General features: G+C 41.1%; 1 protein-coding gene and 1 long non-coding RNA gene across 4 annotated transcripts; one reads left to right on the top strand and one right to left on the bottom strand.

The window, feature by feature from the left end:
• The first annotated feature begins 43,512 nt into the window (after window positions 1-43,512).
• LOC137229113 (uncharacterized) lies at window positions 43,513-48,689 on the top strand. Its single transcript, XR_010945539.1, has 2 exons — window positions 43,513-43,616; window positions 47,640-48,689. It is a non-coding gene; the product is annotated as an uncharacterized lncRNA (long non-coding RNA).
• SNX10 (sorting nexin 10) lies at window positions 45,287-117,434 on the bottom strand. Of its 3 annotated transcripts, none has more exons than XM_067746560.1 (7): window positions 117,219-117,434; window positions 71,057-71,103; window positions 59,116-59,202; window positions 55,230-55,330; window positions 54,559-54,657; window positions 47,585-47,797; window positions 45,287-47,129 (listed from the first exon to the last, which is right to left on the bottom strand). In XM_067746560.1, the coding sequence occupies exons 2-7, from the start codon at window positions 71,078-71,080 to the stop codon at window positions 47,048-47,050; spliced, it is 606 nt and encodes a 201-aa protein (XP_067602661.1). In that variant the 5' UTR covers window positions 71,081-71,103; window positions 117,219-117,434; the 3' UTR covers window positions 45,287-47,047. The 3 variants fall into 3 exon arrangements, with proteins under 3 accessions (XP_067602661.1, XP_067602663.1, XP_067602662.1); XM_067746562.1 differs by lacking the exon at window positions 117,219-117,434 and adding an exon at window positions 117,092-117,210; XM_067746561.1 differs by lacking the exon at window positions 117,219-117,434 and adding an exon at window positions 116,073-116,091.
• Between the last annotated feature and the right edge of the window lie 26,745 nt (window positions 117,435-144,179).

Genomic DNA, 144,179 nt, shown 5'->3' with positions numbered 1-144,179 from the left:
ACACCGCAGAAATACAAAGCATCCTAAGAGACTACTACAAGCAACTCTATGCCAATAAAATGGACAACCTGGAAGAAATGGACAAATTCTTAAAGAGGTATAACCTTCCAAGACGAACGAGAAAGAAATAGAAAATATGAACAGACCAATCACAAGTAATGAAATTGAAACTGTGATTAAAAATCTTCCAACAAACAAAATCCAGGACCAGATGACTCCACAGGTGAATTCTATCAAACATTTAAAGAAGAGCTAACACCCACCCTTCTCAAACTCCTCCAAAAAATTGCACAGGAAGGAACACTGTCAAAATCATTCAACAAGGCCATCATCACCCTGATACCAAAACCAGACAAAGATACTACAAAAAAAGAAAATTATCAACCAATATCACTGATGAATATAGATGCAAAAATCCTCAACAAAATACTAGCAAACAGAATCCAACAACACATTAAAAGCATCATACACCATGATCAAGTGGGATTTATCCCAGGGATGCAAGGATTCTTCAATATATGCAAATCAATCAATGAGATACACCATATTAACAAACTAAAGAATAAAAACCATATGATCATCTCAATAGATGCAGAAAAAGCTTTTGACAAAATTCAACACCCATTTATGATAAAAACTCCCCAGAAAGTGGGCGTAGAGGGAACCTGCCTCAACATAATAAAGGCCATATACGAGAAACCCACAGCAAACATCATTCTCAATGGTGAAAAACTGAAAGCATTTCCTCTAAGTCAGGAACAAGACAAGGATGTTCACTCTCACCACTGTTATTCAACATAGTTTTGGAAGTCCTAGCCACGGCAATCAGAGAAGAAAAAGAAATAAAGGAATCCAAATTGGAAAGAAAGAAGTAAAACTGTCACTGTTTGCAGATGACATGATACTATACATAGAGAATCCTAAAGATGCCACCAGAAAACTACTAGAGCTAATCAATGAATTTGGTAAAGTTGCAGGATACAAAATTAATGCACAGAAATCTCTTGCATTCCTATATACTAATGATGAAAAATCTGAAAGAGAAATTAAGGAAACACTCCCATTTACCACTGCAACAAAAAAGAATTAAATATCTACGAATAAACCTACCAAAGGAGACAAAAGACCTGTATGCAGAAAACTATAAAACACTGATGAAAAAAATTAAAAATGATACTAACAGATGGAGAGATATACCATGTGCTTGGATTGGAAGAATCAATATTGTGAAAATGACTACACTACCCAAAGCAATCTACAGATTCAATGCAATCCCTATCAAATTACCAATGGCATTTTTTATGGAACTAGAAAAAACAATCTTAAAATCTGTATGGAGACACAAAAGACCCCAAATAGCCAAAGCAGTCTTGAGGGGAAAAAACAGAGCTGGTGGAATCAGACTCCCTGACTTCAGACTATATTACTCAGCTATAGTAATCAAGACAATATGGTACTGGCACAAAACAGAAATATAGATCAGGGGAACAAGACAGAAAGCCCAGAGATAAACCCACACACTTACGGTCAACAAATCTATGACAAAGGAGGCAAGGATATACAATGGAGAAAAGACAGTCTCTTCAGTAAGTGGTACTGGGAAAACTGGACAGCTACATGTAAAAGAATGAAGTTAGAACACTCCCTAACACCATACACAAAAATAAACTCAAAATGGATTAGAGACCTAAATGTAAGATGGGACACTATAAAACTCTTAGAGGAAAACATAGGCAGAACACTCTATGACATAAATCACAGCAAGATCTTTTTTGATCCACCTCCTAGAGTAATGGAAATAAAAACAAAAATAAACAAATGGGACCTAATGAAACTTAGCTTTTGCACAGCAAAGGAAACTATAAACAAGACAAAAAGATAACCCTCAAAATGGGAGAAAATATTTGCAAACGAATCAATGGACAAAGGATTAATCTCCAAAATATATAAACAGCTCATGCACCTCAATTTAAAAAAAACAAAAACCCAATCCAAAAATGGGCAGAAGATCTAAACAGACATTTATCCAAAGAAGACATACAGATGGCCAAGAAGCACATGAAATCTGCTCAACATCACTAATTATTAGAGAAACGCATATCAAAACTACAATGAGGTATCATCTCACACCAGTTAGAATGGGCCTCATCAGAACATCTACAAACAACAAATGCTGGAGAGGGTGTGGAGAAAAGGGAACCCTCTTGTACTGTTGGTGGGAATGTAAATTGATACAGCCACTATGGGGAGCAGTATGGAGTTTCGTTAAAAAACTAAAAATAGAATTACTATATGATCCAGCAATCCCACTACTGGGCATATACCCAGAGAAAACAATAATTCAAAAAGACACATGCACCCCAATGTTCGTTGCAGCACTATTTACAATAGCCAGGTCATGGAAGCAACCTAAATGCCCCTCGACAGACGAATGGATAAAGAAGATGTGGTACATATATACAATGGAATATTACTCAGCCATAGAAAGGAACGAAATTGGGTCATTTGTTGAGACGTGGCTGGATCTAGAGTCTGTCATACAGAGTGAAATAAGTCAGAAAGAGAAAAACAAATATCGTATATTAATGCATATATGTGGAATCTAGAATAATGGTACACATGAACTGGTTTTCAGGGCAGAAATTGAGACGCAGATGTAGAAAACAAATGTATGGACACCAAGGGGGGAAAGCGGCGGGGGAGGGGGTGGTGGTGAGATGAATTGGGCGATTGCGATTGACATGTATACACTGATGTGTATAAAACTGATGACTAATAAGGACCTGCCGTATAAAAAAATAAATTAATTTAAAAATCAGAAAAATTATTTTATGTTCTGTTTAAAGCTACATCATAATGTTATAGCTGAAGAGAATTCTACAATCCCTTAAGGAAAAAAGATTGGTAATAATTGTGCACACGAACTGAAAACGTGTAAAAAAAAAAGTAAAGTCCCTATAACTTAAAAAAGACAAATAAGAAACAAAAAATTTGCAACAAATACAACTTTTCGAGTTAATATCACTAATCTAAAAAGAGTATAAAATACTGTATTTTCCAACATTGCTTGATTTATTACAATGAGCATACACCATTTTTTCTAGTGAAGAAAATAACAAAGCTATTTTTATTTTTAAAGAAGTATTTGTTTAACCATGCCTCTTTCCTCCATTGTATAACTTCCAATATTTAAAGGAACCAACCAATAACTTTAGATCACACCATTGCAACTCTAACCACAGGGGGTCTCAAAGCTGGATGTTCCTAAGAATCACCCAGGGGCTTCCCTGGTGGCGCAGTGGTTAAGAATCTGCATGCCAATGCAGGGGACCTGGGTTCGATCCCTGGTCTGGGAAGATCCCACATGCCGCGGAGCAACTAAGCCCGTGTGCCACAACTACTGAGCCTGCGCTCTAGAGCCTGCGAGCCACAACTACTGAGCCTGTGTGCCCCAACTACTGAAGCCCGTGCGCCTAGAGCGCATGCTCTGCAACAAGAGAAGCCACTGCAATGAGAAGCCTGAGCACCACAACGAAGAGTAGCCTCCACTCACTGCAATTATAGAAAGCCCGCGCAGCAACAAAGACTCAACACAGCCAAAAATAAATAAATTTATTAAAAAAAAAAAAAAAGAATCACCCAGGAAGGTTTTATTGCTGATTTCAGGGGTAGAGGAATTTGCCTTTAAAATTTAACAAGCATCTTAATGTGTCTCGCCTGCTAACCTCACTTCGAAAACTATAATAGCATATCCAGTCACACAACATTTTAACCTGAAAAAAAGTACAATGAGAGACTATCTCCATATTTACTAGGAGATGTAAAAATATCCAGTGCTTCTTAAAACAGCTACATTGGCCATTGAAGAATTGCTTTCTGTCTTGTAGCTTTGGTGGTCCCTTAAGACCTGATGTTAAAATGCTGGTGCCAAATGAAACTTATTGTCTAGGTTTTATCCTCAAGATGGCTTACATTTTATGCCAGGAAAACAATTCTGGGGTATGACACTAAATTCTCTGCAGCTCCATGGTGTGAAGTATGCGAGGTCTGTCTTCCCCCAGTTAAATGCCTCTTACAGGAATTCAATCTTCTGTGTGCAGTATGAATTTCATTTAGTGGAGATGCTACACATATTTTCTAAGGTGAAAAAATTCTGCTTCTTTATTGGAATTTTCCTGCTTCATCCTGACAATCAGATTTTTTCATAAACTTGGAATGACCTTTATAAGGTTCTATTGGCTCCTCTTTCCCTCCTCAGTTTTCACTTCAATATTAGGAGCTTCACAGGCTTGAAGTATTGAGACACTAGTACAGTTCGCTAGTTATGTGTGATTTATTCAAAACTATCTTGTTAGATTAGAAACTTAAGATTTCAAGTCAATTGATGACATGTCTAGACTTAAATGTAGTCTACTTTGAGACAGCTTCCTATAATTGGTTTTTCAAAGGATGTGAAGGCCTTAAAAATGGATCATTCTTTCTAATTGTTTTTTCTCTTCTTTCAACTTTTAGTGACAAGTAGTTGGGTCCTATAACCCACATGTTTAAGCTTGCAGTCATTTCTCTCCTCATACATACGTATTATTGTACTAGATAAAAACAACTATTACCTTTTCATTGTTTATCTAACATTAGATCATTCCTTCCTTCCTTCTTCAATCATTGTTTGATCAGTTCTTATTGAGCACCAAGATACAGTCTAATTACCTTGCTAGATCATAAGCACATACGAATTTTGGAAACTAATTGCGAGTGATGTAATTTTGTTCTTCCCTATGCTTCCCCAGAAAGGAGCCAAACTCCACAATCACAATATAGCTCCAGAAATATCAGCTCTACAACTACCATGAGGTTACCTAATCTTGGTAAATGGCCATGAAAAAATTTTAGCGTGATGTCTTACCAGTCAGGGACTAACAACTAGCATTACTTTCATCTGGTGCTCATGGCCCCCAGTTGGGCACTTTTGGATCTCCTGGTCTTCACTGGTATAGAAATACCTAAGCATCCTACCACCCGATGATATATATGACGTGCTCTGCCAGTTGCTCTACCTCATACTGGTTGAGGGACACACTCCTTCACAATTACCATTCTTCCAAAACAATCTTTACCCGTTATCTTGAATCTGGGAGTGGATCACTGATAAAAGACTGCTGTCTGAACAGGGATTGCTTGTCTCCAAAGTCCTGATAGTGATTTGGGATTGGCACCTGCTCACCCAGGCAGTAAAAATTTCTCTCTTCATGTCTCAACAACCTTGTACTGCTGTTTGATTTCTGAGAAAATTTAAAATTTACTCTCAGTGCCCAGGCCTCACTCCATGCCAAAGAAAGCATCAAATTGGGATCAGTCAGGAGTCTCCCTTGGAAGTCATTGCCACGGATTCCACACATAAGATGATCTCACAGGAAGCTATTTTGGAAATCCCCAGTATCAACGTGTGGGGCAGAGGCTTTGACTCTGTGAGGTTTCAGCAAAGCCTCTCTGATCTCTTGCTTGCATTTGTAGAATTCAAGACTCTGAACAGTGCCCAATAGGACTGGCAAAACATCCTTCTTCAATAATTCAATAATTTCACCAAACTCCCATATCTTAGACGAGTCACTGGTCACAAGAGTTGTTATCATGCCATGTGTTTGGTCCCATGGGCAGTCTGCTTGTGTTTATTTTATTTGCTTCTAGATAGCCTCCAATACAACTTGGAAAACCCTGAGCCTAAAAATTGGGGGAATTACGCAAAGTTCATCTGGAAGTCAGCACAGACTTTAAGCAAGTCCCTCGTTCTTTGGGGCAAGATGGGCTGGGTAATAATTCTCAAGGTGTCAGCTCGGAGGAAGGTCTCTAATCAATAGGCCACAGCGTTCTTTCTGTCCTTAGACATTGTCTCAATCAAAATGCTTCCCTCTGCCACAGACAAGGACATGGATGGCATGCTTATCAAATCCGATGAAATTCATGCAGCATACGAATCCCAAGAAACAGGACACTTGACATCCAATTCTGCAATACACTTCAGAGAAACATTTTAAGCAGTGTCTGTTCAATTTTCAGTGAAGATAGGATTTAGTGGCATATAAAGAGTAATTATCAAAAGACTTATACTGCCTTTCTTCTTCATTCTCATTAGTAACCCTTTTTTGGGGTGGGGGCAAAACTGTATGCAGACTTTGAGATCATGGTACATGTCCATGGTAGTTAGTTCCAGCAAATTACAGCCAGCCATTTACTACCATCTTAAAGGAACACCCCAAGATATCACACACAGAAGATAAAGTCTTTGCAGGCAAGTTCAAGTCCTATAGCTCAAAGGCCACTGGATTTTAGAGCTGATAAAAATATTAGAAATTATCTAGGCTCATATTACAAATGAGGCACTTTAAAGCTACAGGATTCTCAGGACTTCCAAATGCCCCACTACAATTCAGAGATAAAGCCTGAATGAGAAGCCCATTCCCTCTCTATATGTCATTCCCTTGATGCTCCAGGATGCCTGACTCAATGCTTCCTTGTAAGTAGGTGGTGCCTCCCCTTCAGATCCCCTTCTTCCCAACACACTCCCTGTGAGCCATTCACACCAGCATTCCTACAAAGCTCCATCCCTTTATTGTGGCTGCCTCTGTCTACAAGTCCATCCTTGTTGGTCTCTTCCAGGATCCAGCTCAAATATCACATTTCGGGGAAACTATTTACTCCACCACAGTTAGTGGCTCATGTTCACTTTGTCCATACTATGTGAATTTTCAGACTGGTTTACATCCCGCTGTCTCTTCCACTGTGAGCTGCTGGGAGCAAGGATAAAATGTCAGCCATCTTGACAATCCAACTTCAGGTAGAACCAGGTATATGGGGACAATAAATGGCCAAATTAAAACAAGCAAGTCGACAACAACAGCGATTTAAAAAAAATTTAGGCCCGGCCCCATTCCATAATTTTGTTGAAGCCATAGAGATTAAAAAGACAACAGTTTTGCTCTCAAGGGGCTTACAATCCAATGGAGAATTCACTTATAACTTCTCACCAAATATCTGCTGAATGATGAATTAACGTGATCTAACTCCAATTCTCCCATGTTGATAAGCTATTACCAAAATTCAACCGATCTCAGTGTGTTTTGTGGAGCCATCGTTTTTTATCTTGATTAACGAGACTTCCTACCTGTGGTCCTGATTTCCTCACTTCATTGCATTTATCACAGCCCCCAGTGCTGGGCTCTCACCATAAAGCTGTACAGAGAACACCATGGGAAAATTCATTCACACACATTAGAAGTGTCTCCCATGAAAAAACTATGCGTTGACCTGGAGTGGGGAAATAGGCACACATACTGCTAGTTGCAGTATAAAGCAGTACAATCATTCTGGTTATCGACTTGGCGATATTTATCACCATTTTAAATGTACATCTCTTAGTCCCAGCATTTCCGCTGCTAAAAATTTATCCCGTGAACATGTATGCACAAATCTGCAAATGTATAAGGATATTCACTGCAGTGATGGTTGAAGTAGCATAAATTTTTTAATTGTTACATCCATATCCTGGAATTCCATGCAATCATTACAAAGGATGCAACAGATCTAAATGCACTGAGAAGGAGAGATGTTCAATATATTATTAGTTCAAAACAAGGCACTGGAGAGTTAAGGTTTGGTAATACCCCACTTGTGTAAACAAAGAATAGATACACTTATTCATATATGTATAAAAATTACTAAAAATATACAAAAAATATTAACAGAGATTGTAACAGTGGATGGTATAGAAGAAAGAAAGGGACAGGAGGACAATTTTTTTACTTGATACACTTCTGCAGTGTTTGAATTATTTTTCTATTGAATATATTTTATGATTTCTTCCATCATCTTATCACCTCCTTGTTTTATCTATTTCAGTTTAAGCAACTAGGTTTTCTCAAGACTAGGTTATTTATTCCATATTAACCCTCTCAAACTCATACACATCTCCCAAACTTATTCTCTCTAAACCACTTTTTCTGCTTTAAATAAGATCTTTAGCTTATGATTAACCAGATGAAACCATCAGTACATGGACCCCCAATCCAGGTACCGAATTACAGAAAGTACTTTTGGAAAAAAAAATGCTAACTCAACTGAGTCAGTTAAAACATCCGCAAACATTAGCAATGCCACAGTGTCATGACGCAGGAGGTCAAAGGTCCATGCATCCCACACAGGGAGTCACAGCAGGGCTTAACTGGGGCAGTTCTGGTTCTGCCATTAGGACCACGCACACTCCAATCTCAGTGAAAGTACATAACACACCGCAATTATCCCCGGATCATCGGCATGGTAGACCCAAACAACTCCAGTCTACCATGTCAATGTATATTCCAGGAGTCTTTAATGCACGGATCATTGGCAAGCTGCGCCATAAGAGCCCTGTAGGAGCCGTGGCCGTGTGTGGAGTCGATGCACACTGAGGGACTCCCCCAGGCCCGCATCACTGGCAGCGCATCGTGTCAATGCATACTTCGGGAGCCCTGTGTGTGCTGAGGAACAATGTACACCAAAAATACTTATGAAATAGTTGTTACAGTGCATACACAGTATTCACTCTTCTAAATGGAATGTCAGCAAATTTAGTGTGCAACAAATAACTCCTAAAAGGCACAAAGCACTCCTAGAGGCCCAACTTTGCACACAGACGGTTAGTCCAGGGAATCACGGTTAGTCCAGGGAATCATGGTTAGTCCAGGGAATCGCGGCAAGACCGTGGCGAGAGCGTGGGTCTCTCTTTACAGTGAACAAAGGGAAAGGAACAGCCAGTTCATGCAATCTAAGCCGCTGCTTCTACTCTTGTGTTGTCAAGGTTTTCAATAATCTGATTACTTCCTAATTATCTGCCTGGGCATTTGATGCTTAAGATCTAAGAACCTTCTCTCTCTCCATGCCCTGTTCCAGAGTAAGGTGAGAGGGTTAGAGGGAAGGGTCTTGGGTCTTAATTAAGCCTCTAGACCAGCACTGTCCAATAGAAATATAATGTGAGCCACGTATGTCATTTTAAATGTTCTTTGTGGCCACATTTTTAAAAGGTATAAAGAAACAGACAATAGATTTTTAATAATATATCTTATTTCACCCAATATATCCAAAACATTATCATTTCAATAACCCATCAATATTTTAAAATGGTTAATGAGACAGTTTACATTCTTTTTTCCAGTCTTCGCAATCCAGCCTGTATTTCACACTTACAGCACATCTCCATTTGGATCAGCCAAATTTCAAGTGCTCGAGAGCCACGTGTCCAGTGGCTGCCCCAGGGGACCGCACAGCTGCAGAGGCCTAGGGAAACGAATCCCAGCACCTTAAACATTCACTGTGCCCCGTCAACTACCTGTCTCAAAGCAGGTGTGTGTCTAGCTTGCCGTCTCATCTCCTGACAGCGCTGCACCTGCCGAACCGCCTTTTCTCAGCCGCCTCAGCGGGTAGGTCTGTTTGGGGCCTTTGTAATCCTAAAAAGGACCACAAATAAGCCTTCAGAAAGGGAAGAGAACTTTAGGCCAAAGTGATACTGTCAGTGTCAAGTCCTCTTTCTTGGAGATGGAGCTGAAGAGGAGAGCGAGGGGCTGCTGGGGGGAGGGAAAAGGAGCGGGGACGGCGCCCAGTGTGAGGGTGACGGCCTCCCTGCCACTAACCCCCCCAAACGTGCCGTCAGCCGGGCTTGCGGGGTCACGGGGGTCAGCCCAGGTGGGGTGGCTGGGGTCTGAGGCTGAGTCTTCCCAGGGGCACAAAGGGGGCGGGGGTGCAAGGAGAGGGAGAAGACAGGGAGAGCGGGAGCGGGCGCGGGTGCTTGCCGAGCCACAGACAAAGCCGGCGGCTGGCAGGGGAGACGCGGCGCCGCGCTCATCCGGGTACTCGCGGGACGCAGGGGGCGGGGGAAGGGCGAAGGCCGGGGCCCGGCAGGCCTATTTGAATATAAGGCTCTGCCACGCTCGGGGCGCTGCTGACAACTTCATTACCTCCGCGGATAAAAATGACTGCGGGCGAATGCAAACGGCGCATCCGTCTCGCCGCCTGCCTCAGCTGCAGCCGGCTTCAGGCAGGGCCCCGCGCAGCACCGCCTCCTCCGCACACCCCGTGCAGCGCCCCCCCTTCCCCCAGGGCGCTGCGCAGTGCCGCCCCCTCTCCGCGCCGCCGCCGCGCCGCCGCCGCCCCGCCGGCCAGCCCAGCTAGGGACGCCACGGGGTGTGGGCGACTGGGAATTCCTAATCTACTAAGATTTGCTCGTGAATGTTAAGAAAATGCCCTGCCTCTTAACTGTCATCGAATTAACGTATGGAAATGCCAGAAAAAGAGAGTACTCTGTGCGTAGGATTCCTAATCTTGAACCCTGATAGAAGAGGTTGGACCCCACTGGTTCCCGACCACCACTCCCCTGGTGATTAAGTTGGACGAAAGCATCCCCAGCACCCCATCTTCACCCACTGAGCAAGCAGGTGAGGGGGTGTGCTACTCCCTGTTCTTCAGACCTTAGGGTCCTGCCGCCACCAGGACGTTGCTGCGTCACCGTACAGAACCCCTTCCCAAACCCCCAGCCTAGTTGAGCAGTCCATATGGGAATGGGGGCAAGTCGTGTGCAGAAGGAAAAGCTGTTTCCAGAGCCTCTCTCCTTACTTTGGCATAGAGAAAAAGGGGAGGACCGACTCCTGGCAAGAAGTCACCTCCTGCCTTGCGAGAGACAGCTGCGGTTATTCCGTGTGGACTCCTTGTGAACTTCTGGGAAGCAGGAGCGAGGTCATTTTTATTAATAATAAAAATAGCAGCAATAACAATAATAATAAACATCTACTGAAGGTTTATTATGCACAAAACATTATGCCCACTGCTTTACCGAGATTATTTTATTTTTGCCACAATGACCCTAGTGCTCTCCTGGAAACTGGGGTTTAGCCAAGCCTTGCAAGGAGCCCAGGGTAACCCAGCTAGGAAGGCGTGAAGCACAGGTGAGAAAGCAGGCCTCCCTCCCTCCAGAGCCTGTGCTCTCAACCACTCCGCAATTTTCTAGGCTTTTCTTACAGCTCAGGCTGCTGTCCCATGCCCTCTTCCTTCTCCCCTACGTCCTCCAGCCCCCCAAGCCATTCATCCCTTGCGACTGAAGGGTGAATCCTAAATAGTATAAATCAATCAGATCAACCCCTTCTTTTGTCCAGGGCTTGGTACAGAAAAGAGCACGTGACCAGTCCTGGCCAACGCCAGGTAGGGGGGACATCTGTGGGGGGGGTTCTGGGAAATGCTTCCTTGCCACATGGTATCTTAGCCCTGTGCCTATTTGGGCGGTGTTCACTACCTGGTAACCAGCAGCAAAGGTACTCTACGGAGACAGATTTGCAAGATTTAGTACGATTCATGCGAGGGCTAAAGTTTAGGAAAGTGGCTTTCTAGTCCCATCTCTACCAGCAGTGAAATCATGCTGCTTCATGATTATTCAGGACTATATTTAAGGTTGATTCCTTTTTGGAACAAGAGAAAATGTAAAGAAGTTAAATGAAAACTTGAGAAATTTCGTCATGTCTGTTCCCCACTCTGTTTCCGTTTCTTCATCAGTAAAATGACTGACGAGCTTCTGCTCCTGCGCAAAGGGAACCTCACAATTCCAACTTCTTTTACTGGGCACCAACCTCATTCAGTCTCAAGGCTCTAAGCAGCTTTTCCTCGACTCCCTTTTCCGTCAAGACATCTCTTTGCCTACACAGGCAAGGCATCCCTTCCCTCCCAGGGCATCAGACCCTCTAACTGTCCTGCATGCGCACATCCAGTTGTCTGAACTTAACTGCCTTTGAAATGTTGTTTACTGGCCTTCAAGTAGTCTCTCTGGAGAACTTGCGTCTGGTTTTGAACGTTTGGAAAACAATGGCTACTTAACCAGTCACTTACTTGTTTCCCTTGGCAATTGCTTTAAAACATAGAATCCAAATTAGAATGGAAAATTGATTTTTATTGTTTCATTAAAGTCATGCACACTTATTAAAATATGCCAAAAAACCTATGTAAAATATTAATATATACTATATGCTTTAACAATTCATCCAGAATCAATAAGTGATGACCAGCTCAAACACCTCTAATGTTTCCCACCACCGAGGAAAGGAAACCCAAACTCCTTAGCAAGACATTCAGGACAACCCACAATCTGTACCTAACCAGCTCCAGCCTTATCTGTCTACCGTTATATACCCCCAAATCATACTGTTGCACTTCCTCTCCCATGACATACAGTTCAGCAGGTTGGGGGCCCACATTGTCTAGAATGCCCTTGAAGCTCACCTCCAACTTTTCCAAGTCCAGATTAAATACCACCTTTTGCAAGAAGCCTTTCCCATTCCTCACATTTAGCGACACAAAATATTGAGTTGTCTAGGATTTGTTCTCAGTAATATTTGTCATATGTTTTGTGTTTATTGACACCCAGTATTCTAGAAATAATGCACATGTCCAAATAGCAGAGGACTTAAATATTATTATGCAAACAAGTAAAATGGGTTATAAATATTATCAGCAGAATGTATATACAGCTCACTCCCAGCTTAAGGATGAGCTGTTCTCTTAAAGGCGATAAAATAAAGCTTCTTTCACCTCTCGTTTTTGACGAAATAACTTTGACATAAATAAAATAGGAAACCTGTCTCTACTAGCTTAAACAACAAGGAAAACGTAACATCTCCTGTAGGAAGTCTCAGGTAGCAGGTGCTGAGGTTGATTAATTCATGTTTAATGTTGTCAAGGACCCAGGTTCTTCTCATCTTTCCACTCCTCCATCCTCAGCTTATTGACCTTGTCCTTAGCTAGTTCTCCTCAGGGTCTCAAAATGGCTGCCATAGTTCCAGGCATCACTTGAAGAAATAGTAAAGTCCAGCCAAAAAAGTGGGCCTAGTCTTACTTTAAATTTCTCTTAAGAGTGGGGAAGTTGGGAGCAGGGCGGTGGCAGGAGTGGGAGCAGCCAGGAGCCTAGGTCGGGCAGAGGATGAGGGCAAGTGCAGGGCTCAGTGCTGCCCCAGCTCCCACACCACACTCCTGCCCACCCTGCGGCACGCAGCAGGCAGAGTCCACGAGAGTTTGCCCCTGAGCTCAGGGAAGTTTCCCACAGAAGCTCCACTCCCACGAAAGCAGTACCTGCCGGTGCCCTCCACTCCCCTGGCCACTGGCGAGAAGGTATTGTGGAGAGGGACCTTAAAGATGGTGAAAGAGTAAGACGTGGAGGTCACCTTCCTTCCCACAAATACATCAAAAATACATCTACGTGTGGAACAACTCCTACAGAACACCTACTGAAGGCTGGCAGAAGACCTCAGACTTCCCAACAGACACTCTCAGGTGACCTACACACAGTGGGGGGGGGGGGGGTTTTAGCAAATCCTAAGCTGAACCCCAGGAGCTGTGCGAACAAAGAAGAGAAAGGGAAATCTCTCCCAGCAGCCTCAGGAGCAGCGGATTAAATCTCTACAATCAACTTGATGTACCCTGCATCTCTGGAATACCTGAATAGACAACGAATCATCCCATAATTGAGGTGGTGGACTTTGGGAGCAACTGTAGACTTGGGGTTTGCTTTCTGCATCTAATTTGTTTCTGGTTGTATGTTTATCTTAGTTTAGTATTTAGAGGTTATTATCATTGGTAGATTTGTTTATTGATTTGGTTGCTCTCGTCCTCTCTCTCTCTCTCCCTCTCTCTCTCTCTCTCTCTCTCTCTCTCTCTCTATATATATATATATATGTTTTCTCCTTTTTCTCATTTTGTGAGTGTGTATGAATATGCTTCATTGTGTGATTTTGTCTGTATAGCTTCGCTTTTACCATTTGTCCTAGGATTTTCTCTGTCTGGTTTTTTTTTTTTGATAGTTTTTAGTGCTTGTTTTCATTGGTGGATTTGTATTTTGGTTTGGTTGTTCTTTCCGTTTTTTAATTACTTTTTACTTTTAATAATATTTTTATTTTTTATTTTAATAGCTTTTTATTTTATTTATTTATTTATTTATTTATTTTCTCCCTTTTCTTCTGAGCTGAGTGACTGACAGGGTCTTGGTGCTCTGCCGGTGTCTGGCCTGGCCTCTGAGGTGGGAGAGCCGAGTTCAGGACATTAGTCCACCAGAGACCTCCCGGCACCACATAATATCAAATGGCGAAAGCTCTCCCAGAGATCTCCATCTCAACGCTAAGACCCAGCTCCACTGAACGACCAGCAAGCTACAGTGCTGGACACCCTATACCAAACAAGTAGCAAGACCGTAACACAAACCCACCCATTAGCAGCGAGGCTGCCTAAAATCATAAGCTCACAGACACCCCAAAACACACCACTGGACGCAGTCCTGCCCACCAGAAAGACAAGATCCAGTCTCATCCACCAGAACACAGGAACCAGTCCCCTCCACCAGGAAGGCTACACAACCCACTGAACCAACTTTCCCCACTGGGGCAGACACCAAAAACAATGGGAACCTGCAGCCTGCAAAAAGGAGCCCCCAAACACAGTTAAACAAACTGAGAAGACAGAGAAATACACAGCAAATGAGGAGCAAGGTAAAAACCCACCAGACCAAACAAATAAAGAGGAAATAGGAAGGCTACCTGAAAAAGAATTCAGAGTAATGATAGTAAGGATGATCCAAAATCTTGGAAACAGAATGGAGAAAATACAAGAAACGTTTAACAAGGACCTAGAAGAACTAAAGAGCAAACAAACAGTGATGAACAACACAATAAATGAAATTAAAAATTCTCTGGAAGGAATCAATAGCAGAATAACTGAGGCAGAAGAACAGAAAAGTGACCTGGAAGATAAAATAGTGGAAATAACTACCACAGAGCAGAATAAAGAAAAAAGAATGAAAACAATTGAGGGCAGTCTCAGAGACCTCTGGGACAACATTAAGCACACCAACATTCAAATTATAGGGGTCCCAGAAGAACAAGAGAAAAAAAAGGGACTGAGAAAATAATTTGTAGAGATTATAGTTGAACACTTCCCTAATATGGGAAAGGAAATAGTCAATCAAGTCCAGAAAGCACAGAGAGTCCCATACAGGGTAAATCCAAGGAGAAACACACCAAGACACATATTAATCAAACTATCAAAAATTAAATACAAAGGGAAAATATTAAAAACAACAAGGGAAGAGCAACAAATAACATACAAGGGAATCCCCATAAGGTTAACAGCTGATCTTTCAGTAGAAACTCTGAAAGCCAGAAGGGAGTGGCAGGACATATTTAAAGTGATGAAAGGGAAAAACCTACAACCAAGATTACTCTACCCAGGAAGGATCTCATTCAGATTCAATGGAGAAATTAAAACCTTTACAGACAAGCAAAAGCTAAGAGAATTCAGCACCACCAAACCAGCTTTACAACAAATGGTAAAGGAACTTCTTTAGTCAGGAAACACAAGAGAAGGAGCAGACCTACAATAACAAACCCAAAACAATTAAGAAAATGGTATTAGGAACATGCATATCTATAACTACCTTAAACGTAAATGCATTAAATGCTCCAACCAAAAGACATCAACTGGCTGAATGGATACAAAAACAAGACCCGTATATATGCTGTCTAAAAGAGACCCAAGTCAGACCTAGGGACACATACAGACTGAAAGTGAGGGTATGGAAAAAGATACTCCATGCAAATGGAAATCAAAAGAAAGCTGGTATAGCAATTCTCATATCAGACAAAATGGACTTTAAAATAAAGAACATTACAAGAGACAAAGAAGGACACTATATAATGATCAAGGGATCAATCCAAGAAGAAGATATAACAATTGTAAATATTTATGCACCCAACATAGGAGCACCTCAACATATAAGGCAAATGCTAACAATCATAAAAGGTGAAATCGACAGTAACACAATAATAGTAGAGGACTTTAACACCCCATTTTCACCAATGGACAGATCATCCAAAATGAAAGTAAATAAGTAAACACAAACTTTAAATGATACATTAAGCAAGATGGACTTAAATGATATTTATAGGACACTCCAGCCAAACACAACAGAATACACTTTCTTCTCAAGTGCTCATGGAACGTTCTCCAGTATAGATCATATCTTGGGTCACAAATCAAGCCTTGGTAAATTTAAGAAAATTGAAATCGTATCAAGTATCTTTTCTGACCACAATGCAATGGGACTAGATATCAATTACAGGAAAAAATCTGTAAAAAATATGAATACATGGAGGCTAAACAATACACTACTAAATAACCAAGAGATCACTGAAGAAACCAAAGAGAAAATCAAAACATACCTAGAAACAAATGACAATGAAAACACGATGACCCAAACCTATGGGATGCAGCAAGAGCAGTTCTAAGAGGGAAGTTTATAGCAATACAATCCTACCGCAAGAACAAGAAACATCTCAGACAAACAACCTAACCTTACACCTAAAGCAATTAGAGAAAGAATAACAAAAAATCCCCAAAGTTAGCCGAAGGAAAGAAATCGTAAAGATCAGATCAGAAATAAATGAAAAACAAATGAAGGAAACAATAGCAAAGATCAATAAAACGAAAAGCTGGTTCTTTGAAAAGATAAACAAAATTGACAAACCATTAGCCAGACTCATCAAGAAAAAACGGGAGACGACTCAAATCAATAGAATTAGAAATGAAAAAGGAGACGGAACAACCGACACTGCAGAAATACAAAGGATCATGAGAGATTACTATAAGCAACTATATGCCAATAAAATGGACAACCTGGAAGAAATGAACAAATTCTTAGAAAAGCACAACCTTCCGAGACTGAGCCAGGAAGAAATAGAAAATATAAACAGACCAATCACAAACACTGAATTTGAGACTGTGATTAAAAATCTTCCAACAAACAAAAGCCCAGGACCAGATGACTTCACAGGCGAATTCTATCAAACATTTAGAGAAGAGCTAACACCTATCCTTCTCAAACTCTTCCAAAATATAGCAGAGGGAGGAACACTCCCCAACTCATTCTATGAGGCCACCATCACCCTGATAACAAAACCAGACAATGATGTCACAAAAAAAGAAAACTACAGGCCAATATCACTGATGAACAGAGATGCAAAAATCCTCAACAAAATACAAGCAAACAGAATCCAAAAGCACATTAAAGGGATCATACACCATGATCAAGTGGGGTTTATCCCAGGAATGCAGGATTCTTCAATGTATGCAAATCAAGCAATGTGATACAGCATATTAACAAAGTGAAGGATAAAAACCATATGATCATCTCAATAGATGCAGAAAAAGCTTTCAACAAAATTCAACACTGATTTATGATAAAAATTCTCCAGAAAGTAGGCATGGAGGGAACTTACCTCAACATAATAAAGACCATATATGACAAATCCACAGTCAACATCATTCTCAATGGTGAAAAACTGAAAGCATTTCCATGAAGATCAGGAACAAGACAAGGTTGCCCACTCTCACCACTATTATTCAACATAGTTTTAGAAGTTTTAGCCATAGCAATCAGAGAAGAAAAAGTAATAAAAGGAATCCAAATTGGAAAAGAAAAAGTAAAACTGTCACTGTTTGCAGATGATATGATACTATACACAGAGAATCCTAAAGATGCTACCAGAAAACTACTAGAGCTAATCAATGAATTTGGTAAAGTAACAGGATACAAAATTAATGCACAGAAATCACTTGCATTCCTATAAACTAATGATGAAAAATCTGAAATAGAAATTAAGGAAACACTCCCATTTACCACTGCAACAAAAGAATAAAATACCTAGGAATAAACCTATCTAAGGAGACAAAAGACCTGTATGCAGAAAACTATAAGACACTGATGAAAGAAATTAAAGATGATACAAACAGATGGAGAGATATACCATGTCCTTGGATTGGAAGAATCAATATTGTGAAAATGACTCTACTACCCAAAGCAATCTACAGATGCAGTGCAATCCCTATCAAACTACCAATGGCATTTTTCACAGAACTAGAGCAAAAAATTTCACAGTTTGTATGGAAACACAAAAGACCCCAAATAGCCAAAGTAATCTTGAGAAAGAAAAATGGAGCTGGAGGAATCAGGCTCCCTGACTTCAGACTATACTACAAAGCTACAGTAATCAAGACAGTATGGTACTGGCACAAAAACAGAAATATAGATCAATGGAACAGGATAGAAAGCCCAGAGGTAAACCCATGCACATATGGTCACTTTATCTTTGATAAAGTAGGCAAGAATATACACTGGAGAAAAGACAGCCTCTTCAATAAGTGGTGCTGGGAAAACTGGACAGCTACATGTAAAAGAATGAAATTAGAACATTCCCTAACACCATACACAAAAATAAAATCAAAATGGATTAAAGACCTAAATGTAAGGCCAGACACTATCAAACTCTTAGAGGACAACATAGGCAGAACACTCTGTGACATAAATCACAGCAAGATCCTTTTGGACCCACCACCTAGAGAAATGGAAATAAAAACAAAAATAAACAAATGGAACCTAATGAAACTTAAAAGCTTTTGCACAGCAAAGGAAAATATAAACAAGACGAAAAGACAACCCTCAGAATGGGAGAAAATATTTGCAAATGAAGCTACTGACAAAGGATTAATCTCCAAAATATACAAGCAGCTCATGCAGCTCAATATCAAAAAAACAAAAAACCCAATCCAAAAATGGGCAGAAGACCTAAATACACATTTCTCCAATGAAGATATACAGATGGCCAACAAACACATGAAAGGATGCTCAACATCACTAATCATTAGAGAAATGCAAATCAAAACTACAATGAGGTATCACCTCACACCAGTCAGAATGGCCATCATCAAAAAATCTACAAACAATAAATGCTGGAGAGGGTATGGAGAAAAGGGAGCCCTCTTGCACTGTTGGTGGGCATGTAAATTGATACAGCCACGACGCAGAACCATACTGAGCTTCCTTTAAAAACTAAAAATAGAACTACCATATGACTCAGCAATCCCACTACTGGGCATATACCCTGAGAAAACCATAATTCAAAAAGAGTCATGTACCACAATGTTCATTGCAGCACTATTTACAGTAGCCAGGACATGGGAGCAACCTAAGTGTCCATCAACAGATGAATGGATAAAGAAGATGTGGCATATATATACAATGGAATATATTACACAGCCATAAAAAGAAACGAAACTGAGTTATTTGCAGTGAGGTGGATGGACCTAGAGACTGTCATACAGAGTGAAGTAAGTCAGAAAGAGAAAAGCAAGTACCATATGCTAACACATATATATGGAATCAAAAAAAATGGTTCTGAAGAACCTAGGGGTAGGACAGGAATAAAGACGCAGACATAGAAAATTGACTTGGGGACACGGGGAGGGGGAAGAGTATGCTGGGACGAAGTGAGAGAGTAGCATTGACATATATACACTACCAAATATAAAATAGCTAGTGGGAATCAGCCGCATAGCACAGGGAGACCAGCTCGGTGCTTTTTGACCACCTAGTGGGGTGAGATAGGGAGGGTGGGAGGGAGATGCAAGAGGGAGGGGATATGGGGATATATGTATACATATAGCTGATTCACTTTATTATACAGCAGAAACTAACACACCATTGTAAAGCAATTATACTCCAATAAAGATATTATAATAATAAAAAAAAAAAAGAGTGGGGAAGTTATACCAAAAGCCCCCTCGGAAGATCTTTGCTCATATTTCTTTGGCCAACTGGGTCACATGCCTATCTCTAAACTTTCACTTGCAAGGGTGATGAGATTATCATCATTGATAATTAATCAAATAAGACAGGCAATAATAAAACGAAAGCTGAATTTTAGTGTGTCTCCCAGCCACCTATTCCTGCATACAGACTATTGCAAAGCTTGTTGGCTTAAAAAAATTATCTATCTTTCTCAAGAATCTGTGCTGGGGAGACGGAAGTGATTACCAAGGAAGAAAGGAAGATTATTGGGTTGGTAACTAAAAGTGTCTCTCTGCAACTTATGATGGTTTATCATCTGAAAGTCAAAGATAGTCATATTTAGATTATTCTTGTATTGGTGTTTTCCACAAAATGTGTTCTAAAAATGGTGTATATTGATTTAGCCAATAGTAAATTGGCTGAATTCAGCTGGTAATTTTCTTAGAGGGTGGTAAAATCATTTTTACTCTTTTGCTTTGCTTTTTTTCCAAAATAACTAGCCATATAATGGACTCCACATAGGAGTTTTCCTTTTCAATAATAATGCTTGACTGAACTAAGTCATTTTTGCCCTAAATTCTCTAGTTTGCAGACATCTAAGAATTTAGATCAGGAGGATAGCAAATAATTCCTTTGACTTAGCAAATAATTTGATAACTGAATTGCTCACCATCAGAATATTACTCTTTTGAAAATCAGTAAATCACAGAAGCTTTTGAAGATTAAATTATTAAATAACCATCTCCCGCTTTCATCAGGGCAGGTAGGAAAATTGCAACATACATTCTTTGTTTTGTAGTGTCACTTCCTTATCCTAAATAGGCCTTCTAGTTCTCTTTTTTTATAAACTTATTTATTTATTTTTGACTGCCTTGGGTCTTCGTTGCCGCGCACCGGCTTTCTCTAGTTGCTGCGAGCGGGGGCTACTCTTCGTTGCATTGCGCGGGCTTCTTACTGCAATGGCTTCTCTTGTTGCAGAGCACGGGCTCTAGGCACGCGGGCTTCAGTAGTTGTGGCAGGCAGGCTTCAGTAGTTGTGGCTCATGGGCTCTAGAGCGCAGGCTCAGTAGTTGTGGCGCACGGGCTTAGCTGCTTCGCGGCATGTGAGATCTTCCCGGACCAGGGCTCAAACCCGTGTCCCCTGCATTGGCAGACGGATTCTTAACCACTGCACCACCAGGGAAGCCCCTAGTTCTCTTTTAACTTTTATATACCTGAGGTTAAAAAAAAGTTTAAGTGGTGGCTATAGTTAGATTCGTATCATTTACTAAAATAATACATGGACTTCCTTTTGTGATTATATCTTCCATCTTCTTATAAATGTATAGCTGCCTCTATAACAATACGTAGTCAGATGATGAATGTTCATATATTAATGCTACCTCTCACCCCTTTTTTCCCAAGAAGCTCATGGCACTGCTTGCACAAAATTGGATGTATTTCAACATCACCTCTGTGAATCGTAGACCATTAAAGACAGAATTACAGCCCTCTCATTTGATGAATGAAGAAAGAGTCTAAAGAATTTTCTGGAAGTTTCCAGGCTAGTTAGTGGTAGTGTGAGATCTCATTATCTTCTTTCCTGGTTGACTGCCCTTTACACCACATAATACTATTCATGATTAACCTTTAGTACAGAACTAAGTTTAACCAGGTTATCAAGTCAAATTCCTTATTATGGAGTTGGTGGCACCCACTCAGCCTAGTCCCTGCAGGGTCAGGGTTCCCATTATATCCTCAGGGGCAGAGAGCTTATCGTCTACCTCCAGCCCATCATATCCAGAGACCCCACCTAGCACTACGTACCATCAAGCCCCACTCACCGGTAAGATCTCCTCAAGGTCTCCTCAAATCCCTGTTTTATTACATGTCCCAGCAGCCCAGGCAAAACCAGGGTACAAGAAGCGTACTTGATAAGGTGCTTCTCTCTTCCACGCCTGTTCAGCTAGTGAGGAAAGGGGAAAATGGAAGAATGCAGTTGATGATGCATTGCTCTCCATCTTCTCACCATCGCAGTGAATTTTAAGATTAGAATCTGACAGCTCAATCATATAAGTAGGTTTTTCGTTCTCAAATGTTAGTTGAATTTTCCCCCTTAAATAATTATCTGGATTTAGAAACCCTGGGGCCCGTATTTTTCCAATATGGAATTATTCCATTTGCATCATTTATTTAAGCCCACAACTCATTTGTTCAAATCGTATACTTCTAAACAGGAGAAAGGAAAACGCGCTCTAACCGTCTAATATCTTTAACAATTAAAGCACAACTAGAGAATGAAGCCTTTTCCTCCGCCTCTTCTTCTTTGAGCAGCAATTGCTAAAATCCACAGTAATGAGGTAGACTGTGCTAAGAATTTTCTTCACTTAACATTTCTCATTATTAATAAATTTTACACTGACAACTATAAAGTGAACACTTAGGATTTATGCACCTAACCTCATTACATATGCTACATGTACGCATTTCATTATTTACTTGACAGATTCATTCCTTGATATCATAAATAATTGAACAAGAATCAAATATTAACAATCAGATACATGTTAATTCTCCTCAGATCTGTAGAAACAAACTATATTTTTATTTTCAGTTCAACAAGCACTGATTAAAATGTCTTCATTAGGCAAATTTCATAAGAAAAGTTCTTGATCTACTTTTCGTACTTTCACTGAAAATTAAACCTGGACCAAATTATTCCAGGATTACTTCATGAAAAAAAAGGAATACAACAGTATTTCTAACAAGCCATTGGATCCATAACCTTTCTTGAGCACTGCTGTATCTTGTATACGAAACATTAATCTGTGTGTTTTAAAAGAATTTGAAAAGGAATTTTCAAATATAGCTTTTATTATAAACTAGGAACCAGCACCATATTGGTTCTTAGTAGTATATTACCAGAGCTTCTTGTCTTATGGGATGATGGGTTTAATCACACAATAATTATATAACTTGTTTAAAGAAAAATTTCTAGGCATTCTGGATAATAGTAGAACTAAATTTATTGTGGCTGAACATTTACCCTGAGATCAAAGTATAGCTGTTACTTTTTCTGCTTTAATGAGCTAGGTTTAAATTTTTTAATTCATGTATATCAACATCTTCACTGATCAAACTATTCTCACATTTTATCAGATTTGCTTTGGTAGAGCATACCATACAATTTCATCATTTAAAAAATATTAAAGATTCATAGATAGCCACATTATTCATAATACAAGATTAATGTCAGGCTGACAGGTTTTTGTAAAGATCTGACTCTTTTTTTCGAAGTGCATATACCATATCTGTGTGCAATGTACCTCTGATGTTGCATATTGATTACTCCCTTCTCTTCTCTTCTAATGCTAAAGAGAGAATATTATAGAATGATTGTCAGGGTTAGTGTGTCTCTGACCTACACATGTACTATTAATAATTTATGAGCTGACTTGAAATACAGCACCAAGAAACCAACTGAGGACCACTGCCGCTGCCTGGAATGACATATACTCGGTTTTGACAGCACGTGCACCCGGATTTTGAGGTTCTGTTGTTAAAATACGTAGAGAGACACAAGTGCTCTAAGTGCCAGAGCTAAGTGAATGGAAGGAAGCCATGCTTCTTTGTTAGAAATCTCAAGCAGCTACATTTATCTCTTTTCATCCTATCCTTTACATGTCATGAAATTTCCTTTTTAAATTACTTAATCAGATTTCCAAGTGAACTCATGGTGTCTATAAACATTAGAGAATCTACATTCAAGCAATATGGAGGTGTAGAAAGCAAAAGGTCAGGTCTTCTTACTTCCCACATTCCTTCACACTCAGAGTTTGTCTGGTGTGGATCCTTTCAGACTGTGTTCTATGCTCACACAAAGATCGTGGAGGTAGGGATAGAGTTTCCCCTACCCTCAAAAATGGTATCACACTCTACTTACTGCGCTGCAATTTGCTTTTTTCACTCAACAATATATCAAAGACATTCCCCATATCAGCACATACATTTGTGGTTCAGTTTTTAAACAACAATATAGTGTTCTATTTTATAGAGGTACCATGGCTCATTTATCCATCCCTTTATTAACAGATTGTTAAGCTGTCTCAGATTTTTCACAATTAAAGAACAACGCCACATACACTGAACATACTATGCACTTGCTTAACTATGTCACTAAGACAGCGTCCTGGAAGTGGAATTGCTAGGTCAGTAACTGATTGTTTAAATCCCCTTAACCGGTCAGTTAGGCGAGAATCAATAAATATTACCATTTAGGATTTAAATATTATAACATTTCATTAATAGATGTGCTCATAATATTTAAGTGTATTTTTAAAAAACATACTTTTAAAATTTTAAGAATAGGAAGAAATTTAGGAAAAAGATTATGTAAGGTTTTAGTTACATTAATTTCATATGTGAGTAGCTTTCTGCAAAAGCAGACTAACGCCGAAGTTGTTTCTAACGGTTTAGCAATATGTCATCAAGCCACCTGTCTGTATATACTATTTTTAACATCCATGTCCAAAGCAGCCAGTCTTCATTCTAGCAGTGCTACCCATAACTAAGGATGTTTATAGAGACTGACAACTGTTAAACCACTGAATGTCTTTCAAAATATATTCAAAGAACTTTATGTTTGAAAACATTTCATCTAGGAAATCTAATTAAAAACAAGGTTATATTTATTTGAAACCACAGGTAAGTATAATTTATACAATTTTCTGCTTTTCACCTAAATTGTTTGAAGCCTTCTACAAACTTCAGTGTAATGGTTACCTAGTGTGTCTGTCAAGTTCTATTATGTGAACTAGAATATGCTTTCAGAAAGATGCCTTGCATCCGATGACAGGCACTTCCTATCTGCTAGGATTCATAAAAATTGGAACATTGATCATTCCATGTAGAGATTTTCCTTAGCAAGAAGATAAAGGGAAACCTTATTATGCTAAATGACTTACTAGTCAAAAGTAGCCAGGACACTGAAACCTAGAAACTAGTTAATGGTTTGTAACAAGTCAGAAATATAAAGATGTTCAACCAAGAAAATGACATCAAGCAGCACCGGCTACAAGAGAAAAGAGCAGCCTGTCAGAATCACGCGAGAAGACTGTGGTGACAGGTAGACAATAAGATGGGATGACACCGGTTCCTCTCACCGGGGGTGTTTTCAACAGCTTTCTCTTGGGAGTTTCCATGCACTTCCTTTGTAGGAAACCTTCCCTCTAAAAATGGCAGCAGACCCCTTGGAGGTCTTGTTAAAATTCTTGTTCTGTGTTATGAAGTGTGTTGTTTAAGGCAGATGGCAGTACGCGAACAGTTCATTCTTTGTTGTATAAAGGAAAGTGGGAACAACAGTCACACCAGTAAGGTAGCTCATGGCTGACATATCCCAGTAATACCGCACAGTAGGCATCGTGAAACAGGAAATGAGTCAAAGGGGAAAATCGGTCCACAATCCCACCCAAGATGGCAGACAGCATGAATCCTAACAGAAATAATATGGTACATAATGAATATTTCATATTCAGATTGGTATCCATTATATCTGCAAACAAATTTCATGCACCGGCTGAAACCTCCACATCACCATTAGGATGAACACTCTTTTTAGTTTTAAGAGAAATTTTCTTTCATTCACTCTCCGCTACAAAACTGCAGCTATAACAGTGTACCTCTACCTACCTCATTATGGACTATAAAGGCTATGCCACGAAAGAATTGAAAGAAAGCAAGGAGCCCAACTATTGCCCAATGACTTCTTTAATACCAGTAATTTTAAGGAATCCATCTATTTTATCTAAAATAATGCATCTCTGTTTTTTACTTAACCCTGTTCTAATGTAAAGTTATATCATTTCCTATATGTCTACTTAAAGGGTTATAATACCACTAAACTATTTCCAATAGGGTAATAGCTGTTAAAACAGTCTTCTAAACTATTTCTCTCTTTTTTTATTTTATTCCCAACATATTGTATGACAAAATAAACATTTCATAACCTTTTTCAGCTAAATTTTTTTTCTATTAATGTCATTTCAACCAGTGGGAGATCTATATTTTCCACACTGCAGTTCTACATCTAAAATTATTTCTGATATAGATTAGCTGTCCCTTAGTGAACCATGAAAGACAAAATCTTAGTCTCTTTAAGCCCGTCTTGTTTGACAGCATGCAAGCATTTACATGAAATATAAAGCAAATATTTGTTCTTTTCATACAAGCTGTCAGCACAAACTTGGGTTGTTTAGAAACCTGTTCGGACAAACAGAATTGGCATTTACTACATGACATATGGTGAAAGGTCAACAGTAGGTAAAATTAAAGATTACTGAAAAAGAAATAAAGAGTTGACCTGCATTTGTGGAACCAAAGTTGATCACATTATGCCATAACTTATATAGTAAATTGACAATTAAAACTTCCTTGTTTATTCATTTGATTGTTTAAGAAAATGTGGGGCTTGATTTTAGTTGCTTACTTACCAGATGTTAACTTTTGGTTCACTGCAGGAATAGGTATAAGAAAATTCTTATTACCCTGAAAAGTTCCCAATTAAAGTTGCTTTTCAGCTTTTTTCTCCACGGAACTTTCTAATAGCTAATAGGAATGTATTCTGGAGATTTCTTGATATTACTGCCACCTAATCAGGGCCACTGGGCCACTACCTACAATTGCCCAGCAAATCAGGCTTCTGCTTTAAGGAACTTGTGATTCCTGAGTGTGCAGGAGCAGTGGTTTACCAAAAGATGCAAATTTGCTTTCCTCCGTGCCTCTAGGATTTGCACTATAATGGCTTCCCTGGGGAGTACCTCCATCGTGGAGGCGCATTTCATTTGCTCCTAGACCTGCTCTGTTCTGGAGCCATAAGCATGGAACTTGTCCTGCTTCCTGTGGACAGCGTCCCATCTGCTGAACACACATTTTAATAAGGAAACTCTATTTCCAGGGAAATACCTATTGGTATTAACAAGAAAATAGCATCTCTACAAGATTCTCTGAAAAGAAATTGTGTCAGTGCCACTCATTCTGCTTTCAAAGACAAGTCCCTGTAATTACTTTCTCCCCTTCGTTTCCTTGTCTGGATAAAGAAACAAGATCAAGAGAATCTATCCATTTTCCCCAGATACCTTCCAAAATGTGCATCCACTTTGCAAGCTGGGATCAGAAATTTCATCATCTGTATTTGCATTAGTAATTCACTGCACAAAGAGAACAGGGGGCAGAGGAAGAGAGCAAGCATGCAAGCAAACATCAGACAGACAATTGTATATATGCAAATGCTTGCAAATTTCTGCCAGCATCTCCCTATCTATAACCAAGCAACATGGAAGCCTATTCATCCCTCAGCTTCTTCACTGCCAAATATGGTTGTGGATTTGGAGGAAGATACTCAGGAAACATTGAACTTTCAGCCACTGGGACTAAATCTAACTCAAAACCTATTATATAAAAAGCCAATGCATAAATATAATCAATGATTTTCTAGAAAGACACAAGATATGCAACCTCCTGGCTACAGAGGGCAGAAGAACAAGATGCCCTGCGAGCAGGCAAGGGAAGGGAACGGTTGCAAGCGGCTCTCCAGCCCAACTGACAGAGGACTGAAGGGTTGCCTCCTGGCTTCAGGGCGGTGCATGTGCATAAACAGCCTGGGCAAGAAGCGGCATGGGAAACCAGAAAGAGGCAGGATGCAGAAAATGCCCCAAATTCAGATTCGTAAATACAAAGTGTTCACTTTCAAATGAATATATACATGGTGTTTGAAAATGACAGCAAAAATCATCCTGTATTTTGTTTTGTCTTGAAATCAATTATTCCCAAACAATATTGGTAGTAGAAAATGTCATGACTTTCTTTATTCTTATATATTTATTTTACTCACTGCAAATCAGAAATAATGGTAATAACTCATATATACATGCTTTTCACAGACAGTAATTCCATTCATCCTCAAAATTATGCTTCGAGGTAGGGTCAGTATACCCATTTTACAGGGTAAGGAAACCTGGACGTGGAGGTTGAATCAGCTCCACTGTGAACTGAGAGTGAAAGGGGTGGCCCAAAGAAAACCAAGCGACTTGTGAGAAGAGAAGGGACAGTGGGCAGGTGAAACAATGGATGTTTACTATGTCTACTAGTTGTCCCTCAGCTACCGCCTCTGATTCATTCTGTCTGGCATTATGGTTAGATGTTTTCATGTGTATCTGCCCTAGGATTGAGAGCCCCTGAGAACTATGTATCTGGACTATGTATTTGTTATCACTGTATCTCCTGGAGGACCCAGGACAATCCTCCGAATATAGTATATAGCCCAGTAAATAGTTCTAGACATTATTGTTTCATTAAACTAGTTTAAACCAGTTCATCTTTTGCTCATTTTAAGCTCTGTGGTGCCTTGTTCTTTTTACTACATGGATATACATAAAATCTCACACACACATACACCTTTTAACACCATCAGAGACAGGATTTCAACAGCAGAAGCAAATATCCTATGTTCATAATTTACACATATATTGACTGTCCTGTAAAATCATTCCCTCAGCTAACTTTACACAGGTGAGAAAAAGCAAGCTTCTGCGGTGTCTTTCTAAATCATTTCATTTTGCTGTTCTGTTTTTGTTCAGCAAATGCTGTATTTGCTGAAAATTCAAGTGTCTACAACTCTGTGTCCTTTCACAAGGTGTTAGTATGCAGTTGTCATCATTTGGATTTTACTGTGGTGTAGAAATGTCCTTACTCTTTCCTTGAGTCATTTAATTTCCATCTCTGGCCTTTCTCAAGGACTCCCCTCAAAGACTATAATCTCAAGTACGGCCTTCTTTCCTTCTTCCTGGGTTTGCAGCTGCCCAGCTAGAGACTCTGCCCAGCCTTGCTTGTAGCTAGACGTGGCCATGTGACTGAGTTCCTACCACGTGATGTAGCGATGTGTACAACTTCCAGATCATCTGCTTAAAGATGTCTGGGATTTGATTTCAAATAATCCAGCAAAGGAGGACATATCTGGGGGATATAATGGTACAAGTCCGACCATGTGAAGATAACTTGAAGCTGAGTGATGGGCACATGGGGATGTATTATACTACATTATCCCTACCTTTATATGGATATGTTTGGAATTTTCTATAGAAAAATAAATTCAAAGGTGCTTGCGCCAGATGTGTTGTCCCCTTTCCTTCTTACTGGCTGGAAATAGAAATGACTGGAGTGACCTTGGAAAGCACCTGTGGAGGATGGCAGAGCCACTCCACCAGACTGGGTCCCTGACTGACTTCCTGGAGCAGGGCTTACCCACCTGCCTTGGAGACTTACTGAAAGAGAAATTGATTTCTCGCTCATTTGAGCCATTGCATTGTGGGGTCTCTTTGTTACAGCTACAGAGTTCTCTACATAATCCAGCTCCCTATTTACTTACATTCTGTTTCAAAAGTCTCCTTTACTCTAACAGAAAGTAGAATCTCACCTGCCTTCCCCATTCCTTTACTTTTCTCTGGCTCTCTTATAGGTTGGCAGAGTGTTAGAACTCAATCAACCTTTACTATGGTTACATTTTTTGTTCCTCTGGAGATCAGGCAGAACCACAAGCCACACAAACACCTAGATTGCACTAAGACCAACTTAAATTAAATTGCTCACAATCCAACTCACTGTCAAAACCCTTACAAAAGTGTCACTTTTGAGTTTGAAAGTCTACTATTTAATATAGCTATTGACAAAACTTTATTCAAAAAAAGAACCCTACGTTATTACAGCAAAACTTAGTATGAAATAGTAACGTTGAAAACATTTCAACTAGACAATAAAAGGTTAAGAAAAAATTTAATTTTCTCCACACAAAATATGGTTGTATTCTAAACCACCATTTAGGCTGCATCTGACCCATCAGTGTTTTGTCTCTCCCTCTCCAGGGCTGGCACAGCCCAGCACAGGGCTTTTAGGACTTCTAAATTTCAGTGTGTGTACAGGGAAGATGCTCTCCAGTCCAGAAGAGTTTCTGCCCTTCCCTGTGGCCTCACAGCAGCCTCTTCCACACTGACCCTGACCACAGATTGGGCTTAACATGTAGCATGAGGCGTGTGGGTTAAAATAATCTTCTAAAAGGAGTCGTTAATCCTTGTAATAAATTGCCTAAGAAGGTCACAGACTCTTTCTCCAATAGTCCTTAGAAATAAGGTAGATTTTCACACAATGGCTTTTAGGGGAGGTCCTGTAAAGGTCAGAGGGTGAACTTGGTAGGTAAACCAACAAAGAGGAAAGCAAAAATGAGATGCAAACTAATGTCTGTTATTCACTAAAACTAAACAAAATGAGGAGTTTCGGGAAGTTCTCTTTGCAGGGTTAGACTGCAGGTTTCACTTTGCCCACTTTCGCTCACAGGGAAAAAAAATAATCAGCTGTGAGTATAGCTGACCTGTTCCCACCCTCTGCCCCCCAGCACACTCCACACTCCACTCCCAGCCCTCCTGCCCCCACCCTTCAGGAGAATTCTGTCTTTGCCAGACTAGTTCCTGACCTATGGCTGCACAGGTTGGAATTAGTGTGGGCAGAAATCGAGAGGATTGGCTTTACACCAAGAGCTACTGGGAGAAGTGCAAAGAAGGTTAGAGAAAAGGAGGAGAAAGACAAGAGCCAGTGCGGGCTGGGATCTGGAAGTTTGGAAAGAGGCTACAGTTGTCAGGAGTTTGAAAAAAGCTGACAAGGAATGTGAGGTGTAAATAGATAGATAGACCTATATCTATCTAGAGATAGAGAGGGAAGAGGCACTGGGGCTTTTAAGAAAGTTTTGGATGTTAATATTAGAATCCTTCAGTGTTTTTTAAGGAGAACTTAGTAAAGCTTTAAATTATTTTTCAATTGCTTTTTGAAAGCCAGACTGGGTTTCAGCTTTATGGGGTTATATGACATAGCAGCATACATTTGGAGAACATGCTAGTCTGTCCATATAGCCAAGTATTTCAACTTAATCATCAACCATTTTTTGAATGTCAATCTAGTATGTACACACTGCGCTAGGAACAATGCCTTAGAAACGAGGCGACCAAATGAAATATTTCACCAAAGTATTTCATCAAATGGTCTCTTTGATCAAAGAAAAGAGGAATCTTGAGCAAAGCATTGATTGACTGCCACGTAGACCTCACAAATGGACAACTACATCACCATTTCAAGGTCTACTGCTGGAGAGAAACGGGAAATGAGGCACTGTAACAGAGGGTTCTCCTACACCCTCAGGACGACCAACATTTTCAAGTTCAAGGAGGCAGACATCTCTGAATTACCTACGACCATTCCTGAAGTTCTTCTTCTACTACTTTTGCTGGTTCTGCCACAGGAAAGGGGCTTTAAGAAGGGTCCTACGTAGAGGAGACCTTCAAGATGGCGGAGGAGTAAGACATGGAGATCACCTTCCTCCTGACAAATACATCAGAAATAAATGTGGAACAACTCCTACAGAACACCTACTGAACGCTGGCAGAAGACCTCAGACTTCCCAAAAGGCAAGAAACTCCCCACATACCTGCATAGGGCAAAAGAAAAAAGAAAAAACAGAGACAAAAGAATAGGGACGGGACCTGCACCAGTGGGAGGGAGCTGTGAAGGAGGAAAAGTTCCCACACACTAGGAAGCCCCTTCGCGGGCAGAGACTGCGGGGGGCGGAGGGGGGAGGCTTCGGAGCCGCGGAGGAGAGCACAGCCACAGGGGTGCGGGGGGCAAAGCAGAGAGATTCCCGCACAGAGGATCGGTGCTGACCGGCACTCACAAACACGAGAGGCTTGTCTGCTCACCCGCCGGGGCGGGCGGGCCTGCGAGCTGAGGCTCGGGCTTCAGAGGTCAGATCCCAGGGAGAGGACTGGGGTTGGCTGCATGAACACAGCCTGAAGGGGCTAGTGCGCCACAGCTAGCTGGGAGGGAGTCCGGGAAAAAGTCTGGAACTGCCTAAGAGGCAAGAGACCATTGTTTTGGGGTGCGCGAGGAGAGGGGATTCAGAGCACTGCCTAAACAAGCTCCAGAGACGGGCGTGAGCCGTGGCTATCAGCACGGACCCCAGAGACGGGCATGAGATGCTAAGACTGCTGCTACCGCCACCAAGAAGTCTGGGTACGAGCACAGGTCACCATCCACACCTACCGTCCTGAGAGCCTGTGCAGCCCGCCACTGCCAGGGTCCCGTGGTCCAGGGACAACTTCCCTGGAAGAACACACGGCACGCCTCAGGCTGGTGCAACGTCACGGCGGCCTCTGCCGCCGCAGGCTCGCCCTGCATTCCGTACCCTGCCCTCCACCCAGCCTGAGTGAGCCAGAGCCCCCTAATAAACCGCTCCTTTAACCCCGTGCTGTCTGAGCGAAGAACAGACACACCTAGGTGACCTACACGCAGAGGCGGGGCCAAATGCAAAGATGAACCCCGGGAGCTGTGCGAACAAAGAAGAGAAAGGGAAATCTCTCCCAGCAGCCTCAGGAGCAGCGGATTAAATCTCCACAATCAACTTGATGTACCCTGCATCTCTGGAATACCTGAATAGACAACGAATCATCCCAAAATTGAGGTGGTGGACTTCGGGAACAATTGTAGACTTGGGGTTTGCTTTCTGCATCTAATTTGTTTCTGGTCTTATGTTTATCTTAGTTTAGTATGTAGAGTTTATCATTAGATTTGTTTATTGATTTGGTTGCTCTCTTCCTTTTTTATTTTTATATATATAGATGTATATATATTTTTCCTTTTTCTCTTTTTGTGAGTGTGTATGTGTATGCTTCTTTGTGTGATTTTGTCTGTATGGCTTTGCTTTTACCATTTGTTCTAGGGTTCTGTCTGTCCTTTTTTTTTTTTTAGTATAGTTTTTAGCACTTGTTATCATTGGTGCATTTGTTTTTCAGTTTGGTTGATATTTCTTTCTTTTTTCTTTTAGTATAGGTTTTAGCACTTGTTATCATTGGTGGATTTGTTTTTTGGTTTGGTTGCTCTCTATTTTTTTTAATTTTTTTATTTTTTATTTTAATAACTTAATTTTATTTCCTTCCTTCCTTTCTTTATTGCTTTTTTTCTCACTTTTCTTCTGAGATGGGTGGCTGACAGGGTCTTTGTGCTCCGACCAGGTGTCAGGCCTGCACCTCTGAGGTGGGAGACCCGAGTTCAGGACATTGGGCCACCAGAGACCTCATGGCTCCATGTAATATCAAATGGTAAAAATCTCCCAGAGATCTCCATCTCAATGCTAAGACCCAGCTCCACTCAGCGACCAGCAAACTATAGTGCTGGACACCCTATGCCAAACAACTAGCAAAACAAACCCACCCATTAGCAGAGAGGCTGCCTAAAATCATAAGCTCACAGACACCCCAAAACACACCACCGGACACAGTCCTGCCCACCAGAAAGACAAGATCCAGTCTCATCCACCAGAACACAGGCACCAGTCCCCTCCACCAGGAAGCCTACACAGTCCACTGAAACAACCTTAGCCACTGGGGGCAGACACCAAAAACAATGGGACCTGCAGCCTGTGAAAAGGAGACCTCAAACACAGTAAGATAAGCAAAATGAGAAGACAGAAAAACACACAGCAGATGAAGGAGCAAGGTAAAAACCCACCAGACCTAACAAATGAAGAGGAAATAGGCAATCTACCTGAAAAAGAATTCAGAGTAATGATAGTAAAGGTGATCCAAAATCTTGGAAACAGAATGGAGAAAATACAAGAAACGTTTAACAAGGACCTAGAAGAACTAAAGAGCAAACAAATGATGAACAACCCAATAAATGAAATTAAAAATTCTCTAGAAAGAATCAATAGCAGAATAACTAAGGCAGAAAAATAAGTGACCTGGAAGATAAAATAGTGGAAATAACTACCACAGAGCAGAATAAAGAAAAAAGAATGAAAAGAACTGAGGGCAGTCTCAGAGACCTCTGGGACAACAATAAGCGCACCAACATTCGAATTATAGGGGTCCCAGAAGAAGAAGAGAAAAAAAAAAGGACTGAGAAACTATTTGAAGAGATTATAGTTGAACACTTCCCTAATATGGGAAAGGAAATAGTCAATCAAGTCCACGAAGCACAGAGAGTCCCATATAGGATAAATCCAAGGAGAAACACACCAAGACACATATTAATCAAACTACCAAAAATTAAAAACAAAGAAAAAATATTAAAAGCAGCAAGGGAAAAACAACAAATAACATGTAAGGGAATCCCCATAAGGTTAACAGCTGATCTTTCAGTAGAAACTCTGAAAGCCAGAAGGGAGTGGCAGGACATATTTAAAGTGATGAAAGGGAAAAACCTACAACCAAGATTACTCTACCCAGCAAAGATCTCATTCAGATTCCACGGAGAAACTAAAACCTTTACAGACAAGCAAAAGATAAGAGAGTTCAGCACCACCAAACCAGCTTTACAACAATGCTAAAGGAACTTCTTTAGGCAGGAAACACAAGAGAAGGAAAAGACCTACAATAACAAACCCAAAACAATTAAGAAAATGGTAATAGGAACATACATATCAATTATGACCTTAAATGTAAATGGATTAAATACTCCAACCAAAAGACATCGACTGGCTGAATGGATGCAAAAACAAGATCTGTATATATGTTGTCTACAAGAGACCCACTTCAGACATAGGGACACATACAGACTGAAAGTGAGGGGATGGAAAAAGATACTCCATGCAAATGGAAATCAAAAGAAAGCTGGAATAGCAATTCTCATATCAGACAAAATAGACTTTAAAATAAAGACTATTACCAGAGACAAAGAAGGACACTACATAATGATCAAGGGATCAATCCAAGAAGAAGACATAACAATTGTAAATATTTATGAACCCACTGAAGGAGCACCTCAATACAAGGCAAATGCTAACAATCATAAAAGGGGAAATTGACAGTAACACAATCATAGTAAAGGACTTTAACACCCCACTTTCACCAATGGACAGATCATCCAAAATGAAAATAAATAAGGAAACACAAGCTTTAAATGATACATTAAGCAGGATGGACTTAAATGATATTTATAGCACATTCCAGCCAAACAGAACAGAATACACTTTCTTCTCAAGTGCTCATGGAAAATTCTCCAGGATAGACCACATCTTGGGTCACAAATCAAGGCTTGGTAAATTTAAGAAAATTGAAATCGTATCAAGTATCTTTTCTGACCACAATGCTATGAGACTAAATATCAATTACAGGAAAAGATCTGTAAAAACTACATATACATGGAGGCTAAACAATACACTACTAAATAACCAAGAGATCACTGAAGAAATCAAAAGAGGAAATCAAACAATACGTAGAAACAAACGACAATGAAAACACAACGACCAAAAACCTATGGGATGCAGCAAGAGCAGTTCTAAGAGGGAAGTTTATAGCCATACAATCCTACCTCAAGAAACAAGAAACATCTCAAATAAACAACCTAAACTTACACCTAAAGCAGAGAAAGAAGAATTTAATAAAACCCCAAAGTTAGCACAAGGAAAGGAATCATAAAGATTACATCAGATATAAATGAAAGAGAAATGAAGGAAACAATAGCAAAGATCAATAAAACTAAAAGCTAGTTCTTTGAGAAGATAAACAAAATTGATAAACCATTAGCCAGACTCATCAAGAAAAAAAGGGAGAAGACTCAAATCAATAGAATTAAAATGAAAAAGGAGAAGTAACAACTGACACTGCAGAAATACAAAGGATCATGAGAGATTACCACAAGCAACTATATGCCAATAAAATGGACAACCTGGAAGAAATGGACAAATTCTTACAAAAGCACCACCTTCCGAGACGGAACCAGGAAGAAATAGAAAATATAAACAGACCAATCACAAGCACTGAAATTGAAACTGTGACTAAAAATCTTCCAACAAACAAAAGCCCAGGACCAGATGGCTTCACAGGCGAATTCTATCAAACATTTAGAGAAGAGCTAACACCCGTCCTTCTCAAACTCTTCCAAAATATAGCAGAGGGAGGAACACTGCCCAACTCATTCTATGAGGCCACCATCACCCTGATACCAAACCAGACAAAGATGTCACAAAGAAAGAAAACTACAGGCCAATATCACTGATGAACATAGATGCAAAAATCCTCAACAAAATACTAGCAAACAGAATCCAACAGCACATTAAACAGATCATACACCATGATCAAGTGGGGTTTACTCCAGGAATGCAAGGATTCTTCAATATACGCAAATCAATCAACATGATACACCATATTAACAAATTGAAGGAGAAAAACCATACGATCATCTCAATAGCCGCAGAGAAAGCTTTCGACAAAATTCAACACCCATTTATGATGAAAACCTTCCAGAAAGTAGGCATGGAGGGAACTTACCTCAACATAATAAAGGCCATATATGACAAACCCACAGCCAACATTGTTCTCAATGGTGAAAAACTGAAACCATTTCCTCTAAGGTCAGGAACAAGACAAGGCTGTCCACTCTCACCTCTATTATTCAACATAGTTTTGGAAGTTTTAGCCACAGCAATCAGAGAAGAAAAAGGAATCCAAATCAGAAAAGAGAAAGTAAAACTGTCACTGTTTGCAGATGACATGATACCATATATAGAGAATCCTAAAGATGCTACCAGAAAACTACTAGAGCTAATCAATGAATCTGATAGAGTAGCAGGATACAAAATTAATGCACAGAAATCTCTTGCATTCCTATACACTAATGATGAAAACTCTGCAAGAGAAATTAAGGAAACACTCCCATTTACCACTGCAACAAAAAAGAATAAAATACCTAGGAATAAACCTACCTTAGGAGACAAAAGACCTGTATGCAGAAAACTATAAAACACTGATGAAAGAAATTAAAGACAATACTAACAGATGGAGAGATATACCATGTTCTTGGATTGGAAGAATCAACATTGTGAAAATGACTCTACTACCCAAAGCAATCTACAGATTCAGTGCAATCCCTATCAAACTACCGATGGCATTTTTCACAGATCTAGAAAAAATTTTCAATTTGTATGGAAACACAAAAGACCCCGAATAGCCAAAGCAATATTGAGAAAGAAAAACGGAGCTGGAGGAATCAGGCTCCGGACTTCAGACTATACTACAAAGCTACAGTAATCAAGACACTATGGTACTGGCACAAAAACAGAAATACAGATCAATGGAACAGGATAGAAAGCCCAGAGATAAACCCACGCACATACAGTCATCTTATTTTTGATAAAGGAAGCAAGAATATATGGTGGAGAAAAGACAGCCTCTTCAACAAGTGGTGCTGGGCAAACTGGACAGCTACATGTAAAAGAATGAAATTAGAACACTCCCTAACGCCATACACAAAAATAAGCTCAAAATGGATTAAACATCTAAATGTAAGGCCAGACACTATAAAACTCTTAGAGGAAAACACAGGCAGCACACTCTATGACATAAATCACAGCAAGATCCTTTTTACCCACCTGCTAAAGAAATGGAAATAAAAACAAAAATAAACAAATGGGACCTAATGAAACTTCAAAGCCTTTGCGCAGCAAAGGAAAACATAAACAAGATGAAAAGACAACCCTCAGAATGGGAGAAAATATTTGCAAATGAAGCAACTGACAAAGGATTAATCTCTAAAATTTACAAGCAGCTCATGAAGCTCAATATCAAAAAAAACCAAACAACCCAATCCAAAAATGGGCAGAAGACCTAAATACACATTTCTCCAATGAAGATATACAGATTGCCAACAAACACATGAAAGGATGCTCAACATCACTAATCATTAGAGAAATGCAAATCAAAACTACAATGAGGTATCACCTCACACCAGTCAGAATGGCCATCATCAAAAAATCTAGAAACAATAAATGCTGGAGAGGGTGTGGAGAAAAGGGAACCCTCTTGCACTGTTGGTGGGAATGTAAACTGATACAGCCACTATGGAGAATAGTATGGAGGTTCCTTAAAAAACTAGAAACAGAACTACCATATGACCCAGCAATCCCACTATTGGGCATATACCCTGAGAAAACCATAATTCAAAAAGAGTCATGTACCACAATGTTCATTACAGCTCTATTTACAATAGCCAGGACATGGAAGCAACCTAAGTGTCCGTCATCGGATGAATGGATAAAGAAGATGTGGCACATATATACAATGGAATATTGCTCAGCCAGAAAAAGAAACAGAATTGAGTTACTGTAGTGAGGTGGATGGTGGACCTAGAAACTGTCATACAGAGTGAAGTAAGTCATAAAGAGAAAAACAAATACTGTATGCAAAAAAAAATGATTCTGAAGAACCTAGGGGCAGGACAGGTATAAAGACGCAGAAGCAGAGAATGGACCTGAGGACATGGGGAGGGGGAAGGGTAAGCTGGGACGAAGTAAGAGAGTGGCATGGACATATATACACTACCTAATGTAAAATAGACAGCTAGTGGGAAGCAGCTGCATGGCACAGGGAGATCAGCTCCGTCCTTTGTAACCACTTGGAAGGGTGGGATAGGGAGGATGGGAGGGAGACACAAGAGGGAGGAGCTATGGGGATATATGTATATGTATAGCTGATTCACTTTGTTATAAAGCAGAAACTAACACACCATTGTAAAGGCATTATACTCCAATAAAGGTGTAACAAACAAATAAATAAATAAAATTAATTAAAAAAAAAAAAGGGGGCCTACGTAGGACAGTAATTCATCCCTGACTCTGGAACGTGCTCCTTATTAAACTGTGGCTGGCGCTGGGAGGGCGGGGCGGGTCAGAGATAAAATGCAGTCCTCGCCCTCCGGGGACTACTGCCTGAAGAGAAGATGGGTGGACAACGATGCAGCACAGGGGGATGGGTGCTTCCAGAAAGGCATGTGCGAATATGAGGCAGGTCCTGCCCAGAAAACACTGCAAGTGTCCCTGCCCTGTAGAGGGTGTTGTCAGAGTGGACATCTGCACCGGGAGGCATTTCATCAGAGTCCTGAAAAGGAGAAATTAGCCAAGCAAGAAGGCATAGGAGAGGAAATGAAAAGACCCTTCCAAGTACCGGGAACACGCAGTGATTTCATCAGCACCTCACACCTGCCCTCAGGTTGTATTATTATCTTCATGTGGTAAATGAAGAAACAAACTCCAAAAGTTAAGGGACCTGCCCCAAGTCACTCATCTTTAGGCAGTGAGCCTAAGATTTAAACTTAGCACCATACTCCCTGACTCTTTACAGAACCTAGTCTAAGAAGGGGATTCCTTCTCATTTGGTGATGTCCACACATCCCTCACACCTTGGCCTCAGGAACACTTAGGATGAACACAAGTGTCCCTTAACCATTCTGGGAAGGAATCCAAAGTATTATAGATTCAAAAGATCATAAAATTTGTATTGTCTTCTTGGATACGGTTTTAAAAAACAGTATCTCACACACACACACACACACACTCTCTCTCTCTCTCTCTCTCTCTCTCTCTCTCACTCACTGTATATCAACATATGAAAGGCACTGAGAAGTCCTGCAGAAATAATGTAATAGACCATGAGAACCTCCGCCCTCTCTTTCTTCCTTCCTTCCTTCTTCCTTTCTTCCTTTCTTTCTTTCTTTCTTTTTCTTTCTTTCTTTCTTTTCTTTCTTTCCTTTCTTTCTTTCTATAACCCTTATTAATACCTTTAAAGACATTCTGTATTGTCTTCTTATTGTAGTGATGAGGAAACTGCAGTCTACAGAGGGTGGGAGCTGCCTTTGGGTATATGTTAGTGACATAGCCAGAACCCTGTTCACTAGACTTCCTTCCTGTCAACACCCTCTAGGCTAAATCACACTTCAAAGTGTCCATTCCATACCTCCAATATATAAACAGTACATACAGCACATAAGCTGATAACCTTGTAATTGTCAACTTACAAATTACCCTTTTAAAAAAATACAAAGAAATCCCTAGGTGAGAGCTGAGATAGTGTATACAAATTTGAAGTGTGTTTATATACACTATTAATCGCCCTTGTCAAGGTTTATACTAGTTATCCAAGTCTTGCTGATATCAATTGTTTATCTTCACAGATTTCCCACTGAAATAATAATACCAATAACAACTACTAGCTCTTTTTTTGCTCTCAACGTGAAGGAAAACATTAATATACTGATGCAAATTTCCAGTGTTTATGCATGCGCTTAAATGGAACCAAAGCTGAAGAAATCACACCTTAACAAGATAATCACAAAACAAACCTTTGTACCAAGCACTTCATTGCTAGATCATATTCCATTATCACTAAAAAAAAAATTCTTTACTTTGGAATTTGGTTGGAATCAAGACAGCAAAAAAAGTGGGAGAGGAGATTGGAAATCCTTTCGTTTTTGCAAAGATTCACATTGTAACAATATTTCTTATATTAAAATTAAAGTTGTTTGGAAAATTTTTAAAGTAATATACAAATTTAAAAACACATTTCAAGAGCAGTCAGTATCCAACTTTGAATAGTATTTATGAATATTCTAGTATGAATAACATACTAGAAAAAGTCAACTGGGCTTTATGTCTAAAAGTTAAATATGCAGTGCTTGTATTCTGCATTAGCAGAAGGAGGCAAATGATACCCTGAAAATGTTTTAAACGTGCAACTTTGCTTATCTTCCTGTATTAATGATCCTTATGGCAGTTGTTATATTAACCTTATCATGTTGCACAGTAATTGGGGAAACCTATTGTGAAAGAAAGGAAAAGAAAAAGCATTTAGTTTAATCTTCGAACTTTTTTCCAACCTAGCATTTTTCTGATTATCAAAGAGGGTGAAAATGAAAGTTAGATTTTTAATGGATTTTCTTAAAATCTCAAAGAAGAAACTAGAGAGTTCCAAATGGGTGATTCATTAAACATCGTATTCTGTGAAAAGGACACAAATTAGATTATCGACGAACTGCTCATTATGTGAATTCTGGGTTTCATGAGGTCCACGAAGGAGCTCTGACTAGGAGACAGTCAGTGGCTCCTGAGAAAGCCAGTTTCTCCTTCAGGGCTCTGAATCACTCATTTGTGGATATGATATTCAGAAAATGCCATTTGCCCCTCATAAGACTTCTATGTCCTTCTGCATCCATTTCTGTGTGCACACAGAGGAAATTCAAAGGCTCCATCTTTTAATCCCTTCTAATTTTGACAACTATACTAAACCTGACCCTGAGACCCTTCTACCTTCACCTGCTCTCAAGGTGCTTGAGAAACCAGCTAACTTAATGATTGAAATTAATGTTTTCATTCAGCTGCAGATGCTTGTGCTCAGTACACATGCCAGCAGTGTGAGCACCAGCCCCTTCCGCTCCTTCAGCCAGGTAATATGCTTTTGCCTTTTTTTTTTTCTTACTTTTTTTTTTTTCCCCATTATCCTTTTAATACAGAGCAGGGCTACTGATTACAAAGAGGCAGTTTGACTCCAGCAATAGGTCTTCTTCACTAATCCTCACTGTCATGGAAATTCCAGCTGCTACAAGAATAAGAGGCTCAATCCATATTTGCCAGCTCTAATATGAAATCTGTCAGAACCCAAATTAATGAGTTCCAAATTCCTTACATCACGATAACAGGTTAAGACTGGTCAATTAATTACATAAATCCTTCCCGATTCATTGTGCATTTGCAGCCCAGATTGTGTCTTACATTACTCCATGACACAAGGCCTTTTGGCTCCTGTTGTTCTGCAGAAAGGCCCCATTTAAGTGGAGGCTGCCTGCCACAGCAAAATGTTAAATGTCACACGTTAAATTTGCACTTTTCTGTAATTGCTTTTGTTAAAAAAAAAAAAATTAAACTACAGCACAGGGCTCCCAGTACACCACTATGCAGAGGGCTGGGATTGTACTGAATGGATCCCAGGGCAGGCAAGCTATCTTTTACAGTTTACACAGGTCTGAGAGTTTACAGTCTCCTTTGTACCTGGTGCCCAGTAGGCAGCGGAGCCCAGAACGTGCACGTTTGTGCAAATAAACCAAAGCTTCCCTAAGATCTGCGGCAACAAAAGCATATATTCAGAAGATTCTTTTCCTTATGAAAGGATTACAATAGGATTCTTTAGCCAGTTTCCCTTTTGTTTACCAGTAAAAGTATTAGATATATAAAACACTGTTGATCTACTCACCTTTTCAGGACCATATATTGTACAAATATATACTTGTGCAGGTCTTTGTGTAGGCTTTGCTATTTGTATTTGTAACTGGCACACACCTACAGAGGGAGAATAATTGAGGATTAAGATCTCAAAGGACTTCAAAAATTATCCGGGCCTTATCCTTCTTAAAACATCAAAATGCACCTGGAATCACAACTAGTTAGATTTAGACCTAGAACTATAGGCGTCCAGTGCCATCTCTCTTCACCACACTACATTTCCTGATGGAGTGGACTTTTTAAGTACCTAGGTACTCTGTATCCAATGGAACCTGTTCCGGTTGTGTTTCCTGCATCATCCTTTTGAGGGCTGGGTGTTCGGCGAATACACAAGTGAGCAGATGATGCTCCCAAGCACCGACGGAAAGCTGTGTGAAGCGTGGGTTCTTTCCACTTGGGAGCCCTAACACCACGCCACCACACAGACAGCTAGCCAGACCCCAGGCGGCGCGTTCTGCCGCGGACCGCCGGGCCACCGTGCTGGCCCAGCAGCGCCCCCCTCTGTCCTCCCGCAGCCTTGCATCGGGTCGCCACTGGCCGCGCGCTTTTTTCCTGGGTAAAGGAAGCTCGGCCTCTGGGCTCCAGGCCTGATGGGGTGAGGGACTTCTCCCTCCCTATACGTCCCCCACCCTCCCACATACACACATTAAACCCTGACCCAGGGCCGTTTCTGGACCCAGAGGCACGCGCTTCTTCCCCGGCGAGCAAGTCCCGACACCAAGCAGCGTCGGTCCCCTCCCTTCCCAGACAGATTAACGGGTTAACGCGACGGCGCGCCCACCCGCAGGTTTTATTTAGGGTTCTGGGGAGACTAGAGAAGAAAGGGGTCGACTAATGTGTGCGGTGCGTGCGCAGATAAAACCTTCGCAACGCGTGGGCTTGGCCCCAGCCTCGCCGCGACCCCGGGACGCTCCGGGGCCGCTCTAGGCCTGAACCACACCCGCGCCGGCGGCGCGTCGTCGCCCCTTCTCGGGCCGGGCGGCGGGGCGGAGGCCGCAGTGCCGCGCGAGCATCTGCAGAACAAAGACTCGGGTCCAGCCCTAGACTGAGAACGGCCGCCGCCGTCTCCCCGGCCCGGCCGCCCTGACCCAGCCAAGCCCGAAACCCACCCGAGCGGCGGGGGCCGGCTCCACGCGCGCTGCCAAACCAGCGGGGACCCGGAGACGACTGAACCCGGAGGCCCCAGGGGGTCATCGGTATTCAAAGCTCCCTCCTGCACCAAACCCACCACCCCAGGCCCCTCTGCATTATTTTATTTATTTTTTTCAAGCCGCCAAGCTGTCACTCTAACCCTGGGAAGGGGGCCTCGCGGTGCCCACGTTCGAGGCAGGTGGGCAGGGGAGGGAGCGCTGCAGGTCGGTGCTGTAAATCCTGTCTCTTTGCGGTTGTTGTTCCCACTCACCACCCGCTGCCCCCCTCCACCCGGGTTCCCCCCCCGTTTCTTTCCGCCGCGCAGTTGCTATGGGTTACCAGGGCGGTTGCCATGGGTTACCGGACCGAGGCCGACTGGCTCGCTACCTGCCACGCAGTCGCCGCCGCCGCCGGAGGCTGAGCGGCCAGGGCGGGAGGCAGCGGGAGCGCGCGTGTGCGGGCCGCATCGCGGGGAGTGTGCGCGAGCCGGCCGGGCGCTGCAGCCAACAGGCGGCCCGGGTGCAGCCGCGGGAGCGCCGCCGCCGGTGGGGTGGGGGGCAGAGCTATAAAGAAGGCCCAGAGGTAAGAAACAAGCAAAAACAACCGCAAGTTATGCCCGTGCTGTGCCTCTAGCGGCAAAGACAAGCGGTGTGGGGCTTTGGATGCGTCTACCCTTCTCGTCGGGGGAGAAAGGGTATTTTCCTCTTTGGCATAAACCATTTGCATAGTCTCTTTAGACCAGAGTTTAAATTCCTTAGAAAACTGTAGCTTAATTTTTTTTCTCGTTTCCTATCTTTGAAAACCAGTCTTTGGAATTTTGAAGAAAGAGAAAAGGGTCACTACCAGAGTTTGCGCAGCTAAAATAGTGTCCAATGCACTGTTCATAACAATGATCTAGAAAAGTTTCCAGCAAGAGTGAAGAGCAATTGTGCCTGACTTAAAGGAACAATGGTGACTCGTTTGTGAGCTGCATATGGCAAAGAATAGAGCCAAAATCCTTTGTAAATACTTCAAACTTAAAGAAATTGTTGCTTATTTACGTCCTAAACTTTTTGAACTCCATTCTACTAAAATGTATTAATTTCTTATGACCTTTATGTGCAAAGGAAATTGTATCTATGCTTTGACTGTCAAACTGCAATAACTAATTTCAGACAGCTTTGTGTATTTGAAAATATGTGTATATATTATATATACAATAAAGGTCTATATTCCAAACAAAAGCAGAAAATTGTATTGAAATAAATTGTTCCTACACTGAAAAGATGCTGCATTGTATTCATAGGATACCAACTAAGTGATTTAAATATTAAGAGGAAAACTATTTAGAAATAGAATAAACTTTTGTTATTTTTATCTTAAAATTTTAGAGGCCTTTCATGGAAAAGGGTCTTCAATTATAGCTGAAATACTGAAAACCTTATTTGTACCACAGTAGCTCAATAATGATGACTCCTTAAGGCACCAAAAAACATAAACTGAGTTCAAAACAACATTCAGTTTACTGTTGGGATATAATGGTAATTGTGGCTAGGATAAATGAATTTGTTTAAATTCTTAAGAGCCAATGAAAGAAATTTTATTTTTTTTACCAGACTATAGTAAGGTTATTGCGTATCACTTGTTTGTATTTAATTACTTAGTAAAATGTGAACTAGGCTTAAAAAGCTCCTGCAAGATATTTTATATCTTAAGGGACATACTAAAGATTAACATTTCTGTTTTTCCTTAGTAATTTTTAAAACTTGAAATTTTAACTAGAATTTAAATCACTTTCTTCCAAGTGAGACTTTAAAAGAAGCCCTAAGTAACAGGTATTGACTTTCATTGTTGACACCTTTGGGTTATATATAAAACCAGTTCTCAAACAGAACACATAAACCATCTTTATAGGTGAATAAGTGTGCCCTTTAAGAATTAGCCAGGGAAATACAGTTTTTTGTATGTAAATCATAAAGCAACCAGGATTAGAATTCTTTAAATTTGTTACATTTAAAATAGTTTTAAATAAACATCTATGCTATTTAGTTATTTAAGTAATTGTTTTCTTTTTCTAAAGAAAGCTTTATAAAAATATGGCGGAGAAAAATAAGAGACTTGAACAAAACAAGAAAGCCATTGGGGGCTGAAGTTCATTTAAATATTTCAGCTGCAGGAAATCAGTTTAAAGAAGCCAGTGCTTAGATATCAAAACAACCAAACCAAGGCTAAACCTTAAATGTACACAACTACAGTGAATATGAAAACAAATTTTACCAAAATTATTCATTAAAAATTACTAATCATTCAAAACACACTGAATTTAGATCTAAGACAGAAGAAATATATTCTCTTGTATAAAATAAGCGATCCAACAAACTGAAGTTGATTTTTTCATGTTTAATGTGAAAATGAAGATCTCATGAAGTTTACATATCACAGTATTAGGCATTACTTAATATCAATTTTGATAGCTATAGTTACATCACCTGAAAATCACATGACGATTGGTGGCACGTTATATGCTTTTCAAAACTGCAGTAAAACAGAAATAACGTGAATGCAAATACGTATTGCCAAGGACCTAGGGATCACACTCAAATGACTGGATGGCTAACTTTACATGTTAGCGAGATAAAAAGAAACTGCTAAATCTTTTTTTCCCCCGTATTAAAATAATGAGTCTTAGATGACAAAGTAACAAGATCCAAGATACCTTAAATCAAAATATTTACGAAAAGTTCAATAATGTTTTAGAGCAAACAAAAAACAAAAAGGCGAAATTAAGGAGATCATTCGTATTCTAAATTTAATTTTTTCTGTTGGTTCTTAGTTACAAGCATTTCAAAGACTCTTTAAATAATACTTTTAAACTCCTAGTTAAAATAAAATGAGGTGAGGTAATATTTAATTAAAGCAACAAGTTATACCAGTTATGTAAAAATATCTTCCTGTTAATTTCAGAGATATTTTGTACCATTCAACCAGGAAGAAACTTGAACAATTATCTCAAGAAAATGCTGCTTTATCTGAAATTTGAAGTTCAATGTACTTTATCTAAGACATTTAATCTTTGGGCCACTAAAAAAAGAAAAAAAAAGACATTTAATTACTGCTTCATAAAATAAGCATTTATAGATGCTCAGGCAAATGCCTTTAAAGAAAGGACTTTTTAAAAATGAATAATTAATTCTGAAATTAGCAAGTTCATATCCTTTTCTAAATTATGGGAATATTTGTTGGCAAAATTTATTAATTTTTATAAGATCCTACTTTTAACTTAAAAAAGTAACAAGCAACTGTCACTGACACTGAAAGGTATCTAGTGATAAGAAATTGCACATTAAGTCAGAAAATAAATCATGAACCTATAATTCTAATTACACACAGATAATGAAAACAAATGGTTTGTTTCCAGAAACCATGTGTTAAAGCTGATTTTGGACAATGAAAATGTATTTCTGAATCTATATATTGCAAATATAAGCAAAATGACTAGTGCTATTTCTGGGCTTTTTCTCTAAGATGTAAACATAATTTTAACGTCTCTCTATTCATAAGATACATTTTCCATTTACGTGTGAAATAGAATACTGGAAAGGTTAAACACTCTTAAAACATTTCAATCAACCACCCCCAAAAGTAAGTGTTTTCCCAGTGCAGGGGAGGTACCCACAGAATTCCAGCCGCCTGTCTTGAGAGAGGCATTCTGGTCTGTGCCGAAAGTCTTCCTAGCGGCTAAGACCATACCTGCTGGGTTTATGCTAACACTGCCCCAGTGGTACAAGAAGGAATGCTCTATCTGGATTTCAAATGCTACCTATTTACCTATCTTTTAAAATACAATAAAGCCAGCTAGGTTTTTTTAAACATATAAATCATTTCATTTGAGGGCAGGATCTTGTTTTACCAATAGCGTGCGCCTATCAAGGAGAATACTGCATTCACTGGCTTTTAGCTTTTTACAGAAGCTTAGCCAAAATAGGACAACATAAAAATACCACTAATAAACAACACAACATCTTTACGAATTTAAATACTTAATATGACAGTGAGCTTTAGTTAAGGATATATTATTAGCAAGCTTTCTGCTCTACGACTAGACACAGTTTGCTATTCCTAAAATGGTAACATTAGAATTATTTTTCAGGATTCCTGCAGAGCTGTGCTCATTTTACATCCGTGTGAACTGCTGTCATCACTACTATGTCCAACCCCGGAGGATGAACTGGAAAAGAAGAGAGGGGGAAAATAATAAAAAGAGGAAATTGGTTTTCACAACACACTCAAAGCCTGAGTAACAGAGGAGAACTTTAATTATCTCCAGTCACAGAGAGAGACAGGAAATTTGGACTTTTAATTAGCCATTTGGAGTGCAGTTGGATATTTTTTTAGCTAGATAATTTAAACGCGAATAATTCAAGTCTGACTAAATGAAAGTCACATAATCAGAATGCAGATAATTGAATTTCTACTGCATTCATTAATTCAGTGTGGAGGTGTGTGTGAAGACTACTATGATGAGCTGTCACAGCTCAATAAAATCTCAGTCAATTAATTTTTTCATTATCTTAGTATTACATCAACAAAGAAGTGGAGTGTGTGTATATATCTATACACACGCATATGTGCACAAGGTGTTATATAAATACGTATACATTAAATCAAAATGCAAGGAAATACCTTTCTGAATCATAATCTATATCATTTTCTTTTTTTCCTTCTTCTTCTTCTTCAGGGAAACGTCTGTTCATCAAGGCAAACTTGTGAATTGCTTCTTCTACGGAGTACTTAGTCTGCCCGGAAACACATGCCTCGATGTCTTCTGAATTCAGATGGCTTTGCAGGAAGAGGTGAAGGCTGCTATCTGAAAGCAGAAGTGCATTCTGTAGGACCCTACGTAAAAGAAAAAAGGAGACATGACCAGTGGACGGGGATGGACAATTATAGGGTGGGAAAGAGAAAAACATTAGAAATATGCCACTGAAGTAATTTCTCTACTATGGCAAACTTGGCATCAATTACGACTCTGCCTATTAAAGGGATGAAAGCATATGTTAACTTTTATTCGATGATTTGGAAATTTAGGTGAGTAAAAACATGAAGCTAATAGTTAAGAACATCTGTTAAAAGAATAACTTCAAGGACATTTCTTCAATTTAACCATCTGTTATGACCATGTGGATTAATTATGGAAATATTTTGCTTAGATAGTCACAGGAATTTATTCTGCTTTTAAAAAATTTACTGCCAACCAGCATGTCAATTCTGTGATCTTTATTGGCTAGGCTGTCATAAAACATCAAAACTTTCAACAACTATTAAAAACTATATTGAAAAGTCAATAGATTTCTCAGCATGTCTTACATTTTCAGACTTTACAAGGATGCTTATATACACGTTCACAAGGGCTCAGTTGAGAGGTGGCTTTTTTGAATACTTAAGATTGACTAGAAATTTCTACAAAATCTTCAGCAGCACTACGTATCTATTTTAAAATGAGTCCCTAAATAAAATTGCTCCCAGCCAATTTTACCATATATGTAATTAAAGTATGATAATTTTGTAATAAGTACATACTAGCCTTCCCACACGCAAGATCAAAGTTTACAAAGAGAATACAAATTTCAGCAGGTGCATCAGAACTGCATGGAGAATGAAAAACTGCCCTGTAGCAGAATCTGCACGTGCTCAAATTCATATTAGCGGTGAATGTGTCTTTTTCTGAAATGCATGTCAAAGAATACCCTTATATTTAAATAAAAACTGGTTTTCTCTTTTTAGCAAAGATTTTGATGTAGGATAATTTAGTCTCTATTAATAGCTCGATAATGATATAACACAGACACTAAGACCAGATATAGGGGACAAAACTGAAACACTGAAACCCAAGTATAATTCTGTCCAACATGGGATTTTTTTCATATAGAGATCTACGAAAAACAGAGTATGTATTTCATACCAAACGAAACTTACTTTATATTCTGCATTTTTTAAACAAGTAATTAGATAAGTAAATCTCTTTTGGCCATTCATATTAATTTACTTAAAATCCAAGGTCACTGGAGTATTTCCTTCTCTTCCATATAAAACAGAATTATTTCTTCAAGAAGGCAAGCGTCTAAAAATGCACAGGATCAAAACCAAAATCTAGCTGTCCTCTTTGCTTCAAATAGGCTTACAAATGTAGTTTGAGAAATACTCTTTACTGACCTACTAAAAGGAAAAGGAAAACCTTCGTGCCTTTTTAAAAGGCAAAGTCTCAAGCAAAGCAGTTAAATATTTACACTCCCTCCATGTCCTCTGCCCTGGGTGCCCTCAGAAGATGACCATATCACATGATAAAGATTAATTTACCAAGTATAAGGAGTAAAGTAATAAATCCCTTTTATTACTCTTTGAGATTTATTTTCTACCTTTATAAATGTTTACGACTCTTGTTTTGAATGCTTCAAATCAAGAGAAGATTTATATAGCAACGAGCCATTAATATTACCTTGCATTTGCTGTGAAGTTTGAACGGAGTGTTTCCTGTGTCCTTTGTCAGTGGTTTCCTGCCAGCGATGTTACAAGTAACTGTTCATAGGATTATACTTACTGCTTTGTTTCTGCTGGAAATGTATTTTCTTTATAAAATAATGGGTAATCTTTAAAACTGATTTTAGATGGTTTGAGGCATTACACCACAAAAGTAATGAGCGCTAATGCCAATGATATTGGACACAAATTCATTTTAGCTTTATTTCATGTCTAAAGCAATTCTACTGAGCCTTGAACTGGTCACACACTGTTATTAACTTGCTAGTAACCTAACACATGGGTACAGCAAACAAAAGTGATCAGAGTCGAGGTTGATCTGCACCTCAAGGCTACTGTCCTTTTTCTTGAGCTATAATTCAATTTCCAATTTTACTGTGCATTAAACTCATTTCCCAGTGTTTTCTTTTCTGCTTAATACTGCCATCTGGAGGACACACAGGTGAACAGCCAGAGGGAGCCCCTCACACCCAGCTCACAATTCTGAACTGGGAGAAGGATGTTCAGGGAACATCTGAACACCCACACAGGCCCTGAGTTCAAAAACATGTTCCAGGCACAGTTTAGGTTTTTTGAATGGCTTCTGTCTGATTGGCTAAATTTATGTCACCGTACTCCATGGGTATGAGTTTTAAATAAGCAAAAATACTTTTTTATTGTATTTAGGATTTTTATTTGCAGTCCAGTATTTCATTCCAAAATTAAAAATACAAAATTTTTAGAGTGTTTTCCCATCTGGTTCAGTGAGCATAATTAGTTCATTAGTAATTAGTTCATAAGTAATATCTGGTTTAGTATATATCAGAGAGTGTTGTGACTGCCATCATAATATTAAACCTTATTTTACCTTAGTCATACTTGTGCCACATTTTCCACCAACAAATCTAACAGCAGAAAATCAACTTCAAACTTAATATAAAGAGTATTTAGTAAAACAGTCAATAAAATGTCATTTTTATAAGCCTCCATAAAAATAAATGTATACAATTTTCAGGTCTTTATAAAAGGAACAATAAATAGCCTCTAGAATTTTAAAGGAATTTCTGAAAGGATATTTACAACACAAGTCAAAAGTTATTCCTTTCTCCATACCAACTTTTAAAACAGGTTTTTAAAGCAAAACCTGTTTTTCCTTGAGCTGAAAATCTGGTTTTCCTCAACGTGATTTTATTAGGTGTATTATATATTGGTTCAGCTGAGAATATATATAGCTATGCAAAACCTAACTAAGGGATGCCCTGAGTCTACTGAACCCAATATAATGATATGTATACACATCTGTATAGCGTGTGGAAGGTTAGCAGTTTGATGTAGGAAAAAAAAATTAATTCAGCCTGTTTACCTCTTACCATGAGAAAAAAATAAAACCTACAAATCTTCATTGAAGACACTCATGATCTGTGCTGTGGTGCCCTCTATTGAACACAAAGACTTATAAAAATTGTGTGTGTGTGTGTGTGTGTGTGTGTATAAAACTAGCTGTAGTGTTTCCATGGTATCCTTTTGCAAAAAAAATTTTTTATTCAATTCCTTAATTTTTTAAGAAATACAAAACTGTAATACAAAAGTCTACATTGTAAGGTACATGTAGTTATATTAATGGGGTGGATTCAGTAAAGAAGGAAAGCTGGCTCCCATCTGTGATAGCAATCAAATGTAAAAAGTTAGTAGGAATGCCAATTTCATAGTTAGAAACTTACCAACAGAATTTATCATTTAGTCTATAACTTCTTTTTTCACAACTATTAGTAAAAGTGATTTACAATTTAAAAGTAACCGGGGGGCGGGGGGAGACCCAAAAGGGAGAGTATAGCCAAGATTGAGGAAAAATGAATATATTTGAAAAATCTCACAATCAATACTGACCAAATTTAGCTAGCATTTAAGAGTTCTAATTATAAACCTGCCAGTTCCTGGGATTAATATAGTGCCTCTACCTTTCTTATAATTTCCTTGTCTATAAAACTGAGATGAAACCTGACTCCTAACATGGTAAGTATTGAGATAAAATATGTAAAAAGCTAAACATAGCCAGTGTTCAATAAAATAGTATAAATTACTCTTATTTGATATCCTGGCAAAGAAACAACTTTCTAATTCCTCTATGAAGAGTGGCCTGGATATGTACTTTGCTATTAATTATGCATTACTTCACAAATGACCTTAAAATGGAAAAATATATATTTGTATTACAGACATACATGTATGCACAGTGACAGCAGCATTTTGGTTTCAAAGGGTTTGAACATATATAGCGCTCTTAGTTCATAACTTCAAAACTTACCTAAAAACCAAGTTTTAAAAGTACCTGCTAAAAATCTACAACACAGGCATGTTTCACATTTTAATGCTGTGGTGTTTCCCTCTCAAGTTCCGAAAGCGCTCTACAAGCAAGGTACAGGCTACTAACGGTGGCCCTACTTAATGGGTAACCATCAGGGCCTCAGAGGACAGCAAGGTGGAGTCAGGACACAGATGGCTGGCTGAGTTGCACGTCACATCCAGTTTGCCAAAGCGGGCTTAGGCTGGGGTGACAGAGGGGGTGTACCCGGGGCAAAGACATGCGAGGTTGCTATTTCTACACAAACTAGACAAAGAACCTGAAGACTATGCATCAGAATCTGAGGGGCACAAAAAGGAAGGTGGCGAGGATTGGAAGGGTCACAGTAGTCAGGGCATTTAGGTCAGGACTGAATCCAACCGTGTGGTATTAGACTCCTTACTTCCTTCAGGTTCAAACCACGTGGAAGCACCAGCTTTCATTTTTAACGTGAAACTCATCACTTGGAGACTAATGTTCACAGACCATAATGGAACAAATAACATCACAAGAGAACTTGGTGTCCGTTTCATGATTTGACTTCTTCATGGTAATCCAGATCCAATTTTAATGAATCTAGCCATCCCTGGTACATAGATAGTTGCTTCCCACTAGAATGGAAGCTTCAAGAGGTCAAGGATATGTGTCCATCTTGTGCAGTCCTATATCCCCAGTACCCAGCCTGGTCCAAAGCAGTCACTTAATAAATAGGTTTGCAGAGTCCTTTCCAAGCCATCCTCTGAATGACTTAACTACCCACGAGGTCGGCAATACATATGTTACATTATTGCATTCTTTCTAGCAAACCAAGGCTCACAGGAATGAGGTGACTTTTCCAAGGTCGAAGAGTCAGAAAACACTCAGAAGCCAAGATTCACAGGAGACCTGGAACCCAGTTCCTCAAGCCCCTGACCCACGACACTTTCCATTATGACCTCTGCATCAGATTCAACCAGCTAACTGCGAAACGACACAGCACGCCCAAACAACCTAGAGTAACTAAGCACAACCTCTCTGCAGCCCAGTGACTCTCACTCTGGCATGAATCTGGTTGACCAACTGTGCAAGGAAAGGTCATGTTTAAAACAATGAAGTGATTCCTGGTCGAAAAACACATGCCCTGCACTTAACCAGCAACATAAATATAGAGACACAGACTGTCCTTTGATCTCAAATAAGGAGATTTCTCTACCAAAAACATGTAGCTCCCCAACGCTTCTGGAAACTGCAGGATCTGACTAGCTCTGTCCAGGTCTCACTGGCGATGGCCAGTCTGCAGCTTCCCTGAGCAGCATCTGGAGTGACAAGTCACTCTGCAAACTTGGCTGCGGGGACCACGTCTTAAGGGAGAGGCCATTAGCCACCTGGGTCCCATACAGACAATTAAAATTGGAGCTATCCCCAAAGGGAAAGGGCAGAAGAAATTTGACTGGGTCTTTGTCATGCCTATGATACCCCAAAGAACACCAGTGTGAGGTTTTCTGAGAACTTGGCTCGGTTAATCCATTCTTCTGGTCTCTTGTCATTTTTATTCCTCTGCCTTCTTTTTCTCTTCCGACCCTCCCTCAATTTATAATCTTGGATGTTTCTGTATGTCTCCATGACCCCCTCAAAGGAAAAGCATGATATCAATCTAATAGAAATACATGTTAATATTCATGTGGATACTTAATACCCAAACCCTTGATGAGTGAGCCATGTGGGGAGAGGGCAGTATATTATTTCAGGCTAGCTCAAAGTTACTGTGTAGGAAACTCAAAAGGAGACGGCTTCAGATCCTGAAGCTAGTAGAAAAAGACAGTTCAGGAGACTGGGCCCCGCCACTAACTAGTGGTCATAGGACTCATCCTATTTCCTTATCTACAAAATAGCAAAATAGCAAAATTAGCTCAAAGCTATTTCATTTAAGTGCATTAAAATAATGGCCGATACTTGGCTACCACACATTATATGTCAGTCTGTTGTGAATGCTTTATATTCGTTAAATTTAATCCTCTCGACAACCTTATGAAGTAGATACTATTATTACCCCATTTTATAGCTGGGCAAACACAGGCACAGAGGAGGTAAAAGACTTGCCCAAGTCCCCAGCTAATAAGTAGCAGAAGCAGGATTGGAACTCAGGCAGTCTGGCCATAGGGTCTGTGTGCAAACCACTGTGTCGTCCCGTGGGATAGGTAGGTATTCCAGCATTCCAAAAAGAGGGGAATTATAGCAGTGTGAATTCAAGTCACTTTCACTGCAGTACCAACCATCACCAAGTACCCCAGAGTTAATAACCCACTGAGACTATTCAAACACCAATTAATACTCCCTTATAAACATTCTCTCCAAAGAGTATCATTAAGCTATTCATTTAGAGGAGCTCAGAAGGGTATTAGCAGCCCATCGTACAGCTGACTTCGGTCTGTTGATCCTAAATGTTGTAAATAAAGAGAATTTCTAAGAAGTGCCTTTTTAATAAGGCACATTTGTTTCCTGGCAAATTTTACTCTTGTCAGCTAAACTCCCAAGCAATTTGGCTCTGCTTTATAGCTTAAGGGAGTATATATTTATTATCTGATTCAATTAGTTTATTGTTTTCTTTCTGGAAAGTTTGGTCCCGGATATGCATTGTGTGATGTGAGCCACAAGATGGTGCTCTAATATAGGAGATGAACTACTGAGCGTCCCTCCAGAGCAGATCACTAGCATTTTAGAAACAGAAACATTCTCCCCGACTTGATCACAGGACACTCAACTCTTGCAAAGCACTGTGCTCATATCTCCCGTCTGGCTGCAAACGTTTCTGCACACTTACTTTCGGAGGAAATCTTCCAAACCCTGACGGCGTTGATCTACATGCTGGCGATTGTTCATGTTGAAAAATAGGTTTTTAGATGGAAGTTCTGGCAGTTGTCTTATGAGAAAGAAAAAAAAATGCTTTTAATCATCCAATTAAGGTGGTTTCGTTACAGAAATCCCTCAAGATGAAAGCAAACTGTGCATGATAATTATCACACAACTATTATATACATGTTATATGGTTACATTATATAATAAGGGTGTGAGAAAATCAATTAACTTAAACAAAAAAAAACATTTTTGAGGACTTCCATGGTCAATACTCATACAAGTCGGTATAATTCAAGTGATAAATTTTGAATTCAGATGCAGTAGTCAAAAAAAACTAACTAAAGCTATATATTGCGATCAAGAAGAAAGCCTACGAAATCCTTCGTATTTTATATATCTTAATACATGTCAAATTTTTAATTGAAGTATAGTTGATTTACAATACTGTGTTAGTTTCAGGTGTTTTCCATTGTTTTTCAGATTGTTTTCCATTATAGGTTATTACAAGATATTGAATATAGTTCCCTGTGCTATACAGTAAACCACTGTTGTTTATTTTATATATAGCGGCATGTCAAATTTTAAAATATTGAATATAATAATAAGGTCCCTCAATATACTCTTTAAATCACTTACACCAGTAATGCATTACTTTGGAGTCTCTGCCTCAGCCACACAAATTCTCTATATCTTCTTCGTACACAGGATGTTTTCATTGTAAAACACATGCTATTGGTCTGTTTAAAGAAAACAAAAAATATAAGCCTCACTTGAGGAAAAAATGCTTTTCTTATATCTATAACTCCCTATATGCCCCCCAATATTCATCTAAAGTAGGATTTTAAAAATCAAAAATACATTTGCATTTATGCAAGACTCAAATAGTGCACATAACCCACCAATATAGCATCCATGAAGACAGCTGGGGTGACATAAATGAGCAGTGTTGTCCTGGGGCAAGGCATGACCCTGCCCTTCCCTGAGTCCTGAAGTAGCTTCCTGCTCACCTATTAGCACTCCCTTCAGAGACAAATCATAAACATTAAACAAATCCTGAAGAATAAATGACCAATAAGAGCTCAGGGTCATCCACTGCATTCAACCCCATCCATCCATCCGTGGAGAAGCCTTTGGGGATTAGAAACACCTTCTCTTGGTCCTTCACATGACATCGCAGAAGCTGTTGTGTCCTTGATATGGCCATCGCCGCAGATCACACAAATCACCCAGAATCCTGAAATCACTTTTAAACAAGAGTTCAGCATTTCCCTTCTCTACTTAGATGTGCAAGGAAGCGTGATCAAGTAAAAAGAGACATGTGGTGCACAGGATGACTATGTGCATGGAGGACCCAAATTCTAGTCCTGGCTCTGCTATAAGGCAAGTCACTTCAACTCCAGTTCCCTGAATGGTAAAATGGGGATGAAATAGTACATCCCAATTTCACAGGGTTGTTGTTATTAGGACTGATAATATGCACATGGCAAATGTTATCTCTTAATAGTATTATTAGTTACTGGACATTGGTTTCCTTCCAGCTACCTTAAGGCAAACTTAGAAAAAGCCACCCTCAGAGTCCCTACCCAAAGCAAAACAGCAATGCTTCTCCTTTGGGTAAACACAAGGCTGGTAAATATGTGTGTTTCTCCTTTCTGTAAAACCAGAGACTGGCTTATTTGTCTGTTGGTTTTGTAAGAAGATCTCTATTCTACCTATTAATTTCAAATTTCTATTTTATAATCTTTACACTGCCAAATGGGAAATTGTTTTGCCCCCAAGATTTATATCATTTCAAAAACTGTTATCAACCTACCACTTAATAAGCACCCAGCCGCTGTTTTCCTTGGAAAGTGTCAGGGATGGTGTACATTAGTTCCTAACCGTTCCCATGAAATGTATGGCACAGTTCCTGGTATTCCTGAACTTCCTAAAATTCAAAGAACCTCAGGATGCAGAGAGGTTAAGAGACTTGCCCCCAAAAAACTTATTGGCCTAAATCCTGTCATGGACGATATGGCAGAAAAAGCACTGGATGGAGTCTGTGGCACAATACTAACGTTGTGGGACTGGTGGCGCAGTGGTTGAGAATCCGCCTGCCAGTGCAGGGGACACAGGTTCGAGCCCTGGTCCGGGAAGATCCCACATGCCGCGGAGCAACTAAGCCCGTGTGCCACAACTACTGAGCCTGTGGTCTAGAGCCCACGAGCCACAACTACTGAGCCCGCGTGCCACAACTACCAAAGCCCGCGTGCCTAGAGCCTGTGCTCTGCAACAAGAGAAGCCACCGCAATGAGAAGCCTGCACACTGCAACGAAGAGTAGGCCCCGCTCCCCGCAACCAGAGAAAGCCTGCACACAGCAACAAAGACCCAACGCAGCCATAAATAAATAAGTAAAATAAATTTATTAAAAAAATAATAATAATGTTGTGTGTGTGGATTTCAAAGCACACCAGGGCCTCCCTCTAACGTGACCCTTAGGGACTCAGGCAGCAGGCCGTTTACTCCAGAATTCGTGCCCTAACAAGGCCTGGGTGAGTATCCTCTCAGTGCTCTCTCCCCAGAGAGGACCAGGCCACTGCAGGGCCTCTTGAACCTCAGGCAGAGGTGGAGTTCAGTTCAACTGCCTTTCATTTCTCTGCTCAGAATCACTGTGCATGCAATAACTGGAGATCCATCTGGTGCTTACACCAGACAAAGGTCTATCTATAAGTCCTTCATTTGCAGGACAAGCTCAGGAGAGGATATATGAAGGACCACCCACCTTGACAGTCCACTAGTTTAAAATTCCAAGTAAATGCTACAACTTCGGAGTTGCCTGGTATCATTTCCCTTGAGGTTAATTTAAGTGCGTTAAACACCAGCTTCTCTACCTGCAAAGCTCTATGGGTACAGCATCTAAATGAGGGTAACAAGAACTCTCCAGTCTCCCCACCCATTCCTAATCGTACAACAATAGGTAGAAGCCTCTTCAGGATCGGGCTACACTGAGATCACTAATTTATCAAGTTCCTCTACTAGTTGCTTGCTTCTGCTATCTATCAAGCCAAGAACATTTATTCCTTGTCAATTTATAAGCATCTCAGAGAAACACCAGAGCCGCCACCAAATAACATGTGTGGAACCCATTATTTCTGGTTTTAGATGGACATTTCTGAATTCACGTCATATTATTTATGTAGAAGAGAAGGATCTATACTTTCATTAACTTCCTGAAGATAATTAAATTTCATACCTACTATAAAGTGTGTCATAAGGACCCACAAATTTTTTAGAGGGAGTCAAAAGGCAACTAAAGAATTTCATTTCGTTTTCAAATGCTTAGTCTTACATACTTGTGTTATAATTTTCCACACAGAATGCATATCTGGTGTGACCTCATGAGTAAAACGAAAACAAAATCAAAATACAAGGCGTACCCTGGCCATGGGCTTCAACACAATCATCAAAGAAAACAGTTCTGAGTTTTTACTTTATTTTCCAAGTTGGGGAACTTTGAAAGAAAAAAGGGAAGAGAGGAGAAAAAAGAGAAGTTTTGTGGGTGGTATCTGGGTACCCAATATACCAATGTAGCTATTAACAATGTGAAGATCAAAGGATGGCTAAATTTTATCTCACCTGTTCTATACAGAGTCACAGATAAAATCTGAGCCCATTTCTATGCTCTCAAGAAAAGTCTGGACTAAATTACACAAAAGAAGTGACTATCTTCATGATCAAGGGCCAATAAACTATATACATCTGTGGGCCAAATCCAGCCGCCACCTGTCTTCACTAATAAATTTTTATTGGAACACAATTACACTCATTCATTTATGTATTGTTTATGGCTACTTTCACCCTACAACAACAGAGCTGAGTAATTTTGAGAGTCTGTATGGCCCACAAAGCCAAAGATATTTACTACCTGGCCTTTTACAGAAAAAGATTGCTGACCCTCATTCAAGATAATCAGAGGAGGCGACACACCACACAACACTGTTCAAGAGATTATGATACAGTACTATTTCCAAGTAAAGTAAATCATTTCTAGTTATTTACTTATCTTAATTACTCAGAATTGAGACTAAGGCAAAATAATTCCATATATTCATTTCCTACTTTCCTGTTCTACATATAAAACACTGCACATCTCTTTTCCAGAGAACACTACGTCCTCTGAAAACCTAAGATTTATCAGGCAATATAGTCTCCAGAAATATGCTATAACAGATCATAAAGAAATACCATTAATGAGCTATAAAAACTCTTTCTGAATTTTAGATGTATTCACATCTTCATACATGAAGGCAATAAATATTAAAATATTAACAAAGGTACAATAAGGAATTCAAATAAACAACTTTAGGAACCATCGTACTACTTCATTTAAGAGACAAGCACTAATTGTAATCATTCAAATTCAGTTCTTTGAATTAGAAAATTTTTTATAAATTTCAATTATAAGTATATCATAGTATCCCATCAAATGTATGCTACCTAAAAATTACTGTGATTTCTATGGACTACTGACGGCATACTTACATGAATACATATCTCATAGTCAATATAAGAATGCCAGAAGTCCTCCTTCTGAATCCTAGGATCTCGAACCCAAACACTTACAAATTCCTGTAAAGGCATCACAAGCAAAGAAATAGGTTTCAGAATGGCAAGTAGGGCTAAGAAGGGCTGAGAGAAATGACTGTACAAGAACAAAACTGAAATAAACTTTAACCGATGTGGTTGTAATCCTTTAAAAAACAAGAAGTTAATGAATCAAGCACCACAGGAAGTCTAAAAAAACGCTGTTGCCACAAATGGAATTTTTACAATAACGCAAAACTGAGCTGGGTGCACTTTTGGATAGTTTTACAGGTTATGTGAAGACAATAAGAACAGATACTCTAAAACTGATTTTTAATTTTGCATCATGAAAAATAGGTTCACATTTTTATCCAGTTGTAAAAGTGGTCATTTCTTACTTTCTTCATTTCTCTGAATTAAAACTATAGGCCCTGCCTGCTAAATCACTTGCTAGAACACAAGAAAGAGTGACAAAGGCCATGTGAAAAGCAAGCAAGGAGAGCTGAAAATGACGTTGTGTGTGCACCCCAACTTCCTGAGAATAAGCACTACTAACTTAGTAACAGAAAGATGAGCGCCTTTGACACCCTCTTCTATTTTTAAAATATACCTTCCCGTGTAGTTAATCATTTCATCTTCATAACAACCTCATGTTATAGATAAGAGTTAGAAAAGTTAAAAAAAAATACAAAGTAGATCATTTTGTTCCTCTTTAAAGATAGTAAGAACAGGAAATGGGGGTAAAATTTCAAATACAATATTTTTTTAAAGTGCCCTTCATTAAATCAGCTCAATTTTAAAATATGAAAACGTACCACAAAAAAAGTGTTATGTTTGGCACAACAATTCATTGCTAACTGAATTTCATTTTAAATATTTTAACTTTTTGTTTTGAAAAAAGACTTCAGGGCTGAAATTTTAGGCATTCCTTACTGCTTTGCTTTGGCACATCTGAAAAGCAGGCCGTCAGCACTCTACAGCAGAAGAAGAAAAAAGATCATGAGGTTTTCTGGACAGAGCACCTCCATTCTGTTATGCAGATAATAAAATGAGAATTTTTCAGGACAGAGGATTAAGAGAGAAGGAGAAAAATAGTCCACATTCCCTTAAATCGCTTTTGCCACCTATCAAGTTCGCCTTCTAAAGTAATGCTTTGCTCTTGCATTGGACACTTCTGCCCCACTGCTTGCCCTCAGTATATATACAGGGATGATGAGTTAATGTTCCAGAAAGTCTTATTTTAAAATCTTTTCATTATGTATTCTTAAAGTCATTTAGAAGACAGACAATAAAAACAAGACAACAATATAACAATACTCTAAACGTTTTGGCCATTTTTTCTTAAAAGCATATTCTAAATTATAAGAGGGACTGTAAAGACAATTGTTAGTAAGAAGCCCTCTTACATATAGCGTGATTGGGTCAGGGTAAAGTAGATCCTGCCCAGAGGTGGAAATGAAACAGAACCCAGGCACCCTGCCCTTAGTGCGTGTGTGTGCATGTGTGTGTGTGTCTGTGTGTAACTCATTTTCCCAGAGTGCTTTTCACACATCCATAGTTCTTAGAAAGAGTGAATCAATCACCAATGAATCAATGAACAGAAGGACAAATAGGTCAGGAATAGGAGAGAAGACCAGAATCCAGGGTAGACCACATCTAACCCTCCAAATGCCCCCAGCACACTCAGGGCAAGGGAGAATGTTGACAAGGGCTGACAAGGTTATCCTACCCCCGTTAAGCCAGCCTAAGGGAGAAGGCTGCTAGTCATCAGGTCACATGTAAGCCACACTCCCTCACAGGGTGCTGGCAGTTCCACTTTTCCACTGGAGAGGCAGAAGTTCTTGAATATCCCACAGGGGAAATTAAATATTTCCAACAGCTCAATGTTCCATATTAACAGTAGAAGATATGCACCTGTTACTGAAATAGTGGGCCTCCACTCAGGCAAAACAAAAATGAAAAGACAAAGAAATGCATTTGTCAATTTTCTACAAACCTGTCATTTAAAAAAAGGTTTCTGAACTAAAATTATAAAGTCCACAATTACCACAGCATCACAGACCCCTTGAACACTCAACATATTATTAATTGAAGATGGTAGTAATGACAAATAGTTCTCAAAAAAATCAGGACTTTTTCCCCTGTATCTGTTCGCTACTGTCTAACTACTGACATCTACACTTTGAGTAACATGTCCCTTTTCATGGAAAGAGCACTGAAATTGTGGTCACAAGACCAGGGGTAAATTCTGATTCACTTACTTCCTAAATTATGAACTTATCCACTGAGCCTCCGCTTCTACATCAGGAAAATAGGAATGATGCCTGTCCGGCCCATCTCAACTGCTGGTTAGGAGGATCAAATTAAAAAATACCTGTGAGAGCACTGGGAAAATTTTCATTAAGTGCTACATGAAAGTCAACGATTATTACGTAGAAAGGAAAATGCTTATAAACCCAGAGCACAGAGGTCTTCCCATAGACCTTGGCAATAAGCAATTCAGAAAAGCTAATCCAGATGTCTACCTTTTTTTAAGTAAAAATTGATTAATTTAAGAACCTAGTTGCAAACACTTTAATACTGTCATTTCTCAGTGAAAGGCAGAGTGACCTAAAGATTTCACAGAAATTGCTTGGAGCAGGCCCCTCATGATATGTGTAAAAGGAATGAACATCCTAATGAACACTGTAGATTCTACAGTAAAGAATCTACTTTCCTCATCTTAGTGGCTTGTAATTCTTGGATTGTACCATTCTTATTACTCATTATGACTAATCTTTATGTAGGAAAGATATGTTGAAAACATATTCTAAAGCCATGCTGGAAAAAGAATCCCCTAAGAACACAGCAATGCACTTTAAATGAACGCTCAACATTAACTGTGGAGCTAAGGCTGCAAACGCTTTTTCAATCCTGAAAATCTTTAACTTGGTTGAAGTGCGAAATGGCGAACTTTCTTCCTTCTCGTTCCCTTCAACGTTGCTGTTGCCCTGAGAGCCATCCCAGGCTGCTGTTCTTCACACCCTGTTAGGATTCCAGGATGACCTCATCCGAACATATGGTTTCAAGTGCTCAGCGTGAGCTGATGATTCTCTCTCCATCCCAGTCCAGGCATCTCCCCACGTATCCAGGCTTCTGCCTAGACAGCTCACTGGGAAATCCCACAAGCACAAAGAATCCACGCCCTTCCCACATCCTCCTCTTCATCTCATCCCCAGCAACCCCAGCCAGAAACCCAGAGTCCCCAGACTTCTCTATCTGACTCACTGACCACGTCCTCCAGATTCACCCTTCTTTGACCCACCCACAACTCTATTCCCTCTGTGAGTGCTTTGACCCAAGGACTGCTTGCCCAACATTAATGCATGGGCTGCTAATTGATCCCTGGGCCCGTAATTCAGCCCCCACACTAAAACAAGAATGGCTCCAAAGCACACATCTGATGGTGTCATTTTCCTGCTGAAAATCCTACAAAACCTGCCCCATAACCTTCAAGACCAAGTTCAAACTCTGTAGTTAGCACAATATAGCCTTTCATGATTTTTCACTCTCCTAATCTCCAAAGGCGAAGCTTACATCCCCATACACAGCATGCAATTTCACACCTGCACGCCTTTGAACATGCTGTTCTCTCTGCCTGCACTGCTGTCCTCACCCCAGTTTCTGCTTTTTCCTTCATCGCCATCATCTGGTTCTTTCTTTTATTTTCTGCTAACTCCAATCCATTTTCAAAAGGCAACTCAGTCTCTAGAAATCCTTCTGGAATTCCTCTGGAAATCCTCAGATTCACCCAGTCTGATTAATTTGACTCTACTCCAAGCCCCTACTGTCTCTGGGCAGACCTTGGGCATCCTCCCTCTTCACTGTGCCTTACTGCACTGTAATGACCTGCAGCCCTCCTCCACTAGATGCTAAGCTCCTTTAGGGTAGCTTAGGCTGTCCAGCATGACTTGAGCGCCTGGCACACCCAATGCAGTCCATTAATATCATTTAATGAATAAATGCATGTCTGCAGGAATAAATGAACTGGCTTCAGAAAAAAAAAAGATGAGATCAAACTTCAACTGAAATAAAAACCTCATCCACTTGGGTTCTTGGACTCCATGAATTAATGATGTTATTTAGCAGCTGGTCTAAAGTTTATCTTAATTTAACAAACCCCTTCCTCTAAGGGTGTGCCAATTAACAGCACGTGGCTACAAGAGCAATGTTTAAGGTCTATGAGAATCAACTGTTTTCAAGCACCCTAAAGAACTCCAGAAGCACCTATTTCCATAGAAATAATTGAAAATCATTCTGAGAGCACCAGTAACTTGAGTCTCCTAAGACTTGTACCAGACAACGATTTGCTTGCATAGTTGGAGTTAAAATATGTACTTGAAAGTAATAAAAGTACATTTATTTTAAAATATTCTATAATTCAGATGGGCCCCCCTCCCCCAATCTGCAATTAGTAGGAATTAGTGAAGTTTCAGGATACTTCCAGCTACGAATAGCACACCCAGGAAGCCAAGGTTCACCTGTAATCTCTTAATTAGACGCATCCCTCATGATGCTGCCCACCATCCTTCAAAGGAATGTTGACAGCCTGTCAGCCACAAAGGACAGCTCCAAGTTCCATAACTAGAATCGTATGGATTTCCTATGAAAATTGCTTCAGTAGCAGCAGTTAGTCAATTTAATAACCTTATTAAACACTTTAATGACTTCTTGGGCCTAATGATTATATCTAGTATGAAGGAAGAAATCAGGCAGAGTAGAATTAAAAATTTAAGCTAACTGATCCCTACTGTTCTCCATGTGAAAACAAACTTCTGAAGAAAGAGAACTGTACTCTTTGAAAGTCTAGTTCCTGTGTTGTCTTATAATAATCACTCTTCAATTTCAGTGTACCCCCTTCCCTCCCCAACTCCCACCCCAGTTCAACCTTTATCCATCTACCTCATCTTTTTTTCCTTAGCCCTGATATATGAGAATAAATCAACAATAAAATTAACCATACTGAACAAGGCATGTGCATGTGCCAGGCACTGTGGTAAGTGTTTTATACATGTTTTCCTTTAATCTTTACGACAATCCTAAGAGGTCAGTAATATTATCACCCCCCTTTTTACAGATAAGAAAAATAAGGCTTCTTAAGCTTAAGCAACTGGCCCAAAGTCAAATGGCCAACAGACTGAGCTAGGTTTCAAACTCTGGTCTGCCTTGCTCCAAAACCTGTGCTCTCAAACATGTTCTACTGGGTGCTTCTTTAACAATAAATAATAAATCTCCGATTTCACTATATTTCCAATTTCACCAAAGTGCATTATTTTGGAGGGGAAAAAATTATTTTCTTGCTATTAGCTAAAACATCAATTCAAACAACATGTTCTTCTGAAACTCTGTCCCACTAGCTTCTCAAAGGCCTTGTATTTCATTTTTATATCTCTAGCACCAAGCACAGTATTGGCACTCATTAGTAAGTGCTCATGAAATGTCTGAGAATTAACCAACTGATTATAAGAAGATTCAAAACGAAAGGATGTACAGGTTCTGTATGCTGAAAACTATAAGATGCTATTGAAAGAAATCGAAGAAGTATACACTTCTTTGTATATATCTGTGTAAGTATATTCTATACTGTGTTCATGTATTGGAAGAGTCAACATAGTAAAGAGATAAATTCTCCCCAAATTGATCTATAAGTTTAATGCAATTCCTGTAAAAATCCCAGCCAGATTTTTGAAGACACAGCTGACCTTATTCTAAAATTTACATGGAAAGGAAAAGACCCTAGAATAGTCAAAATAATTCTGAAAGAGAATAAAGTGGGAGGAATCCTTCTTCCTTATGTTAAGGCTTACTATACAGCTATAGTAATCAGGATAGTGTGGTATGGGTAGAGGGGCACAGGTCAATGGAACAGAACAGAAAACCCAGAAATAGACTTATGCAAATATGCCCAACTGATTTTAGACAAGGGTGTAAAAACAAGTCAATGGAGGAGAGATAGCCTTTTCAACAAGTGGTTCTGGACCAACTGGACATCCCCAGGCCAAAAGAGGAATCCTGACCTGAACTTTGCCCCTTACGTAAAAATTAACTCAAAATGGACCGTAGATTTAAATGGAAACATAAAACCATAAAACCTTTAGAAAAAAACATAGGAGAAAATTTTTGCGACCTATGATTAGAGAGAGTTCTTAGACTTGACACCGAAATGATAATCCACGTAAGGAAAGAGAGCGAAATTAGACCTCGCCAAACCTAAAAAGCTTTGCTCTGCACCTCCTGTGAAGAGGTTGAAAAGAAAAATTACAGGCTGGAAAATATCTGCAAATCACTCATCCCTCAAAGGACTTGTAGCTAGAACACATAAAGAACTCTCAAAACTCAACATGTAAAAAAAACAAAGAATTCAATTAGAAAATAGGCAAAACACATGAAAAGGCATTTCACCAAGGAAGACATACAGATAGCAAACAAGCACATGAAAAGATGTTCAAGATCATTACCCATTAGGGGAAATGCAAATTAACACCACAGTGATATGTCACTACATACCTATCACAGTTTCTTCTATTCTTCTATAGTACAGTAAACATAACTGTGTGCTGACTGTAAAAATATTTATTCTTATTACAAAAAGATGAGTACAGACAAAAGCTAACAAACAAAGAATCTCTAGGTGTTAGTATTAGTTTTTCATAGCCTTGATGAGAATCTTCTACCACAAAAATGAAAACTTGTTTCATTTTATGCTCACTTTCTCAGGCCGTTTTTATCCTATTCCAAAGTATATACCCATTTTATATGTTTATGTATTTGAACTGGAGACTCATTCATTCAATTAAAATGCATTGAGTCCTGGTTCTGAGCGAGGCACTGACATTTAACCAATGTCTTATTCACCAGGGTTCTATCCAGGGCTCCCACATAACAATCTCAAAACTAAAATTTAGCCCCTTTCACACACACTACGTTCTCTACAAATAACATGCTTGAAAGGCAGAAGGAATGTATCAAGCAACCTTCCTTTATTTCCTAATAATATTTATGACAAATAACCTAAAAGACATCCTCCAAGGAATGTTTCTTGTCACTTTATAGCTTGGAGTGTGTTTAAATGCCATTCCCTGGCAGTTTTGAACGATGACTTTTAAGAAAGCTTTTATTACGTCGGGATATATAGCTGTGAGTGAAATTCAACTAGGCCTGCCTTTTACATGACTTATAATAATTCATGATGTTATGAGTTCTTTACACAAGCAGTGTCCAGAATTAAGGAGAGTTACCTTTTTGTATTTCATAATACATTAGTGGAAAAAACTCATCTTTTACAACAAGAAATAATGACCAACCTGTGTTAAACTACACCACAAGGACACGATCAGCAAAATCCAGAATGTGAAAACATCTATAGGTCAAAAGATGCAGCTTCTTCAACAAATAAATTGCACAAGGGGGAAAATGGGCAGAATGAGAGGTTTTAAGCAATATATTAACCAAATGCAATGGGTAGTTCCTATTTGGATCAAGATTAGAACAACCAAATATACAATTTTTTTTTCAACGTAATCAGGGAGACTTGAACACTGACTATTTGATGATATGAAGGAATTAATGTTAATTATTTAAGGTATGATAATGTGGTTTGTTTCTAAGAAGGGTCATTTGTTATAAATGCATACTAAAATATTGACAGATGAAATTACACTATGCCTAAAATTCGTTTCAGATAATTCACTGTGTGGTAGCAGGAGGGAATGGGTGGCGGTGGGGCGATAGCTTGGTCATGAATTAATAATGTGTTAACTCTTGAACCCCCAGGTACATAAGGGCTCATTATATTAGTCTCTCTACTTTGTGTATGTTTAAAATTTATAATGAAAAGTTAAAACCAGTAAAGGAAGAGAAGGAAGGGAGGAAGGGAAGAAGGGAAGAGGTCATCTCAAGGGGACTGCTTTATGAAAAGAGACACATGTGGCACTTGAAAGCGAAAGTAAGTCAGAAACATGAATCTGAAAGCGTTAACCATGAGTTCAACAGGTACTGACACCGTTAACATAATGACATCCCAATACTTATCTACCTTTGAAAAATAAGATTTTTTCATTATTATAAAAATAAAATATGTATGTGGTTAAAGAAAGAGAGAGAGATCATTTCAAGTACAGATGAGAACACCCTGAAAATGAAGTCCCCCTCCTACTGGACTTCCAGTTTCTTTTCAGCCTATCTAGGACTTTTACATACTTCTTCTATTATACACATAATTGGCACATATATGTATATATATGTGTGTGTATATACATGTATATATAATTTTTAATGCAAATGGGAGCACACTGTAAATACTGTTTTGTACCTTGATTTATTCATTGCACAGTCTTTTAGAAATCTTTATGTGTGAGCACGTATAATTCAATGTTATCTGTTTTAAAACTAACTGTTTTAGAGCAGTTTTAAATATACAGAAAAATTGTTCCAAGACAGTAGAGAATTCCCATGTATCCCATACCCAGTTTTCCCTATTATTACATCACGTCACATAGGCAGGGAGGAAAGGAGGAAGGAAGAACAAATTGAGTTTTGGGGATTGGGAAAGGGTCTTGTCTTGTCACTTCCCTTCAAAGTCCCCAGCATCGCAGGACACCAGGTGGAGGTGTTGCTTATGGGATATCCTTTGATGTTACTCACTGGTCCCAGCTCAGTCAGTTTCCAATCAGAAATCAATATTAAAACCATGCTTTCCTAGAGCAAGCCCCAAACGTTACCATCAATCAGTGTAAGTGTATCTTGAACACTTAAAATGTTAAGCTTAGAGCCAACACGTCCAAAACAGCAGCACATCCTTCCCATCTCTCCCTGTAGGGCCCTGTGTGGCAGGGTCCTCACGGTGCCTGGAACCGTCCTGGGCCCACTTGGTTCTGCTCCACTCAAGGTATCTCCTGCCACGGAGTTGTAGATTTACTGTCACTCAAGTGTCAATAAATGCTAATTGCCATTATATCCAATACCAAGTATGTACATTTTGAAGGAGAAAAAACTCTTATACAAAAGGTATGAATCTCTAAAGGTAGAATTCAGCCATCATGATCCAGGAGAGTTGGGGAGACACACACACACACACACACACACACACACACACACACACACACACACACACACAGAGAAAAGAGGTTTCAGCCCACCCTTCCAGTCACATCACATATGTAGGACTATCCCACTTACACCAAGCAAGCCCTGGGCAGAGACACAAACACAGTTCCTTGGAGGGGCCAGAATGTCAGACTCCATGAAAGAGTGTAAACTGCTTATTTACATATCACATAAGATGAGCTCAATGTGGCTGAAGCCAAGGGTCCTTAGTGACGCAGGAAGATCAACCTGTTCATTCCGGGTGTTAGAATATAAAGAGAACGAAAACGCCTGGCTCCACACAAGACGCCGTCTGAAACGCGTTTCCTGTCACAGCCACCTGCCTTTTCATTAGGGTTCCGGGTTCTGTCTCATTAAACAGAAGAGTTGATTCAGTTGGGTCCACCTAATTATTCTTATTAAAATATGTAACCATAATATTTTAATTGTAAATTAAAGCGGCATGCATGAATGAATCTGAATTCATTTTAATTTTACAATGGCCTGATGCCAAGGCCTTTTTACGGGGAAGATCCATCAGCACGGATACTGCTCTCGTGGGAATTCAAACCAATGTGCAAATGGAACATGTTTAGCTAACAAGGGAGCCTCTCCCTCCCTGTTCTCCTCTCTCTAGATTTATTGCGGTAATAAAGCTATTTTAACAAGAGAGACTGCAATCGACTCCCCACCCTACCCCCCCATCTTAAAAAAAAAATTTTTACCAAACTTCTAAACTGGCACTACCAGCTTAGGTAGAACCAAGATGTCAGTCCTGGGCCATTTGCATCTTGAACAAGGATGGTAACTGGGTGTCAATTCACATGTCAACCTTACGATTAATTAGCAATGTCTCCTGTGGGCACCAAGTGCAAAGGGCTTACACACACACTGCCCCCCTGGTCTAGATTCTAGAACAATCAGGGATATTGCATTCAGCCTTGATATATGCAGTTAGGTGGGACTTGAATTATTTTCCACTAAACCACCACCAGCCACTAGGATATTTAAAGGCTCAACCAAAACCTCCTCCACTTCTAACTGGCATTAACTACAGGGTGCTGATGGGGTAGCTGCTGAGATAAAAATATCTTGATAATTGAGGCTTTAGGAAAGCCCCTCCTTGACTTCTAAGCTGAGGCCTGAAAGATAAGGAGTCGTCAGCCTGTCAAGGTGGTGTGAAGGCTGGGGAGAGAGATTATTCCAGGCAGTGGGAAAAACATCTGTGAAAGCCCAGGGGCCCAGGGCACACAGAGCAATCAAGTTTCCAGAATAAGGCGTGAGAAGGGCACTGGGTGGAGGGAGAAGCGGGAGGAGCCTGGGGAAAGAAGCAGGGTCGGATCACACAGGGCCTTGGAAACCACACTGAGGAGTGTGGACTTTGTTCTAAGAGCAACGTAAGAGAAACCAAGAAATTCTGGCCACACATAGAAAATGAATTGATATGTGATGGACAGTAGTATGTTACGGTACATCCAGAATCTGGTCTTGCTGTGCTTATTCCTTGCTGACAGAGACTCAAGTATATTTCTGGACATTATACCCCTTTCTCAACTTAACGGCATTTTCCTTTTCAATTGAAGGACTTTCCAGTTTAAAACTGCTTAATGTTATATTATTATTATATAATTAGTTATAATAAAGGACTTGTAAGGTCAATATAATGCTTTCTTTATGCAGTTGGTTAAAGTCTGTGTCTAGTTTTTATTAACTGAAATGAACTTTAAAAATCGTGATTAAACCAGCCAAAAAAAAAAGCTTCTCATTGGAAAAACGTCTTTGTTGCTTTCATGGGGAGCTTTCTCCCCCCAAGAACAATTTTTAAAATGTGCCTCTGGAATAGTGCCGGCTGTCAGCACAGCTCCGCTCTCAGGCCAACACAGGTGTGTAGTGAAGCATTCAGCTTACCTGAAAGGAGGTCTGTCCTCTGCCCTTGGCTTCTGGGAGGTGATCTCTAGGCCCCTGGAATGTCTTGCCTGACAAGAGTATCTTTGTTTGCCTGGGTTTGGCCACTGGACAGTCTAACAATGTGAATATGATGGAGGCTTAGGGCCACGCTGTATCAGCTGTGACCTCTGGAGGAACTAGAGGCTAAAGGTATTAGCCTGATCCCAGGAGGAGCGGACAAAAAGGTCGGCCATGCAGGCAGGATGAGCCCCAATAAAAACTCTGGACACCAAAGGCACAGGGGAGCTTCCCTGTGGAAATTATCACACACCAACTCCTTGTGGAGAGAATAAGCAGTAGCTCTGCATTTGGGCCCCTTCCCAACCTGGCCCTCTGCATCTCTCCCTTCAGCTGGTTCTAACTGGTATCCTTTCCCTGTAATAAACCATAACAGTGAGTATAACTGCTCTCAGTGAGTTCTGTGAGTTTTTCTTGTGAATTATCAAAACTGAAGATGGTCTGGGGAACCTCCAAATTTGAAATTGGTATCAGAAGTGAGGGCAGTGTGGAGCCTTGCAGTTTGGCCACCTTCACAGAGAAGGTATTTACTGAAGCAAGCACCTCGGTCCCAGTACTGTTTAACACAGGGACAAGGAAGAAGCATGCCTGGTCTTCGTACTGGGTAGGGCCAAGAAGACTGCACGGATGCTGGGGAGTGGGGGTCAGGAGGTTCAGGAGGGCAGCTGTTTTGCTCTTTCATTAGCCCCCTTCTATGACGTCCTGTGGTATCTTGACTCTCGTCTACAGATTTATGGTCAGAGAATGAAGAACTAACCTGTAGTGAGTTAAAGGACGTGGATTATCTATTTGGGGATTTCTGATGACATACCTCTTTCTGCTGTTCTGGAAACATCTTCAACACAGGACACGATCGATCTGAAAAATAAGATACCAACACTCAGTGATTTGGAACCTCCATACAGGAGCAGATATGCCTCTCGGGGCCTCCCACCCAGATCCCCCCTGAGAGCCTGCCCTCCCACAGTCTCTGAAAAGTGTACCTGTGCTTCTCCCCTAACCCTGTCTCCTGCTGACCCAACCAAGGGGAACATCGGTCCACCTGGGAATTGCGAGTTTAGGATACGGCAAGGCCAAGACAGCCAGATGATGACCGGCCCTCAAACTGAAGGCCAGGCAGGGTCAGGCTGGAGTTGGAGCCTTGGGGAAATCAGAGGAGGCTGGAGATGTTGGGGAGCAGAGGGCCATGAGGGGCAGCAGGGGATGCTGGTTGGCAGTGAGGTGAAGAGAATGGAAAAGGTGCCCAGCGATCCACCACTGAGAACAGCCCTGACGGTTTCACCAGCATCCAAGCTTTCAAGGAACAAGTCACTCCTGTGACATTTAAACTACTCCAGAGTTCAGATAAGAGATGGTGTGGCCCCAAGAGGGATGAAGATGGGAAACTTGATTCTGAGCCTCCAGTCAGTGCAGTCAGTCACTCGGCTGATTCCAGGCCCTGCATGTTCCTAAGACTGTCTATTGTTCCTTAAAACCCCACTTAGCTAGTTGGACTTAACACCTACTCCCTGCCAAAAAAAAAAAAAAAAAAAAAAGAATCCCCTCACTATATGCACATGTACTTTACAACAGAAAAGTGGCTATGGCTGCATGGTCACGATTTGCCTTTATTTTGATAATGTAAGTCTGACCCCACTTTCCAGATGATTATTATCATCCACAAGTATTTCCTGAGTCTCTACGAACATCCCTGGCACTGTAGGGAATACGAGGAAGTACGTGGGTGCTTCCCACATGGTGGGTGTTGGGGAGGAGAACCCAGAGCAGGCAGAGGAAAGAACTCCCGAAGGAGGTGAGCGAGCTGTGCTGCCAAGGGGAAGGAAGGTCCTTTCAGCCAGAGTGAGTGAGCGAGCAAGAGGACCCACAGGGGAATTTCAAGGTTCACGGAAAGAGGAGGAAGAGGTGTGACAGTGGCATACACAGAGGATGGGGGAAAAGCGTGATGGACAATCCAGAGATGGGGACCAGGCCGGTTCAGCTGAGGGAAAGGCTTCATGGGAGGTGGGAAGCTGCCAAAAAGGTAGGTCTGCATCCTAACCTCCGGAACCTGTGAAGGTGATCTTATTTGGAAAAGGTGTCTTTGCAGGTGGGTGGGCCCCAAATCCAATGACAAGTGTCCTTCTTATAAGAGACAGAAGAGAAGAAATCATCCACACACAGAGGAGAAGGCCATGTGAAGATGGAGGCAGAGACTGGAGTGATGCAGCCACAAGCCAAGGACACCTGGGGTCACCAGAAGCTGGAAGAACAAGAAAGCCTTCTCTCCTAGAGCCAACGGAGGCAGCACAGTCCTGCCAACACCTTGATTTCAAATTTCTGGCCTCAGGAATGGTGAAGAGAATAAATTTCTGTTGTTTTAAGCCACAAAGTTTGTGGTAATTTCTTATGGCAGCCACAGGAAACTAATACAGAGAGGCTCTCTGGGGATTAGACTAGAAAGGTAGGCTGGGGACGTAGCTGGGGAAGGGGGAATTCATTCATTCACTCACTCACTCACTCGGTATTTATGTGCCACGTGCTGGAGTAGGAGTGGGACACACAGTGGAGGGCAGAGAAGACTCAGAGCTTACGAGATGACTTCATAAATATAGTATAGAAATGACAGAAAGGAAAGGAAAGGACAGCCTCTTGAAAGAACGGAAAGACTAAATGGGGAAGTGGGGGAGTGTCGCCTGGGAAGGCTGTACTGAGAAAGTGGCACTTAAGCTGAGGCCTAAAGGGTGGTGTCATTTAGCCAGGAAGGCTACAGGAGAAAGGCATTTTAAGCAGAGGGACTGGCGTGTGCAAAGGGGCGGAGGCTGGAAGGAGGAGCAGCTCGAGAGTTCAGGTTATTGAAGGAATCCCTGCATCGGCTGAAGGCTAGGCCATGGGTGACATCCATCCTGGGATTCTGCCGAAACACTGATCGGGTGGGTCCTTGACCCCAAGCCTCCACCCCTTCCAGATCGTCCTGCCAACTCCCACCCCTCTTCCCCGCTCCTGCCCCAGCTCTTCACCCCCATTACACAGCGTGTTGTGCAAGTCCCTGCTGGCATGAACCTCACTTGCATTATAATATTTGTATCTTCTCCTTCTCCCAGTTGACTGAATGTCTCCAACAAAGCACATCTGCATTTTCTTGTGTAAACTTCACAACCATTCTGTGAGGGAGATTTGAGTGTCCTCACTTTACAGGTAAGAAAACAGAAGGCTGGAGGGAGCAGGTTGCCCCAGGTCACACAGGGAGGGAGAGAGCTCAATTAGTCCAGTGTGAACTCAAGTCAGTCTGCTTCCCAGCCCAGGTCTTCCCATTGCCTGAGGCTGCCTCCATGACTGTGTGGCTGGACAAATGGTTCACATTTGGGGTCTTTAATTTAATTCTCCCCAAGGGACTTGAGCTTTTCACCCACCCCCACCCGAGGCAGGAGGATTCAACAGTTCTCACAGGGCATTGGCCACCTGAGATGCTAGAGACCAAGTCAAACTGTACAAATAGGAAGCTGAAAGTTTAAACTGGCTCCAAAACATCACAGAGAACACACAGTCAAGCTTCAATATTTTAAAGCTGAATAGAGGGATGGGGGTGTGGTTAGAGGGGAGAAGACTTTCATTTTCCACTCCATCCACTTCCACATTGTTTGAATTTTTCCAGTGAACACAAATTAATTTTACACTTTTTCAGGTAACAATCATTTAAAAATAAACACAATAATTCTATCAGAAGTATTAAAAAAGAAATGACAGGCCCAAAATGGAGACACCTGTGCCAAAACCAAGACTTAATACCTAACCAAACTGCCATTACAACCTTCCCCAGGAATGTAATCCCAACTAGAAAATGTGAAATTTTCAAGTCAGCACCGATTAGGTCACTCTTTTGATCCCCCCAAAGGAAGATGAGGTAACTCCTTCTGTCCCCCATAGGGAGGTTACCTAAGCCAGAAATAATCTTTTTGTTTGTTTATGGCTTGCCTTGCCTTTGAAAACCTCTCCCTCTCTGCAGCCCTCTGGAGCTCCCCTCTACTTGCTAGATGGGATGCTGCCCAATTCATGAATCGTTCAATAATGTTAATTAGATCTTTAAATCTACTTGGTTGAATTTTTGTTATTCAACAGGAGAAATAATGACTCAAACATAAATTATGGAAGATTTTTACTTGGTTGAATTTTTGTTATTCAACAGAAGAAATAATGACTCAAACATAAATTATGGAAGATTTTTACTTCATTATGGAAGATTTTCCTATGCAGATTCAAACATAGGAAAAGATGCTAGCTTTATAACTCAATAGAAAATGTCATCAGGTACTGGACCTTGCCATGGCATTTACTGATGAGGGGAAGGAGATTAAATGATAGCACCATAGAACGGTTTGAGAGAAAAGGTTAGATGTCTATAATTTAGCAAACAGAAGCCGCTAGTCAGAAACTGCCCCCTGATAAACTATGCCCTCCTGGTGGGTTGTAAAATTTTTCATTTGTTTAGATTTCCAAATTCCCCAGGCTAGCCCCTATGCCTGTCAAAATAATGGATATGGAGAATTCTTGCCTCACTGAAAGACTTACAGGAACCAGTGTGGAGATCTGATCCCAGCTAACCTTGAAACAGAAAGTAGAACGGTGGTTGCCAGGGCTGGGAGGAAGGGGAGATGGCGAGTTCTTGTTTAATGAGCATAGGGTTTCAGTTTTGCCAGATGAAAAAGGTCTGGAGACTTGTTACACAACAATGTGAATATACTCAACACTATTGAACTGTATGCTTAAAACAGGCAAAATGGTAAATTTTATGTTTCTTACCACAATTAAAAGTAACATTTTTTTAATAAAAAGGTCAATAATCTATTTTGAATGTTTAACCTTGCTGTAAGTGCAAATAAAAATGAGATGCCATATTTCTGTCTATCAAATTAGAATGTTTCTTCAATGAAATCCATTGCTGGCAAGCATCACAGGAAATGAGACTGAATGCTGCTGGTAGGAATGTGAGCTATTTCAATATTTCTCAAAGACAATTTGGCCATATGTTTCAAAAGCATTTTTTGTTTATTTATTTATTTTGCAGTACGCGGGCCTCTCACTGTTGTGGCCTCTCCCGTTGCGGAGCACAGGCTCCGGATGCGCAGGCTCAGCGGCCATGGCTCACGGGCCCAGGCACTCCGCGGCATGTGGGATCTTCCCGGACCGGGGCACGAACCCGTGTGCCCTGCATCGGCAGGCAGACTCTCAGCCACTGCGCCACCAGGGAAGCCCCGAAAGCATTTTTAAATTACTTATGTTCTTTGACTCAATTATTCCACATCTGGAATCTCAATGTAAAAAAACTGGTCAGACATGTGCAAATAATTTTTATATGAATGTTCACAATGCAGTATTTTTCATTTAAAAAATCAAATAAAATAGAAACCTAAATGTCCATAAGTAGTACACTAGGAAAAGTGAATTATGGTAGGGCTGCATAAGAGACCGCCTCGTAGCCATTCCAAATTATGTTACAGAAGAATACTAAATGATAGGGACTGTTCAAGAAGTATTAAGTGATCTTTTTACATATGTTTTTATTTCTTTACTTATTTATTTAAGAACCGAAGCCTACATGTGACAAGTCAACAGTGGTCATTTCTGTTTTATTTCCTTCTTTTCTGTATTTTTCCAAAAGTTTACAATGCGTTTGTTAAAGTAATAAAACCATGATGATATCACTTATATTCAGAATCTTAAAAGATGATACAAACGAACTTATTTACAAAACAGAAATAGACTCACAGACATAGAAAGCAAACTTACAGTTACCAAAGCGGGGGGAGGGATAAATTGGGAATTTGGTATTAACAGATACACACTACTATATATGAAATAGGTAGACAACAAGGATACTGTATAGCACAGGAAACTATATCAATATCTTGTAATAACCTATAATGGAAAAGAATCTGAAAATGTGTGTGTGTGTGTGTGTGTGTGTGTGTGTGTATGACTGAATCACTTTGTACACCTGAAACATTGTAAATCAACTACATCCCAATAAGAAAGTGGGAAAAGAAAAAGGAAACTATATATATATGGGTTTTTTGCCATATGGCTCGGCATGCAGGATCTTAGTTCCCCAACCAGGCCTACAGCAGTGGAAGCACCAAGTCCTAACCACTGGACCACCAGGGAACTCCCAGAAAACCATATATTTTTAAAAAGATAGTAAACAATGTATTCAATTACTTTTATTATTCCCCCCTCCAAAAAAAACAAACAATAGTTAATTTCACTTTCAGTGTTTGTTTCATTTCCTCCTAAATGTTCAGCAATTTTTCTACTTAAATTTAAAAAATCACTGGCTTCTTACTTTCATCTGTACAAGGATATGACATCAGTGGGGTTATTTAAAATTCAAAGTTTAATTTAGTGCCAGTTTTCCCCAGACCTGCTCTCGGTCCTACCTATGTCCTTTGCAGGTCTGTAGTGGGGATAGGGGCGGGGCAGGGGGGGCTGGTATAGCCCTCCCAAATCTCCCCTAGGGGGAAGTTCTTGGCCAGGGTCTTGCTGGAGGGGTAGTTCTACAGGTAGCCCTGTTTTCTAGCACCTGGGGGGCCCTCCTCGGACACAGGAACCAGCATCAGTGATGGGCATCAGACTCCAGGGAGGCCCATGCACAGGTTAGCCAGGTGCCTGAGGCATGGCCTGGCATGGAAAGCAGGGATGGCTGGGCACCAGCTCCCTCCCAGCATTTAGACTAGGAAGCACCAAGGCTAGGCAGTTCTCTGGGTCCTGAAGCTAGGAAATGATGATGAGAAAAGGGAGAGATAACGACGTCTTAACTGGAGTTCTAAGGGACCAGAGCTTATACTTAAACAGAAGCCATGACGTAAATAAAAGATCTCTTGAGATACTAAAGAAACTGGCCACCAGAAAAGTTGAATTACAGAAGCCCGCTTCAGCTGCTGATGTCCGCAGGGCTGCCTGGTGCCAGCGCCGTAACCCAGAGTTCTTACTTCCCCAGTGGCTTAAGTGCCCAGAGTCTCCTGGGTCCCCATGCACAGTGTCCTTACAATAAGCAACCCCGTACTCGAGGTAGCTTGAGGGAGATCCCAATTTGTGCAATCAAAAGAGCTCAACCAAAAAGAACAAGAAAAAAGAGCTACACCAAAACATGAGAATGGATTGAAGTGGGGCAGCCATGCACTTCTGAGGAGGGCCGGCAAGGTGTGCAGAACCACGTGTAAATCAGGCCCAAGCTGTTCTTCCTCAATCTGATCTTAGAACTTTAAAAAGGCAAAACCAAAATGGAAAAAAAAAAGCAGAAATCTGAAATTCAGTTAATGTTGGAAAGACAAATAAAATTACCATTAAAATTTTCCAGCATTTATCACACATACACAAAAATATATTAAAGAGGGTTAGCAGTCTAAAACAATACTGGTTCATAACACATAAAATAATGAAACCACTAACTTGCTAATCTCTATGATATAATCTCTACAATGGGTTCCATTTATGGTCATGAATATGATGCTAGGACAAATTTAGGGTTTGAAATCCAGAGACAAGAAAAAGAAAAAAAAAAAGTGTACATGTGTATATATATATATATATATATATATATATAATTTTAGCATCACAACCATTTTGGTGGCATTTAGGAAAAATGCTACCTTAGATTTACAGATGCTCCGGACACAGGCAAGTGCATGTTGGGACTGACTTCCACCTCCCTTCATACACACGCTAAGGAGAGCCACTGAGGGGAGAGCAAAACACAACTAGGATAAACAGAGGAAGGAAAAAAACCATAAAAAGCAGATGTAAGAGAGAGGAGCAGACCGCTAGAGCAGACAGGCAGGTAACAACGGACTTTCTAACTTGTGCTGTGACATCCTCTTTCCTCACAAGAACCTTAACCTCCCAGATCAAATCCAAAAATATTTTTCACACTTCCCAAACGGTCTCCTTCCTTTTTTTATGCTACTAAGTTTCTCCTATTGCTGATGCGTCTGGGCTACTCATTTTCCCCTTTTAGAAAAGCAGACAAGTCTCAGAAGTTGGGGGAGGGGTATTAGTAACTTAAATATTAACGTGAATTAGTCCAATCGGATTGCATTCCTATTAACCAAGAGTGATCAATCTTCAGCTACTCACTCTCCTCCCCCACCACACAAAACCATCGGCTTTTGGGTTTATGGAGTTCTTTGCAGTCTGATGTATCCCTCAGTGCCCTGCCACAGGACCATGAAAGACCTAAACACACAGCCTCCTAAAGAATGACAGAAAATGCCCTGCTCCTCTCTCCAGCCAACAGTTGGAGAGACATTTTTTTTTAACTCTCCACTCACCCTACCCCTTCACGTGATAAGAAGACTTTGCAAAAGTATTACCACAAAAGTTCCCATCAAAACACTACCTGAAGAATAGCATCAAAAGAATAAAATACCTAGGATTAAATTTACCAAAAGTGCAAAACGTATACTCTGAAAACTACAAAACACTGTTGAAAGAAATTAAAGAAGATCTAAATAAATGGAAATACATCCCGTGTTCATGGATTGGAAAACTCAACATTATTAAGATGGCAATTCTCCCCAAAATGATCTATAGATTCAGTGCAATTGATCAGAATCCCAGCTGAATTCTTTGTACAAATTGATAAACCGATTCTAAAATTCACATCTAATTGCAAGGGACCCAAAACAGCCAAAACAACCCTGAAAAAGAAGAACAAAGTAGGAGGACTCTCACTTCCTGATTTTAAAACTCACTACAAAGCAATAGTACTCAAGACAGTGTGGGACCAGCACAAGGATAAACAAATAGACCAACAGAATAGAAATGACAGACCAGAAATAAACCCATATTTCTATGATCAACTGTTTTCATCAAGGGTACCAAAACCATTCAATGGGGAAAGAACAGTCTTTTTAATAAATGGTGCTGGATTTGATAAAGGAGGCTGGAATGTACAGTGGAGAAAGGACAGCCTCTTCAATAAGTGGTGCTGGGAAAACTGGACAGGTACATGTAAAAGAATGAAATTAGAACACTTCCTAACACCATACACAAAAATAAACTCAAAATGGATTAAAGATCTAAATGTAAGGCCAGAAACTATCAAACTCTTAGAGGAAAACAGAGGCAGAACACTCTATGACATAAATCACAGCAAGATCCTTTCTGACCCACCTCCTAGAGAAATGGAAATAAAAACAAAAATAAACAAATGGGACCTAGAAACTTCAAAGCCTTTGCACAGCAAAGGAAACCATAAACAAGACCAAAAGACAACCCTCAGAATGGGAGAAAATATTTGCAAATGAAGCAACTGACAAAGGATTAATCTCCAAAATTTATAAGCAGTTCATGCAGCTCAATAACAAAAAAACAAACAACCCAATCCAAAAATGGGCAGAAGACCTAAATAGACATTTCTCCAAAGAAGATATACAGACTGCCAACAAACACATGAAAGATGCTCAACATCATTAATCATTAGAGAAATGCACATCAAAACTACAATGAGCTATCATCTCACACCAGTCAGAATGGGCATCATCAAAAAATCTAGAAACAATAAATGCTGGAGAGGGTGTGGAGAAAAGGGAACACTCTTGCACTGTTGGTGGGAATGTGAATTGGTACAGCCACTATGGAGAACAGTATGGAGGTTCCTTAAAAAACTACAAATAGAACTACCATATGACCCAGCAATCCCACTACTGGGCATATACCCTGAGAAAACCATAATTCAAAAAGAGTCATGTACCAAAATGTTCATTGCAGCTCTATTTACAATAGCCCGGAGATGGAAACAACCTAAGTGTCCGTCATCGGATGAATGGATAAAGAAGATGTGGCACATATATACAATGGAATATTACTCAGCCATAAAAAGAAACGAAATTGAGCTATTTGTAATGAGGTGGATGGACCTAGAGTCTGTCATACAGAGTGAAGTAAGTCAGAAAGAGAAAGACAGATACTGTATGCTAACACATATATATGGAATTTGAGAAAAAAAAATGTCATGAAGAACCTAGGGGTAAGACAGGAATAAAGACACAGACCTACTAGAGAATGGACTTGAGGATATGGGGAGGGGGAAGGGTAAGCTGTGACAAAGCAAGAGAGTGGCATGGACATATATACACTACCAAACGTAAAATAGATAGCTAGTGGGAAGCAGCTGCATAGCACAGGGAGATCAGCTCGGTGCTTTGTGACCGAGGGAGCACCTCGGAGGGAGACGCAAGAGGGAAGAGATATGGGAACATATGTATATGTATAACTGATACACTTTGTTATAAAGCAGAAACTAACACACCATTGTAAAGCAATTATACTCCAATAAAGATGTAAAAAAAAATAAAAAATAAATGGTGCTGGGACAAGAGGATAGCCAAGAACTAAGCTGGACCCCTACATTATGTCATATATAAAAATTAACTCAAAATGGATCAAAGACCTAAATGTTAAGAGCAAAAACTATTAAGACTTAGGAGAAAACAGGTAAATCTTCATGGCCTTGGATTTAGCAAAGGATTCTTAGATATAATAAAAGCATGAGCAATAAAAGAAAAAATAGATAAATTCGACTACACAAAAATTAAAAACTTTTGAGCTTCAAAGGATACCATCAAGAAAGTGAAAAGTCAACGCACAGAATGGGAGAAAATATCTGCAAATCATTTATCTAATAAGGAACTTGTACTATCCAAAATATATAAAGAACTCTTACAACTCAGTAATAAAAAGACTTAAGGATCTAATGTATAACATGGTGACTATGGTTGATAACACTGTATTGTATAACTGAATTTTTCTAAGAGAGTAGAATTTAAATGTTCTACCAAAAAAAAAAAAAAAAGGTAAATAAGTGAGGTGGTGGATGTGTTAATCAACTCAGTGGGGGAATCCTTTCACAACGTATACACATATTATCATGTTGTACACTTTAAATATCTCACAAATTTGTCAACTGTACCTCAATGAAGCTGGAAAAAGTAATAAAAAGACTAACAACTCAATTCAAAAATGGGCAAAGGATCCTGTATAGACATTCTTCCAAGGAAGATATACAAACGGACAATAAGCACATAAAAAGATGCTTGATGTCATTAGCTATTGGGGAAAGCAAATCAAAACCACAATGAGATACCACTTCACTTCCACTAGGCTGGCTAGAATCAAAAAGTCAGATAATAACAAATGTTGGCAAGAATGTAGAGAAATTGGAACTGTCACGTATTGCTGGTGGATATATAAAATGGTGCGGCCACTTTGGAAAACACTCACATTTTCTCAACCAATTAAACATAGTTTACCATTTGACCCGGCAATTCTATCTTAGGTATATACACATATGTCCACAGAGGAACTGGTATATAAATAGCAGCATTATTCATAATAGTCAAAAAGTGGAAACAACCCAAATGTCCAGTAATGGGCGAATGGATAGACAAAGTGTGGTATATCTATACAATGGAGTATTATCCGACAATAAAAAAGAATGAAATACTGACACATCCTACAAGAGATAAACCTTGAAAACACCATGGTAAGTGAGAGAAGCCAGTCACAAAAGTCCACATATTATATGACTTCCATTCACGTGAAAAGTGCAGAATAGGGAACTCTATAGACAGAAAAGAGATTTGGGTTGCTTGGGGCTTGGGTGGAGTGGGTGGAAGGGTGGAGATTGGGGGTACAGAGGGTGATAGCGAAAGGACAGTGAAATGAGGTAGTGAAATATTCTAAAATTGGCTGTGATGACGGTTGCACGTATCTGTGAATATGCTAAAAACCACTGAATTGTACACTGCAATTGGGAAATTGTATAGTAAGCAGATATCACAACAAAGCCACTTAAAAAAAAAAGTAAAGTACTATCTGAAACCCTTCATTCGTGGCCCTAGTGTCACTCCTCCTGCAACCACAATGTCTGCCAAGCTGAAGGCCCTCCAGGCATCATCCCTCCCCTGGGGTTCTCTCATCCCGACCTGGCTCCTGTCCCTCTGCCATCTCTCCTAACCCTGCCTTCCAATATGCCCCTGGAGCCCTCAGTCTAGAGCCAGCAAATGTCCCACATTTGCACTTATCTCAGCAGCTTTATCTTAGCTGGGTCCTGGTTCTTCCACCTTCCCCTTCCATGGTAACCCTCCAAGTCAAAGCTGCTCATTTCCTCAGCACTCCTGTTTTTCAGGACCAGGAGAAACCAAATTTCCCTGGTCACTGTTATCTCCAGACAATAACCTACCAAGAAGTACCCAGAACCTAGGCATGGGACCAACGAACTCCCTTCTCCTCACTTCCTAGCATCAATTCCTTCTCTCCAGGCTCCTGCTCTTCATTTCTACATTTTTAGGGACCTCCTCTGTGTGTTCCTCCCCACTTTTTCGTGATCCCTCCAAGGAGGACCTCATTCACAGAATGACCTAACATTCCCTGGTCTCACCTTAGCCTGTTCTCCTTCACTCCTGTGACCTAACACTTTGTTTACCAACAATGTATTTACCATGTGGCTACATCCCAACCAGGAACTGTTCTTTGAAATGGAAAACTAAAAAGTCCCCTCTGACCACCACCTGCCCACCCTTCGTTTTCTCACTTCCTCATTCTCACCCAATCTGCTCTTCCATTTGAATGAAAAGCCACCAGAACTTTTGATCCTACCCTTCTTATTCTCCCTCTGGACTTCACTTCCTTCTACCATTCAATTATCCTCCCCCCTCCAGCATCCTTTTTTTCCTGCTCCATTGACACATAGCTCCTTCTACCTGCCAGTCCCCCAAACATGGATCAACATAGCCTCTGCCTCCTCCACTTTCTCTCTTGTCCTGTCCAATACTGAAGAAAAATCCAGTCGTTCTGTGACAGGCTCCATCACCAGGTTCTGAGTTCCAGCCTAAGGGCGGCCCTCCAGGGTTCAGGGGTCTTTCCACTCATCCAGCAGCTTCAGACCATTATCTCTCATACCCAGCCTCCTTCCTCCTCCCAGTCTACTCCTCTATCATCTGATAACTGTATCTCCCACTTCATCAGATAGTAAGACCATCAGGTTTACAATCTTCATCTTGATCCTCTGCCGCCTTGAAATCTACCCATATATTCACCCACTTCCCTTAGTCTCAAAGAAAAGCATCAAGCTCTCTCCTGTCTTCATGATCTTATCTCCCTGACCTCCTCCAAGACCTCAGCCCATCAATTATTCCACCCCCTTAATAACTACAGCTTCTTTCTTTTCATTAGTCCCTTCTCCTTCCCCAACAAGCAAGCTCAGGTTCTTCTCATCCCGGTGTAGATGGGCAGCCCTGCCTAATTCATCAACCTATGAAAGACCAGGCGCTGTTGCAGACATTGGAGATGGGGCAACAAACAAGACAACCCCGGGTTTCACTTACATCAGAGTGGGAGGAGAAGGAAAGTTCTCCAATAAATGTACAACTCAGCCATAAAAAAAGAATGAAATTTTGCCATTTGTAATAACATGGATGGACTCAGAAGGTATTATGCTTAGTGAAATAAGTCAGACGGAGAGACAAATACTATATGATATCACTTATATGTGGAATCGAAAAACTACAACAAAACTAGTGAATATAACAAAAAAGAAACAGAATCACAGATATAAAGAACAAATTAGTGGTTACCATTGGGGAGAGGGAAGGGAGAGGGGCAATATAGGGGTAGGGGATTAAGAGGTGCAAAGTATTAGGTATAAAATAAATAAGGTACAAGGATATATTGTATAACACGGGCAATATAATCAATGTTTTATAATAACTAAAAATGGAGCATGACCTTTAAAAATTGTGAATCACTATATTGTACACCTGTAACATATAATATTGTACATCAACAGTACTTGAATTTTTAAAAAGATAATAAACAAGCTTAATGACAAAAATGGAATAGGATGATGTGATCAACAGTCATTATGGGGACTTGGTGGGGACAACTTCACATTCGGGTCATCAGGGAAGGCTTCTCTGAGGAGGTGACATTTGAGCCGAAACCTGAAAGGCAGGAGGGAGCCAGTGCAAGGCAGTCTGGGGAAAGAGCACTCCAGGAGGAGCAATAACCTTGTGCCAAAGCCCCAAGGCAGAACAAGCTTGGCCTACCTGGGGAGCCAAGGAAGCCATGTGGTCAGACGGAGTGTGGTGGATGAGACAGAGGAGCTCAGAGAGGGAGGCAGGTGCCCTGTGGACCACAGTGAAGAATCTGGAAGCCACGGGAGCATCTCCAGCAGGTGAGTGACATAGTCTGACTTATGCGTTAGCAGGATCCCTCTGGCTGCTGGGTGGGGAATAGATTATCAGGGGCCAGAGCCGAAGCAGGGAGGCCCGTTGGGAGGCTACTGACATGGTGCAGACCAGAGGTGATGGTGGCTCAGACACAGGAATAGCAGCAGAGGTGTGTATGAGGGGAAGTAGCTATTGGTGTGCTTCCTCATCTGTGCATATCCAATTGGACAAGAGAGAAAGTGACGTGCCACAGTTGCTAAGAGAGAGGGACCACAGCATCTATTCAAGAAGGGTCCTATGAGACATGCTGCAGGGGAAGGAGACAGACACTCGCTGCAGCTTAGGGCCTGCAGGTGATGCAGTGAGGCCCCCATGGGGAAGAGGGCATTCTCCCCACCTCCGCACTGACACCACAAAGGCTGGTCTCGACCTGCAGACTGTGAGCGGTGTGTGGTTGGAGGAGGACATGAGCAGTTTCTGTGGTGAGGAACCACACATGGCTTCCCAGGAGAAGCCACAGACTCACTGTCACCTTCCACTTTAATCAGGGCAATGCCCCAAAGGGCCACTGGCAGCCCTCTTCTCTTCCACTCTACACTCGTTCTCCGTCTTGGCCACCACCCCCATCTCACATGCAGAGGAGTCCGCAATCAGAACCTCCTAGTGGACATCCTTCAGGCACCTCAAACTGACTGTGTCCAATCCAGGCTGGTTGTCACATGACACCTCTTCCTGGCCCTTCCAAAATGCAGCCAATTTACCACCTCCTATGCCGTCCATTTTAGTTAGTGGTGTCAGTATCCACACGTTGACTCAAGTGAGATCTCAGAGGCTGTCTTTGATTGCTTCCTTTCCCTTACTTTCCAAATCCAGCTGGTCAGCAAGCCCTGACCATCCTCTCTCTAACTGCCTGCTAAGTCCATTCCCTTCTCACAGCCCCCAATGTCACTGGCCTAATTCAGCCTCTTGTCATTTTTCTCCTGGACCCGAGCTGGAACCATGGTAGATTCCTGGGCCCAACACACTTAGCAACTGCTCATAAATGATTTTTGAACAAATGAGAGAGAATGCATGAATAAAGAAAATGACTGAGCGGACAGATGAATGAGGAAATCAAACAAAAGAATCAATGAATGCTGTGTAGAAATAAAGAAAACTAAGGAATATATAGTCTAATGGAGGAGATGCAACCAAGCAGGTACAAGGCATCAGGTGATAAACAGAGTGCTATGGGGGGGAGGGGAACGGAAAAGAACACATATAGATTGTCTTCCAGTTGTCAAGTACTAAGCCAGACACTTCACACATGGTTCACACATGACTCACCCAGAAACCATGTGATATATTGTGCTCCAGATGGGGAAACCGACATTCAAAGAAGTTAAGCAACCATCCAAGGCCACCCAACACATAAGGGGCAGTGTTCAGACTCAAACTTAGGTCCGCAGTCCCTAAATCCCACGTTGGTTGGTGGACACAGGCTTATAGGACAGGCCAGACTGCAAGAGATAATAATAATAACCAACACCCAGAGAGTCCTTCTGACCAACAGGCACTGTGCTAAGCACTTTACATATATCCTCATAAAAATCCTATGAAGCAGATATGAATATTATCCCCCTTTTAGAGTTAAGAAAACAGAAGTACCAAGAAGGTAACAAGTCATTTGTCAAAGGTCATACAGCTACTAAGCGACAGAACTGAGATTTGAGCCCAGGCGGTCTTGCTGCAGTGCCCATGCTGGTCATCCCTTTAAGCTTCTGTTGTGTTGCCCTAAGGATGGAGGTAAGATGGCAGAGGTGGGTTCGAGGTGAAGGGGACAGTCTGCTTACCCCCAGGGAGGCAAGAAGTTGCAAGCCACTTTGGGGAACAGGAAGTGGCTCGCTGTGGCTGGGCTCCAGGGAGTGGTGGAAAGTGAGACTCCAGGCAAAGGTGGGATGGGACATGCGGCTTCCTGTCACCTGGCCCAGGTCCTTGGCCTGTCTTGTTTGATATATAAAGTTCCTCCCTCTTTCACAAGGTAGTGAACAGTTGGAGGAGCACGTTTGCTCTGTTTTCTTAACAAAGTATTTCATTCTCTTGCATCTGAAGGTGGAAAAGCTAAATGGCAAAGGAATCACTGATTTGTTGGTCTTACCGTTAACTAGACGGTACGACCTTCTCCCCCACAGTCCATGCAGATAAATATCAGTGCCATGATCCCTTGGCATTGATCCTTTTTTTTTTGGCTGCATTGGGTCTTCATTGCTGCACGCGGGCTTCTCATTGCGGTGGCTTCTCTTGTGGCAGAGCATGGGCTCTAGGCACGCGGGCTTCAGTAGCTGTGGCATGCGGGCTCAGTAGTTGTGGCTCACAGACTCTAGAGCACAGGCTCAGTAGTTGTGGCTCACGGGCTTACTTGCTCCGCAGCATGTGGGAACTTCCCGTACCAGGGCTTGAACCCATGTCCCCTGCATTGGCGGGCGGACTCCTATCCACTACGCCACCAGGGAAGTCCTGGCACTGATTCTTGATACAGATTTAGTTTGAAAAGGTTACACATACTTTAAAAATCTGTCTCTGATTTTATTTCCTGGTACTATAAGTGTGAGCCGATACACTGCCATCTTTACAGCTCACTACTACAAGGTTATATAAAAGTCAGTCAAATATAAATTTATATTAGGAACACTTTAGGAGAAGCAATTAAAAGGCAGATCCCCAAAACTAACATTTAATTTGAAAACTGCTTTGGGAAATTTAAAAAAAAGAAAAGAAAAGAAGACCAGGTCTGCCAAGTAATCTAAGCAAGCCCTTGGGTCATTTTGAACATACTGGGGTCGTAATCTCATCAGTCACAGGAAAAGGTCATCTTGGAATCTGCAAGTGCTATTCTAGTTCCTTCCTGCATGAAAATCTAGGGGGAAAAAATGATCACAACTGGGAAGCCTCCCAGCTTGAAGGAGACCAACATAGTCATTCCACATGGTCAGGAGGACGGACTAAGTAAAAGAGCCCAAAGAAATAGTCTCTGACCTCCGAGAGTAAATATTCTAAAGCAAAATAATTATTTTTACATATTACAGTTCAAATTAAATTTAAAGTAGTATAATTCAGGAAGTTTGAAAAACAGAGGAGTAAAATTACCACCCATAATTAGGGTGACCACATACCCTGGGTTAGTCAGGACAGTCCTGGTTTATACTCAACACACTGTAATTATTAATAGCACACACACACATACACACACATTTTAAGAGTGCTCAAAAGTACTGTGGTTTAAATGGTAAGTTATTTCTGGTCACCCTAGCATAATCCACCGCTATAAACAATCGTCACCACGGTTTTGGTATATTTCTTTGCTGTCTTTTTCTCACATGCATATTTTTTATCATCATAATCGAGTTTTCACAAACCTATATATTCTTTTCTTCAATTTTCATTACAACAAAAATAGCATTCTATGTTCCTAGATAATAAGTCATAGCATTCCACTGGGTAGATGCTACCTTTCCTCTATTGTTGAACATTTAGGTGGCTTCAAGATAGTTTTAAAGGAAATGAATTTGTGGGGTACTTACAGGACCAGTGTATAGGTGAGGAAGAGTCAAAAAATAGTAATTAGGAGGAAATTTCACAAATTCTATTTTTTATGAACAAGGGAGTCCCCTGTTCCCTTCTAGACCAACGAATTTCTTCATTCTTCCCTGATCAAGCGTTCCCAGACCCATTCCAGTATGTGTGTGGCCTTTGCATTCTTGCCCATACAATCCATGTGCCACACATGCAGTGATCCTCTCAAAACAAAATTCAGATCAAACGCCTCTCCTGCCTGAAGTCCCCCCACGGCTGCCCACTGCAATAAGAATAAACTCCAAAGTCCTTGCCGTGTCTTATATGCCCCATGTGGTCTGATCCCAGCCTACATTCCTGCTTCACCTGCTTCCCCTCTCTTCTTTACTCTCTGCCCCTCTGGCCTTCTCTCCATCTCTCATATATACCAACTTCATTCCATCCCAGGGCCTCTGCACTTAGTAGTCCCTCTTTCTAGAATGTTATTCTCTATACCTTCTCTGACTATGTCCTCAACTCAGATGTCACCAGAGTCATCTTTGCTGCAATACCTTAACTAAAATTTCCTCCCAAAGTCATTCTCTTTCCAGTTACACTATTTTATTTTCCTTATGGCACTCAACGCAATCTGAATCTATATTATTTGTTTATATGTACTTTTTTTCCCCTGTGATGTGGACTCCAAGAGGGCAGAGACTCTGCCCAGTTCACTGCTGCACCCCAGTGCCCAGCCCGTAATAGCAGATGGAAAGCAAGTAACTAGAATGAGTGAACGACTCTGGACAGGAGAGTTGCCGTGAGAACAGATCCTTATTCAATCAGCAAAGTACTACAAACCCCTTTTTGTTATTCTGCAAAATGATCAACCAGTACTATTATGTGGAAATAATGAAATTAATGAAACAAAATATTCATCCAAGAACACATCATCAACACCGATAAACAATATCACCTGGATTAAAGGAATTAAATTTTTCCTTTGTAGGACCCCCCTACCAAAATATAAAGAAAAAACTTGTAGCAGTCTGAAATATATAACAGGGGTCCCTATATGGCATTTAGGTCCATGACCAAGTTTTTAACGGTCCACAGTAAAATGAGGAAAAGAAGACAATGCATTGAATTTTTAGAAAGCTAAAATCTTTCAATTTAAAGGACTCTCCATTATTCTTAGATTATGCCTTTCCTACTTTTGGGGTATCAAAATATTCTTTTATACAACAACAGGGATTGTATCCAACAGGTGTGAGGAGGTTTTTATGCCCTTTATATGGAAAGCAAAAGGTGAGCAATCCTGGGGCTTCCCTGATGGCTCAGTGGTTAAGAATCTGCCTGCCAATGCAGGGGACACGGGTTCGAGCCCTTGTCTGGGAAGATCCCACATGCCGTGGAGCAACTAAGCCCGTGAGCCACAGCTACTGAGCCTGTGCTCTAGAGCCCACGAGCCACAACTACTGAGCCTGCGTGCCGCAACTACTGAAGCCCACGTGCCTAGAGCCCATGCTCCGCAACAAAAGAAGCCACTGCAATGAGAAGCCCGTGCACCGCAACGGAGTAGCTCCCACTTACCGCAACTAGAGAAAGCCCTCGTGCAGCTATGAAGACCCGAAGTAGCCAAAAATAAAATAAATTAATTAATTTTTTTTTTAAAAAAGGTTAGTGATCCTGTGCTAGGTCTCAACCTTCTTTTATCATTTTAAAAATCCAAGAATTCCACAGATCTGGGTACCATTCATCTCTGCATTCCCCTCACTCCTTCTTCTCAGCTGTGGCCCTTGGAAGTTTTACTAAGCCCACAGTTGTACCAACTCTAATCCTAGAGTGCCAGGCCCTCTGGCTCTATGGGAAAGAGGCAGGATCAATCAATGATTCGATCAATTAGTGATGCCTGCCATGATGAGGAGGAGGGTGGGCAGGAGATGGGAGATGCAGTGGAGGGAGAGTGGCATGAGCAATGCGTCTAGAAAAATAACCCCTCCCCTAAGACATGTCAGAGCCCAATATTAAAACCACTTGGAAAATTATAAGTGAGAAATCTAAGTGACTTGTTCAGCCCCTTAACATAAGTCGTTGCTGAACACAGAGAAGTGAGGACAATGAAGTCACGAGGGTGCCCAGCGGTCAGCCAGCCTCCCTCGCTACCTCCTGGTGCGTGACTCATTGCCTGCCTCACCAAAACCGTGGGAAGCTGTCGGTGCGGAACCCATGAGCTCACCGGGCTGCGGTGCACCTGGGAAGGAGCCTTGGCCAAGGCAGTCTAGCCAGGAAAGGGCTCAGGGGGAAAGGGGTCACAAAACTGACCAAATTAAACTAAGCCAGTGGGAGTCATTTTCAAAGAAGGCTAATCTTGTGATCTTGTCAGCAATTTTAAAGTCCAACGGTTAACAAAATACCAAGAAGGAAAACAAATGCAGGTGGCTGGGGAGTGGGAAAGAAAACCAAGACCAGCCTTGTTCTAGGAGCAGACCTGGCATACTGGAGTTCTCTGTGAATTCATCTGGAGTGAAGTCAAGATTTGAAACTTGTCACCTTCGTAAATTGGAAAAGGGTGAAACAGCTGGGACAAGCATCACGCCCATTAACTAGCTCTGTCCAGGCCCAGGGCTCCGAGTGCCGCTGCTTTGTCCACCTCATGGAAACCAAGACAGGATTCCATCCAAGTCAGGCCAGAGCTCGCACCTTCACCCTGACCGGAACACAGGGTCACTGGCTCCGAAGTCTAGAGCTCACACACCCTTCGACCTGGCAGCCCCACCTCTGGGAAGGGACCCTCAAGAAAGACCAGCACCCAGGCGCCAAGCCACACATGTGAGGCTGCTCCCTGTGGCCGTGTTTATAACTAAAAAGGTTGAGACAACCGAATGCCCGTTCCTAAGGGAGTGATTAAAGTGAGCCGCATTCACGGAATACCTTGCCGTCGTTCAAAAAAGAGGGAAATCTGGAAGTGCTGAGGTGGGGGGATGCCCATGCTGCATTAAGCGGAAACAACAAATTGCAGAACAACATGCAGTGTGATCCCATTGTTTCAGTGTGTACGTACACTTGTGTACACTGATATGCTTGGAGATGCACAGAAAAAGATTCCAGAAGAATTAAAAAAGACACATGCACCCCAATGTTCATTGTAGCACTATTTACAATAGCCAGGACATGGAAGCAACCTAAATGTCCATCAACAGAGGAATGGATAAAGAAGATGTGGTACACGGTCAGAATGGGCATCATCAGAAAATCTACAAACAACAAATGCTGGAAAGGGTGTGGAGAAAAGGGAACCCTCTTGCACTGTTGGTGGGAATGTAAATTGATACAGCCACTATGGAGAACAGTATGGAGGTCCCTTAAAAACTAAAAATAGAATTATCATATGACCCAGCAAGCCCACTACTGGGCATATACCCAGAGAAAACCATAATTCAAAAAGATACATGCACCCCAATGTTCACTGCAGCACTTTTTACAATAGCCAGGTCATGGAAGCAACCTAAATGCCCATTGACAGCCGAATGGATAAAGAAGATGTGGTACATATATACAATGGAATATTACTCAGCCATAAAAAGAAACGAAATTGGGTCATTTGTAGAGACGTGGATGAATCTAGAGACTGTCATACAGAGTGAAGTAAGTCAGAAAGAGAAAAACAAATATCGTATATTAACGCATATATGTGAAACCTAGAAAAATGGTACAGATGAACTGGTTTGCAGGACAGAAACTGAGACACAGATGTAGAGAACAAACATATGGACACTAAGGGGGGAAAGTGGCGGGGGGTGTGTGATGAATTGGGTGACTGGGATTGACATGTATACACTGATGTGTATAAAATTGATGACTAGTAAGAACCTGCTGTATAAAAAAATAAAAATTAAATTCAAAAAATAAAGTATTTTAGAATTTAAATTCAAAAACATAAAAGATGTGGTACATATATACAATGGAATATTACTCAGTCATAAAAAGGAACGAAATTGGATCATTTGTAGAGACATGGATGGACCTAGAGACTGCCATACAGAGTGAAGTAAGTCAGAAAGAGAAAAATGAATATTGTATATTAACGCATATATGTGGAACACAGAAAAATGGTACAGATGATCCGGTTTGCAGGGCAGAAATAGAGACACAGATGTAGAGAACAAACATATGGACACCAAGGGGGTAAAGTGGCAGGGGGTGGGTGGTGGTGTGATGAATTGGGAGACTGGGATTGACATATATACACTAATATGTATAAAATGGATAACTGGACTTCCCTGGCGGCGCAGTGGTTAAGAATCCACCTGCCAATGCAGGAGACATGGGTTTGAGCCCTGGTCCGGGAAGATCTCACATGCCATGGAGCAACTAAGCCCGTGTGCCACAACTACTGAGCCTGTGCTCTAGAGCCCTTGAGCCACAACTACTGAGCCCGTGTGCCGCAACTACTGAAGCCCACGCGCCTAGAGCCCATGCTCCACAACAAGAGAAGCCACCGCAATGAGAAGGCTGTGCACCACAACAAAGAGTAGCCCCCGCTCACCGCAACTAGAGAAAGCCCACACTCAGCAACAAAGACCCAACACAGCCAAAAATAAATGAATAAAATTTAAAAAATAAAAAAATTTTTAAATTAAAAAAAATAAAATGGATAACTAATAAGAACCTGCCGTATAAAAAATGAATAAAATAAAATTCAAAAACATAAAAGATGTGGTACATATATACAATGGAATATTACTCAGCCATAAAAAGGAACGAAGTTGGGTCATTTGTAAAGACATAGATGGACCTAGAGACTGCCATACAGAGTGAAGTAAGTCAGAAAGAGAAAAACAAATATCATATAATAACACATATATGTGGAATCTGAAAACACTGGTATAGACGACCTTATTTATAAAGCAGAAATAGAGACACAGACATAGAGGACAAATGTGTGGATACCAAGGGGGAAAGGGGGGGTGGGATGAATTGGGAGATTGGGATTGACATATATACGCTATTGATACTATGTATAAAATAGATAACTAATGAGAACCTACTGTATGGCACAGGGAACTCTACTCAATGCTCTGTGGTGACCTAAATGGGAAAGAAATCCAAAAAGGAGGGGATATATGTATACATATGTATACATATAGCTGATTCACTTTGTTGTACAGTATAAATTAACACAATATTGTAAAGCAACTATACTCCAATAAAAAAAAATCTTTAACTTAAAAAAAAATGAATGCAATTGGAGCAGGGGAGGGGAACTTCCTTTTTTTTTTTTTACTTTATACACTCCTGGATTGTTAACTTCTTTTTCTTTTAATATATTACCTTTGTGATTTGAAAATATAGATCAAATAAATATGTAAGTACATATAACATATATAAAATAAACAAGAGCCCCCCCCCAAATCATCTTTATTCCTCTTGCTGAATCAGGAAAAACCAATTACTAGGACAGAAAGCAAGGCTGGAGAAGGGACCACTCAAGCCCTCTCTCCAGCAGCTGTTTGATATTTCTCCCTCCCTTAGCTGACATGTCAGGTTGGATTTTTATTTAGTTCTGATCAAGAACACTTACTTTTTGAAGCAGGATTTGAATTAGCAGAAAAGAAAACAAGAAGTGCAGAGCACATCGGTTTAGAAGTGAGCTCTGCCAGTCTGCCGCAGTATCAGGCACTGACAGCCAACAGCTCTTTTGGCCGAAGGTCTCATTGATATACCTTTCCAACTCCACCCACAGAGCCTGCACCCATCTCTGAATATACTATTTATTTATAATGCATCCTCCCCTTGCTTCCAAATGAATGTGAAGTAGTTCCCCAATAGATTCAAGGCAGCGAACAATGGTTGACCTGAAGATGGTAAAGCTATTAATATAGGAATTGAGGTAAGAATAAGGAAAAAACTAAAATGTTATTTTAAGTTTAAACCCTTAACACACATAAGCATATTTAATTTTTGCTTGATATACACTAATGCTCCTTAAGGTCTGTATTGCAAAACCAAGGTTTATAACAATCAGGAAAATCATCTAGAAGACATTGCTACAGTGTCCACTTCTGATTCACTGAATAAATCTAAATTCCATAAGCTTTCTCATGCTCTTCAGAGGCACCAACATTTTTCATAAGCCTTTCTCATGACCATATAAAAAGTATAATAAATCTTTGGACACATACCTACCTTGCTGACACAGGGGTTTGATAATCTTCAAAAACTAGCTTGAAAGGCAGCATCAGAGTGTTTGGAGCTCAGGTTTGGAGCCACTCACATCTGGGTTCAACCCCAACTATGCCACTCATGGCTGTGTGACCTTGAACAAGTTATTTAACCTCTCTGAGCTTCCATTTTCTTGTAGGGGGAGAAAGCATCCTTAATAGTGCCTATTTCATAAGGTTACTGTGAGAACTAAATCAGGTAAGTAATTAAAGCACTTAGCAAGCATGCAATAAAAATTAAGTTTGACCACTGGTACCTTTCTTTTCAAAATGTAAGGACAATGGAAAATGCATAAAATTACATATCCAATCCAGTAAAAAGCTGGACTGGATATATGCATATACATGTATATCTCCATAGATCAAAGAGAGAAAAGCAAGACTTGCCTTTCCCAAAGGATGCACAGGGACCCCTGCACATTTAGCTATAAGAAATATCCATACATAACTACAAACACTGCAGCAAAAATCACTAGGCAAATAGAATATGGTGTTAGAACAGAAAATACACATTAGCCTAGCTACGTATGATTGACTGCCATGAGAAATGTAGGAGATGTGATCTAATAATACTCATGTCTTAAAATCCTAGTATATTCCAATTGCTTCCAAGGCAGCCCCATCACGAATGTGACTTCACACCAAAGGCTCTATAAGAACCTTTCCCACATCTTAGATGCTGAGGACACTTGGCCTATTTGAAGCCCATCATTAAATCTCCCTTTAGCTTCCATTTTCCAAGTAAACTATTCTCAGTTATTTAGTGACTCCTGCTACTGTTCTGCTACTCCAGAACAAGGAAAGATTTAAGTAAGTATCTTTTCAAAGTTTCCAGCAAAATAAACAGAAAGCACAGACAGTAATAAAAACAGCTACCATTTACAAGCGTCAACTGTACGTTGGCACCATGCTGAGTATATGCTGTGCACTGTGTCATTTAATTCTCACAACCATCCAGTTCACGGGTGAAGACACTAAGGCTTAGAGAGGGGAAGTAACTTGCTCAAGGTCACCACCACAAGGTCACCAACTTGCTCAAGGGCAATGCTGGAATTCAGACCCATCTGTCACTAGATAACTGCTACTCACTTTTCAGATCTCGGTTCCATTCTCACTAACTCAGGGGGGCTTGCCCTAACTTCCTCCAGCACAGGCAAATCCCCTTCGTTACACTTCCACTGTACCATGGGTCTAACTCTAGTTCTGATCTCAGCGATAGTCTTACCCTTATTCATTTAAGTATTGAATTAATGTCTGTCTCCCCACCAAACTGTAGGCTTGGGGACAACACAACTCTCACTGTTCTTCATCTAGGGCCTCTGGCCTCTATCACAGTACCAGGCACTTAATGGGTCCTCTGCACACATTTACACTGATTGAACAAATAAATGGGAAAAAACAGTGCTCAAAAATCACCCAGCCACTTGGGCAACGCACTAAGGAAGCACAGGCAGCCCAGTGTTCGTCAGTGTGCAGGCACCACACGCCAGCTGCTCACTCGGAGGGTCAAGATGACGCTGAGGCAGACGTCTTTTTCGGAACGGGAAAAGGATCTCAGGTACAAAGCGCTGCAGTGGTGAGACGGACACAGCAGCATCTTCGCATTTGAAGGAGGGCAGTGCGAGGTATGGACTCTTCATCAATCCAATTAATACACTGTTAACAATAAATCACTTTTCTGATTCATTTTGGTTGATTCTTTTCACTACGTATGGCTCATTTCTGTTTTGATTACTTTTCCCGCTATTGTAATCTGCTTTCTAGTCCCTTCCTTGAATATCTTTTTTCTTAAAATATTTTAAGCAGAATCACATGCCATTCACAGGCTAGGTTCTTAACACGCAACTAGAAAACTGAAATCAACTGAAATAAAGGAAGCTATATACACAACAAAAAACAGTTATCAAGGGGACTTCCCTGGTGGTGCAGTGGTTAGGAATAAGCCTGCCAATGTAGGGGACACAGGTTCGATCCCTGGTCCAGGAAGATCCCACGTGCTGTGGAGCAACTAAGCCCATGTGCCACAACTACTGAGCCAACCTGCGCAACTACTGAAGCCCGCGCGCCTAGAGCCCATGCTCCACAAGAGAAGCCACTGCAATGAGATGCCCGTGCACCGCAAGGAAGAGCCAATGCAGCAAAAACAAAAACAAAAACCATTATCAAATCTCAGCACTTCTTCACAAGTCACTATCATAAGGAAAAGCCCAAGGGTTTCAGAACACTATATTTTAAGCAAGTCACATAGCACCATCCCACATTATACTCGCTCCTAGTATAAAAATATTAAACCAGAAGAAGGATTAAGTCCTTTACGAGAATAGACTACCCTTTGAAAACACATCCACAGGCAACTTATTTTAGTCTAAAAAGATTTTTTTAATAAAAGGAAAAAGGGGACTTCCCTGGTGGCGCAGTGGTTGAGAGTCCGCCTGCCGATGCAGGGGACACGTGTTCGTGCCCCGGTCTGGGAAGATCCCACATGCCGCGGAGCGGCTGGGCCCGTGAGCCATGGCCGCTGAGCCTGCATGTCCGGAGCCTGTGCTCCGCAATGGGAGAGGCCACAACAGTGAGAGGCCCACGTACCGCAAAAAAAAAAAAAAAGAAAAGAAAAAGAAAATTATATGTGTTGCCTGTCAAAAAGTGAGGTTCTTAGGGTCTCAGGATTTGATTATCACGATGACAGGCTCGATTTCATAATGTTTTTATTTTTATGCCACAAGTGAACAGCGAACTTTAAGAGGAGAGAGAAAGTAGAGACAAGCAGGAGGTGGAGCTTTGCTACATGAATGTTCAGGAAAAACAGGGAAATAACAAACTTAGCTGCACTCGTTTGGCAGAGCCTCAAACTCACGTAAGGCCTAAACTATTTGTCCCTTTTTAATAGGTAGATAATTCCTCTGCATAGTCTTTTCAGAGAGTTACGGATAAAGCAGGTCCTACCAGACAAGCAAAACCACCTTGAAAAGCCCAGTTAAGCAACTTCCTGACCAAGAAAAGTGCCTCAGGTGAGTGAAACCTTGGGGAGGCCTTGGGGAGGAAAGAATTCCATTTATGAGTTCTAACAAGATCAAGTATCTGCTAGATGAATACATTCTAGAGATCTGCTATACAACCTTGTACCTATCGTTAATGATACTGTATTGTTCACTTAAAATTTTACTAAGAGGGTAGATCTCGTGCTAAATGTTCTTACCACGATAAAATTATTATTATTTTTTAATAATCAGGTATCTGCTAAGTGGTTTTCTAGTGAGCCCTTCAGGAAGGACTAAGGGAGAGAAACACCAATATCCCTAAAATGCCGCTGACACAAACACCCCTTCATGCCTCTTTGACACACACACACACACACCCTAGCTTCTCTCTCCTTTTCCTTGCTAACTTCACATTTTTGTTTCATGTGACCCCTCGGTTCTTTCCTGAGAGGCAGCACGGTGCAGGATGTGCCTGCGGTGCAGGATGTACCATGTGATACCTTGTGCTCCAGGTGGGGAAACCGGCTGAGGGAAAGGAAAAGCACAGCGCTCTCAGCCGTCTCCCCACCACCGCCCAGGACCAAGGAGACCACCAGCCAGGCCGCTGCTTCACGGGGAGGCCTCGGTCCTGGTCAACCAAAGGCCACCATTTCAAATCACAACTCGGCCCTGTCATAGACATTACCGTGTACCTGTAAGCCGACATCACATAACGCTTTTATTTGCTGTTTGTTATCTGTCCCCATAAGAGCAGGGCCGGCGCTGTGTCTGTCTCATCACTAGCTGTAACCAGCTGCTTGGCACAGAACCAGCCACTAGGTAGGTGCCCTATTTCGGGACGGATCCCTGACCTCTGGGCCCTGGGCAGCCCAGAGTCAGCAAGAGGAATCTGAGCAGCTGTGGCAGAAGAGGAATTTCCACAAGGCAGAGGGAGAACACACAGGGAAGAGGCCCTGGATCTGGGAAATCCAGATTCCCATTTCTGCTTAAAGTGCCCCTCCCCCAGGGCCATTCTCTCCAAGAAAACCCCGAAGAGCCTCGTGGCTCAGCAGCTCTACGTGCTGAGAGGCAAAGCCCAGAATGGCCGAGGCCGGAAGGAAGCCAGCTTCTGAAAGACAACACGGCAGGCCCAGCCGTCAGCCCCTGGGGACCTGCCAAAGCCACAGGGCTGGGGTTTCTGCTCCTCTCTCTGCGGGGACACAGCAGAGGCAGAAAACTGGCTTTGAAGTAGCAGGTAACCATGAGTGTCCGTGCAGGAGAGCAATTATAGACCCCAGAGTGTTCTCTCTCTAGAAACACTGAGCCCTGGGGTCTAGTACCAGGTACTAGGTGGTGGCCCCTGATCCGGACATACCTCCAGGGTGGCTCGGGGAGCAGAGAGGGAGGATGAGATGTGATCATCTTGGTTAGAGGTCAGGCCACTCAGGGTAAGGAGACAGAGAAGACAAGGGGAGGGGGAAGCAGATTCTGGAGTCAGGGCTCAGAAACTAAGCCTGCCTCCCCACTTAAAGAAACCTGATCAGCACCCTAACTGCACTCATTGTCATCCTACCTGCTGAACCCCCTCAGGCACTAAGTGGACGTGCCTCAGCCCAGTTTCCAAGGCCACCATCGTCTGGCTCCATGTTCCTCACCAGTGCTCCCACCACTGAGGTGAGCGCCCCCCTCCTCCTCTCCCCGGCAGGAGGCCTGGCAAGCCCCTACTTTTATTATTTTTGAAAACAACATTTGTTTCAAAATGTAAAAAAAAATGCAAAAGGGTCAAGAATAAACGTTCTCACTCTCTCTCTTCTGCCTCTTAGTCATCTTTGGTATCCTTCCAGGGAAATTTTATGCATCTGCAAGTAGAATATACTCCTGTTTATTACCTCCCCCGCCTTCTTTTCTGTAAATGGTAGCATCACATACAGTCCTTCCCATGCCTCCTTCTTTACTTAACAGCATAGACTGCTCCACAGCTATCCACAGAGCATCCTGGTTCTCTTTTTGTGTACTATTCCACTGTGCAGCCACAGCATAATTCATTTCACCAGCCCCCACGGATAGATACTCTTTTGCTATTAGAAACAGTGCTCAGCGAATACCTGTGAATTTGTCTGAGGGATACATTTCTATAAGTGGAATGTCTGAGTCAAGCAAGGCCATGTGAATTATTAACTCTGATACTGGCAACATGCCCTCTGTGGGGAACTAATACACATTCGCCAAGTGTGTATATATGAGTTCTGTTTTCCCACATCTTCCCTAACACGGATGGTTATCAAGATCCTTTATTTTTGCCAACCCCAGATAGGTGAAATGTAGTATATTTCAATGCACTTCAGTTGGTATTTTTTAAATTGTGTGTGAGGTCAAGCATTCTTCATGTGTTTAAGAGCCACTAATTTATTTTATATGGATTATTTGTTCATATCCTTTGACCATTTTCCTACAGAGTTCTGTTCTTTTCCTTATTGATTTGTAATTCTTTACGTATTAGGGAAATTAATCCCTAAATGCATAACATGAAGCGCAAATATATTCTTCCATTTGTAATCTGTCTTTTGTTTTGCTTACAGGGCTTTTGCTATGCCAACTGTTTTGAAGCAATGAATTTTATCAATCTTTTCCTTATGTCTTCTAAGTTTTGTACCATACTTAGAAAGCCCATTCCTACTGCAAAGTTATAAAAATATGCTCCTTTAGATTATTCTAGAGACCAGTCAACTATGAGCAGTGAAAAGTTATTTTCTATGGTCTTGGATTACATCCTGGTTATAATGTGCTACTGGCCATAACATATGCAAACAAATTTTAATTTTTATACAGAAACTTTTATTTTCTGATACTTCGCAGTTTATAAAACATTGTCCCATGACAATCAGTGAGACAGGCAGCACAGGACTTATCTGTCTAATTTTACAGAAGAGAACTTCCCAAGCCAATACCCAGAGAGGGTAAACGACCACCCAAAGCTGCACTGTGTGGTCCAGACTCACACTGAGGACTCCTGAAGCTGTTCTCTCCTCTCTGCTCCACTGCCTCTCTCCACAAAAGGACAACATCCACATGCGTTAAAATCTTAAAGGACATCTCCAAAGGCATTTCTGAATAATGGCCAAAGAACGTGAATAACTTTTCTTTTCAAAAAACAGTATTTATTTATTTAAATGGGCCACACAGTGATCCAATTAAACAGTGACTCATCCTCAAACGTCCGTGCCAATGTTCTCAGCAACAGACAGAATTCCGTGTTTCTACAGTGTGCCTATATAACCCTGCAAAATTTAATTGAAAAGTAAGAGATGTAAATGTCCCCAGATCCCAAGGCTTCTGAGTGGGTCATCAAGAGCAGTACTTCTCAATTTATGGAGGGGGAGAAGGTGAGTTATATTTAAATTATGGAGGGCTCTTTTCAAATCACACATACCCCAGCATTCCCCATCACCCACCCCCCAACAGTGCCACCCCAGGAGTGCATAGCATGCCCCTTCAAGTGTATTGATGGTAGAAAATTTTTGAAAATCACTGTCCAGAGGACAGGGTCTGTGTCTGCACAATCCCTATACACCACACCCTTTGGTTCTCCAACCAACCCCAGCTCTTCCGCACCATCACACTTTGAATTCACCCTAACCAGGTAATTTCTGAAACTCCCCCCTCAGGCCCTTTGCACCTCTTGTTCCCTCTGACATCCCCCCACCTCCCCGGCCCAACCCACCAAGGTGGCTACTTGGTTTAAATGACACCTCCTCAGAGGAGCCTTGCCTGACCACCCACTAAAGCAAATTTCCCCAGTAATGCCCTATCCTTTTATTTTTTTTTCCCTAGAATGTATCACAGTCTGTATTATTTTTATCTATTAATTTACCTTCTTGTTTATTGCCTGTCCTCTCAGAAGTGCCATGAGGTCAGGGACTTGTCTAAATCATTCACACTTTATAACCTTAGCACTAAGCAGAATGATTGGCATATAGTAAATGCCCAATAAAAAATGGGTCAATTGAGAATCACAACTAGCTGCTGGACAATCATCGACAGGAAGACACTGGAACTCACCAAAAAAGATACCCCACATCCAAAGACAAAGGAGAAACCACAATGAGATGGTAGGAGGGGCGCAATCACAGTAAAATCAAATCCCATAACCACTGGGTGGGTGAATCACAATCTGGAGAACACTTATACCACAGAAGTCCACCTGCTGGAGTGAAGGTTCTGAGTCCCACGTCAGACTTCCCAAGCTGGGGGTCCAGCAACGGGAGGAGGAATTCCTAGAGAATCAGACTTTAAAGCCTACTGGGATTTGATTGCAGGACTTCGAAAGAACTGGGAGAAACAGAGACTCCACTCTTGGAGGGCACACACAAAGTAGGGTGCATACCAGGACCCAGGGGGAAGGAGCAGTGATACCATAAGAGTCTGAACCAGACCTACCTGCTAGTGTTGGAGGGTCTCCTGCAGAGGTGGGGGGTGACTGTGTCTCACCGTGGGGACAAGGACACTGGCAGCAGAATTTCGGGGAAGTACTCCTTGGCATGAGCCCTCCCAGAGTCCGCCATTAGCCCCACCAAAGAGCCCAGGTAGGTTCCACTGTTGTGTTGCCTCAGGCCAAACAACCAGCAGGGAGGGAACCCAGCCCCACCCATCAGCAGTCAAGTGGATTAAAGTTTTACTGAGCTCTGCCCACCAGAGCAACAGTCACCTCTACCCACCACCAGTCCCTCCCATCAGGAAACTTGCACGAGCCTCTTAGGTAGCCTCAACCACCAGAGGGCACAGAGCAGAAGCAAGAAGAACTACAATCCTGCAGCCTGTGGAACAAAAACCACATTCACAGAAAGATAGACAAGATGAAAAGGCAGAAGGCTATGTACCAGATAAAGGAACAAGATAAAACCCCAGAAAAACAACTAAATGAAGTGGAGATAGGCAACCTTCCAGAAAAAGAATTCAGAATGATGATGGTGAAGATGATCCAGGACCTCGGAAAAAGAATGGAGGCGAAGATCGAGAAGATGCAAGAAATCTTTAACAAGACCAACAAGAATTAAAGAACAAACAAACAGAGATGAACAATACAATAACTGAAATGAAAACTCCACTAGAAGGAATCAATAGCAGAATAACTGAGGCAGAAGACCAGATAAGTGACCTGGAAGGCAGAATGGTGAAATTCACTGCTGCAGAAAAGAATAAAGAAAAAAGAATGCAAAGAAACAAAGACAGCCCTAAGAGACCTCTGGGACAACATTAAACACAACAACATTCACATTATAGGGGTCCCAGAAGGAGAAGAGAGAGAGAAAGGACCCAAGAAAATATTTGAAGAAATTATAGTCAAAAACTTCCCTAACATGGGAAAGGAAATAGCCACCCAAGTCCAGGAAGCGCAGAGAGTCCCATACAGGATAAACCCAAGAAGAAACATGCCAAGACAGGTAGTAATCAAATTGGCAAAAATTAACGACAAAGAAAAATTATTAAAAGCAGCAAGGGAAAAACGACAAATACAAGGGAACTCCCATAAGGTTAACAGCTGATTTCTCAGCAGAAACTCTACAAGCCAGAAGGGAGTGGTATAATATACTTAAGGTGATGAAAGGGAAGTACCTACAACCAACATTACTCTACCCAGCAAGGATCTCATTCAGATTCGATGGAGGAATCAAAAGCTTTACAGACAAGCAAAAGCTAAGAGAATTCAGCACCATGAAACCAGCTCTACAACAAATGCTAAAGGAACTTCTCTAAGTGGGAAACACAAGAGAAGAAAAGGACCTACAAAAACAAACCCAAAACAATTAAGAAAATAGTCATAGGAACATACATATCGATAATTAACTTAAACGTGAATGGATTAAATGCTCCACCAAAAGACACAGGCTTGCTGAATGGACACAAAAACAAGACCCATATATATGCTGTCTGCAAGAAACCCACTTCAGACCTAGGGACACACTCAGATTGAAAGTGAGAGGATGGAAAAAGATACTCCATGCAAATGGAATTCGAAAGAAAGCTGGAGCAGAAATACTCATAGCAGATAAAATAGACTTTAAAATAAAGAATGTTACAAGAGACAAGGAAGGACACTGCATAATGATCAAGGGATCAATCCAAGAAGAAGATATAACAATTATAAATATATATGCATCCAACACAGGAGCACCTCAATACATAAGGCAACTGCTAACAGCTGTAAAAGAGGAAATCGACAGTAACACAATAATAGTAAACAGCTGTAAAAGAGGAAATCGACAGTAACACAATAACACCTCACTTATACCAATGGACAGATCATCCAAAATGAAAATAAATAAGGAAACAGAAGCTATAAATGACACAATAAACCAGATAGATTTACTTGATATTTATAGGACATTCCATCCAAAAACAGCAGATTACACTTTCTTCTCAAGTGTGCATGGAACATTCTCCAGGATAGATCACATCTTGGGTCATAAATCAAGCCTCAGTAAATTTTAAAAAGTTTAAATCATATCAAGCATCTTTTCTGACCACAATGCTATGAGATTAGAAAGGAATTACAGGGGAAAAAATGTAAAAAACACAAACACTTGGAGGCTAAACACTACATTACTAAATAACCAAGAGATCACTGAAGAAATCAAAGAGGAAATTAAAAAATACCTAGAGACAAATGACAAAACACGACAATCCAAAACGTGTGGGATGCAGCAAAAGCCGTTCTAAGAGGGAAACAAGAAAAATCTCAAATAAACAATCTAACCTTACACCTAAAGGAACTAAAGAAAGAAGAACAAACAAAACCCGAAGTTAGCAGAAGGAAAGAAATCATAAAGATCAGAGCAGAAATAAATGAAATAGAAACAAAGAAAACAATAGCAAAGATCAATAAAACTAAAAGCTGGTTCTTTGAGAAGATAAACAAAATTGATAAAGCATTAGCCAGACTCATCAAGAAAAAGAGGGACAGGACTCAAATCAATAAAATTAGAAATGAAAAAGGAGAAGTTACAACAGACGCTGCAGAAATACAAAGCATCCTAAGAGACCACTACAAGCAACTCTATGCCAATAAAATCGACAACCTGGAAGAAATAGACAAATTCTTAGAAAGGTATAATCTTCCAAGACTGAACCAGGAAGAAACAGAAAATATGAACAGACCAATCACAAGTAATGAATTTGAAATCGTGATTAAAAATCTTTCAAGAGGGCTTCCCTGGTGGCGCAGTGGTTGAGAGTCCACCTGCCGATGCAGGGGACACTGGTTCGTGCCCCAGTCCGGGAAGATCCCACATGCTGCGGAGCGGCTGGGCCCGTGAGCCATGGCCGCTGGGCCTGCACATCCGGAGCCTGTGTTCCGCAACAGTAGAGGCCACAACAGTGAGAGGGCCACGTACCGCAAAATAACAAACAAACAAACAAAATCTTCCAAGAAACAAAAGTCCAGGACCAGATGGCTTCACAGGTGAATTCTATCAAACTTTTAGAAAACAGCTAACACGCATCGTTCTCAAACTCTTCCAAAAAATTGCAGAGGAAGGAACACTCCCAAACTCATTCTATAAGGCCACCATCACCTGATACCAAAACCAGACAAAGATACTACAAAAAAAGAAAATTACAGACCAATATCACTGATGAATATAGATGCAAAAATCCTCAACAAAATACTAGCAAACAGAATCCAACAACACATTAAAAGCATCATACACCATGATCAAGTGGGATTTATCCCAGGGATGCAAGGATTCTTCAATATATGCAAATCAATCAATGTGATAAACCATATTAACAAATTGAAGAATAAAAACCATATGATCATCTCAATAGATGAAGAAAAAGCTTTCAACAAAATTCAACACCCATTTATGATAAAAACTCTCCAGAAAGTGGGCATGGGGGAACCTACCTCAACATAATAAAGTCCATATACGACAAACCATAGCAAACATCATTCTCAATGGTGAAAAACTAAAAGCATTTCCTCTAAGATCAGGAACAAGATAAGGATGTCCACTCTCGCCACTATTATTCAACAGTTTTGGAAGTCCTAGCCACGGCAATCAGAGAAGAAAAAGAAATTAAAGGAGTACAAATTGGAAAAGAAGAAGTAAAACTGTCACTGTTTGCAGATGACATGATACTATATATCGAGAATCCTAAAGGTGCCACCAGAAAACTACTAGAGCTAATCAATGAATTTGGTAAAGTTGCAGGATACAAAATTAATGCACAGAAATATCTTGCATTCCTATACACTAATGATGAAAAATCTGCAAGAGAAATTAAGGAAACACTCCCATTTACCACTGCAACAAAAAGAATAAAATACCTAGGAATAAACCTACCTAGGGAGACAAAAGACCTGTATGCAGAAAACTATAAGACACTGATGAAAGAAATTAAAGATGATACCAACAGATGGAGAGATATACCATGTTCTTGGATTGGAAGAATCAATATTGTGAAAATGACTGTACTACCCAAAGCAATCTACAGATTCAATGCAATCCCTATCAAATTACCAATGGCATTTTTTACGGAACTAGAACAAAAAATCTTAAAATTTGAAGGGAGACACAAAAGACCCCGAATAGGCAAAGCAGTCTTGAGGGAAAAAAACGGACCTGGAGGAATCAGACTCTCTGACTTCAGACTATACTATAAAGCTACAGTAATCAAGACAATATGGTACTGGCACAAAAACAGAAACATAGATCAATGGAACAAGATAGAAAGCCCAGAGAGAAACCCACACACCTATGGTCAACTAATCTATGACTAAGGAGGCAAGGATATAAAATGGAGAAAAGACAGTCTCTTCGATAAGTGGTGCTGGGAAAACTAGACAGCTACATGTAAAAGAATGAAATTAGGGGCTTCCTTGGTGATGCAGTAGTTGAGAGTCCGCCTGCTGATGCAGGGGACACAGGTTCATGCCCCGGTCCAGGAAGACCCCACATGCCGTGGAGCAGCTAGGCCCGTGGCCATGGCTGCTGAGCCTGTGCATCTGGAGCCTGTGCTCTGCAACGGGAGAGGCCACAACAGTGAGAGGCCCGCGTACCACAAAAAAAAAATAAATAAAAAAAAAGAATGAAATTAGAACACTCCCTAACACCATACACAAAAATAAACTCAAAATGGATTAGAGATCTAAATGTAAGACTGGACACTATAAAACCCTTAGAGGAAAACATAGGAAGAACACTCTTTGACATAAATCACAGCAAGATCTTTTTTGATCCACCTCCTAGAGTAATGGAAATAAAAAGAAAAATAAACAAATGGGACCTAATGAAACTTCAAAGCTTTTGCACAGCAAAGGAGACTATAAACAAGACAAAAAGACAACTCTCAGAATGGGAAAAAATATTTGCAAACAAATCAGCGGACAAAGGATTAATCTCCAAAATATATAAACAGTTCATACAGCTCAATATTAAAAAAACAAACAACCCAATCCAAAAATGGGCAGAAGACCTAAATAGACATTTCTCCAAAGAAGACATACAGATGGCCAAGAAGCACATGAAAAGCTGCTCAACATCACTAATTATTAGAGAAATGCAAATTAAAACTACAATGAGGTATCACCTCACACCAGTTAGAATGGGCATCATTGGAAAATCTACAACCAACAAATGCTGGAAAGGGTGTGGAGAAAAGGGAACCCTCTTGCACTGTTGGTGGGAATGTAAACTGATACAGCCACTATGGAGAACAGTATGGAGGGTCCTTAAAAAACTAAAAATAGAATTACCATATGATCCAGCAATCCCACTACTGGGCATATACCCTGAGAAAACCATAATTCAAAAAGACAATTGCACCCCAATGTTCATTGCAGCACTATTTACAATAGCCAGCTCATGGAAGCAACCTAAATGCCCATCGACAGACGAATGGATTAAGAAGATGTTGTATATATATATATACAATGGAATATTACTCAGTCATAAAAAGGAACGAAATTGGGTCATTTGCTGAGACATGGATGGATCTAGAGACTGTCATACAGAGTGAAGTAAGTCAGAAAGAGAAAAACAAATATCGTATATTAACGCATATATGTGGAATCTAGAAAAATGGTACAGATGAACCAGTTTGCAGGGCAGAAACAGAGACACAGATGTAGAGAACAAACGTATGGACACTAAGGGTGAAAGCGGCGGAGTGGTGGGGGTCATGGTGGGATGAATTGGGAGATTGGGATTGACATGTATACACTGATGTGTATTAAATTGATAACTAATAAGAACCTGCTGTATAAAAAAATTAAATTAAAAAAATTTTTTAAAATAGGGTCAATTAAGTTGATTGAATTAGTCCCAGCTAATTCTCTCCCTTTCTGCATCACCATCAAGTTTCTCAGCAGTTCAACCACATGGGCTGGGAGGATGGACAGAGAACACGTTCCCAGCCCCTCCTGCAGCCCACCTCTGCTCATGGTTACTCATTCACCTTGGGAGAAAAGAAAGGATTTATCCAGCAACACTCCAGGATGGAATGTCTTGAAGGCCATGTGCCGTCCTCTATTGTTTTCTGTCTTTCCTCCTGACCTAACTCCACTAGACTGTGGAGGATGAGACTGGAGAATGATGTTAAAGATACACCATTCATAATCAAAAACAGCAACCCAAGAAAAAATAACTGATTGTTAACTATGGCACCAGACACTGTACAAAGACTATAACATGAAAGATCTCATCTCATCCTCAAGATAGCCCCAATATGGAAATAGCGTCCAAGGTCACACAGGTAGTAAGTGAAGGAGCCAGGGTCCAAACCCAGCTAGGTACCACACGGTACCTGCGTACATCTAACACGGCATCCAAGCTACATGCTTAGAGATAAATGCTTAAAAGATAGCAATGAGTGGAGAATATCAACCAACACATTGAGTTATTAATGTCTCAAATGCTTTAGGGATGTCAGGTTGGGGGCAGGGTTCTGTCTATACATGAACTGGGAAAGCCAACAACCAAACATCTGGAAATGACTTTTTCATCCTCAGAAAGGAGGTAATGTTGAGAGAAGTGTAGTGCCTTCATATGACCTCTTTAGGGTCATTAGCTATAAAGGAGGACCCCCAAGAATAACTAGAGGACAACAAAAATCCAATTCAATGAGCAATCACTGAGAGCCCACTGTGTGATGGTTCTAGGATTGGTCCTGGCGAGGGTTAAGTCACACTCCCTGAGTTCTAAGACCTAAAGATGTCCAGACACAGATATGAAACAGTTTGCTTCTAATGCAAAGTTCACTGTATGTGCCCAAAAAAATAGCACCGGTAACAGGATTACAGGAAGGAGGACAGTGGAGAGAGAGAAGCTTCACAAAGAACGTAGCACTTGATGAGGCCTCGATGAATGCATGAGGACAAGAAGAGAAAACAGGACCAGCCTGGGGTGATTAAGAAGCAGCACCACATGGGACTTCCCTGGCGGTCCGGTGGTTAGGACGCCGAGCTTCCATTGCAGGGGCCACGGGCTCGATCCCCGGTTGGGGAACTAAGATCCTGCAAGCCACATGGCATGTGCAAAAATTAAAAAAAGCAGCAGCAGCACCTCCACTTTCAGTATACCTAGGGGTCCAGTCAACCAAGAGTGAAGGGACTGTGTTGGCAGAATATCACAAGGAGGTAATTCTGGAAGAGCTTCAGTGGGCATCCTAGGATGGGGAAGTCCTGAATGATGAGAGGAGGAATGCTGACCTCTGTTAGAAGGCAGGGGTGTAGTACACAGAAGCCTGCCATGATGGTGATGACTCATCTGGGGATGGGATGGAAGATGGATTGATAGGCCGTGAGCTTCATCACAGGGCTGCTGGAATGCACCGGCCAGCAGAAGAGATCATGAACTCAAGGTGGGAGGGGGGATGGCCAAGCACATTTGAAAATAACAAGAAGCAGAGCCCAGAGGATTTGGAGGGCAGTGAAATCATTCCGTGTGATACTATAATGGTGGACACATCATATACTTGTCAAAATCCAGAGTGTACAACACTATGAGTTAAATGAACCTCAATGTAAAGTGTGGACTTTGGGTGACAATGATGTGTCAGTACAGGTTCATTGACTGTAATGACATATGTACACTCCGATGCTGAAGTTGATAATGGGAGAGGGGAGGTAGGCAGGACATAGGATGTCTCTGTATTTTCCCTCAGTTTTGCTGTGAACCTAAAACTGCGCTCAAAAATCAAGTCTAGGGACTTCCCTGGTGGCGCAGTGGTTAAGAATCCGCCTGCCAATGCAACAGACTTGGGTTTGAGCCCTGGTCCAGGAAGATCCCACATGCCGCGTAACAGCTAAGCCCGTGCGCCACAACTACTAACCCTGTGCTCTAGAGCTCACGGGCCGAAACTACTGAGCCCACATGCCACAACTACTGAAGCCCGTGCGCCTAGAGCCCACGCTCCGTAACAAGAGAAGCCACCGCAATGAGAAGCCCGTGAACTGCAACGAAGAGTAGCCCCCTCTCGCAGCAACTAGAGGAAGCCCGCGCGCAGCAACGAAGACCCAACGCAGCCAAAAATAAATAAATAAATAAATACGAAATGGTAATTTAAAAATAAATAAATAAATAACAACCAAAACAAAAATCAAGTCTATTAGGGACTTCCCTGGTGGTCCAGTGGTTAGGACTCTGTGCTTCCACTGCAGGGGGCCCCAGTTCAATCCCTGGTCGGGGAACTAAGATCCCACAAGCTGTGCAGCCAAAAAAAAAAAAAAATCAAGTTTATTGAAAAAGATGTACGTAGCAAGAATAACTTGAAGACAGAGCATGATGGAAGAAAGGGAGTCAAGGATGACTCACCAGCCAGGTGACTGGAAGAAGGCTGGGGTCGTAGGCAATGGGGAAGTTGGAAAGGAGGTCTGTTTTTAGAGGTAAGAGAGAAAGAAGCTGAGTTCAGTTGGGAACAAGCTAGGATGATGATGGATATCCACATGGAACAGTCTTCAGGCACCTGGAGAACAGTTTGGGGCTGAGATAAGAAAAGGGTACAGGCATGCAAATTGGAGACAAAAGTCAGCATTAAATGTTCCCCTTTTAAACTGAGTGATAAATTCTCTTTCAAAAAGGAAATCACTGCAACACACTGGAAATAGTCTTCCCACCAAGCTCGCCACCTCTGTCACAAAGAACTGCCACTGGGGAGGCAAGTTCAATTACATGGGAAGACAGCAGCACCAGGGGTAGTGATCTACTGGTCAAGTCAACTCTGCCCAACGTGACATCAGTCCAGATAGGAAGAACTGGCAAGTCATCTGAGGGGCCAGCAAGAAGGGAGATTTCACTTTTGAGCAAGAGTGTCCCCCTAACAGGAGTAGGAAGGGCACAGTGAATGCCAAAAAGCCTGGCTGCGAATTCTTATTCTGCCTCTTGCCCAGGGAAATTCTTTCACGTCTCTGTGCCTTAGCTTCCTCATCTGTAAAATGAGGATAAGAGCCTGCTTCATGGATCCACTGTAAAGATAGATCACATGAGCGAATGTGGAGGTACGCACCTGGAGCTCACTGTGTCAGCGACTGTCACTGCTCATTATTGTCTAGATTCTTCCAAGACCCTTGAAGGGGGAAATGCTGAGGTCTCTTCCGGATGATCACAGAGCACTGTGACTTTTTAAAAATGTCCCCTTCAAGTATCTGATTTGTCAGGTGGGACAGTAATATTTACAGGAGCAGAATATTTTAAATCTATATGCTCTGAAACAGCCCACGCAGTGAAGCACACACCTTGGCCATTCCCCGCGGCACACACTTACCCAGGGGTGTCCAGTGCCTGGCCTTGACCCAAGAAGGCTGAGATAAGACATAGAGAAAGTCCTTTTAAAAGTGAGTAAAATGCCAAACTTATTATTCCTTAAACTATCTGCCCGAAGCACTGACTGCAATCCTAGGCATCTGACTCATATCTGTCCACAGACTCAGTTCGGCAAAGTTCTCAAAACAGAGGTCACATTTTTTCAAGGTTTCCCAACCGTCAGGGAAATGAGCTGGCTACAAAAAGCCAGCGACCAGTCTGTGCCTCCCTGTAAAAGGTTAAGTTGATTTCCTGGTGTAGGAATTTTCACGTGCAACTGGGCAGAAGGAGTCCCGATTTCTCGGGGTCTGATCACCCAGGGATAGCCCACAGAAAGGCTCCACGTCTCCTGCTCTGAGACACCAGAACCCAGGGCTGTGGGAACACCTGCATTCTCCTCAGCTGTCCCAAATGCCTCTCTACAGCAAACAGAGCCACTGTGTCAGTGAGAAAGGGGAGGATAATTATCAGTAATAGAAACCTCCTTCCTGTGTATTGTGTTTATAATTTCTAAGCAGCATAGTTTCCCTACGATGCCCCCTGCTCTGTTCCGCACTTGGAACCATTTGGGTTTGTAAGTCTGAGAGGAACTGGGGAGCATCCACAGTCATCAAAATAAAGAGAAAAACCCTGGAGCTCATGGGAAAGGGAGGAGGGGGAGGGGCAGGGCTGAGAGACCGAGAAAGGGACCCAGGAGAAAGTGGAAGGTCAGGAGCCCCGCAAGGTGATTGCTCCACTAGCTTAGCAAAGTCCTCTGAACCAGCAAAGCACGTGGTGGGGTGGATTTCTCCATCAACATGTCAGGGCTGTCACCAAGGTAAACCAGGAAGAACACGTGAGCCCTCCCCCAACACACAGCCCAGGGAATTAGCAGCAAACCTGGGAGGCCTTTGGAATTCCCTGGGCCATGGGCTCGTGGGTTCTCACCAAGGTTAATTGGTTCTCTAAGGAACAAGGACTGGCAGGCCCTCAGATGATACCTAGGTTAGAAGAGAATGTGTCTTTCTTCTCCAAAACTAAAGATAGTCTAATTTTACTATTTAACATCTAAGCACCAGAGGAATGCATTGAAAAGACTGAAGGGACATCCACCCCAGCTTGCTTGGTTCAGCAGGGACAGGCGCCCTACACTGATGACAGCCCTTTAAGGTTCTGGGCCCCCGAGGCTTGAGTTGCGTGAGTCCTTCCATGTTTTCTCTGATGCCCAGGGAACTTTGGCCAAATGCTGCAGGAGCCTCAGTGGAATCAGGGAAGCATAAAAAGGCCAAAAAAAAAAAAAAAAAAAGATTTATTACCTTTGGTCATTGTTCTGTAAGGTTAAAATCATTTCAAAATTAGAAGTTTTTTTTTTTTTGGCGGTACAAGGGCCTCTCACTGTTGTGGCCTCTCCTGTTGCAGAGCACAGGCTCCGGACGCGCAGGCTCAGCGGCCATGGCTCACGGGCCCAGCCGCTCTGCGGCATGTGGGATCTTCCTGGACCGGGGCGCGAACCCGTGTCCCCTGAATCGGCAGGCAGACTCTCAACCACTGCGCCACCAGGGAAGCCCCAAAATTTACAAGATTTTTAAAAATAGGAATCTACTGATGAAATCCTCCATACTACCAACCCCTTTCAATTCCACTGCCCAAACATAATCACTGTCTAAAGATTAGGGGCATATCCTTATAGACTATTTTTTCCCCCAAAAAATGAGATCATAATATACCTACGGCTCTGTACTTTGCTTTCATTACTTAATATATAATAGACATTCTCCATATCAGCTCATTTATAGCAATTTCCTCCTTTGTTCAAGGAGGCAAGTATTTCTGAGGGATAAAGTCCTAGAAGGGGAACTGATACATCAGAAAGTATGCAAAGTTTTAAGTGTTATAAATACTGCCAAAGTGCCTTTCCAAAAAGTTGTACCAATTTACACTCCCCAGAGAAGTATATGGTGACAATCTATTTTCCCATGCCCTCACCATGGTTGCTTTTTTCTTTCTTTTTTTTTAAAATTTTTAAAATTTATTTGGCTGAGCCAGATCTTAGTTGCAGCACACGGGATCTTCATTGCCACGTGCGGGATCTTTAGTTGTGGCATGCAGGATCTAGTTCCCTAACCAGGGATCGAACCCAGGCCCCTGCACTGGAAGCGTGGAGTCTTAACTTCTGCGCCACCAGGGAAGTCCCACCATGGCTGCTTTTAATCCACACTTACCTGATATTAATGAGGTTTAGGACTAAACCTTTGTAATAAGACTAAATATTAGTCCTATTTAGTCACTGGGGCATCAAGCTTTGACTAAGAGGTGGCCTGGCTTCCCAGTGATTCACACCCTACCCTTAATCTCAGACTTACTGGAATTTTGCTTGAATTTACAAATCTCTCAGCAAAAACTTTCCAACACTACAATTCTACCAAGAGGCCTAAACGGCCTCCTTGTGCCTCAACCAATGCATGTTCTGACTCTTTCCAAGTCTTTTCCCCAAATTTTATCCTCTTGGCTTGTATTCTTCAGCATTGTAGATTCCCATCCTAAATCACTGTAGAGTGGTTCAGCTAACAAGATGGCATGCCAAGGATGATATATTTTGATAGCACTTCCAGGAAGCTTTGCTGGTCTCTCCCACAGTGGGGAAGCCTAGTGGGAGAGTTGGGCGTCTTTTGGCATTTCGTAATTTATTCACCTGGCACCACTCATTCCAAAAGGAGGTATTGGGGTGTGATGGAAAGAATATGAGACTGGAAGTCAGGAGACCTGAGTTTTAGTCCCCTTCCTACTTCTAATTAGCTGCATAGTTCAGATTAAACTATGCTGCCTCTCCACTGGGCCTCGGCTGCCTCATTTGTAAAACGAGATTATTGGACTAGAATAGTCATTACTAACCTTGCCTTCTACCATGGGTGACCCTTTAAGAATCTAAAGTAAGTTGTGCATTCTCACCCCCAGAATAATATACTCTTGCACAAGAGTATGAAATCATACATTTTCAGGGAGTTCACAGACTCCCTAAAGCCTATCTCTGTATTCCCAGGGTCAAGATCACTGAGACCTAAGCTTTTTAAAAATAACAGAGAATACAACAGAAATGTATGCAGAATCACAAAACCTTAAGTGAAGTTGAATCATTTCCAGAACTAAAAGCATCTCCTCCGCAGAGACTGGGAGGAGGAAGTGGTTACTTAGGGAAAAATAAATGAAAATGCCAATTAAGAGCTGCCCTTGATTGAGGTCTGGCTAAGCCCTTTACCTACATTCACAGAGGAGTGGCTGAGGGAGAGTACCCATTCCAGAGCCAGGCTGCCTCATTCAAATCATGGCTCCATCATTTACTAATTGACTTAGGCTCTGTGCCTGTTCCTTCTTCTGTTATTAAAAAAAAAAAAAAAGAAAAAAGGAAAGAAAGAAAAGAAAAAAGGAGGCGAGGATTAAAACAATACCTATCTGAAGGATTGTTAATATACATATGGTATTTTAAACCAGGCCTGGCACACACTAAGCCCTAAATAACTATTCCATATTATAGAAATCTGGGACACATTTGCTGGGTGGTTAAGATTGTGAGCTGAAGAGTTTAGGAAAGCCATAGATATCTTGATAACTCATTTTCTCCCAGATGTAAACAGAATCTGCTTCAGAAGTTTGTTGTAAGGATTCAAATGTATAGACACCAAGGGGGGAGAGTGGTGGGGGTGGGGGGGATGAATTGGGAGATTGGGATTGACATGTATACACTAATATGTATAAAATAGATAACTAATAAGAACCTGCTGTATAAAAAAATAAATAAATTTCAAACATTCACAAAAAAAAAAAAAGAAGTTTGTTGTAAGGATTAATGAGCCTGCCACATAAAAACTCTTTTCACAATGCCTAGCACATAATCAGTGCTCATTAAATGTCAACTAATGTTATGAACAATTCTGGGAGGCAAGGATTATCAGTTCTTTTTTTTTTTTATCTCTGAATAAAGGATAAATCAGACTTTGAGAGTTAAGTGCCCTGCTGACAGTACCTCAGTTAGCAAATGATTATCCCAGATTTCAACACTAATGAGTCTGAAACCAGAAGCTGTAACCACTACCACATATAACCTCTTAGTTTGAACAGGGCTTAGAGAACATAAAAGCTGATTCATACCTACTAGATTCTAAGAGAAAAAAAAAAAGATGTTGGTGATAACAGTTCAAAATGCGGGGTATTCTCCGTGGAGGTCAACCATGACTTTGGCCAAAAGCCCTCCTTTGCCACTCTTAGAAATGGAAGACTGCAAAGGCTGGACCCTGGTCTCAGTCAATTCTAAACCCCTTGCAAGTGGTTCTTAAACCACAGCCCTGACACCAAAAGAGGAAAAAGAAGCCATTTCCCATAAGAGCTGAACTAACAAACTGAGCTCTCTAAAATGAAAGTAGAGACCCTAAGGCTGAGACTAGCTATTATTAAGAATGTTCCAAGGGAGGGTGGGAGGGAGACGCAAGAGGGAGGAGATATGGGGATATATGTATACGTATAGCTGATTCACTTTGTTATAAAGCAGAAACTAACACACCATTGTAAAGCAATTATACTCCAATAAAGATGTTTAAAAAAAAAGAAAAAAGAATGCTCCAAAAATCAAGTAGAAATGCTGCAGTAGAACACAACATTAGTCTTTAAACAACAAACTTCTATGTGGGAAAGAATGAAGGTGTTTATTTCTATGTTTGGATACCAAGATCCGGGAGGCCTTCCCTTAAGTAAAACAAGAGGAAGTTACCACAGTCCAGTATGGTGGGGGGAGAAGCAGAATGCCAGTCAGTCAAGAGACATCTGGTGAGAAGCAGTGTCACCTGAGCAAGAAGTCCCCACTCTCAACACCAATTTCCTCCCTAGTGCAATAGTCACCTTGGAAATGAGAATAAAATAGACCGACAGGCGAAACAGGGTGATCCAGTGAAATACAGGTCAGTGCTAATCACCTTACTTCACATCTTATATATATTTACTTCTGGATGTATTTTATTATGTATCTTTATTCAAAACAGTCCCATTAGGCAACCTTAAATCTCCCATGCCTTAAAAAAAAAAAAAAAAAGCCTTAGGACTAGGCATCACTGGAAGGGATGGTAGAAGCAGGAGAAGCACCTCACTCACCTCCATTCTCAGACTGAGGCACCCCAGCTGAGTTTGGTCCAAGGATGCAGCAGCCAGTTCTCCCCAGTGGCTTCACTCACCCAGCCCACTCCCAGGGGAGAAGAGGTTGTTTATGTATTCCAAGCCTACACCCACCTCAGGCCCCCAGGGGTGGGGAGAACGCTGGAGTCAGAAGTCCGCCAGAATCTAGGCCTGTTTCTTCTCCCACCCGGCTGAACAGCTGAACGACTCTCCTCCCTGAGGCCTTAGTTTCCCATCCCTCAAATGAAAGGTTTGAAGATCACATGAAAGCCTCCTTCCTGCTTTCTAATTCCAATATTCTTACACGTAAACGTGCCTTGCAGAAATAGAAGCTCTTCCTTTCAAGCAGGACGTGTGGCTCTACGTCCCCGTGACCATTCCCCTCAATCACCCGCAGACCGTCTTACAGAAGTATAATGCATCAGAGAACAAACGTATGGACACCAAGGGGGGAAAGCGGAGGGGTGGGGGGGTGGGATGAACTGGGAGATTTTGATTGACGTATATACAGTAATATGTATAAAATAGATAATGAACAAGAATCTGCTGTATAAAAATTAATTAAATTAAATTTTAAAAAAAAAGAAGTATGATGCATCAGAACTGAAAAACAGGCTGTTGCTTTCCCGTGGCACCAGACCTAGTAATCAGTCAACGTGGATTTTCTCTCGGGCCTTTTCCCGCAATCCCACAATCCCACGAAAACCCTCTGCGTACCCCTCCCAATTTCTAAACTCAAAGCTACCCTTTCGTGAATTAAAAAATAACCCACCCACAACCCGGCCTGGTGTAAGGTGCCTCAGCACTTTTCCTAGCATCCAGGATTCCACCTCTGCCCCACCCTCTCCCCGGGGTGTCTTTTTAGCCGGATCGATCCGATCCTTGCCCTCCCCTGGCAAACAGGCAGACCAATTTCTCCTCCCCGGCAGGAAAGAAGGCAGCGCCCGGCTCCAATCCCAGGAGACCCAAACCTCTTCCCAGCCCCCAGGGAGTGGCACCTGGTCGCAGCAGGAAGGGCCCCACGCCTCGGGAAAGGAAAGGAAAGGGCGGCCGGCTCGCTCCCAGCAGCGATCCTCCCCCCGGCGGCGCAGGGGAGGCCTCCTTAGCAGGTCTCCTGTCACTTACGGGCTGCACCTCCGGGCAGAGCCTGGCACAGCAGGACCGGCGGGCGGGCGGGCGGCGGAGTTTGCTGACTCAAAGGCGCGTCGGAGGCGGCGGCGAGCGCACAAGAGCGCAGCCCCGCGCTCCCAACGAACGTAGCGGCCCCGCGCCCGCGCCCGCGCTCCGCGCCCGCCTCCCGCTTCCCTGGCCACCGCACCGCCCAGCCCAGGTGCTGCCGGGCGCCGGCCCGCCCCGCCCCCTGCCGCGGACCTGGAGGCGGCCCCTCGGCCCCAGGGGCTAGGGAGAGCCGAGCGGCCGCCGGGGGGCGCAGCGCGCTCGGAGCCCGCTTCCCCTTCCCGCGTCCGCGAAACGGGGCTGCGGAGGAGGCACCAGTGTTTGGCCTCAAGCTGAGGCTGAAGGGGTGCGAGTCGCGCCCTTGGAATCGCCACTGGAAAGCCACCTTCAGCTTGCTAACCCCGCCCCGCCCCCTTAGATAAGGGGAGGATTGATGAATGAGGAAGAGGGATGGTAGATAACGGTAGACTGTCAATGATAGAATGTAGGTGGTGGGCGTATGGATGTTTACTGAAAAATTCTTTCAACTTTTCAGTATGTTTGAAATTTTTCACAAGGAAACTTTGGGGGGAAAGAAAAGAGGTCTGGCAAGGAACCTGAATCAGTAAACCATTTTCCAGGTGGCACCTTGGGCTGCATCTGACCCACCTGTTTGCATGGAAAACCGCAATAATCACTTAAACCGCTAATGGGTGACTACATGGCAGAATAATGTAGTGTTTAAAAAAAAAATTCCACTGAGTACATTTTAAAGATTTTATTGGCTTTATTCAGTGATTCGTGATAGGGCAGCATCCAATCCAGCAGATAGGAGGGAGCTCTAAGGAGCTGTACAAAATGAAAGACTTTTACAGACATAAGGAGGCAAGACAAGGAAGTTATCACAGCAAAAAGCAGATTGGTCATGGCAAAGTCATGTCGTTTCTCTAGGAAAAGACAGGGGTCTATCAAGGAGATTCACCTTGCCAGTGCTGACCAGGGAATTGCAGATTGACTGCATTCCCTTACTGGGAGAGGCTGAAACTACTATTAAGTTAGGTACTAAGTTCCGATTCGGTGATGTCTCCGCATAAGTGCTTAGCATAAGTGACTCCATTTGGGGCCTACTGTCTCTTTTTTTAACAGGAGCCTAACATTTCATTATTTAAGCATGAATTTTCCCATTAGACACAGCCAGCTCTGAGGACCATTCAGGGCCATTACAGGCCCACCTGAAAATGTACACGTCTATCCTCCATACCCCAACTGGCTTAACAACAAAACTTCTAAATCTACAACGTTGTGTCTTAATATCTTGGATCCTGACATTGCATCGCTGAATCTTGAATCACCTGTGTTTAATTTCCTAAAATTGCACCCCAGTTATAACACACAAGTGACTGTAAACATGATCACTTCTGAAAATCGAATTAAAGTGTATTTTTCAAATTCTTTTCCCTATGCTCCACAAAGAAAAGCATTGACTGGAAAACAAAATGCAATATGTGTCTAAGATCCTAAGAGCTTCTGCAAAATTAAAATCTTTCTGGATTACTATCATCAAGAGCACACCCTTACAAATGTGGGCAGAGCAGCAAAAAAAAACCTTTAGAGAGCCTATAGGAGGTCGTTTAAGTATCTGTTAGAATTATGGCCCTAAAAGAAAGGAAGAATATGAATAGAATTCAGAATAGAATGACGCAATGGATTTTAATCCACTCCATCAGGGTAGCTGCTAGATGGTGTTTCTAGTTTAAGAATTGTACTGTGCAACCTGAATCCAGGAGACTGAGCTAAGTGACCACCAATTTTTTTAGATTGTGACTTTTTGTTATACCATCAGTGGGCAGGTAAAAAACTGGGACTCTCTTGTGCTTAAGAAATCCTAGCATGCTAATAAAACCACCATAAAATTGCTTTTAAGAAGAAATTCCCTTACCTGCCCCAATCCTGCCTCTGCAGTAGCTCCTAGGGTCAGGTTAACTGATTCAAACCCCAGCTTTACTACCTCTCACTATGTGATCCTGGGGAAATAACTCTATGGGCCTCATTTTATCATCTGAAAAGGGGAGATAATAATAATAATAATAGATTATAATAAAGGGGAGATGATAATAATGATGATAATAGAACCACCCTCATAGGGCTGTTGTGAGGGTTGAGTGAAATAATCCGGTAAAGTTCCTGAACTGTGCTAGATACATTGTAAGTGCTCGATAAATTTTATTTATTATTATTGAAACCAAGCGGGGCCCTATGGGGCTCCCAGGCATGGAGGCCTTTTTGTCCCCCATTTCTTGTAGGCAAGACTCCAGCCTCCTTGATCTTCCCTGAGGTCCAAAGGGCAGATTCAACAGTTGCAAATCTAGAGAGGAGCAGCCAGGAAACCACCTGAGACAAGATTAAAGGGACCAGAGAAGCTCATCAAGATTAGGAGACTGGGGGCTTCCCTGGTGGCACAGTGCTTAAGAATCCACCTGTCAATGCAGGAGACATGGGTTCGAGCCCTAGTCCCCTGGTTCGGGAAGATCCCACATACCGTGGAGCAACTAAGCCTGTGTGCCACAACTACTGAAGCCCGCGCCCCTAGAGCCCGTGCTCCACAACAAGAGAAGCCACCACAATGAGAAGTCCACACACTGCATGGAAGAGTAGCCACCGCTCGCTGCAACTAGAGAAAGCCCGCACACAGCAACAAAGACCCAATGCAGCCAAAAATAATTAATTAATTAATTTAAAAAAAAGATTAGGAGACCACCTGAGACCCTGCACACCCCCTAATCTTGTTAGCAACCTCACCCTTTTGAAACTCTGCAGAAGAAAGAAGAATGCAGGACTGTTACTGCCTTGATCCTTATCCCATACCCCTGACCACAAGCCCTGACTATAAAACCTCTCCCTATTCCCCAGGGAGGAGAGCACAGTTCTTGACATGCCAGCCTGCTGGGTTCCCCTCTTTGCCTGGCAAAGAATGAAGCCACCCTTTCTTTCTCCTCCAAAACTCTGTCTCCATATCTCATTTCTGCATCTGTGTACAGGGAGCCAAGATTCTGACAGCATTATAATGCTGTTATTATAACATGATCCTCTTCTTGAATCTCTTCCATCTTCAGGTAAAGTGCCCTTAGTTAGACCTATTAGGGAAAGCCAGCTTTGTGCCCTGCCTCTAACTCAGGAGTCAATAAAAAGACACTGAGTTCTTCGTCCATCTCCTGGGAAGCCTGCAAAATCCACAGACAATAAAAATGGAAGCTGCCTGAATTTGGTGTTCAGAAGTTATAATTAACTGATACTATACTATCTAAAACTCTATCTTTAAATTTACATAAATTGTCCCGCCTTCTTGAGAAACACTGTCATGGTACATACGCATACTGTACAAAAGATGGTTTTATCGTCAAACAACTAATAATGGGATGGGAGCAAAAATTTTAAACAAATAATTTGGATTTTGATTTCTCATTTTACATCATAATCTTTTTCCAATAGTATGAAGGCATATAGATTAATGTGAATAAAAATAATCACTCGACTATTGTTGATGAAAAATTAATCAGTCAATGTAAGAAAGAAATGGAAAATTTTATTCATGCCAAATTGAGGATTATAACCCAGGAACAGCCTCTCAGAAAGCTCAGAGAACTGTTCTGCCCGTTAGAGGTCAAAGCACTGTTATATAGGTTTTTGAGACAGAGGGCTGTATATTAAATGACATAGTTTTCACCATCTGGATCTGCAGGTACACAGTGGTGGGTCACTGTGACTCCTTACGAAATCAAGAAGGAATGTTATCTTTAAGGAGTTGTCTTGTTGGTGCTAGGAGAATGTTGCTCTTTATGGTTGAGCAGGCATTTCTGCTGGTGGGTAGGTCTGGTAGATGCATAATGCAGATACACAATGCACAGTAGAGCAGGGAGAGGAGGCCAAGGGGCAGACAAAGATTTTTATGTTTAAATTTTCCTTGACTTACCTTAGAATATGAATGTTATGCATGTCGTCATATGCTTCCTCTCCTGCTCCAACAATCCCATATTACTGTCCACTGCCCATAAATCTACTTCAAGGAATTTCCTCTTGGTTGCTGTGATGGAGGCAAATTGGGAGAAAAACTTTGTCTCTTTCCTCTCGTGTGAACTTCAGCCCTGACCTTGCCCAGATGTTCTCCCACATTGCTCTCCAGTGCGTGAGACACACCGCCCCAATCAAGTCCGCCTATTGCTATGTCACTGCGCAGGAGAAGACATTTAGCTCTTTCCTCAAGGCAAGGCAGCTTTGAGGAGCGTTTCAGGGACTCAGACAACCTGACAACTTCAGAATGGTTTCCTGCCAGCTATGGTTTCCCTTCCTACCCTGGCTGGCACTGGCTCTACTCTACCAGCCTCCCAGCAGCAGCTGGTCTCTGTCTCCATGGCAACAGACAGGCCTGAAGGAGCACACTCTCCAGCTTCCCTCCACAGGACAAAATTAGGGTGCCCACAAGTAGTTCGTTAACGAAACAAACACAGTGGATTAAGAGAAAATGGGAGAAAGAAAGGAGCAACTGAACAATGATCTGAACAATGAACAAAATAAAAGAATAAAAAGAATAAAATGAACATATGGACCTAGAGATTACCATACTAAGTGAAGTAAGTCAGAGAAAGACAAATACCATATGATATCAGTATATGTGAAATCTAAACAAATGGTACAAATAAGCTTTTTTACAAAACAGAAACAGATTCACAGACATAGGAAACAAATTTATGGTTGCCAAAGGGGAAAGTCGGGGGAGGGGTAAATTAGGAGTTTGGGATTAGCAGATACAAACTACTATATATAAAATAGATAAACATCAAGGACCTACTGTATAACACAAAGAACTATATTCAATATCTTGTAATAACCTATAATGGAAAAGAATCTGAAAAAGAATATATATATCTGAGTTGCTTTGCTATACACCAGAAACTAACACAACATTGTAAGTCAACTATATTTCAATTTTAAAAAGTTAACAAAAGCAAGAGAAAATATGTAAGGATGGAAAGAAGCAGTGGAAAATGGCAGGTTATAAAAGGTGACATACCATATGTCACCTTTATATGTTACCCTTTCATTTTTGTTTTCTTAGAGAAGGCACATATAGTAAGTACAAAGTGGTAACCATAATCTCATTTTTTCAGCATATGACCCATTTCTCTATTTTGTTTATGAAAATAAATCAGACTCTAAACCCTACTGCACTGGATTAGTGGGAAAGTCAATCTTAGGCGTTACTAAAGGCCTCTTAATGCCTTCCCCACAATCCAATTCCTGCTTCCGTGCCCTGCTAAAAAAGGAGCCAGAGATTTTACTCAGAGCTAAATATATGAGGAAGTTTCAGATCTCTAGTCTCCACTGGTTCTCACTGAGATACCCATTGTCCAAAGTCTCATGGTCCTTATATGTTATTTTTGTGCCATGGAATTTGATGAAGCTGCACGGAAAAAAAAACACTGAATGTTCTAAGGATGTTAAAAGAGACAAACAAATGAGCAATTCCATTAAAGAAAAAAGAAATTATAAATCCATAATAGGCAGAAGAAAAACAAGAATAATTGGATATAAAAAATTGCCAGCTGAAACTCTGAGGAAAACTGTAGTTAATGAAATTTAGAAGCCAATGCATGAGATAAACTCTAGGCTGGACACAGGTGAAGAAAGAATTATTAAACTGGAAAACATAACTGCAGCATTTGCCCAGAATGTATCACAGAGACAGTTAAGAGATGTGGATAATAACACTGAGAGAATCCAAAATAAATACAAGTAGTGCTCAAAAAGAAGACATTCGATTAAATGGTAGTGAAGTGATGTTTAAGGTGATGACAGTTGAGAATTATCCAGAATTGTTAAAAGGCATGATTCTTCAGATAGAAAATTCACTCTAAAATCCAAGAAGGAAAAATAAGAATAAAACTACACTTAGAGCAGTAAAAGTGCTATTCTAGAACATCAGGGATAAACGGGTATCCATGAAGCTACCAGAGAGAAAAAGCAGATTATAAAAATTATTTAGGGCTTCCCTGGTGGCGCAGTGGTTGAGAGTCCGCCTGCCAGTTCAGGGGACGCGGGTTCGTGCCCCGGTCTGGGAGGATCCCACATGCCGCGGAGCGGCTGGGCCCGTGAGCCATGGCCGCTGAGCCTGCGCATCCGGAGCCTGTGCTCCACAACGCGAGAGGCCACAACAGTGAAAAGCCTGCGTACTGCAAAAAAAAAAAATTATTTACAATGGCCATAGAATTCTCAGCGGTAGCAAGATATCAGAAATGCTTAGCAAAAACAACTGACAACCTAGAACGTTTTATCCAGCGAAGTGATCATGCAAGAGTGAAATCAAAATTTGAGATACACATAGATGAAGGGAATTTCCTACCAACAAACAAACAAAATCAGGGCTCTTGAAGCAGCCACAGCTCTGGCCCACAGTGAGATCAGGTGTTGCCAAGAAAATGCACTGGCTCTGAAAACAGTTGCCATGAATTGGTGTCCCATGTGCCAGGCATTCTTATGCACCATCTTACTTTATCCTTCAATGCCCCTGCCACGGGAGCGGTCAAAGTACCTAAATGTCAAATGGGGGAAATACAGGTATTCCCTGCTATGCGTTACTCTGTCTCTGCCATAACTCATTTGTTTGACATCCTTGGGGAATAGTGTTACACATTTTCCAGATGAGATGAAACACTCACTAGAGAATTCTGGCCAGAACAATTGCTTTCAACAAAACTCCACAATTATTGCAAAGAAGGTACAAGCCCCATTCCTAAGGCCCAACATCTCACAGGTAGGAGACCCTTAAAACTCAGCCAGACCTCTTTTCCTTTTATTTACTGCAATTCTTCACTATCAGGTAGCCCAGAAGGCAGAAGTGGACAGGAAATGTTAGAGGTAGATATGACAACACCAGCAAAGAGGGAGAAAAACTTTTTGAAAGCAAGTCTGAAAAGATTCTTGAAGTTCCAACCCTACCACAAGGCTGATGTCCACCCTCCCCACAAGACTATGAGCTTCCCGAGGGCAAGAACTGTGCCTGCAAACATCTGTAGCTCCAGACACAGTGCCTGACACACAGATAGTAGGGCCTCAATAAATAGTCACTAGGATGGAACGGGGAGGAGATGAGGGAAGGAAAGGAAAGGAAAAAGGAAGCAAGCTAAAAGGAATGCTCTGAAAAAAAAAACCAAACAAATCCGCTAAGAAAGCCTCTGTCAGCTTATCCTAAGGTGTATTGATTTGTTTTCTCTATATTTGATGCTCTGGTATTTGGGGTCTTGATCCTGGAGAGACTGTTCCCCACCCCATCCCCAGGGCCAGCCAATTCCTAGAAAAAACAAACGACTCCCCTGCAAGTACGCTTTTGATATACAAACAAGCCAACCAATCCAGACAATGCAGCGGTCTGACCCCAGCCCTCTCCTTATCAAACTGTCACACATCAAGCCAGTATTCTCCCTGCCCTAAAATGCCCCAGGGCCAGGTGCTGGCAAGTAGGTACCACCCAAATAGCCCAGAACCTGCTGAAATTATTCAAACCATCCAGTCCTAAATCTCTTCAGTGTACCTACTCTGCCTGGCCATTCCTTTCCAAAAGAATCTCGATAAGGCTCTGGGCCATGCTCTGCCCTCTCCCACTCTTGTGCCTCCTGACTGTCACTGGTCCTTCCCCATGTGGCCCTGTGTGGATGGCGTGGGATGCCTCCTGTATCTAGGGTTTAGGGAGGATAAACATCTTCCTTCATGACAATCATGTCCACGTCTGTGGTCTTACCACATTTGATTAAAACAAATTCTAGGTGCATTTCTAACACATAAAGGTAACCTTTCTTTCCTTAGAAATACATTTCCTACTAAATAACAGAATTGTGTGGAGAATAGAGAAAGCATTTGTGAATTTTTCCTGTAATATCTATTTCATAAAGCAAGGGGAACCTTGAAAAAAAACCCACAAATTTTCTGAGAAGAAAACAAACAGCCCATATCTTTTCATCAAGCCAAAGATATGAGTTATTGAAAGAGAAGGTCTCTTCTAACTCAGGTTACACCTTGGTCAAGCCCTAAAAAGATTATAGCTTGGTTCTGGAATTTTTTTAAGTGTTACTATCTAGAAAGCCTATTTCAATTTCCAGCTGAGAGAAAATGAAATTAACAATAGAAATGTTCAGTTCCTTTTGTAATCAATACAAGTAGCATTGAATTGAGTGAGGCAGCATTGAGACAAAGTTAATCACAGTCTGTCCTTTTCCAGTGCCTTATTTGGAATATTTCTCTTTCTTCGGTTTCACTGTGATTCACTTTTCCTGGAAATTAGTGTGGACCAGATGAAGCCAGTCACACGCTGTTCTGGAGTGTTTTTCCTGTACAGAAATTAATATACTTCAGCTGTATATCAATGCCCTAGTTAGAAAACATCACCTCCATACCTACTTATTTTTTAAAAAATATTGAAATCTCTGTTCTCCACAATTCCCTCTGTGTAAGAAAGACCATCAAAGTAAACTCAGAACCATAGATGATTCCCATCCTTTCCTTTGCCCCTGCTTTGGTTTATATTTATCTTCTTAAAGTTTATTCATTCAGTATGTATGTATTTACTGAGCACCCACTAGGTGTCAGTCCACAAGCTAGCTGGCTCACTAGATATTGTCCCTCTCCTCATGGAGCTAACAGTCTAATAAGAGAGACAGATGTTAATCTAATCACCAAAAAGTTAATAATTAAGTATCATCTGTATTAAGTGCTGTGAAGAAAAAGTATTGAATGTTATGAAGGTAAAAACCCAAAGACCTGACCTGGGGGAATCAAGTGGAGTTTCACTGAGAAAATGGGATTTGACACAAGATCTGGAAAGGTAGGGAAAGAACACAGGAGAGTGTTTGAGGCATTTGGAACAGCATGTGCAAAGGTCCTGTGGCTGAAGCACAGAGCTGGGGCATGACAGCAGGAGATGAAGCTGCTAAGGTGGTTATAGGATAGATAATCACCACGTTAGAGATTTGGGGCTAAATTCTAAAGCATCAGGAAGCCGGTGAAGCAATTTACATAGGACAGGAATATGATCAGCTTTCTTTTGGAGGAAGATCACTCCAGATTGTGTGGAAATGCGGAAGGGAGTGGAATGGAGAAGAGTGAATACAAGGAGACTAGTTAGGAAGCTATTACAAATGTGTAGGCAGGAGATGGTGGCCTAGGGTGTTGGCAATGAATGTGGAGAACATGCAAAGTTTTGAGAAACATTCAGAAAGCAAAATTGACAGTCTCGATTAACTACAAGTGGTCTGGTTGGCAGTAATTTCAGAAAAGAGTGCCATTCTCATAATGCCTGAGAGGTAGCAAGTTAGAATGGGAAAAGCCTGGATTGTGGAAGGAAAAGTACATTCCATTTTTAACTCTGCTGCTTATTAGCTGTGTAGTCTGGGATGTGTTATTTAAACTCTCTGAGCTTTAATTTCTTTGTTTATAAGTAACCCATATTAATGTCACTCTATAAATTCAGGTGTGCAAGAAACACCTTGACTTTCTTTGTATCAACCACCTGGCTCTGGTTCCCCATTTCACTTGACCTGTTAGAAATTCAATCTTAGTTATTCTTGGTGCTACCTCTGCTGTGGTTGGGCAAATGTCTTGGGGTCTTACACAGTGCCAAGGGACCAAGGAGCCCTTGGGTCATCAGATAACAACCTATGCTAGTTACCACCAAGTCACCCACAGGTTTAGAGCCCAGGCTCTGCCTCTTTCATGCCTGGCAGGAGGAAAGGATCTGGGGTAAAACCCAGAGGTCATTTGTCAGAGGTCAGACTTCTAAAGGTACCACCAAGCCCATAGGCCTCCCAGGGCCCTGGACCTGCCAGAAAATGAAATGCAGCTACCCAGTCCTTCCAGGCAGGGTTCAGAAAGAGGCATTGTGTGTAGTTAAGACAAACTACCCAGCCTGAAGTCTGGAAGAGGGTCTAGGACCCAAATATAAACTCATGTAAAGATTTTAGGCTGGGGCAGCCTTGCAGGAGGGCCTCCAGTTTTTTCTACCAGGCAGAGCAAACTTTTGGTTGTCCTTCTTGGAGGACTCACATACCTTCCATCCAGGGAATCTTTCCATCACATGACATCTCAAAGGCACCCCCTTCTTTCAATCCCTCTGGGACACCTTGAAAAATGATCTCCATCAATGATCTATTCACAACGGTTAGAACGACACCTTGTCAAGGTGGCAGGGAGAGTAACATATGAATAAATCTAGCTAAGGTTCTGACATGTTGTCATTCCCCTTCCCTTAAGATTCTGGAAAGGTGATAAGTTTGGGGGAAAAAAACATGAAAAAAAAAAGTTCAGGACAGAACAATACACTGAAGATAGTATCTAGAAGGGTAGCAGGCAGGTATAAATCTGCCAGCCTCAGCTGAACACGGTAGCCATATGGACACAGTACTGTGGGACAGAACCACAAGAAGCAAGGGAATAGGATCCTGTTAAGGCTGAGGTTAACTTCTACCAGTCACTGAAGGAGCAGCTTTTAAAAGAGGAAGTTCAGCCACCGAATGCAGGCAACCATAAAGTTAATCCTGACAGAGAAACACAAGAGGCCAAGATAGCCTAAGGAAGAAGAGTAGGCTGTGTAATTTCTCCCCAGAAAGTATCACTCTTTCCTTGTGACTCTAAGTAGTCTCTTTCCACACTCCAATATCCGGTCAGATTTTTCTCCACGTCAGTTTAAATCCAACATGTATGGTCAGGGAAACAAATTACATACTTAGGTGGTTCTCAGACTTTTTCAGAATTGTTTTGAATTCTTGATGTTCTAGTCAGTTCTCAGGTCTCTACCTGAGAGTGGGACAAAGAACTGCAAGGGACAACAGGACTACACACTGAGGTGAGAGCTGGGCTTGGGGTGTTAACCTAGATGCAGGTCTGGCCTCCACATGCTAAGCTCTAGCCATCATGAACCACTGTGGCAGGATAATATTTTAAAGATATTATCTCATATTCTTCCTTCTCCTCTCCCCACCTCTTGCTCATCCACAGTGCTTTCCTTTTTTTTTTCTCTCTCCATTCAAGCAAAAACCAGAAATATCATTAAGTCTCCTGGCTGGTTTCCAAAATCCTATCCCCACTGAGATTAACCTAAGTGTCCCTGAGTGACACATCAAGAAAAATCAATATGACTATTAAGAATGCATTTAATCCAACAAACAGTGGTTTAATAAAGAGGAGTTTCTTTTTTCCTTATACAACAGATAGTCCTGAGGTAGGACTTTGCTCTTTGGGTTCAGACACTCTTCCAAACCCAGAATTCTGGGTTCACATCTCTTGAGTTCTATCTACCTTCCCATGATGGCTGCAAGATGGCTGCAGTAGCTCTCACAACCATTTCAACAGGGCAAGCAAGGTGTGTGTAGCAGATGTGATCACCCCATATTCCTATGGCCTGTTCCATTTTCAGGGGTGCTGGCCCAGCTTCCAACTGCCAGCATCCCTCACCCTGCTGAGGTCTCTCTCTGGCCACCAAAACCTCCTTGAGCAGCACTCAAGCAAGAGTTGATGAGAGTTGGTGAGTAAATCCTTCTCCTTCGCCCCTGGAAGGGGGATCACATTAAAGTTATGTTCTACATTGCTCCCCCCAGGGGGAATATGTCTCAGCCACACTGGGTGACTTGCCTTGATAATTCATCTTTTATTGGCTTCATGACCTTCCTGGTCTCTCTTCCCCACTTCCCTACCAATGTTTCCTGGGAACACCTTCCAAATAAACCCCTGATGCTCAAATCATTGCTTCAGAGTTTGCTTATAAGGGGACAGGAAGTGAGTGACAGCAGCACCAGAAGCCCTATTGCCATGGTGCTCTCCCCTTTGGGGGGAGGGGGAATTTCCCAGAAGCCCTCGGGGGACTCCTCTTACAGCCTATTGGTCAAACTGGGTCACGTGGGCTCCCTCAGCTGTTGAGAAGCTGGGAGAACAGCTCTGGTGGAAGATGGAGGAGAGAGCAGGGCTTGGTCATGGCGCTTGAGTTGGCCAGTATATTAGTTAGGATAAAGCTCAGGGGTAAGGGACGGAAAACCCCAAACAAGAGAGACTTAAGATAGAAGTGTATTTCTAACATAAGAACTGAGAGGCCAGTACACATTGGTTAGGGAAAACGCCTGGCTTCGACCCCGAGTTCACCATGTGTTCTGGAAGTTTTCCTACGTGACAGGTACTGTTCTAAACCTCTCATACGCATTACTACATGTAATCCTCTTAACCTCATGACGTAAGTGCTATTATTACGGAGATACTGGAGGGCTTAAGTAACTTGCCTGCTGCAAAGTGTCAAAGCCAAATGCAATCTGCATCTTGAGCCGCGTTTTAAAGATAATATCTTCCTGTCCAGGGACATGGATATATCTGCGTTTAAGTGTTCTTTAATGTCTTGTATACTTTTACTAAATTTATTACCAAGTCCAAGACCTGGGTTCTTGGACTCTTTAATCAAAAGCAATTGATAGGGCTTCCCTGGTGGCGCAGTGGTTGAGAGTCCGCCTGCCCATGCAGGGGACGCGGGTTCGTGCCCCGGTCTGGGAGGATCCCACATGCCGCGGAGCGGCTGGGCCCGTGAGCCATGGCCGCTGAGCCTGCGCGTCCGGAGCCTGCGCGTCCGGAGCCTGTGCTGTGCAACCGGAGAGGCCACAGCAGTGAGAGGCCCGCGTGCCGCAAAAAAAAAAAAAAAGCAATTGTTAAGAGGCCGGATGAGGAATTCAGGCAAGGCTTTATTGGGACTGGTGGAGCAGGAGTGAGTGGGAGAGAGAACAAGTAACAGGCGCCCTTGCTTGTTCCCTGAGGCGGAGGCGGGGGTGGGGAGCTGGTCCTTTAAATGCAACAAGGGTTGAGGGCGGACCTGTGGGTTGGGCGAGAGGGGCGGCTTAGGTGGTCTGCCCACCCCCTTGGTGGTGCTGTGTGTAGGGATCATGTGGTAGTACCTTGCTTTTGCTCCCTGCACCTCAAAAGTGGCAGTTGGGTTTTGGCTTTTGTGTATCTCTTTCATAATGTGCCCCAACTGTGCATGCCTGCAGTTATTTTTATTAATTAATTAATTAATTTTTGCTGTGTTGGGTCTTCGTTTCTGTGCGAGGGCTTTCTCTAGTTGCGGCAAGCGGGGGCCACTCTTCATCGCGGTGCGCGGGCCTCTCACTATCGCGGCCTCTCTTGTTTTAGAGCACAGGCTCCAGACGCGCAGGCTCAGTAGTTGTGGCTCACGGGCCTAGTTGCTCCGCGGCATGTGGGATCCTCCCAGACCAGGGCTCGAACCCGTGTCCCCTACATTAGCAGGCAGATTCTCAACCACTGCGCCACCAGGGAAGCCCTGCATTTATTTTTAGTCTCTTATAATTTCTTTGTATTCTGCTGCTGGAGGAGCCGTGTGTCCAGGTGCAAGCATGACACTAAAAGGCCCCAGGTCCCAGCCTGTCTCATTACTAGGGTCTTTATTTTGCTATTGTTAATGGTATTTTGGAAATTAAGTTATCTTTGTGGCTGGTGAATCTAAATATAATGGATTTTTTGAATATTGGCTTTATATCCAGCCATCTTACTAAATGTATTCATTTGTCTGAATAATCTTGGGTTTTCTGTGTAGGTATTTATCATCTGTGAATAAAATCAATTTTGTTTCTTCATTTCTGACCCTAATGTTTGCCTGCCTTTCTTCCCTCCTTCCTTCCTACCTTCGCTTCTTCCCTCCTTCTTCCCTCTTTCCCTTCCTTAATGCACTGGCTAAAACTCTAGTACAGTGTAGAATAGAAGTGCTAATAGTGAGCATCTTTTTCTTGTTCCTGGGTTTTAAAGAGAAAGTTTCTAATGTTTTATTACTAAGAATTATTTTGATTGTAGGTTTTTTGTAGATACTCTTTATCTGGCTAAAGAAATTTCACTCTATTTCCTGGTTTGCCAAGGTTTTTTCCACAAATGCTTTCTCAACAACTATTGAGAATATAGGGTTTTTCTTCTTTAACCTATTAATGCAATGAATTGCATTTATAAAACGTATAATGCTAGATTAGACTTGTATTCCAGGAATACAGTGAATTTGGTATAGGTGTATTATCTTTTCTGCACATTGCTGGGTTCAGTTTACCGATATTTTGTTTAGGGTTTCTCAGCTATGTTCGTGCATGAGATAGGTCTGTAATTTCCCCTTCTTCCAGAATGAATTGAGGAGTGTTTCTTCCTTTTGTTTTTTTGGTTTGGTTTGGTTTGGTTTGGTTTCTGGCCACACCTCTCGGCTTGTGGTATCTTAGTTCCCTGACCAGGTACCGAACCCGTGCCCCTTGCAGTGGAAGTGCATATTCTTAACCACCGGGGACCGCCAGGAAAGTCCCCCTTTTGTATTCTTTGGAAGGCTTTTATTAAATTGGAAATGGTCTATTCCTTGAAAGCTCAGCAGAATTTTCTTGTAGGCGTGGTGATTTGTTTTATTTTTTGAACATTGTCTTAACGTTTTGTTTTTGAGTAATTTCAGCTTACTGGAAAGTTGCAAGTACACTACAAAGAATTCCCGTATATCCTTTACCCAGATTCCCCCAATTGTTAACATTTGATCGTATTTGCCTTATTTTTATCTTTATGTTGCAAATGTATTTTTCTGAGAGATTTAAGAATAAGTTGCAGACATGAAGTTTTATTACCTCTTAATTCCTCAGGGTGTATTTCCTAAAAACAAAAATGCTCTTCTACATAACCACATACAACCAACAAAATTAACATAGATATTGTATGTCCATCTATCCACAGACCCCATTCAGATTTCACTGTTAGTTCCAATAATGTCCTTTAAGGTCTGAGATCCAGGCCAAGGTCAAAATTGCACTTATTGTTATGCTTCTGTAGTCTTTTCATTCTGGAACAGTTTGTCTTTCATGTCTTCCATGACCTTCACATATTTTAAAAGAACAGTTTGGTTACTTTGTAGATCGCACTGAAATTTGGGTTTGCCCGATGATTCCTCGTGATTATGTTCAAGCTATGCACTGTTGGCAAAAAAAACCACACAAGTGATGCTGTGTTCTTCTCAGTGTAACATATCAGAAGGCACATCATGTCTATTCGTTCCACTACTGGAGATGTTAACTCTTATCACTTGGTTAAGTTAATGTCTCCCATGTTTTCCCACTGTAAAGTTAATTAGCAAGTATTTTGTACTATTAATAAGTAATCAATGACTATTTTTGTGAAGAGATACTTCATATAAATATCCTGTTTCTCATCTACCTTTCAACCATAAACTTTAGGATTTATTGATGATTCATTTATTACTATTACAGTGGTTGCCAATTGGTGTTTTTCTAATTTTGTCATTCCTTCTACATTTATTTGTTGGCATATTACTAAAAGGTAGAAATTACTTTCTCCATTTGTTTATCTATTCATTTATTTTTGTGACAACCGACTCAAGGATTCCTATTTTATTCAATAGGTTATAATCTGATGCAATGGCTTATATAAATCAAAATTATTTTTATAGCACAAATTATTACATATTGTACAGTGGGAGCCCCTCAGTACTGGTTTTATGTCCTTTTGACATGCCCCCATAATTCTGTGAGCACTTCCTTACATTTCAGCACAATAAGACGTTCCAGGCCCATTTGTAGTTTCTCTGCCCTGGCCCTGAATCAGTCATTTCTCAAGGAGCATTGATTCCTTTTCAGGGAGAATGATGTTTAGTTAACGTAGAAATGAAGACCTGGGTGCTAGGTGTGCTCATTGCTTCTGATATGTCTTGCTTCTAGTCCCTCTCAATGGACAGAGCTGGGAAATGTAAGTATGTATACACATATATACACTTATATCTATCTCAACTTCTAATATATGTATATGTATTCAAAATCATGAGATACATCAATGCCTCCAATTCGATACCACAAGGTTTATTCTTGTCTGCCTGCGTTTCCCCAAGGGAAATCAGAGAGGTTTAAAATAACTCACAAGGTATTGGGGAGATTCCCAAGAGACTTACAACTCGAGGCTTGATTAGGACTATTAGGGCAATAAATAGTAAGTGCTCAATAGCATATATTCTACGACATATATAATACCTGCTCAAGCAGTGGTCATGGATATTAATATACGCAGGGTTGAGGATGGGATAGTAGGAATTTTTCTTCCATGTTATTAGTCCCAGTAGCATAGTCTAACTGCCTTATGCATTTCTTGTAGATGAAATAGGCAATTCTGGCCCTAGTTCCAAACAGCTGGCTGATAAATGAACTATTAGAAAATAGCCTCTTCATAAGTTAAAGGCTGCTGCTGCTTTTTTACTTGTTATTGTCAATTTTGATTACCAGATACCTCAAATTTCAAGTGTATATATAGTCCAGATTGGTGAGAAATGGGAATTTTCTCTTCATTTTATAGCCAGAAACAGAATATAATTGTTCCTTTGTTAGCTCACCAGCACATAAGAATGACTGGAAGAGGACTTTGCTTCTCAATGACTGCCTGCTCTTCAGAGCCGTGCTCCATAAGGTGCATCCCAGAACCAAAAGAAGCCAACAGTAATTAAGCAAAATTTCAAAGAGATTGTGCCTTTGCATGACCAAGATATCTTTCCCTTTTCCCTCTAAGGCAGGTGCAAATAAGACTTGTTACTGTAGATTGAGTTAAGCTGCCTTTAAATTCTCTGTACTGGATTTTAAATGACCTGAAGCCAGACCGGAGCTACCAACCTAAGCAGTGCTGTTTCTTCATAACAACAACAACAACGATAATAAGTAATATGTAATATGTGATAAATCGCAACAATAGTGATATAATATGTACATTGTAAATGTAAAATAGTAGTAAAATGTCATCTGTCAAGCCTTTTCACAGGTGCCCTAATACTCTTAAAATACAAACTAATTCTTCTGGACAGATTTTTAAAAAGACATCTCTCTGAGTTTCAGATGTCTCTTCTTTAAAATGGGAATCGAGGCTTCCCTGGTGGCGCAGTGGTTAAGAATCTGCCTGCCAATGCAGGGGACACGGGTTTGAGCCCTGGTCCGGGAAGATCCCCCATGCCGTGGAGCAACTAAGCCCATGTGCCATGACTACTGACCCTGTGCTCTAGAGCCCACGGGCCGCAACTACTGAGCCCACATGCCACAACTACTGAAGCCTGTGCGCCTAGAGCCCATGCTCCACAACAAGAGAAGCCACAGCAATGAGAAGCCCGTGCACTGAAACGAAGAGTAGCCCCCTCTCGCAGCAACTAGAGAAAGCCCGCGCACGGCAACGAAGACCAATGCAGCCAAAAATAAATAAATAAATTTATAAAAAATAATAATAAATAAAATGGGAATCAGAAGTCCTTATCTGCCCATTGCAAAGGTTTGTTTAAAGAACCAAATGAAATCATGCATGCATAAGAAGTTTGTGAATAGTAACAGTTGTACAGATATAAAGCTTTGGTTTTGACTTGAGAAATATTTCCAGATCCATCAGCATTCATCTCTATAGCCATGATGAGCTCCCACCAGCTAGTTGTGTCAAGCCAAAAATTAATGTTTTGGTTATAATAAGAATTATAATGACTTAAATAGAGAATAATAATAGCAACAAACACTACATACAGACATTATTTTGAGTGCTTTGTATATATGAACTTATTTAATTTTTATAAAACTTTATAAGGTAGTACCATTATTTTCCCCATTTTATTAATGAGAATTTTGAATCATAGAGTGTTTAAGTAACTTGCTCAAGGTGACACAGCTAGACCCTTGTGTAAACAGAATTAAAATAAGGGGATCTTCTGATGTGATGCAATCAGAAATACACAATATCACCTATGCAGTGTTCTTTCTAAACGATTATGAACAAAGTATTGCCTTTCTTTATTTTCTCTAAATCAATCTAATTATTATCGAGTCTTCATCCCACCACACTGGTGAGAAATTCAATCTCAGTCATTATTGGGGCTCCCTTACCTTCCACACAAGAGACTGGAGGGCTCCAGGGCATCTAGAAAACAGAGGACCTCAGATTTCTAGGTCATACCCATTCCATCAGTCACCACTCATATAATCATTTCCAAGCCACATGGTCCCTGTTAAGTCTGGCCACCCTGCGAAGTGCGAGTGGGGGACCAGGAATCCCTGCAGAGGCTAGGATCCCTTTGTCTGGGTCTAGCTTGCCTGCCCCCTGCTGGGGACACTACCAAGTTTGTGGCCTGTTGCCCACCTCTGCCGGGATCTATTCCCGATCCACTGTCCTCCATGCCCACTCCTGGATTCCTAGCATAATCTCTTCAGAAAAGGCAGGAATAGCCATTTTCAAGAAGTTTCTTTCTTCAAGTCCTGTAAAAAAGACATAAGGCAAGGACATTTAAAGAGCCTAACTACCTCCTTGGAGCGCAGAAATCAAGGAGAACAAAGCATAGAAAGTATCCAACCGCAAATCTAAGTTGTCCTGCTGATACCTGAAGACCAGATCCTTGCTGGTCCTAACAGAACAGTGGTGAAATTCCCTATAAGATGATGCATCGTCCCTATCTGCTTATGTGGAGCAGATCCAGCCACAGCCACGCCATATAACGTAAGCACCAAATCTAAAAGATGATACTGCATATAAAACCTTGATTGATTTATTTTCTGACTTGAAAGAACACCTAAGTAGAGGGCTTCTAAATGCGACACCAACTAACCAAGTTCTCACAAAACCCATTTGGAGGACCAGTGAGAAAAGGATAATTCTACTGCATTTTTCCCCCTTAATGATCCTCCTCTGATGGCAATCCTTCAATAGTTTCCCACTACAGAGTAAAAGCCAAAGTCCTTTCAGTGATCTACAAGGTTCTACATGTTCTACCACTTCTACCCCCAGTAATGTTAACTTTAAAACTTATTATCAAGGGACTTCCTTGGTGTCACAGTGGTTAAGACTTCGCGCTCCCAATGTAGGGGGTCCGGATTCAGTCCCTGGTCCGGGAACTAGATCCTGTATGCATGCTGCAACTAAGAGTTTGCATGCTACAACTAAGGAGCTGGTGAGCCGCAACTAAGGAGCCTGCTTACTGCAACTAAGACCCAATGCAACCAAATAAATAAATAAATATTTTTTTAAAAAAGACAACTGGAGTCATATCTGACTTAAGAAAAACAAACAAACAAACTCATCATCAAAAGCATAAGGCCCCACCTGTGATGACCAGTGCCTTGATGTTGTCAGAGCATTTTGGGGTCTCATGCATAGATTTGTGGCTCTAGAAATTTGCTTTTGTCCATAAGCCACAGTTAAGCAGACAGACTTAGGTTAACCATACCATGTCTATTTGTTAATTTTACAATGAAGAGCACATAAGTATCCAGTGAAGGGAATAGGCATGTCCTCTATCAACTGTATTCCTCTTCTGCCCAGGGGGCAGAATTACTGACCAAAAGGCTTCCTGGAAGCATGGAATCAGCGTATGGATTTATGGAGGTGAGGGTGGGGACGGTCTGACAGAGGTATATTTACCTTGAACCACAAGGGTTTGAACTGTGCTGTCTACTTATACCAGATTTTGTTTTCCACTAAATACCTACTGTAGTTCTACATGATCCACATTTCTTTGAATCCCAGGATGCAGAACCACTTATATGGGGGGCCGACTGTAAAGTTATATGTGGATTTTGACTTCGTGGAAGTTGGCGCCCCTAACCTCCGAGTTGTTCAAGAGTCAACTGTATTTAATCCACGAAGTGGATGCTCTCATACACTTCGATGGCAATGCAGATTGGTATACCTTGGGGGGCAATTAAGTACAATCTATTAAACTTTAAAATGCATATACCTTTTGGTATAATGATTTCACAACTAGGAATATAGTGTGGCTTTCACTTATGGAAAGGACTTCTACCCAAAGATATTCATTGCGGCATTGTTTAGAAACAATCTAAATATCTATTACCAGAGGATTTGGTTAAATAAGGAAATGGAATATCAGTTGATAAAAAAGAATAAGTTAGGGGGCTTCCCTGGTGGCGCAGTGGTTGAGAGTCCGCCTGCCGATGCAGGGGCCACGGGTTCGTGCCCCGGTCTGGGAAGATCCCACATGCCACAGAGCGGCTAGGCCCGTGAGCCATGGCCGCTGAGCCTGCGCATCCGGAGCCTGTGCTCCGCGACGGGAGAGGCCCCAACAGTGAGAGGCCCGAGTACCGGAAAAAAAAAAAAAAAAAAATGTTAGTTATGGATTGAAAAATAATGTCCAAGATGAATTTGTAACCACTTTGTTAAAAGTTATGTAGAGACACTATCCCTATACTTATATAACCCAGGAAGGACAGATGAGAAATGGTAATAATGTGCAGCTATGGACAAACCACTTGGGTCCACCCCTACCAGTCAGGGGGCCACACCAGCTTTGAAGTCAGGTAGATGAAATCTGCTTAGCATCCCTGTGATAGGAAATAATGTAAAGCCCTTTTAGTGGCCCTTGTCTCTTTGTGTCCAGAAATGTCCATCCCTCTATCTTGAAAATAACTTTTGGGCAGTGTGATTAGATTATAAGCAAATGGGCTGTGAAGCCAGACCATCTGGGTTTGAATTCCAGCTCCACGGCTCATAAATCCTGCGACCTTGCTCAAGTTACTGAACTTTCTGTGATACAGTGTTCTCAGCTGAAAAATGAGATCATAAACTTAACATATTCTGAGAGTTGGGGAGGAGTTGAATGAGTTAATATTTGTAGGAAGTTTAGTTTCTGGCACGTAGTAACCACTAAAAAAAATGTGAGCTATTATCATTACTATACCTAGAGAGGGAAGGAAAGCAATGTCTAACTGGCAATCTTAAGACAAGGACACTTGCTTTTTGCTGTATAAATATTAGTAATCTTTGATTTTTTTTTCCTTTGTGAGCATGATTTCCTTCAGGAGAAAAAAATTATTCTGCTAAATTGAAAAAAAAATCCAGGTCATGGTAGGTTTGAATGAACTATCTAGCTCTCCCCCCAGGGTACCCTGGGGCAGGTCATTTATTCATTTATGAGTATTAGGGTCAGGTTCCCTCTCCCCTCCATACAACTGGCTAAATGCACCCAAATTTGTCATGCATATCGTCCTCTTTTTGTTAATTCTTTCTTAAACCACAATATAAATGATTCAGTTTGATCTTCCTTAGTCATAACCACATCAGTCCACACTGTCCTGATATTTCATCCAGATGATTTTAATTGGATTTTGACTACCCTGAAGTGCCAATCCCACCTTCACAGCCTGCTTCACACCTCAGTGCTTCACACCTCAGTATTTCACATCAGGTCTCCCTGCCTCTAGGCCTCCTCCTGAAACTCCAGCCCTCACATTGATGAGCAAAGTCCTTCCTTCCCTGCTCAGAAGTTTCACTGGCTCTCTCAACTGCATATAGAAATAAGTACTAATTAAAACCAAGATAGAATAGCAAGCTGAGGTTTTTATTTTGTTTGTTTGACTATCTGGTTGGCAAAAATTAGGAAGACAAGGAGTGCCCATTTTGGTAAAGATGTTGAGAAACAAGAATTCTCATACCCTACTGGTGAGGTTAACCATCTCTTGGGATAAATCTGGGAATATGTATTAACGTTTTTAATGTGCATGTCCATTGCCTCAGCATTTCCCCTTCTGGAAATTTAATTTAAGAAAATAATCCAAAAATACAAAGGTGGTTGTACAAGAATTAAATGTAGCTTTAAATGATAATAGTAGAGAATTTGTTAATTACTTATGGTGTATTATAGCATGGAATACTATGCTCCCATTGAAATGATTATACAGATTTATATTTATTGACATGGAAAAATAGTATATAAAACAATGTTTTATATACTATTGTAGATATTCAGTAATATTTATTACATGAATTCATTTATATTAGGTTTAAAAAGTTATAAAACAATATGTATGTTTCCATTTTTTGTTTTTTAAAAACATACATATCTCTGTGTTACATTATATTATATATATTATATATGTCTCTGTCTCTCTGACCCCCCACTTTCTCTATCTATCATCTATCTATCTCTACCTTACTATCTGAAAAAATCCTGGAAAGATATTGATAAAACAATGGAGAGTAGAGTTGGGAGAAGCAGGGTTTTCACTTTCTGCTGATTGGTCTTTGGTACTGCTTAATTTTTTAAATTAACATATATCAATTTTATGATTTATTTCAATTCTGAAAGATCAAAACCATATTGTGTGGAATGTACAAATAAATAGAAATTCATAGTATGATGGAAGGGTAAATTCCTACAATCAAAGATAATTTGACATTTTGTTTCAAAATCCTTAAACATTAGCATACCACATGATGCAGCAATCTCAGTTGAAGGAATTTGTGCTAAGGAAGCAAATAAAATTCCCATTAAAATATCTAATAATAGAAGGTAGTTAAATAAATTATAATATCCATATAAGGGAATAAGTTGCAGTTGAACAAAATGTAATTATGTTTTGGGGAGATTAAGAAAGGATCCCCCACATTTCCTAGAACCATTTGCTCTCTCCCCATTCAATATGTGGTAGTCATCTCAGTGGAAGAGATGAAGATTTTTAAGATTCAAAAGTTGAGGAAGCCAGTGTAGATAGATGAAAATGAGCTCAGACCTGACATTAGCCTTCTCTTCCCTCCCCCCGGCCTTGGGCAGAGAAAGGGGAAGGATATGAACTCTACTGAGAGTCAATTTCTACTCCTAGATGGAAGGGGGCTTGAAAAAAATATTAAGTTCATTTATATAGAAGAGTTTCAAAAGTTACAGTCCTTGCACAGCTGAGTTTATATCTAATATGATTCTAAGATTTTTTAAAGTATGCATGAAAAAGATTGAAGAATATATATCAAAATACATAGTGAATTTTTCTCAATTTTAGCATTTCTTTTTTAGAATGAATAAGAATTACCTTTGGAATTGAAAAATAAAACAATGCTATTAGAAATGCTTCTAAGCACAACTTCTCCTGCTTTGCCTTTAATAATATACTGTAAATACTCAGTTTCCACTTTGCTCTTACCATCAAGGTGTTTTACTAATAGTTCTTGCTTTGCCAAGCTTGCCTTTTTTACTTTGTATTAAATCCAGTTTTCTGGGGATTTTTCTCTCAATTATGCTTGTGTTTTTCCATGTTCCCATGGTGAAGGCAGAAGTAGGCACTGGAAGCTGTTGTCATGGATATAGATGACACCATGTTGGCTCAGAAGTATGTGATGATATGGAAGCAACGTAAATGCCCATCGACAGATGAATGGATAAAGAAGATGTGGTACATATATACAATGGATTATTAGTCAACCATAAAAAGGAACGAAATTGGGTCATTTGTTGAGACATGGATGGATCTAGAGACTGTCATACAGAGTTAAGTTAGTCAGAAATAGAAAAACAAGGATCGTATATTAACGCATATATGTGGAACCTAGAAAAATGGTACAGATGAACCAGTTTGCTGGGCAGAAATAGAGACACAGATGTAGAAGACAAACGTATGGTCACCAAAGGGGGAAAGCCGTGGGGGGGTGGTGGTGAACTGGGAGATTGGGATTGACATGTATTCACTGTTGTGTATAAAATGGATAACTAATAAAAAACCTGCTGTATAAAAAAATAAATAAAATAAAATTCAAAAAAAAAAACGCAAGAAAAGATGGTGAGCATAGAAAGTGATTGACTTTTAGGTAAATCCAAACAAATATTTCCTTATTAAAAGAATACTGTTTAGGGACAAGGGTACTACTTCTTCGTAGCCTTTTCAGTTTCATCACTGGAGATAAGAGATCATGGAGCTGTACATATTTTCTGTCAACCACCACCTCCCACACCAGCATGTATGCTCCCTGAGAATAGGGTCTCTGTCTGGTTTGTTCACTGCTTGTGTCCAGTGCCCAGAACAGTGCCTGGCACATAGAAGGACTCAATAAGCGTATGTGATGACAAGATAACAAAAAGTAATTATGTAGTCCCTGAGACAAAATAGATCCTGTTTTAAAAAAAATTGTCAGTGAAAAATTTGACTGGTTTCCCTAGAGTATTTTATGCTTTCATTGTTCTTTTTAAATTATATGGCTATGAAGAAAGATGTCTGGTGGTGTGAAGGTCAAACCTGGACATGACACAAAGCTGATCTTACTTCCGTCACTAATCCACTGTGTTGAAGGTCCTCTGAGCCCATATCCAAAAGGGTTTAAAAAAATAACCTGGGAAAGCCTCGCAGTGTTCAGAATAGTGCCCTAGCTCCAGTTTTCAAAATCCTGTTGCGTGCAGATTTTTGTGCCTTTCTCTGTACGTTATATATTCTGAAAACAATAAGGTATTTAATTTACAGATGATGAAATTGCGAAAGAGATAGATTAAAAGTTGACCGAGGTCGCTCAGCTGGGTCAGGAGACAACAGAGATCCAAACCCAGGACTTCAGCCCCTGGAACACTAATCACTACAGGAAAAATACACAAGCAACAAACGTTTGTGAAGTGCATCCCGTGAGCAGGCATCGCAACAGGACTCACTCATGGTGCTTTAAATTTCCCCACAGCCACGAAGGCCATGGGAGAGTTATCATTCCCATTAAACAGATGAGGAGGCACAAAAAGCATTTGTGACTTCCCCATAGGAAAGGGCAGATCTCAGGCATGAACCCAGGACTTCAGGTTCCATGTCAAATGACCTTGAATGGATTTTTGAATAACCTTTTCCCCGCGGCTTGTGGGATCTTAGTTCCCTGACCAGGGACTGAACCTGGACCCTCAGCAGTGAGAGCACAGAGTCCCTGGACTGCCAGGAAATTCCTGACCAACCTTTAAATATTAACATTATGGTTAAAATGAAGGTCAGATGACCTCTGGGGTGGGGGTGAGGATTGGCTGGAGATGACCGTGAATGAACTCTGTGGGAAGAAGGAAACGTTCTCTACCTCGATCTGGGTGAGTGTCCAATAGTTGTAACCCTATGAAAAAGTCATTGAGCTGTAAACTTAAGATTTAGGCATTTTATTGTATGTAAATTATGTCTCAATAAAATACTGTAAAAATATTACTCACTGTTCTACCACAACACCTGTTTTATATCAGTGTCATCAGTGTGTATGTGCACGGATGTGATATTTTCTTTTTCACTTATTTTGAAAACATTTTCCCACATTGTTTCATAATGTCCATATTTGTCATTTTGAAATGATGATGTTGACATGTTTAGAAATATTTTCCTATTCTTTCACTTGATTCTTAAAGCCCCTCTGCAAGATAGGAGAGACTGGCGTTATTTTCTCATTTGGTAAACAGAGAAATAAGACTCGGAATTTATTTTTAATCTGCTTTCAAAAAATATTAGAAGTGGCAGTTAAGGGACTTGTCCAAAGCGCTGAAGAAGTAGGGGTAGAACTAAGACTAACTCTGGGATTGCTACTCATTCCCCTGGACCACAGGTTCCCATAGCTGCTTCCATCTGTGCATCTGACAGGGGTGTGTACTAGGGCTCAACACCACTGTCCACATGCCACCTGGACACCAAACTAGCCTCTGATTGTTTCAGGCAAGAAGATAAGAAAGAATATGCAGCACAGTTGTATGCCTAAGTTTCTCCCCCTTTTTAAAATTACATAAGAAGTACATTTTAATTGTAGAAGAATTGGAAATCCAGATTAGGCAAAAATTCAAATAATCACTGAAACAGCAACGCTCAGACATAACCACTATTAATATTTCGGACTGCATCCTTTCAAACTTTGTGTTGGTATATGCATAGCTGTATTCTCTTTAGGTTAGCATCATATCAGCAACATTTACCCATATTTATAAACATAAATCTGCATCATCTCAATAACTATACAGGTCTCAGGATGTCACCACACAGTTCTCTTGATGTAACTGACCCTATTTTTAGCAGCATAGGTTACTTCTAATATTTCTCTATGATAAATAATGCTTATTTTGAATAATCTTAAATGTATATTTTTTCTATTTTATTTTTTTAGACTACATTTCTAGAAATAGAATTGCTGAGTCAAATTTCTGGGTTTAAAAATATTAATATATTTTAAAATTACTTACACAAGCATATTTTATCAATAAAGGCAATTCATGAAATAAAGTCATTTTAATTCTACCACCTGAACAAACTTTTCTGATCTTTTTGTTTTTCTTTTTATTTATTTATTTTTAACTTAAAAAAAATATTTATTTATTTATTTATTTTTGACGGCATTGGGTCTTCGTTGCTGTGCGCGGGCTTTCTCTAGTTGCGGCGAGCAGGGGCTACTCTTTGTTGTGGTGCGCAGGCTTCTCATTGTGGTGGCTTCTCTTGTTGTGGAGCATGAGCCTTAGGCGTGCGGGCTTCAGTAGTTGTGGCATGCGGGCTCAGTAGTTGTGGCTCGTGGGCTCTAGAGTGCAGGCTCAGTAGTTGTGGCATACGGGCTTAGTTGCTCTGCGGCATATGGGATCTTCCTGGACCAGGGCTCAAAACCGTGTCCCGTGCATTGGCAGGTGGATTCTTAACCACTGAGCCACCAGGGAAACCATGTTTTTCTTTTTAAACCTTGTCCATAAACATAAATGATTTGTATAGTTACAGTTTACTTACTTTTCTCTCTTTTTTTTATTATAACTTTACTATAAACTTATTAGCACCTACTCTTTCTAATTTTCGTTTTTAACGACTGTATACTAGTTTATCAGCTTGAAACACTATTTTTATTTAACAGTCCCTTATTGTTGGACATTCAGATTGTTTTCAAACTTTCAATTTTATGCTATTTTCGTTGCTGTGGATGCAGGCCTAATAACATTTTGGCTAGTTTTTGAAGTCCAGGATTAGCCTAAAAGGCATGTTCTTGGGTTAGTCCGGTGACCAACCACAGCTTCATGATGACATGGGACATACCAGATGACCTTGCAAAGCAGGGCCTTTAACACCTGGAGCTGTAGCTGGTCCCAGTATCAGCACAATTAGGAGAGGC

This window comes from Pseudorca crassidens, chromosome 8 (assembly GCF_039906515.1).
Source record: "Pseudorca crassidens isolate mPseCra1 chromosome 8, mPseCra1.hap1, whole genome shotgun sequence".
Classification (NCBI taxonomy): domain Eukaryota; kingdom Metazoa; phylum Chordata; class Mammalia; order Artiodactyla; family Delphinidae; genus Pseudorca; species Pseudorca crassidens.
This window is presented reverse-complemented; position numbering and strand designations above follow the sequence as displayed.

Bases quoted from the DNA above. Each gene is read 5' to 3' on its own strand.
- SNX10 (XM_067746560.1), bottom strand. From the start codon at position 71,080: ATGTTTCCAGAACAGCAGAAAGAG. The intron at 54,658-55,229 runs GTAAGTGATTTA...CTTTCTCATAAG, and splicing joins CAAAGTAATGCATTACTGGT to ACAACTGCCAGAACTTCCAT. The intron at 47,130-47,584 runs GTATTTCCTTGC...CTTCTTTTCCAG, and splicing joins ATAGATTATGATTCAGAAAG to TTCATCCTCCGGGGTTGGAC.